Raw genomic sequence first — 121,896 nt, 5'->3', positions numbered from 1 at the left:
TGCTCCATCCGAACACATGCATGTTGGGTTAATTGGCAAGATTATTTTATTATTTGACTTGCACTCATTTCCAGGCAGCAGAAGTCAAATGGGAATGCATTTATTTTATTTATAACATAAATACATTCTGTAATAACTTACTCCAGCTCTTCCTTGAAGTTTAATGATGTTCACACGTTGTGACTTAATAAGAAAATACTTTTTTTTTGTTTAGAGAGGCATTTTATAAACGTTCCTTGAAAATCTGCTTGTTTATTTCGTCTAATTGGTAACTCTGGAATCTACATGTATGAGTAATTAAAAATAATAATATAAAAAAACACAATCTGTGGAAGTGAGCATTGCATGCCTTTAGCGAAAGAATGCTTGCAATCCCTAACCAAACAGTTTGTAAGTAGTTTAGTAGTTTGTAGTCACGTAGTTTGACTTGCTCACTAATTGATGGTTTAAAATTTTACAATAGTCCTTTACTTGTAAAATTACAAATTTATCTCCTTTGTTTTGCTACTTTTCCCCTCAGCCTTTCAAAATACTCAAGTTAAAAAGAACGCAGTTCAAATAATACACAAAATAACCAAAAATGAAAGATGAATCCCAACAGCATCTGGGCTTGACAAAAAGATAATAAGTAAAAGGAGTGACAGAAAAGTGCAAAAGAGGGCGAAAAAAAGGAGGAAAAAAGGCAAATATTAGAGGGATTAATGGAAAAGAACGGGTAGTTGGATAGCTGCAGTGAGGAAAGCAAGATTTGATCATACGTTCAGGGGGTGGGTATTAAAAAAAAAAAAAAAAAAAAATTGCCAATGAAGAATGCACTCAGCTTGGAATTTATTCATAGACGTATTTATAATGCATGCCCACAGAATGAATGACTTCCCTTAGCATGCATGGCAGCTCTGGGCATGTGTGTGCAGCCTATTGTTGTGTGTTGCCAAGCTTGCATCAATTGTGCGGTTGTGCAGTATGTCAGAGAGACAGGAGAATGCTGATTGATGAGAGTGCGATTGTTTTAACGGGCCTCTGGAGTGGATTCACCTTGAGATAGATTCGCTTTCTCACTGTACAGCGCTTCCGTTGCTGTTGGAGGAAATCAGAAGCACGCAGACACATCTAATGTGCCTTTTTTTTTGTGATGTTTGTTTACCTGCGTGTGCGTTTTTAGATGTGCATTTTTTTTTTACGCCATAGAGTTCAAAGATAAAAGCGTTTAAATATGCCAAAAATATAAACATTGACAGAGACTAATAAACCAATAAAAACACGCGCTACTCAAAATGTAACAAGCACAAAATGTGATCTCAGGAGCCTGGTGTCCTCGGATACATCAGCTGCTCTTCAGGCTCCGTTAGAAATCAATGCCACTTCACTGGGATGCTGTTGATATCGATAAAAACATGTTGCTCTTCTAAGACAATTTAATCCCACCTTTAAGAGGGCAGTGCTGCAGAGATAGCAGAGAATTGTTTCTGGTTCACCCACCTCGCTTTAAACAAGACAGGACTTGCTAGATCTCCCTCTCTACGAGGATCAATGGAGCAGCTAATTGTCTGACTGTTAATGCACCATTAAACTCTATTAGAAATACACATAAAATAACCCTTTTTCAATTAAAGTCCACTTATGTGTGGTTCACTGACATTTATGGAGTCTCTTTTCATTTGGTCGACTACATTCTAACATTTCACATGATTTCTTTTAATCATTTCGGTGTGTGTTTTATGAAAGAGCATGTAGTGACTGTAAATTAAAAGGGAAAACAGGAATGCAGAAGTGATGGCTCTGAACAGCATAAAAATCGAGCCATCTCTGAAGGATTCATGTCTGCATGTGATAATACATTCAGCCTCTAGGGGTCCCTGTAGCAAATCAGAGCGGCTCCTTCGTCCTGCTTGGCGTCTCTCTCTGTCTGCTCTTCGCGCGCTCGTTGACTCTCTTAAACACCACATGAGGAAGTTGCTTCGTTCTGTAAGTTTTCTTTGGATTACAACGCGTTATCAAAATTAAAACCTTAAAGTGCTAAGTCGGAATGCTACACTGAATATGCTGACTGCATGCTTGGCGAAATGAGGGAGTTTCAGCTGAATGTCACAGCGTTAAAATCGCAACCGTGTGGGATGCGGTGAAAATGAATCAGTCCCTGCTTCGGACACTTTGCAAGTTCTTAGTGGAAATATTGCGTAATGTTTGACTTCATTTGAGCTTCATAGTTTACATGAAAGCTGGTAATGTAACATGAGTGGTGTTATCGGTTCAGTTACACATTTATTCAAAACAGGACTTTTAAAATCTATGCATCTATCCTTATTTTTGTGAAGGTGGCAGCATCATGTGTGGATGTTTTGCTGCAAGAGGAAAGAAAAATAGTAGCCTATCATGAGGAAAAACGTAGAAATATTAAAGCAACATCTCAAGACATCAATCAGGAAGTTTGAAGTTTGGTATAAATTGGATAACCTGACTTCCTACGTTTGTTAGAAAGTGGATTAAAGACAAAAATTAGTTGGCAGTGCTAAAAAGGTGTGTGTGAGAGGAAGGAGCTCTACAAAATTGTCTCAGTACCTGTTTTGTCAGTATTGGCCAAAACACCTTCAAACTATTATGAGACGCTTGTGGAAAGGTACCAGAAACTTATATAAATTCTAGAGTTGAAAACAAAGCTACCAAATATAAAGAATAAATAGATAGATTTTATTACAGACCCAAAGTCCAAATTACAATAGAATATGTGAACCTCTGAATTTAAAGAAAGTAATAAGGAAAATAACATGTGAGGATAATTTGATTATAGTAACAGATCTAAAGCACAAAAGTTTAGTCTGGTTCTACTTTGTGGACTCTGTGGCTTTTAAGCCTCTATAGAAAAGCTTTTTAACTCTGTGCTATTGTTTTCTGTTTCTTTATGGACCATTTATTGTGTCTGAAATGATGATGAAGAATGCCTAAAATACATTCGATTTAGACATATGACATTTTCAGCTAACTGAAGACACTTTGTATTGATTTGTTGTAATTGTGAGACCAACAACTATTAGTTGCTTAGAGGTTATGCTAGTTGCTCATTTACTTTGGTATCAGCTTCAACACCAGTTCTGACCCCTTGTTAAAGTGTCACTTATGTATGCTCTGCTTGTTCAGCATTTCCATGTAAAGATATACGTACATAGTTATGTTTGCATGGTTTTTGAATGTTACTTCTTGTCTGATAAAAGAAATGAAGGAACAATAAAATACAATCATTTAATCAAAATCTATTTTACTAAATATATATATATATTTTAAATTCCCTGATTGTTACTTATTTTCTCTGAATTATTGAAATCATCAATGGTCTTATGGAAATTTCAGTAAAAAGCAGCTGGTGGGAATTATCCTACAGTCATTTTTTGGAAGTTTCAAGCTGTCACTTTCAATAGTTTTCATTTCTTTGCAAAAATCTGCCTAAGAGTGTGCATGTGGAATTGACATTAAAAGTAAATTTATTTTGTATGACCACAGAGTACAAAAGAAGACTGGATTTTTCCTGGGCTGCTTTTCAGATAAAGTTACTGTCAAATAAAGACAGCCAGCGCCAAAAGATCTTAAAAAACAAGCCTGGATGCCACATATCTCACGATTGTAGCAACTGCAATTATTTGATGATTGCATGATTGAACCTTCTGACAATTTATTGTTAGGTTTCATATTTAAATTTCTTCAAGCTGCATGGTAGAAATCTTTTCAAGTACTCTCTATGACGCTTTAAAATTTCCATCACCAGGCTTTTCTCTAATATTAACTTTGAATATGTTAGAGCAGTGAAATTACAGTCTTGAGACCTTGGAAAAAGCTTTTTTTTTTAAAGCTTTAGTTACATTTGACTATGAGCTTAAAATTGCACAAACAATGAATAATACACAGAAGGCATTTAATTTGTTTTTACTTTTGTCTGTCTGATTAACTTAATTACTCACAAATATGCATTCTTTAGACAAAGATATAATTCTGATAGTAAAAAACAAATGTAAAATAATATTTGCAGCCATTCTACCTAGAAATGCAGATACAGTGTTGTTCCTTTTTTATTCTGGGAATAGATCCCCATCAGGAATGCAATGTTTAAATTGGGAATAGAGAAAGTTTCTTTGATTAATTTGAAACCAGAACTTGAGAAGTCCTGTCTGCCCTCCTCTCCTGTAGTTTGACCTCGCCTTTTGACCAGTCAGATCATGGATGAAGAGTGGACACCTTTGGACTGTCTACTGCCGTCAGGTAAAGTAACAGATTGTTAAACATAAACCTGTGTCTGTAAAAAAGTGCTATAGACACTAAACGAGGTAGAAAAGTGCAGTCAAGCTTCAAGCCTGACATATAGCAAATAACTTGGTATGTCCAATAACCCGTTCTTGTTTTTAAGATACTAAATAGCACAATTATACTCGTGTAAACTGGAGATTGTTTATTATTATTTATATTTTAAAATGTTCTTCTTCTTTGGATATAGTTATCATCCACATTAGCCAAGTGGATTATGGAGTCCCATGAGAGCCCATCACTTTCAGTTAAGAAATTGTACTCCATTCAGAGACATTAAAAAGACGGCAGAGTAGAAGTTAATACATGTCTGCTGTTTATTTTTTTTTATCAGTCATGAAAGTTCCTTTATTTAGTATTATGGAAGTGTTTAGTGCCCGGATATTGTCCTATCTTAAATGGTCATTTGGCAAGAGATGTACACCCTGGACAAGTTGCCTTGTCCGTCACAGGGCAAGGCAGACACACAGGACAAACAACCATGCAGACAGATGTACTCAGACCTCAGGTCAATTAACTGGTTTGTCCTCAGTCATGCCTGCTTTCTTTGCTGTATTTTGAAAGGAAATTGTAAACTAATTCTCTCACTTTCTGAGGAAGCTAGTTTTGCTGCAGTGCTAAAGCTAGTTTGTAAATGTAATTTTAGTTGGTTTCTCAAAACAGCTACACTACCATTTCTTTTTTTTTTTTTTTTTTTTTTTTGCTATCGTCACCACTTGGAATACAATTATGTTTGATATATTTCACGTAAAGTTAATTTAGATTTGTTTCTTTGCCCATCTGTCATCATAGGCAGTTCTTATTTTCCATATTAGTGAGAGTGGATATTTTTCTTTTCGATTTAAATACTGAAAAATGTAGTTAGTGAAAGCAACATTACTTTATACATCCTCTTCTTGGTGAATGCTAAAGAAAGTGGTGGTGTGATATTTTTTTTGAAGCAGTTAAAGATAACTTGTAAATTAGACCACAACCTGATATCTAGATAGCAGGAGACATTGTCAGCATTTTATCCTTTAGGCAGGCATTAGAATTTGGTATTCCATCACACTGCATCTAAATACTAAGAAAACCTTAAAACGTGGCACTTTTTACAGACAGTTAAGTTTTAAAACCAGACCATAAACTGCCTTTGGACACTTTATTGTTTCTGCAAATGGAAACGGAGTGAGCTAGCCATAAAAATGAGAAACACAGTTGTGAGGCTAAAAACTCAGACCTTTGGTTCAAAATACCCAGTAAACCATTGATCTTGCTTTGTCGTACATTTTGTTTTGTAATGTGTGATAATCTGTAATAAACTCAGAAGATATCTGATCTATACAGGCATGGACACGTAACATCTAGTACAGTGTTCAGTCGTGTCTGCTTCAAGAAATTTTTCACGAAACCCACAAGAATAATGAGTCTTGTAGATCTTTCGGGTGGGTTTCTCTAAATTGGACTGGTTTCAAGACCCTCACATACAGATTTACAGAGATTTATGGATTTGATTGGATTACATTTTTGGGATTGCTATTGCTGGGTCTGCTGTTTCCAAAACTAAGGTGACTTTTTTTTCTTTTGAAGAATGTGTTAAAAGTGTTTCAACTCTAATAATTTTTGAAATAATTTGTTATGAAACTTTAGTTGTTTCTGAGCAGTTTATGTATCTTATTGAAATAAAAAAAAACAAAAAAACAACAGCTTCTGTAGAAAGGTGTCTCATGGGAGGAGTAGTTGATGCGCAAAAGTCTTGGGGACAACATGTCAAGGCAGCATCTACATAATAGGCAGACAAGGTTTCCCTGCAATATGTTGGATTGTAAAAAAGGAAACCAGTGTTGTTCACCTCTGGCTTCTGTGTGTGGGCTGATTTGTCTGCATTTGATCAAATGGATGCTTCACAACGCAGTCCTGCTTGTCTTCCTCTTTCTGTTTTGAACAGTCAGGGAATTGCATTCTGGAAACAAATCACTTGCCCTTTGATGGCACCTCTGTGTATATGTACTGGCTGCGTCTTTTTTTTTTTTATGTACTCGCTCTGAAGACACGGCTTGATTCTTAAAATTTTGCCAAAAAGTAATAAGCAGGCTTGCTCTTGAATTAATTCCCTGATGTCATTTGACATAACTTTGCTCACACAACACCGGAATTTTAATCTGACATTTGACTCACAAAAGGAGCCATTTGTAAATTCAAATTGTTTTTATTGTTGACTTTATTCAGACACTTTGTCTGTTTACACTCTGGCATTTCTTACTGCGTAAAGACCACCCACAACATGCGGCTGTCTCCAAATGCGGCACGTGCCTTAGATTTTGAACTTAATTTAAAAACTGACCTTATCTTTTTTGGAGAAATAAATTCTCCTGCTGTTCTCTACACCTGAGAGGAAAGCTGGGTACAGCTGCCTTTAGCCACTGCTGCTAGTACAAGGAGTTTGTGAGCTCCCAGGTGGTGTGTCTGCGTGTCTCGCTGTGTGTTTCTGAGTGGAGAGAGAGAGAGAGCGAGTGTAGAGGAATCGAGCCTGATGTAAGCCTAAGGACAGGCTTTACCCAGACCAGTAAAGGTCAAGGAGATTGTACAACAATTTTGGCCTGCAGAGCTGACAGAAAGGCACATGTAGTTTTATGACATGTCTTGTAGTACAGCTGGTTACATTTCTTGAGTCTGTCATTCATTTGATGCATTTTATTAAGAGCGTGTTTTTACAATTAAGACGACAGAAGTTCCTGCTTCCCAAGATTATCTATGCACTGTAATATATTTAGTAATAAAGAAGGTTACTGGGTTTTTCTTTTTTAATAAAAAGGAGGAAAAAAGCGCTTTCCCCTCCTTGTCCCAATTTAATTATGTTGTGAGGGTTTCACCCAAGCTACGAATATTGTTCTTCCAGAGGAAAAAGATAAAAATAGAGATCTTAGGATTGAAAGCCACATGCTGTATCCTCGGCACACTCAGCTCCGTCTGAGCCCGTCTGATCCCTTTTTTGGTTTCATTGGTATACAGCAGTCGCAAATGTTCAAAAGAACACAACAATTGTACACTTTATGTTGATCAGAGGCGTTTCATACATCTGAATACTTGGAAAGGACACCTTTTCAATATATACAATGGTCTCGTCTGTTCTGTTGCATTTCCTGAGGCTACAGTTCTGTGCAATGTGGTTATGAGCTTTTAGTTCTCAGAGGTTTCTGAAGGTCTTTGGCATTTTTATTTTATTTTTTTATGTTCTGCTTTTTACTTATTTTCACTCCATCTGGCATACCGAGCCACTTTCTCAGATGTTAGGTCACTTAAAGCAGACCAGTGAGTCCTTTGTTACTGCCAGCCTGTCTCTAAGACATCTGACTTGCTCTGCTGTCCTTTCATCTGCAATAAAACACCGCAAGCAAAGAGGTTGACAAGCTGGGAAAGTATTTTGTTTTACTATTAGTGATTACCAAAGAGCTGACAGCCAGTAATTTGATGTCTTCATGTAAAAGAAACATATACACTCGACATGCATACAATGTCTGAAAGTAATACTTTTATGGTATGGGAGGGAAAACTACACCATTTTCCACAAATAGTTCTTTTGAAAGTGGCCTGTTCGTTCCAAAATATTATTTTGTGCCTGCAAATAGGCATATGTCTACATGTTTTAGGCCTATTTAGGCTTTTATGTCTAAATTTGCTTGTGATAGTCCACTTAGACTCATTTTTAAACTTGTTTTTTGGCAACAGTATGTTCCAGCCATTTCATGAGCTTGTAATGCTGATTCCCTTTACATTCAGTATGAAAGAGACACATCTACTTCTCTGCTTTTTAATAATTTCTTATAGAATTCAACTTAAATCCTGCCAAATGAAGCTCAGATAAAGCAAAGCTCTTACTTTTCGGTATTTTCCAAATTCCTACTTTGCCCTGTTGTACAGTATTGCTTTTTAACTGCACCCAAGTCTTGTGTTTGATTGCTAATGAAAGACAAAAATATGTAATGATATAATCAAGTTTGTTGAAATAAAGAAAATGGAAGAATAAGACTGGGAGTGTCCTGGAATGCAGCATATTCTACTCCTTGAACAATTAATAATGTGTTGCTGTATTTTTTAACCAAGACAGAATTAGAGTTTTTAATAAATATAGGAGTTTCAAATTTATATGATAAATTTGGACTTAAAGTGTAAACAGCTTTGCCTTGGGGATGTGCAATCTACTGGGATAAGCCTGATGACTGACTGTTCATTTCCCCTTCAGCTATTTGCAAGTTCCCATTTTACAAATCACTTTTGTGACAAACAAATGCTTCTCAGAGGCAATATTTATGCCTAAAACGTTTTGGTTTATACAGTAAAAGACAAACTTGCTTGTTCTTTGGTTGATCAACTTGAAAAACAAACAAGTTAGTTCAGTGAGCAAAGTCTGGGATGATGCTTTGTTATGCTGTTTAATGCTGTCTGTTACATTTGTAACCATAGTATGGATACATAACTTCAAATTACATGTAAAAAACCTAGAAGTTGCTGCTTTGCAATCAACTTTACAGTGTTTGACAGAACAGAATAAACCCATTGACTTCCATCAAAACACCCTTTTGGTCTTGTTCTAATGGAAACTTGAGTGAATGAATGATTTTCAGTTATTTTGTCCAAAGCTGGTGACTGAATAGAGTCGTCCTTGCAACAAATATGCTATTTTGGGTCCTGTCTATGCTATTTTGCTATGGTATATGAACTTGAATAAAGTCAAGGTGTCAAAGTGCAGGTTTGCTTTCTACTTCAGAATTAATCCTTCAGTGCTTACAGCTCATAGTCGCCGTTTTAGTCCCTGCATAGTCCCTGCAGCAGTTGATTGGTATTCATTCTGCAAATATGACCAAGCCTGTATCATCATTGGCAAGAATAGTACAGTGGTTCTACAAAAGTTTCAAATTTTTGATAGAGTGTGCTTCAGACTGTGAGTCATTCTAAAGTTTTAAAATAATTGTTTTCAAGCTGTCAGTCTGAGATAAACTGCTCTTGTGTCATTTGCTTATTTTCTTGGTTTTCAGCGTACCAAATGCCTCTCAATAACTGTTTTGTTCCTCCAGCCTGATTTCACTGCCTTGGTAATTTATCTTGCTGTTTATTTTGAGTTCTCAGCAAACAAATGTCACTTGACTTGGTAATTACTAAAGAACCTGCTTAACTGGTGAAGATAAAATAACCAACTCTTTTGTATAAAATTGCTTTTCTGTCACCTTTATTAGAAAAAAAGTATTGTTAGGTATTTAGGGACACTATTTCTTAATCTTTTATTGTGGACAGAGTGCACTTACTCTGAAATTACTCAGTAGTGCTAGCAGTTTCTTGCATTTATAAAATATGTCCACGATTAGTCAACTGTAAAATTTATCTTGTGGAATTCATCTGAAAAAGAAAAAAGCAAATCTGTTTTGGGGGTAAAATGTAAACAGTGACGAGGTGTACTGACCTGGTGGCATAAATGTGCACAGCCTTTAACCAACCATTGGCATTCTTTACAAAAATCTAAAGTCTGCAGAGAGGCTACACAGAGGTTTAGTGTGATATTGTATTTTAGAAAGATACACAATGTTAGTGTTATTTAGATACTATGGAACAATGAAAGCAGTCGTAAATAATTTTAGAAAACATGGGGAAATAATGACAATATAAGAACTGGTCGTTATTGGAAAGACAAGTTAGCAAATGGCCAGGGAGGCTCCCAGGAGGCTGACAGCAATATTGAAGCAGTTGCAGGATTTTTGTTTTGTTACTTTTTAGTGGCCTTTATTGAACAGGTAATGGACAGGAAGGAAGAAGATAGAAGACATGCAGCAAATGGCCCGAGACAGAGAATGAAACCCAGGGCGCATTTAGGACTGCGGGCCCTTCAAATGGTGCGCTCGCTCTACCAACTGAGCCATTAAACCCCTCGGAGTTGCAGGATTTTTTTTTAACAGGGACTGTTTGTATGTGGCAACCATCTCTGTAATTTTATCTATGTCTATATAGTTTTTATTTGCCAAATAAAACCTGAAGGCCCATCTAAAATCTCCATAAGCCGTGTAAGAAATCATCGTCCGACAAAAGTTGAAATTTGTTTCACAATTCCAAAAATATATGTTTTGCACAGAAACAATATTGCACATCGCTATGCACAGAACAAAACATGATATTTTTAGCATCAGGCACTACGGAGGTGATCAGCTGAAGAGGGCCGTGGACAACAGATGTCCTCAAGTGTGCAAATGCTTCAAAGTTTGGATGTAGCCTCCCAATAGAGTCACACCAAAGATTGTAAGCTGTAGTTAAATCAGTAGCTGTTACAATTCAATGTGATTAAAGTCATTAACCTTGTGAAACAGTTTTGAAACATAATTTTGGTATTGTTAGGCTCCACAGGGTTATCATCCAACTGTTACTTTCGAATGGTGCAACAACTTCAGTGCTTCAAATGAAACGATGGCTCCCTAATCATGCTGTGTGACCGTTGCTTTTGCACATTGCACAATAAAGGAAGAGTGCTGCTCAGAAAAAAAAATGTCTTGGAATTAATTAGTTTCTCACTTCCTCTGTTCCATCTGGTTCTCTATGCACAGCCTTCTTTTTATGGTGCAGTGTTATCAGGTAATGAGTTTTTTTTCCGTCTTTCTTTTTGGAATGGGGAAAAAAATTAAAGTGCAATGTGAGACGAGTGTCAACTTGAGTGTGAATTAAGCATATGTTATATACTTGACATTTTTCCTCGTGTGTAATTTGTGCCAAACAGAATCATTCCTGATTTCCTTTTTTGCATTCAGCTTGCAAATTAGGCACACAAATGAGTATTGATGTTGCAAAAAAATGCATCCATTTCTGTAAAGAAAATATTAGCAGCTCTTGGACCGTCTTGTGAATGATGTGTTTACTTGAACTTGTTGGTTTTGAGGAATTTCTCACAAGGGTAAGTCTGAGAGGATCTCAAAGACTGAAAAATATTTATCCAAGCATGTATAAATAAGTTACCTTTAGCACTCACACATTAGTTGTGTTTGCTATTAAAGATTAAATAGGTTTTCAGTTCCCTGCACTATTAAAATATTTTTTCACCACTTCCACCATGCTATGAAATGCATTTCCCCCCCATTAGATCAGTTTGGAAGGAATTTCTAAGGCTTCCAAGGTTTTCCCTCTTTCAGGAAGTACACGCAACTCTCAGAAGGAAATATAAAAGCACCTCTTGGATGTCTATATTTTAAAATCCCAGTGTGCACATCTACCTGTAAAAAGCACTGCTAGAGGTTGTGTGAAGAAAGGAACTGTTGAGTTATGAGTCATTTTGTTTTTGCATGCTGGCATTCGTTATTCAGTTTCTTAGGTCTAAAACTGTTCTTAAGAGTGTGAAAAACCACACGCGCAGCTTTTTGTTTCCAGTCTGGCATAATCTAGTCTAAATTATTTTTAGCTTTACAGTACTACATTGTCACATGACATTTTAGGTGTTGTTGTTTTTGTTTTACAATAGACAAAGCCCAGCAGATAAAGGAATAGAAGAGTAAACATCCAACTTGCCTGTGTTTGTTGGAGATAGTTTGGTAAAAGGAAAACAAAATTCAGGACACATGCCAGCTTTTTTCATAGCTTTCAGGCTGATGAGTAATATGTTTACTGGTTCTGTGTTGGATTTGCTTTTCTTGACATTCTATATGAGGGACTTTATATTCATGAAAAGATGATGATCATTTCACTATCGTTTTAGCAGCTCTTTAAATCTACAAGTTGTTTTGGTAAACTTGACACTTACACTGCAGCTGGCTGTGAATCAGATGCTGAAGCAGCGGGTGACTCTTGTAATAAAAAAAACATCTGAAAGGTCAAACATTGTTTATGTCTAACATTATTGCTATGCACATGGAGTTTCTCATCATGCATTTCTACCTCAGACATTTATTTTTCTGCTCAGCAGCATGGCTAATGGGAGATGCACACTATGATGATGGTCTGTTCATCCACCCTCTTTGTCATAGTCTGGAGAAAACCACAATGAGCTTCATCCCAATTTAGAAGTTATTCTTTAAAAACTCAATCTCAACTCAAGTTTTCAAGTTCTCAAACAAAATTTAACTAGCTTGCGATGGAAATAATTTTATTTGACTTATTAAATTTTGTCAATGGACCATAGTTACTGTCATTTCTTCAGTATGTACAGTATAAAAATGTTTTCTGAGATGCATCAATATCTGAGATGAAATGTTTTCATCTCGGATGTTGTTGCATGGTAACATTTGAAGTGTTGACATTTTTCGTATCATTAGTTAGTTTTCTGCTGTGCTCTGCATGAGAATAATTGGCTAGAACTAATGTGAAGATGTGAAGATTTTTAATAAACCGTAAATAAAATCATTAGTCAGCATAACTGTAACAGAAGTGGTTCACAAAATCCAAGGTTTGGCGCAGTTTGTTTGTATTAGGTCACAGTTTTTCTGTTTGATTCTCATTTTTGTACTCTTTTGTCACAAATTGATAATCCAACATTAATGGTTTTAAATTGTGACTTGTTCTGTGAGGCATGTTATGTGGTCATGCAAATGCTGAAAAAAACGAGTGATTTTCCATTAGGGATGTAATTGGGGAAGATTGAGGACAAAGCTAGATAAGATTTTGAGTATTAATTGGGCAAATCTTTTTTATTTCAAAATTATTTTCTTTTATTTCATAAATAAGGGTGGAAGCACTTCACATTAACTTGTTACCCAGAACACAAAAGTCATATATTGGATGTATTTGGTGTTTTCGGCAGTTTTCTGCATGTCTCTCTCTACATTCGGTTCAAGATGTAATGTGTTGATATAGAAGAAGAAATATTAATACTTTTGACTTGAATAGTCATAAATGAAGCATCAGCCATAACTATAGATCAGCTGAAAAATAACTTTAAAACATCCGAATCAAGATCATCCCAACACTGAATCATTTCTCTTGTCAAAAACCAGAAAACAAACCATGTAACTTAAATTTTTAATGCTCATTAAAGTAAAACAACAAACAAACAAAAATAGCCCAACCTTCAATGCTACTCAGTCGTTGTTAAACTGCTACTGGCAAACGCAGCTGTTAACTAGCAGCTCAGAAACATTTGGTAAATTGCACAACTTTCACTGAGACCTGTCGAATTAATCAAATTTACCCACATCCTGACGTGTGATAATGGCGGTGGCAATTTCCGCTCTTGATCGCATTGCTTCAGTTTTAACTTTCTGAATCAAACAGCTTCAGCTCTGCTTGGAGAAAAGGTTGTCATCCCATGTATTGTTCCATCCCTAAAGTATAAAACGGACTATTATTTAATCTTAATCACAAATGGCAATTCCTTGAGTAGATGCTTTCTTATTTGTTGAATTTCTGTGTGCATGTGTGTGTGCGGCTTTGTTTTCTGAGTTATTTATGCCGTTTGGCACTTTTAGAAGAATCTCAAGGTGACATTTCTTTGAAGACATAGTCTTAAAGGCCACACATTTCCTCCTGTGGGCGCTAGTGTATGTATGGGAGGCGAATGCTTATGTGACAAAGGGTTATCTGAAAAGTCACGGTTGGTTGAGTTTGTCTTTTGTTCTCTGTACACTGGGAGCCAATTAGGACACAAGATTGACAAATGTGCTCCTCCTTCTTATCCTTCTTACCTATCCCTCCCTGTGTCCTCCTTTCTCTTCCTTTACCTGTTTATTCTACTTTTCATTCTCTTTCTTTTACCATTCCTGTGAGGTGTTGACTTTTGTATTTAAAGTGACCTTCCAGTGATGTAAACTTTATAAGAATATTAAACTCACCTTTGCAACAATGTCAAAACGGGATGTATTTTCAACTATTCTCTGTGAGGATTAGATAAATTCTTTACATTTGAATGTACGAAACCAAAAAGAGAGTTTCATTGTTTTCTTGAATCATTTTTCTTTTAGAATTTTATAAAATCTGAAATATATCTGATATGTGTCTTCTCTTTCTTTGCTATTTTTGTCAAGCTTCGGCACCATTGGCATGAAAAGTTTCTTTGCAAACATTCTAGCATCATTGTACACTAATGAGTGTTGACTTTGCATAAAGTTCAGATAAGAATTTCACACACTTTCATCACTGGCATGTGTGTTAGTTCTGGAAGAAATGTGGAAAGCCTGTTTATTTTATTCATTGGATTGGATGATTGAAGAATTGAGGCACGTAGGCAATTAAAACTTTGCTTCATTTACAAACAGGAGGCTCAGTAATGCATGGAAAAATCATACAGAGTCAAAAGAGCATGGCACTTCCTCATTTTGTTGGTCACCAGAATGGTCACCCACTGCTGTGGGATGCCATACCCAAACAGAGTTCATTGCTAGTCAGTCATCATTGTCCTAATCACTACATGGATGTGGCTAATGCTTTAAACAAACTTTAAAGAGCACTGGTGCCTTTTTACAAATTTGTGTTACCACCATTTTGTTCATTTGGCTTTGTTCTAGATAGTTCCTGGGCTGTTCATTAACAACACACCCAATGTTAGCAGTTTGGGTCACATGGTTGAAACTTATACGCTGCTCAGTGTCCAATAACACATTGGACTTGGACATTGGACACTTTACCAGTGTTCCAAACACAATGGAACACTGGTAAAGATGTGTTTGCATAGTTGTATTCAAAATGTGAAATCTTCTGTCCCGTAAAAATGTCAAAGTTATATATTCCAAACCTTGGTAAGAGGATAGCCTGACTGCATATTGAAAGCCTCATTTTAGCAAGACTTTCTTGCCAAACTTCTGATCAGACCTGTAGATCCAATTTTGAGGAAGTAACATGTGGCCTGTATTTGAATGTGGCATTTGCCATTGGTTTTGAAGTTGACTTTAAAAATGAATAAGAAATCACTCTTAAGTGCAGACAAGTGGAGAAGATAACTGAATAAGGAATGAAAAGTTTAAAGGCAAGGTGAAAAAGGTTATGCTTTGATATATGGTCCATTAAGGCTTTTCCATGCAGCTCTTCCTTTACTTTGTCAATAAATGCAGACTTTTTGCCCCTCCTGCAGATAGGTTACAATTCTAAAGTACTAGTCAGGGGATCTGCATTAGCAGTAGAGCAGAGGGGAAGCTAAAAGCAGATTGATGAGGGCTTGAGGGAATAAATAAATTCCTGCGCTTTGAGACGGAGACTTTGACAAAGAAACAAGGTGGAACACTGATAAGAGAGAGAAAGATGCAGATGACAAGTCCTGTTTTACAATTTTCAAAGTGCTTTTTCTGGTCACGTAGCCACAGCTGGTGCATGACCAAGGTCAGGGTATTCAGATGAGACTGGATTAAATGTGTTCAAGCAGATGTGCACACAGATTCGCCTTCGTTTTTGACAAATGATAAGGACTTTGGTGTTAATTGCAACCGTGGTCAAGGAGAATGAAAGTACTGTAGTTACTACAAGTTATTGCTTAAACTGGATACTCAATGGGCAATTTAGGTTAACTTTGGATAACCTAAATTAGATCTAATTGAAAACATTTTGAACTCTGCTGAAAATAAAGCTGACTTTGAGATGTTTCTTGTAGATTTATTTTTTTTATTTCATTATCTTCTAAAAGTTGATTTGTACCTCGTTATGCAATGTCTATTTCTGGTTCCCTTGTCTGCTCAAATAATTTCCAGTTAGCATTCAAAACTTATCTTAAAACTAAAAATAAGGATATAACAATGTTTTTTTGTTCCATTCTCTTCAATGAGCTCCCATCTCATAAGTGTACCTCTGATTATTTTCCCTGTTTTTCTACCTCAGGCAAACAGAGGATTTGTCTGATCATTCTGAACCAGCCCATTGATAAGGAGCACCTACACACCCTCTGGGGTAAAGGTATGTAGCTCAAACGTCACAAACACAGATCGGACAAGACTTTTTTTCACAAATTTGTATTAGTTAGATCGGTTTGAAGAGACAATGTATTCCTTAAAATTTTTTGTGAAACTACGCTTTCTCTCTCTCCCTCTCTCACCTATAGTGAAAGTGCTTTGTATCGACTTTCAGACTGCCGGCGCTGTGGATTTTAAAAGTTGCACAGCGGAAGAACAAAGTTGACTTTAGGTTAAGCTGAAGACAGATTTGCTCGTTATCCTTAGCTGCTTTAAAATCCATAATTTTTTAAACACCTGTTGGACAAGCTGAGTGTAAAACCGCAGACATGTGATGTGTCTAACTGCTCCATCTCAATGCGGCCCAATCACAACCATATGGTGCTAGTTATATCTGCAAATTGCTAAGAAAATGCCTCAGATGAATGGTAATTATACGGAATTTAACGACTGAGCTGATTGAGGATGCAGCGTGCTACAGAACTGTTAGCCAGATTACAAACAGTGAAAGGTTAACTTAATGATTCCTTTCCCCTTGTAAATATGTTTGCGTTTAAAAATAAATTAAAAGTAAAAAACAAATTCAATTTGGAAATGTCTTACTTTGACATGTTTGTTGTCTTTCTGAACCTGAGGTTTTCTAAAAAATAAAACAAACAAAAAAAATTTACTCCACACAAATAAATAGCTCAAGATCATATTTGGCTCCAAACTTGAATAAGGAATGCAAGTTATTTTATTGTCTGTTATTACTTCATGACATTTGGTGACTTTTTGTAGAACAGTTGTTATTCAGAGTTGCATTTTTATTTTCCTGGTTTGTTAGAAGATAATAAATGTCTGTTTGACCTTTAAATTTTAGTGATTTCTTCAATAATAGTATATAATCTATGTCTGTCAATAAGTTGTTGATAACTTATTGATATCAGACATAAGTGTGTTATGACTTATGTCATCACACCTGTGATGGTGTAGGATACTTACACCATCACAGGTGTAAGTAACCTACACCTGTGATGTTTGGTCTCTTTGCCATTTTGTACTTTCAAGGTTTTGTTTTGTTAGCTTCTATAATTTTTCTGTCAATTTGTAGCCTCTCCGGGGGAAGTTTTTCCTAAACGCTCTGACAGCCGGTGATCTGAAGTCATTCTCTATAATCCTGTCATTTTCTGCTGTAACAAAAGGAGTTTCTGTCACAGATGATGACATTCATAAGCAGGAGGTTTCTCTTAATTGTTTTGGTTTCACCAGGAGTAATGCTGTACAATATGCTGCCATGTCCAATCTTGCAATAGGAAATGATTGGCAAATAAACTCATAATCAGCATCCTAATGATAAATTACTTTAAGATAGTTTAGTATTTCATAGAGTGAAATGTTTTCTTCCAGGTTAATATAAAGGAGTTATTTTACAGGTATGGGATAGAAGCAAAGGGGACGAAACAGCAATACATGGCTACAAAAATGAGGGAAAAACTATATTTAAGACAGGGGCTTTACAATCACATTAGGCATACTGTAATTGGTGCAGTATGAAGTGACTGAATGGCTTCACTTTTGCAATCACTGAATACTTGTTAAGCCCAAGGGCATTTTGGTGACTCTGCTACAGAACATGCATAAGAACCCTGCTGACATCAAGTTTGCTGGGTGTATTTGAATCTCACTACTTTTTTTTTTGTGGCAACCACATAGTATAATTAGCTTCCACGTGCACTCTGAAACCATTAATTGGGAACAGAGAAGTTATAAGACTTTATAAAAACAATGAATAAGTGTATATTTGTTTTGAGCAAAGGAACATCCAAATCTCCTTGCCTGTATTGTATTAAGGATACAAAATATTAAATGCCATTTTAACCTATGTTCTGCAAATTAATTTTTGTTTTAATCTACTAATTACATCTAAAAATGCACCAAACAGAAAATGTATGCAAATTAAAATGAGACTGACAGTTTTTTAATTTTTTTTTATTCATTGCAAAAGGAGCAATACACAGAGAAGTGACCTGAATCAGGTTATTTGGATGTCAAGGCCATGGAACATCAATTAAGCAATCCATTATAATTTATGAAAATGGAACCAACAAAGATTTATTTGGCAAGGTGTTTCATAAACAAACTTAACTTTGAAGACAAAGTTTGATTAAAGCCAATAGAAACCACTTCTGATTGAATTTTAATGAACATGTCTTTGATATTCTTATCGTCTGAGCGAAAACCTGAGCGGCACCTAAGCCCTCTCCATCTCAGCCGTGCAATGTCACACTTTCTTCGACATTGGCTTGACATGAGACAACCTTTGCAGAACATTTCGTAGCATTCGACAAAGAAAATCACATCATCCTGTTTCATGCTAAATGTTTTCTGCTCTTTGAGATAAAGATTGTTTTGAATTTCTGTAAGTCGGTTAAGGAAGACATTTAACAATTCTTAAATGGGGGAAATCAAACATTCCAGCACAGATCAATCAAGGACTGAAAGAAAACTTTGATAAAAATTAAAAACTATCAAGACAGTAAGTGTCCCCCCACCCCCCAAATATTTAATCTAACTTAACTATTTGGTCTAATTGGGAGGTATGAACCTTCTGATAAATTGTTATAAACCTGCACAATATTCCTCTTAGATCTTTCTTCTAATGGCAATTATGTCAGAGATTGGGAATTCTTCAGTTCTCCTTTTGACTTTATCCTCTTAAAGTGACACATTGTGGTTTTTGAAGTGTCTTAATCATTATTATCCTGCTGTTAAAATTTAATTAACTCTTAAAAGGTTCAACCACAAACCCGAAGCATGATCTACTCAATAGTTTTCATCTTAAAGAAGGTCTGTTTGTTTCTCAGTAATGCTCCTTGTTTTTCAAAGTTTTATTTCACTGTAATACGCCAGAAAAAACAATTGTGCTTACAATTTTTCGTATCCTTCTTTTGATTTGTTGACATTCAGTGTTGAATTTCAAAGTCTACAGTATGTAGGTTATGGCCCAAACAAACTATGTCTGGCTAGATGTAAGAAGTTTTCCAAGAGCCAAAATTCGTCATTATTTTCTTCCTTTGACATTTCACAAGAAAATAATTAATTAATCTTACTGAAATTTTTAAACCAAGCAATAGATGTACTTTGTCAGCATGATATAGCTTGATGCTGTCACAGAGCAGTTTGCCCCCTCCTGGTGTGTTTGACTTTAGAGAGAAAGCTTCACAGACACTTTTGGGGGTTTCTGAAGTCACAAGCAATTCTGTATTCTGGATCTCAAAACATGGAAGGCTTTCTTAATTAAATTTGCTGTAGGCGGCCATGCGCATGGGACTTGTGTAAGAAGTTTTGACGGGTTGATGGCTACGTGTGATGGACAGATCCCAGATCTCTTCATGTTGGATTGTAAACACGCTTGTAGCAAGTATATCTTTCCCTGCTTATGTATTTTTAATGGAGTTTATGTGATAAGCAGATGTCACGCTGCACACGAGCGTGTCTTATGGCGCGTCACTCTCCTGATGGTTGTTCACCTGGAGGCATCATAGCCATCTTGAAATACGCAGTTCTACCACAAATAAACACGGCTGATTCTCAGGTCTTCTGATCTGCGGCCCCTCGGGCCCCGACTCTTTACCTGTGGGAGAGGTGAAGCAGCAGGGAGCACCGGAGTGATACAGGCTGCCAACGATGATCAAAGGGAAACTCAAGAGTGTGATGTTGTTAAGTCGGATCAAGCGGCTTATCTCAATCACGCACCCCCTCTCTCGTCTAGACCATCAGTCATCCACTCATTCACTTGCTCACTAAATCACTCCCCCATTTACCTACTCTAAGAAGCTTCATCGACTCATTGCGCAACACCGCAAACAAGGAGTTCAATAACGCAATCAGCGCTGGTGGTTATTGCAGCGAAGCAAACAAAAATGTGCCTGCGTTGATTACAAGTGCCTCGGTTTATCATTTATTGATACTAATAACCTTGTTGAAGTCTGAGAACGGCACCGCACCTGCAAGCCGTGCCAGTCAGCCGAAGTGATAAGTTGCTGGGAACAAAAAGCAGATGTTCTTCCTGCACAACACGCTTGAAAACATGCCGAACAGCATTAATAAATGTATCGGGAGTTTGAAAAGAAAATCTTTGCAAGGATTGACAGCAAACCGCAGCTAAAGCTCTAATTCCAGCAAGGCTGCCGCAGCAAGAATGAGTTGGTGGAATTGGGTCATCTCGAGTAAGAAGGACCGAAAGAATCCTGCTGGCTTTGCAAAGCAACAGAGTGGAGCTAGAAAGAAAGAAAATGAAATATTTGTGCAGGAGATCAATCAAGTGTGGGGAACAGTGTAGAAATCATGTTGGATCTGGGAGGCAAGGTGACAGACGGAGGGGCAGAGAGGTGAGCCGAAAGATGAAGGGAGGACATCACACATGATGCTAAGGACCGGGATCTTTTTTGTGACTGTTTGCCCTCTCATGCTCTGTGCTTAAGCCCCCACTTGACAGGTTTTAATCTTCCCCCCGAACCTCATCAATACAGGCCTGCTCCACAGTCACCATGTTGTTGTGTACACTTACCTTTTCTGCAACTCAACAGCGGCATAAATGAAAGCACTTAAAGGGCTCAGCGGAGTGTGAGGAAGTGTATTATCTATCATTCAGCTGTGAGTGACAGGAGTAGCTGGTTCTTAAACCTGCTGGGAAGGGATTACAATGGGTAGTTTACTTACAAGGTCATTGCTCTTGACTGGAGCTGCATTTCCAGCACAGCTCCGTATCATTTTGTCGTCAGGAGTTTTATGATTAAAAGAATTATAATTGCAAAGTATTTTTTTTATTGTTGCTAAAGAGTTTTTACCTCCAACTGCCCTTTGATGTCAAACAGGAAGGTGCCAACAGATCTCTAAAACCCTTTATGCTGCAAAGTCGAGCCGCTGAGGAACGTTCTAGCATATAACACTTGTAGATGTCAGTCATGTGGTAGCAGTGCTTAGCTGGGTTGTTTGTGTCAAAAGGAAATCCACATAGACACTCGGATGTAAGGTGGCATTAAAACAAATTTCTCCTACATTTCCCCAACTGTTTTAATCTCCCTTCTAATGGCTATTATCCTCTGTTTTGAATTTCTGTCGTGCATGCTTAATTCAAATGTGTGAAACAGAAATGGAAGAACTATGCCAAAACAACCAACGGGATTTTTATTTTTATTTTTTTCCAGTGAGGGAATGACAGTAATTGCATTTTACCACCTGTGGATGGAGTGCAGATGGAGGGTTGATGTTTCTCCAGTTCAGATTACCCACTTTAGCCGTTTAGTGTAATAAAGACAAACAGGACATTAAGATATCTGGAAAGACAAAAGCTCCCACAAGTCTTGTGGAAAGTTTAAAGGAACATTAAGCAGATGCTTTATGAATATTTGTCTGGCTTAACAGTGTGTTTAGAACAGCTGTGTCAAACTAGAAGACTACTAGTTCTTCCAACAGTTCTTCAACCACACCACACTTCTTTTTCTCATAGTATAACATTACTAAATTGAAAGGTATCTTAAACAGAACATACTGGTGTAAACCTTCCTCCTCCATATGTCCAAACACACTGATTAAACGAATTCCGAATCGAACTTGAGCTGGGAGAAGATTCCCAATACATTTATGTCCTAGTGTAAAAATACCATAAATACTATTGCATCATAGTTATTTAATGATCTAATTGCTTTTATAGAAAAAAAGAGCAATACGTATTTCTACTGCTTGGACAATAACAGAGAATACAGATTATTACAGTCATATTTTGATCTGCATTTATAGACTTATGTAAAGAAATATAGAACATCAGCAAAATGTAGTCATCGCACAGACTATACCATAAATATGCCCTTAATTTTAGGCCAAAAGATTGTTTAAACCCACCAAATGTATTCAAAGACAGAGGTTGAAAACTCAAAAGGATAAAAGACTGCCTTTGCTGCTATAAACTTAAAGTCAGGCTGTCTTTATTGCTCTTTTACAGCCCGAATGAACTGCAGGGAGGTCTTGACATGTCAGGGAAAATATGGTTTATTTTTAACACGTCTCGTATATCTCTGTGCTTCCTCTGATATAATCAATACAGCCCTTACAGATACCACAAATAGTCAACTTTAAGGTTTCTTTCCACAGTAGCAAGAAGGGTTTTGAGTGGACAGTCATTTCTGGATTTTTTCATGAATTTTACGCTGACCACACCCGACTTTTCAAGCCTAACTTTTCAAAAAAAAAAAAAAAAAAGGCACAGTGTTGCCTTTTCCCTCTCCATCGATCTGTAGCTAAACCACAACAACAGAGAAAAGAAGATTCACTTTTATCAAACTAAAATTAAAAGTAGTTTATTAAAAGTGAATATTTTATCAAATTTGCCACAATGTCTGATAAGTAAAGAGTTGCCTTCTTTTTTTGCCCCTTTTCTGTCTCGCATCAGCTCAGAGACTCCAGCAGCATGACACACAGAAAGTTCTCAAACAAAACTCCCTGCAAACCAATTTGTAATGATGAGATTTTTCTGCTAAACCTGCTTTTTGTAATGTGCAGGTTGTAACTCTGATGTCAGATGAAGAAGGAACCTGCGAAAAGCTGCTGGGAAAACTCCTGAATTCAACACTTGTTAGAACATTGAAATTCTCCATTCAAGTTTTTTTTTTTTTTTAGAGCTGTAGAGTTTTGCGAACTGTAATTATTTCTTTAGGGTCAGGGTCTCAGAATATGTTGGGTTTGGATTTTATCTTTAAGCATATACTCATTATATTGCCACAAACATGCTTGTCTTCTAGGACCTTGAACAGTTTTCAAGCTGTTGGATGTTTGTGTGTGTTTGCGTGTCCATGTGCACAAACTTATAAACAACTTACGAGTGATGGCTTTATGTTTTGTCGTCAGGCTTCGAGGAAAAGTTGCCCGTTTTTTTGAGAAGTCATCATTTGAATTCTGTTCAGCCTTTTCTCTCTGTAAGAGATAATGACTTATTTACATACATTCCAATCATTGCTTGACACAAAACGTAGACGCCGAGTCGTGATTGGGAATAACACACTTTTAACAGCTTTTTCCTGTTTGTCACAGTCAGCTTGACTTCTCACTCCTCTACCCATTCCCCACAAGAATGAATAATCCTTCTCCTCACTAAATCTAGTATCCTAAACCAAAAATATATCCTGAATCTATATTGGGAATATTGAGTTATGTAATTTTGGTGTGAAGAGAAACATGAATTTCCTAACATATTTTAAAGAGAAATTATGCCTTCAGTGTGATATCATTTGCGTGGAATGTGTGAAGTTTAGCAGTAACTCTGAGATCTTGTCTGTTTTGAGAGCACTTGCTGCTAATTGAATTACTTATATTTATAATTTATTTAAATTTGGAAACAAAATATGTTCTTCTTGAAGTGTGATTTTTTTCATTCCTGTCGCCAGGAAGCGTCTTCCCCTGTGTTGTTTTGATAATTAAATACACCAGCTTGAGATGACTTAATTAACACCTCAAATTACATCCAGTCAATGTAGGTTTTCTAAAAGTAAAGTTAAAAATAAATAAAAAAAATTATAATCAAACGTATCTGAACATGTATATATGTAGATGGCAGAGTTATATCAGGGCTTTGGGATGGACCCAACTGGCAAAAGTGGAACAAACGTACAAGCGTTGCCCGTCTCTTTGGTGCATTCATGACTTAATTTTGAACAAGGTGCAAGCGGAGAACACCATCTGATTCTTTGAAGTTTCCCCGAGTGTGCGCAACAGCAGCCCCGAACAGAAAGGGGGCCTTAAAAAATAGGCTTTCTACTCAATTTGAGAAGAACAGAAGCCACGAAAGAGCATGCATTTGCAAATAGTTTGCATCTAATTTAGTTAATCATGAATAACATTTCAGAAGTTGAAAATAACTGCCAGCTTGGACTGCTTTTAATCATTTTGCAGCAATTGCACTTTAGCTAATTTAAACCTTATTTGAACCCAATGCATTTACTGAATATAATGGAATTAAGTTTATTTATTCAGCTAAAAAGTCTTCAATGCCGATGTTGGTTTTAAAGGAGTAGCATTTAAATTGCGCATTGTTATGCCATTTGTTTATTAAATTGATTTATTCAAAAGCCACAAGTAGAGTTTGGGAAGAAACCTTTTATAGGAATGAAAAGCAAACAGTCGTGAATTAGGTGCGAGACGAGAATGTCGATTCTAAAGTTCAATACATAAAATACGTCTAAAAATTATTCGTTTTAATTATTGATGACTTTATTCCATGAAAAGCTAATCTCTGTTGCAATACATTCAGTTTAATTCGCTTTATTTATATAGTTCACAACAAATGTCATAACTTCATAAAAAAGTTATTTAAATTTGATCAGACATGCATTCCAATTAATCGTAGTTGTCATTACGTCTAGTTTATTATTCAAAGTTGTACAATGTCTTTCCTTTATGCATCAGAAAACAGAGGAAGGCAAACTTATGTTCACAAAAAACCCTTTGATCCTTAATATCTTATTTTGCTGCATAATACTATTTAGATCCAGTTTACCTGTTAAACATTTGGTCTGATATTTTGATTACGTAATTTATACCAGTTAAGTCGCATTGCAAGCTAAAGTGGCTGTGCAGGTAGCAAACAAACAAAAGAAAATATATAATATTCATAATTATTTCATTTTTAAGGTTGATACAAAGACAGCAGTAAACACTGATGCAGCTCTTTAAATCAAACCTGCAGCGCCTGTATTACTGGGTTTTTTTTGTGTGTTTTTTTCAAAATAGCTGTATCTTTTCATCACTGTCCAATCAATTGTTTATGTGGTTTTGGAAGCTTGTTTTTTTTTTTATTATATAATTTTTAACATTTAATATGCTCAGGAGTCTGACTCAATTTTTTTATGTTATTGTTCTTTTGGAATTTGTCTGAGCATTGCACAGTCTGACCGCAAGATGAACTTTCTTTTTGTGGCAAACGGTCTTCTTTTTTTCCCCCCCTCTTTCAATCTTCCTTGGTGTGGAATTTTGGACTCTATAAAGTGTGGGAAGATCCTTGTGACCCTTCTCATATTAACAGGCAACATAAATTGCTTCTTTAAGATGATCGCTGGTGTTCTCTCTACTGACTCAACGTAAAGCTGAATGTGCTACACCAGAAATCTGTTAGAAGTTGTGTTTCTATTTTCTTCAGATAGGCATGGCAACCCCCAATGGTAATCTGTTAATCGAGTACATTTAAATAACAGCAGCCGGTTAATTTGTTAACATGCAATATCTAGCTGCTGTTTTTGTCATTTTAATTATAGTTCATGCTAATGCAAATATTTAATCACACATTCTTTCTTTTACTCCCTTCAAGCTTTTGTAGTTGTATTCTGTCTGGATATTTAGGGTTGGGATGATGCCAGTATTTTATCTCAAAGTACTTAATGGTGTGTATAAATTAAATTTTCTTCACTTTATGCAACCCTACTCTTTCCTTTTAAATGAGGCTTCTATTGAGGTCCAAAGGTTATTGATCATCAAAGGATGAGGGCTTCGCATGGTTGGGTTTTGGGATGAAGAACTTTGTGTGCTCAGTGTTCTCTCCAAATGCATGCATGGATTTTCTGCAGGTCCTCTGGCATCCTGACACAGTCCAGATCAAACATGTTGATCCGGACTGTGCACTCAGTGCACATTTTAACTACTTGAATCCACATATCTTGAGGGGCACACTCACTCAAAGGCCACCTGAGGTGAAAACCAATTTCAAAGACAAAGAGTACCACTATTAGCTTTGAAGCGACTAACAATGAGAGGCGTTTTGTATTTTAACAATAATTACAATGAGGTTTACAGCAATTTCTCATTGAGTCACACAAGTTGACAGACTGTACTGTTGTTTGTCTTTCTTTTCCCATCAGCTCTCTTGAGGGCATGTGCTGATGGAGGTGCCAATCAACTTTACAACATCACCGCTGGAGATCGTGACAAGTGAGTTAGCCTTAGTTTCGCATTTGAATAAGTTAATTAGTGTTTTGACTCGCATGCCTAACTTGGTGCATAATCGTGCGTTTTGGAAAACTGCCAGGAAGCGGAGAAGCTTTTCTCTCTGCATGTCTGAAAACATGAACAGCGGCAGCTTCCAAACCACATTGTGCATCTAAAACCGGTATCTGGCTGCATGTCTATGATTGTTTAATGGATTTCTGTGCTCCAGGTGAATAAATGTGCCCCGTTTGTACGTGAGTGCAGGGTGTGTTTCTGATGAAGTAGCACAGGTTGGCAATTTGCAGCAGCATTTATTTATTTATTTATTTATTTTTTTTTTACGGCTAATGGAGGGCTGCTGTCAGGACAGAGATGGATCTGGGGATCACTGGGTCCCTGAAGTGTCGAGACTTTCACATTAACACCCAGAGTGTGAGCATGGAGTGTGTGTGCTTTTCATCAGGGTGCGAATGGGATGTTAGATGTGTCTGTGTTTGTCTCTCTGTGTGCATGTCCTTGCAATTCTACAGCTGTAACAACCACTTGAAGCTGTTGACTTTGGAGGTAAGGACATGTTTGCCAAGTGTCATTATTTAGTACAATTATGTCCTTTTTAAAAAAAAAATTTTGCAAACAAATTTATGTAATCATTGAATCTGCAATGGAAATTTAAAGTTCTGAAATGTTCTTGATAAAATATTGTAAAATTTAAATATGTCTAGGCACATACTAAAATAATGATCAACCTTCTAATCATTTTTTATAGTATGTTCACCAATATATATAAGTAGTTAAAATTACAAAAGTATACAAGTTAACCATGTTGTCAGTACTTGTGGATTTTAACAAGAAATGTTGAAGGCTAAAAGTTTAACATGATAAATGGAGAAATATAGTTATTGGAACTTTATTTGAAATCACAATTTTTCTTCAGCAATTCAACACATAAGCAGTGCCATCAGACAATTGCTTTCTAGAATAATTGTGTTCTAACCACGGAAAGTATAATTGCGTATTATAAAACTGAGAAATGGCTTTTTCAGTTGGGGATCAGGGCCAGTTGTTTTGAATGACAATTATATTTGAGCAATTTGTGGTAGAAAATGACTCTTGTTAAGACAATAGCAATGGCTTTATTATTAGTTGGCAGTCAAAGCTCAACCAACATTTTTCAGTCTAAGTCATTTTCACTTTTAGTCTACAACCAGATTTGGGGATTTTGGTTTATGTGAATAACAATTAACATGTTTTTATTTCAAAGTATTTTCATTTTTGATAAACCAATCCCTGTCAAATAGACAATTCCGTCATGATTCAGGATCCTGACAATTAGAATGCAAACCCTTGACATTGTGAATGCCTTCGGCGGAAAAATTTCTGGTGATGGAAAATTTGCCTCTAAATTTGTACAGTTTGAAATAAATTTTCAACTATATTCTTAGACATAAAATCACCAATACATGTAATATTTAGGGTCTTGTATTTAGGGATTGAAGAAAAAAAGCCACGTTTCCTAGAGAAGGTCGGCACTTGCTTGGGGCGAACTTACAACATCCACTCAAAACACTGGAAAAAAGGATTCAGCTGAGATTTGAACCAGAGTTTTTGATGCTGTGAAGCGATAGTGGAAATCACCACAGCGGTGCGCACTTTTTACCTCTCAATCAAGAGGCCCAATTTAAGATCATTAGAGGTGCAATTATGTGAAGTTACTGGTCAGAAATCACTTTGTGCCTTGTGCTAATCTTAAAGAGAGGTCCACTTTAATTACCTGAAGCACCATTGTAATATTTTTCTGGGTATTTTGCTAGGAAATGCTTCTTTTGATGCATAATTTAAGCACGTATATATCTGTATGTACTTTAAGCATGCTAAACAAAAAGGGTCACAGCATTTAGAGAGCATTTAGTTCAACATTTTTACCTTCATCTGAAATATTTGCAGAAATATAGCTGTAGAGCTTTACACATCAATTTTAACTCTCTTTAAGTCCCAACTTTATAAAGAAAAAGTCTGTGTGCTATAAGTTATTTCCATATGAGGAGAAAGTTATTTTTTTTACAACCAAATAACTTAAATTTACTGCATTACATGCTTTCAAAAAAAAGTAAATGATGGAAAGCCTTATGGGGGAAAATAATAATGGCCTTAATTAGTGAAGTGTGGATAAGAGTGCATTTGACCCCATGGTTGCCTGTTTGTGGATATTCAAGTAGGAACAAAAAAAAAAAAAGAGGATAATAAAAATTCTTGCTCAGTTTCCACAGAGCGTTCTGCTGTCACCAGAACAGAGTGGGTGGACGGCATCCCGCTGTTAAAAGAAAGGTGCCACGTAATTTTCTGTCAAAACAACATTAATGGTAGACATTAGGGATGTAGAGTGGAGGGTGTGCTGTAGGCTAAGGCTTTCTGCTTTCACGATGAGTCAAGTGACAATGATTCCACTTCACATTGTGGTGGTGTTAAATAAATATGGCATATTTTTGAACCAGATAAAGACTGCACCCCGCTTATTATTTAAGAAGTCTGGCTCAGTGCATATATATATATATATATATATATGTATAAAGGATAGAACATACTCACACTATGCATTTGAGATTATGGATTAGTGGTTTTCCTGTTGACACTTTTGCCTTCTTCAATCTCGAGTTGTTTTTTTTGTTTCTTTTTTACTTTATTTAGGTGCTGCACAATTTTGTTCTTGAGTATTTACTCAGCCAAGATATTTTTCATTTTTTTCATGTCTACTTAAAGACGTGCTTCTTTTCTAAATAACTTATTTCTTTAAGTTGTGAGTTCCCTCAAAGTGCAATCTTCTCTTTTGAAAAGCAAACTGTGGAAAAATGTTCAGCACTTTAATCTAGTATTGCAAATCTATCTGCCTTTTAAAATGGAAATATAATTGTAACTTTAGTGTAATTGGTATGCGGTGACAGAATTGAAAAAATGTGCATGGCAATCTATGCCATGCACATTTTTTTTTAAAGAAATCTCTTCGATCATTTTTACTTTTTTAGCAAAACGACTGTGTGACAGCAATGCAAAGCTAACTGCATGTACTGAACCTGAGCTAAATTTGCTTTTATTGAAGCTCATAACTTTTTCATTAGAGCTGCATCCTCAAGCCCTCCTGTAAATGTCACCGAGTATTATCCCAGCTTCAAATGAAAATAGTATTTTGCCTAATTTGTGCATTTTATCTAATCTTCTGAGGATATAAGTCAAAAGACGGATGAGCATGGAGGAGATCTTTCCTGAATGTCAGAGGAGGTAATTGTGTGCAGGCAGAGTTTATAGCACTTCCAGCTGTGGGCGTGTGTGTGTGCGCAGTTTGACGGAGTTGCAAACATAAGCGAATATGATTGTGTCAGTATTTGACTAAGCGCGAGTCTGAGAGGAAGAGGCTTTCTGAGCACAGTTGTGTCAGCATATTATTGTGTATGTATCAGGGCTTGGAGCAGATAATGCTGTCACCCTTAGCAAATGAAGTCGTCAAGCCCAAGGCTTCTTATTTCATGAGAGTTAGAGCTGAAGAAAAATCTCAGAATGATTTGCTGTTGGTTTGTCTTTGCACCACATTTGCCATTCATGTGCTGAATGACAAATATACTTTATTTGTTTACCTATTAAGCAGGGACCTCTAAACATTGTGTGGTGCCGACTGAAGTTTGAAAGAACGCTGCTTGCTGGGTTGTAAAAGTGTTGTTTTAGATGGGCAATTATGAATTATGAAGTTGTATTGGAATTATTATACAAGGTCATCTTCCTTCAAGACGGTAACCCTTTGAAATAGGCAAGATCAGGTTTGTATTTGATACACATACTAATGCAATGTAACTTACAAGTTCCAAGAATAACATGTTATTGAACTGCATACATTTACAAAAGGGCTTAGTAAGTACCTTTCTAGAGCGATCATACCCATTAAGCGCCACAGACGTCAATTACAATTACCAACAGAAAGAAAAATCAATCTCTAATTCCACACTCATAGTTAAACTCCCTTGTGCATTGTTCAAACTCGCAACATGTGATCCGTCTGCACAAATTAGATATGGGATTTATGCGGCAAAACGTCTCCCGACTATTGTGAATAACTTAATAAAAATTGTAAGTTTGTCGGCATGTGTTCTGCTCCATAGACGGTGTTGTACAACTGTAGTTAATGCTTGTCACTGATCCATCAACTGGCTGCAGTTTTTCACATTCATCATTGTACGTTCTACCTTATTGGTTCAATTGGTCCCTTAGATGAGGCTTTATCTAAAAGTAAAATTAGTGTGACATTGTGCTTCCTACTGAAAACTGAAGTAACCTACTGTATACACTGTTGTGTCAAACTAGCATTAGTCTCTTGAACTAATCTATATCAATGTAGACGTTTTTGTGTTGTTTAAAGAGGATTGGGTTCCTATTTACAGTGAGTGTTTGTACGTCTTGTGCTATCCTTTCGTTTCATTTCCTGTTAAAATTACTAGTGTACAAAATCTAAAAACACAATTATAACTCTTCTTTTCCAAATTATGACTAATAGATGCACTTAGAGAACATGATATATGAGCTGCAGCTGTAAAGAGGGTAATATGTTGGCTGCGTGTGGTTATTGGATTCCAAAAAGCAAGCAAAACAAAGAGTGATGCCACACCTCCTCTTCTCTATTTGATTACCAAGGCAGTGTTGGAGGGAAAGGCTTATGATGGAGCTGCTGGGGCTAATTACAAAAAATACCCAACGAATTACGAGTTCTGCCAAGTGAATCGTCTCTGCCAAAGTCTAATCTAATAACATACCATGAACACACATGAATGCTAGCATCTATGTGAATGTTGAATTATTTATTCTTGGACTAAAAACAAACATAAGAACAATGAGTCCTGAAGGGGGACACCAGAAAGAGTTCTGTTTGTTTTAGTTTTATGAAGTGGAGTTGTGTGGGGTACTTGAGTGGTCAGTCGCTCAGCAGTTAAAGTAATCCTGGTGTTGAAAATAAGTGAAGAACTCTCCTGAGGGAGGCGAGTTAAAAGCTTCTCAGCACAGGGACAAACGAAAGATCAAAATTTCATGATCCAATTTCTTTCAGTTTCAGATTCTGTATTTGAATCCCAAAATAACAACTGTAAGACCGTGGGATTGAATAATTATCAAAGAAGACACAACATATTTATCGGAAGAGTAGAGAGGAGGATACATAGGGAAGCCCCAAAAAATTATAAATGGACTCGATGATGGAACAGAAAGCACTCTGTCTTTTTACTTGTAAACAATTTACATTATAGTCAAACAAAAACTGAGTCATGTACCTTTAATATCTGCCCAGAAGCTTCAATAAGCATATGAAGCTTATTGGTATAAAGTGAGGTTGCAGCTTTGTTGACCATCGCTATCATGTACAGAGCCAGAACAGGAGAGTTCATCTATATATCAAATAATATATTTGATATATAGATGGTTTTGAGGGATCAGATTCCCAGGTTGATTACCAACTGGGTACAACTCTGTTTGAATCTCTCTGTTCAGCTGATGTTTGAAAAAGGCTTCAATATAAGATACTTTTTTTTCTCACTGGCATGGATTCCTTTCACTCAGAATTGAGTGAAAGGAATTTGGAGGGGTTTTTTTTAAGCCACATGCTGTTCATTAGGAAAACTTCTGCTTCCTACTTCCTCTTTGCTCTCAAAACCTTAAAATCTTACCCTTTCTGTCATTGTGAAGTACATTTCCATCCATTTATAGCATCTCCAACAGACAAGAATAGGGCCATCCCTCTGGAGAAACCGAAAGATAGCTGTTTCCATTCTTCCATTTATGCCTCAACTCTCACTACCTGACTAAGATGTTAGGAACAGGCAGGTGTTTGGAAAAGCAATGTGATATTCTACCATATTAAAAAAAAAAACAAAAAAAAAACGTAAGACTAAAAAATGCTGTGCAGTAGTAGGGAAGGTACATTATCATTTCTAATTTGCCTTCATGCCTGCAATTCACAGCAATTCATCTGAGCCAGAGAGCTAAATTTGTCCAACTGCATTGGTTTAGGATTGTTTTGTGTATGAGCTGTAATTATGGTTTTCAAAGTGCTTCATCTACCACTTCATTGTCTTTTCTCTTGATTGGGGGAAAATGGAGTGATAGGAGAGATGCAATCAGAGGCATATTTTTTCCATTATTGAAAAGGACATCACGAATGAAGTGTTTTTCACATACTTAAAAAAAATGACAGACTATATTTAAATTATGTGGACATACGGTTTGAACCAGAGGTTTGCATATACTTCTCATTGGGATAAATACCTTTAATATTTTGGGCTTTTTTTTTTTTTTGACAGTACATTTGTATTTTGGTGGACTGATTTTACAAAGTACAACTTTATTTATTTAGCAAATACAAAAAGCATGGTGTGCAACTTTGAATTTATTGTGGATTTTCGGTAATCCATGCAGGGTCAAAGACATGTACAGACAAGTTCAAACATCCCCAATAATGTTTGGTTAAAAGTCTCTTCAGTCATATCTTGTTAGGAAACCCTGTTTTTTTTGCAGTTTCACTGATGTTCAGAGATATGAGAAAATTAGTTTTTAGACAAAAAATAGTTCAATCATTTGGAGAGCGTGGAATGAAAAAAAACAAAACCTTTGAAAGATGAAAAAGTTTTGTTTTAGAGAAAATTAGGGGAAAAAGTTAACAAGGAAGACGCAGGGGTAGAAATAGACAAATGCAGACTGATAGACAAATGGACACACACTCGCGTACATACACGGGCAAAGACAGACAAAGGTCACACTGCCATCCCCGCCACCGGCGCTCAGACAAACTGCTAGTAAAATGCTCTATTTCCCATCCAAATTAAACTGTCAGTTAATATTAATGTGAAAGTGAAGACTGTCAGCCAGCGCAAGATGCATACACACAAACACAAACGCAAACAGCTTTTACGCCCAAACACACGGACACAAATGCAGAATTTCGAATCTCGCCTGGTCAATTACTGGCAGCCGAATGTGGCATGCACGCAGGTCACAAAGAGGTCTGTGCGATACGAGTGTGTGTTGCGTTTCGTGTCTTGTGTGCTGGTGCACAGCTTTGATCAAACTCGGCGACACATCTCCTCCCATCAGTCACATGAAGGTTATTTCTGAATGAAGATGCAGTTGTGGCACTCTATTTAATAAAACAAGTCAGAAAAACTGCCTGTGTGCGTATCTACACATTTGCTGCTATTTTGCGCATATTATACAAGTGTGTGGGATCACATTCTCTTTAAACGAGCCTCCGTGAGAGAGAGAGAGAGAGAGAGAGAGAGAGAGAGAGAGAGAGATTTGCAGCTGGAATCATGTGTTGCTTAAATTTTGGTAGAGGTGTATTTTTAAGCATGATTTTTTTTTTTGAGTGGGTTTATTTTGTGCACGTGTGGCAGCTGATTACATGCAATTCTGGTTGTGTTTGTCTCGGCATATCTTGTTGGAGCAAATGGGAATGCAGAATAAGGGAGGTAGAGAATAATCCTCATGTATCTCTTTCTTCAACCGACCGGAACGTAGCTTTTGCGGCTTGCTGCGGAGCACTCACAAACAAACGCACACAAACAGAATACCCAGCCGACCGTAAAATCGTAATGTCAGACCTGTTAATGCCTTGAGATAGCAGCAACTGTAGCCCTGCATGCTCTTACCCCATAACCATAAATGCACACGCAAACATAATGCTCTGTTGTGAGGAGTATCCTACAATTTTGCCTCTTCTTACTAATAGAATAGATTACTTTGGTTTTTCCTTCTTTGGCACTTTAATAACGAGAAATAACTCTTAAAGAGTTACAGGTTGGTTGATTGCTTTCCACATATATGTAAATCATAAAACTATCTGACAATCTTTAGGACAGTTTTTATTTCAGTTAATTGCCGGTCCTAAAAAGCTTTGATATTTATTATCCACTTTAAACATTATTTGCCATTTAATCTCATAAACTGTGGAAACAGATAGTTTTAACGACTATCTTACCCAATTTTATTGTTGGATCTAAAAATATAAATAACTCATCTCTGGCTATGAGTAATTTTACTTTATTTTTAAATAACTTTTAACTTTTTTGTTGTGTTTATCAAACTTTTATTCATTAATTACTTCATACATTGTGACTGGGTTGATTTTCTTGCCCTTTGATTTATTGTTCTGTCCAGTCTCTGAGCTGGACAGAACAAATCCATCTTTACTGAGGAAACAGATTTTATTAGACGTAAATAAAATATGTGAAAGTGTGACTGGTAAGCCTTTAATTGTGGACACATTTCAATAATATGGTTGGAATTTAAATGTATGTGAATGAGAAATTAAATGCCCTGAATTTTTATTTATTTTTTAAAGACCTGTCCAGGGAATTTCTCTTTTTTTCCCATGTTTTGTCAAAACTCATAAGAAGTAACAAACCCAATCATTAGTCCACATATGTAGCTTTGAAAAACATACAGTAAACATTTTGCATTGCTTCCTATCCTTCATTCATTTGCTCACTGAAGTGTTTATAAACTAAAAACTCCAATATCATTTTCAAAAGAATACTTGTATGAATGGGGTAAAAAAAAAGAACTTCTAATAAAAACTCGTTTAACCTTGTTTTCCCCAGGTATGCCACACTATGCTTCTATGTGTGAGAGACAGACCACAATAGACACATGTCTATTTTTTACAGTGTTTGTGACTAATGAGCAAATTTACCCCCAAGCATGTAATTACTCTGCAGTGTTGATCTGTTTGAGTTTTTCAGGCCCTATGTACCTAATTATAGGAGCATAAACATAAACTTTTTTGCTTCTGGATGCTGCCATGTTTGCCTTGGTGTGCTTTTCCATCAATCTTTACATCTGCCGCAAGCCCTGTGAGCTTGACAGGGCCAGGCTCAGCGCCACAGAGAATCACCCTGTCAGTTTCCATGTCTCAGCGTCTTCCCCCGGCGGCGTCACTCTTCTCCCTCGCTGCACAGATCAAAGAACTGACACATGCCCCAATGTTGTCTCTCCCCTTCTCCCTTATATCTCTGACTTGCACTCTTTCTCAATCTTAACCCTCTACCTCTGTCACTCACCATCTCTTTCTGTCCTTACATCCAGCTTTCTTCCTGACTACATCAGTGGGGATTTTGATTCCATTACACCAGAGGTTAAAGCTTTCTATGCAGACAAGGTGAGTGGATCAAAACTTCAACACACAGTTGTACACATAGAAGCAATGAAACTTTAAGCAGTCACACAGCCGGACTGAGGATAAAGAATCCCCTAATATGCCGTCTGTTTCCTTTTAAATATAGTTTCTGAGGTCTGAAAAACATTCACATTACTACTTTTTATTAACTCGAAACACAATGCTGGCCACATATTTTGGCACGCATGGTAAAAATGTACTTTAAAATAAATGTATATTTCACTGCAGTAGCATATTATCATATTGTCTGAAATATTTTGAAAAAAAAAATGGAACTTTTAATTTGAGAACCTATTTTTTTTTAAATAAATGTTCTTAACATTTTACCAACCTTACAATGGTGCCACCAAATTTGTCTTTGTCCATATAAGTTTAAGTAGCTGAATCAAACGTACAGATTCCAACTGAAGATTTGCACAGACAAGTGATTTTACATTTCATTACTGACTCAGCAACCTGTCCTTTTAGCTACTTACACTAATTGTGTTGGGGTGTTATGATTTAGCAAAATGTCTTTCTTGTCCTAAATCGACCAAAACGAGAGAAAGAAATGCTGATATGATGGAGAGAATTTACTATAACCTTCTTCATTTTTAATTTAAGACCACTAACCTATAATTTCATGTGCTCACTTTTTTTGTGAGCTAATGTAAAAGTATTAAATAACTAACATTGTAATAATACAACTATGTCAATGTAGCGGCGTGAATTTGCTGTGTAGATACTTCACTTGGAAGGTCATTTTAATTAGTGTGAAAAGACCTAGAGCAGCCATCTTCATCTTTTGTGGCCAGTTTTTCTTTTCTTTTTTTTTTTTTTAATATGAATTAAACATAACAGGAACAAAAGATTTTCCGAGAGATCCGCTAGTTAGATTCTACATCTTAGTCTTCACTGCCTTCTTTTCCTATACTGTGGAGACAAAAAAGTATCCAAGGTTAAAAAAAGAAAATGCAAATCAATCTTTGAGGTGGTCTTCCCATTGTTTTTAGTCAGTGGAATGTCAAACTGCAGGCTCGATTCAATAAATTATTAATACAGGGGAAATCAGTCAAGCATATACGCTTGCCTCCGAGAAAAAGAAATACAAAGCCTGCGTGGTCTTTGTGCTGTGTCACTCTATGCATTACTGGTGCAGATCTAAAACTTAAATATGCATGCACATTCTCGTTTACACATGCTCACAACCTGCACACACACACACACGCACACACACACACCCAGATGACAGACTTTAGGATTTCTTCAGCTTTGTCACTCTTTTTCCCCTTGTCTGTCTCTATCACTAGTAGTAGACCGTTTTCAGAAATATCACACAGGTTGTGTAAAAAAAAAAAAGAAAAAAAAAGAGCAATGCCTTTTTTTTGAGAGAGAGAACAGACTGTTATGGTAATGCTTTTGAAGCAGAACAATTGAAAAGTTTGAGGCGTTCCTTCAGAGATTTGCCGCAAACGGTGAATAATTCTGCATAAATGGAAAAGAGAGAGAACAGAAAGGCAGCCACCAGGGAGGGGGAGACAATGAGAAAGCAGGGATGGAAAAATGATGGAAGGAGGAGGGGAGTGAAGGTTGGATGGATGTGATCAAACGGAGTGCGGCGAGCAAGTTTTGTGTGAACTCGATGTTGTATGTGTGTGCCAGTGATATGAGGAAGACGGCGCATTTTAGAAGCAAAGTGACTCTGTGGAGAGAAGAAGAGATGGAATGGGGGAAAAAGCCAGAGTATGGTTGTTTACCTAGATGTTGTAGTTTAAGGCCACTGACTGGAACCTCTACATTATTCAACAACACAACCCGCGGGAAGCTAGACAGCACTAAAACACTGATTTATACCTCTCTCCATGTCTGCTTCCCTTTCTGTTTTCTTTCCTTTGTTCTGCTTTTCCTTATCTCTCCCTTGGTTTTCCCTTTACTGTCTGTGTTGTGGTACAAATATCGAATCATGTTTTGTTGCTCTCGTGTGTGTTTTAATTTGTCATTGTGTCCATAGGGGTGTGAGCTCATAGAAACAGCTGACCAAGATCTAACCGACTACACCAAATGTCTTGCAAAAATGCTGGAAGAGATACAGAGACGAAAGCTGCAGGTAAACTACACGCTGCTCAATTTCAGGCATGCTTTTCATCCTGCTCCAGCTTCCAAATGACAACAGCTTTTTTTTTTTTAAAGAAATTTCTCGAATTTGTCTTATTTACACGTTATCTGACTGGATACCTTGATGTGAGGATTCCCATTACTTAGTTCTTGTTATAAAAAAATGTGTATATATATATATATATATATATATATATATATATATATATATATATATATAAAATTCTGGTGCATTCATACTGATCCATTACTTGGTTTTTAACACGGTGGAATGAGGACTTGCAAGCTTCTTTTTCCTGAACAAGCATGCTTTACTTTCATGCTGTACTGTACTGTGACTTGAGCTGGGTGTTTGTGGATCGTCTGATAAACTGTCTGCTGCCTCTAGTCGTAAAGAGAGGCATATTGTTTTCATCAAGCCATAAAATGTTTTCCTTTTCTTTTCTAGAAACAAAAGACACAGTGTGTCCTTTTTGCAATTTGTAAACTGTTCAACACATTTAGTTTTTTTCCCCTCAATGTCACTTCTTCAGATTTTTACAATAGTTGTAGACTGTTTCTGATAATTATGTAGAGAAAACCATTGGCTATTCTGTGGTCCATTTAAAACAGTGAAATAGCCTTTTAGGAAACTACATGTCAGATTCTAACTTTAGGGTTGCAAAATGCTGTAACACAAAACAAAAAGTGGTGGAAGCTACTTGATTTCTTATGTAACCAAGTGTTGTCAGCCAACCAAAAAGCACATTTTAGAATATTAATCCACATCATTAACACATCAGGACAACAACAAAACACTACTGGTTGTCTCACTTTAAAGACGTCTTAAGCATACAGCAAGACATTTACGCACCACATATAAATAAACACATAACTTCTTGTTTTTTATTACCATTATTTTGTGGCACTTTTAGCCACAGCATTAATGATAACAGACTGAAAAGAAATTGGAAGAGAGGAAAGGGGAAAGACACTCAACAACGTTTTTGAGGTTGGGATTTGGACCCGACGAATAGCACTCAGGACAAACAGCCTCTGCACATTCCCACTTGTTTCTCCCATTAATCTTTGAGATCAATTTAGATAAAACTTTCTCTGAGATTTTCTTTTTTTCTTGCTGTCCGCAAATTTAGAGGTTTACATTTCACAAATATTAATATGCCTTTAAACAAACCTGGAAAAAGTAGAAAATAATGTTGTGACTTTGAGAGATTAAACCAAATCCGAGTTCATTAAAGGCATGCCAGTGGATGTATATTTCAACCCACCTAAAGCGCACTGCTTCTTTGAGTCAAATAATGGGAAATTGATCAAGATATCAGAGCGAGAATTACAGACCTCTGTATGCCTGGTTTAACTTTGGATGCAAATTGGTCAAATGTTTTAAGTTGTCACATTCATTTGTTCATGTAATTATAAACACGGACATCATAGGAATGTCTCACCATCATATCATTTGGGAATGTGAAAGGTTTTCTTTCCCTTCCTGATGCAGATAATTGGTGGAAAATATCTGTATCAACCTCTGAGCAAAAGCAAAATATATTGAGAAGATCCTGGTTCAATCAGTGTCTCCACTGAGACAACTTCAGTACAAACATCGTCTTAAAGACCACTCAGGAATACAGAGACAAGAATTTTCCTTTTAGACGCATTTGTTGTAGTCTGTTTAAACCAAAACTGAATTGTCTAGCCTGTTACGATTGTTACTTTTCGAAGGAAAAGGGGGAAAATTGCATGCCTTAGAACCCGATCCCTGCTTAAAATACAAAGATGGCAATCTTATGTTTCGTGGAAGTTTTTTTGCAGTAAGTACTGGACCACTTCCCAAGATACAGTAGATGGGCCTCACAAGGAAATGGTAGTTTATACTCACTTTACCAGAAAAAGCACAAGTTAGGTGTTTGGCAAGACCGACATCAGTCTGATGAGAAACATTGTGGAGTTTCAATCTGAAATAACACCTTTCTCAGACAGCAGTCACGAAGTGCTTCATAGTAAACTTAGTAAAAAAAAAAAAAAAAACGAAATCAGTGAACAATGAAAACACAATGAAGCTGTGGAAGCTCAGGAAGCTGTGAGACTAAAATAGTTTTGTGTTTTCTTTTTTTTTAGTGTGTCTTACGTTGCTTTTTAAAGCAGAGTCCAGCAATCAGAAGTGGTGTGGGAGTTTATTCCACAATCTTGATCCAACAGCTTGAAAAGATCTCTTTCCTTTGTTCCCAAGACAAGTACGTGGAACCATGAGTGGGTTCTGCTCTGCCCGTGCTGCGCTCCCAGTGTCAAAACCAGTATGTTTTAGTTTAGAATAGCATAGTTCTATATACTCTTCTCATATCATTAATTTACGGTTTTAAGACTTATGAAGATTAATTGCAAAAACATAAAATTTTAAGATGTACAGACATTTAATGGTCGGGGAAGTTGACTATTTACCGCAGTTGCTTAACGCCATCGAAAATGTTCCTATGTTACATCGATGTCGTTATTGATCCAATACCACGAATCCTTGGTTAAAACAAGTAGGCTATGCTGTCCTTCTTTCTGTCTGAATGTTTAGTGCCCTGAAGTGAAGCTTTCAGTCCTCTATGTGCTAAAGAAAAGATGTTCAGGGGTCAGTAGCGTCGGACTGTGTTTTACCAATGGCATATTCCTGCTGGGATATGTGGGTGTATGGGTAATAAAAAAACGTGAGTCTTTCGGAAGAAAAAAATACCAAAGCTCACTCAACATTTCCTGTTGGTTTGAGAAATATCATTAAAATAACATTAGGTACACTTACACCTACATATAAAATCCAAAGGGGCTTTTGACTCTTCTAAAATACAATATTTGACATATTCTGGGGGTTTTTCCCCTTAGCAGCCTGATATCAGTAATACTGCTTCAAGCTGCAAGACAGCAGAGCCTCGTGTCCAGCTGGATGCTGCGTATTCACGCAGTGATCAGGCATAAGATGTCTTATGTCTTGTTTTTTTCCCCCACTTTTTTCTCCTCTCTGATTTATTACATATCCTTATTTTTTTCTCCCTTATCACAGTAAGCACCATGTTGAGTGTTACCCCAATCACTGCAGAGTGTCTCAATCACTTCACATTTCTAAGCTAATGAAAGACAAAGGGAAAGACACTTTGATGCATGCCAACATTCACTTCTTATACACACATGTAACCACAATGTGTGCTTTTACATTGTTTCTGCTAGATTTGTCCTTCTCTGGTGTGTGTGTGTTTTTTTTTATTTTTTAGGTGGTATTCTTAGTTTTACCAATATTTAATCAGTTTTTACCCTATTGCTGAGTTTTTTTTTTAGTCTGACTGTTTGCAAAAGATAGGAACTTGACAAAATGCTTCTCTTTTTTTATCATTTGCTGCTGAGAGTTCTTTTTTCGTCAGAAAGATTTTTCCTTCTTACCCTTTATTACTCATACTTGAACTCCGGCTCTCTTTAGTACCCAAAATAGGACTATAACAGCTAAACTTCTCTAAGAATTTAAGAGAATGCATTGTCACATTCCCTTTCTGTTCACCTTTGCGAATTTCAATCCACTTAGCCCTTTTAAGAGAATGAAATATTTCTGTGAAATAATAGGATTTTAAAATCCCCCGGAATCGTGTCAGAGGATTATAGTGGATTTAGGTGCTTTTTTCTTTGGTATGTGTGTACCTTGGCTGCAGGTACTTAAATCCTTAATACCATGCATGTGCTTTGGAAATGGCTGTTTTTTTGTGTCTGTGTTTACAGTGAGGCAGCACCCTGTGTTTTAATTTTCTGCTCTGCTATGATCTGTTCATCATTTTCCAACGATTCTCTCCGTTGATCTCACCGGCCTCTTTCTGCTTGATCCGACTCCTTCAGCCAGGCAAAACGGAGAAAAGCTGATTCTGTACACCCTGCTTGTTGAACTGTTCTTTATTCGCTCATAAATACCATTTCTTGCCCTGGTTTGTGGTTGATTTTAGTGAACAAATACAAAGAAGAAATAAACAAGCACGCTCAGATTTTTAAATGATGCCCATTATAAATGATAAAAGGGCAACATTTATTTTGTGCTTTTCTCTTCACGCAAAGCACCTTACATTAGGGCCACATTTACAACTGGGTACCCAGTACCCAGTTGCACTCACTAACGTGCATCTATTCTGATACGCAGATCAGTGGTTAGTGCCTTGCCCAGGGGCTCATCAACATATGACTGGGAGAAGCTGGATTGGAGCTCACAGCTTTTAGATTGCAAGCCAACCACTCTACTGAGCCAAACACCAGTAAAATGCAAGTAAAGTGAAGATTGAGCTAATTATTTGTTGAAGCTTGAAGGCCAATGCACAATGTCTTTCTCTCTGTCTTTCTTTGTCATCCTGTCTCTATTCATTCTCATGAGAAGCTGTGTTTATAGCTTTCCTCTCGGAGCTGCGTGAATTTTTTTGAGCAACTTTACATCTATTTTAAATAAGGCTAAAATTAAACAGTAAACTCTATTTACTCCTGCTTAACTGGCACTCCCCTAAAGGTTTTGGTGCTTAGGGGTTTGGAAATTGCTGTGAGCTTTGCAGGAGCTAAATTAGGACTGCACAATATTAGGAAATAATGATGATAAAAGTGGTGATAAATTCATCTTTTTCTCACCAATGTCTTTCTCACATGTCATGTTTTTAGCGCAGTAGGCATTTCATCCCAAAGGGTCCTTTGCAGTTTCAATATTGCATGCAGAAATATTGTATTGACAATATACATTCAACTGATTTTGATCCATAGTGACACAATAGCATCACACATTTACTGTAGATTTGTCAGTTTGGTGACCATGGAGGCAATTGGAGTGAACTCCTTTGTATAATCAAGAAACCAGTAGATTTTATTAGTGACTTTGTGATTTTGTTCTGCTGAAAGTGCCCATAATATATGCACACTGGTTGGTTGCTAATGCTCAACGCAAATTTAATTCATTCTAACAGTATCTTGTTTCTTGAAAATTGGTATTTTCCATTAAAAGTAATGGAAATTGAAATTATTTTTTTTCAAACAGTCCCACCAACATTCAGCTCTTAAAATCACCGTCATTTTCTACACAAGAAATGATAAATGAACTCGGCTTTTTTGAGGCAAAAACATCAACTGTGATTCATTCTGCAAAAGACCCAAAGCCAAACACAACAATCACAAATTACAACATTACTGTTAACCCATATATAACTCCCTAGAAGTTCAGGAGTTACTTGTGTCACTATTTCCATACTGGGAATTGAAAAGATGTCAGTTCATAAACACTTGCTTCTCCTTTTAATATGCAAGGTCCCATAGCATTGTAGTTATGAAGCATGAATCAGAATTGTTTGGGTTATGCTGTGCTATGAAGCATTGCTCTTTTTTTCCAAACCTTGCACACATCTTATTAGTGGCACTGGAGAAATTTGGAAAAATAACAAAGAGCACACATGTAGCCTATACTTGTGCAACACAGCCAGGGTTGTATGAGGCACAGAGCAGTTTGCCTTGGTCTCTAGATTACACACAGGCTAATGTGTGTAATTCTCTGGGGAATAGAGAAATATTCCTAATTGGGGAATATTTCCCCAATTAGAAATTTCGAAATAAAGATTCAGATTCATTAGTTTTTAGTTTTTCACAGTACTAAGGGACAAAAAGAGTGAAAGGAAAATATCTCTCACAGCATCACACTATCACCAGTAACTTAAACCTTTAATTTATCACACCGGACACAATTCCCCATGCTGTTATTGTTAAATCATGCTAGTCCTTTCTAACTCTATATTTCCTTGTTTTTCCTGACAGCAGTGGTCTGGTCTTCTGCACCAGTTGCCACTTCTGTCTTGAAGATTTGATGTGTTGTGCCTTCAGTGATGACACTCCACCTACTTTTATTGCAATGAGTGGTTATTAAGGGTCTTATTGTTGTTTTGTCATTTTGAACTAGTATGTCCATTCGTCTTTGAGCTCTGACATTATCAAGGCATTTTCCCACTATACTGCTGTACACTGGATATTTTCTCTGTTTCTCACTGTTGTCTTGAAACCCAAGTGAGATTTGTGAATAAAGATCCCAGTAGATCAGTTGTAGTTGTTTGTTGAAGTCAAACCAGGTCATCTGTCCTCAAACCACCATGGCACGTTCAAATTAACTCGAGTCCTCTTTCCTCCCCATTCATTTTTAACTTCAACAAGCCATATCTAGATTCCTAAATGCACTGCCTTGCAGGTGTTTGGCTGATTCACCATTTCTGTTAAAAAGCAATTGGACAGGTGCGTCTAATGAAAGGAAAGTGGTGGTTTTTCCAGTATGTTCTGTGGCCTTAATCTTACTATTTACTACTACATGTATGATTTGAAGTTTGGGTGCAAAAACATCACATTCCATTAACTTCAGAAAGCAACTTTACACCGTAACCACTTTCTGATCTTACTTTGAGATAATCACACAACCACCAGCTTTGGTTTAGCGATCTTTTTGTCATTTACAGTACACACGTCTATTGGGTGAAATTCTTGGCCAATAGACTTGCTTGGAAACATGCAGCTGCAATTGCAGATGCAGAGGAAAACAAATTCTGCAGCTGCGACCTGTATAAAACAAGTGTTGGTTTTCCCCTACACTCCATAATATCAAGTGGAGCTACTTTATGCAAGCAATTCATTTACTGTCCTCAACATGTTATGTTTTTGCCACATTCAGCTAGTCAGTTTATTGCCAACATTAAGTGGACACTGGAGGGTTACAAAGAGTGCAAAACATGTCCATCACATTCTGAAAATATAACTGGAAAGGTTTCTCTTTTAGTCTACTCGGGTAGCTTGATTGCATTAAGCTAAACAAAAGTTTATAAGACACTTCATGATCGTATGATTCAAAGTTGAAATATTTGGAAATGACGTCTTGTGTACTTGGATACATTTCTGTCCGTGGGTTGATGCAGTTTGCCCTGCGATTTTGTAATCTTTACCAAATCACAGTGACGGGTTTAACGGCAAGATTAGCATTTTTTGAACCTTTCCATCTCTGTCAGTGCGCCTCCCTCACAGAGGGGAGTTTGTTTATCAAGCCTTGTTGTTTACAGCTTAGGCGATGTTTCATCACGCGCGGGTGTCAGCCAGATGTTGAAATAACCTCAATCTCAGCACTCTGTTTTGTTTTAACTCCATCTCCCGAGGGAGGACGTAACTTGTGACACATTTAGTCCAATAATTTATTTCCCCTCAGTTTCATCTAAGCTTTTTTTTTTTTCACTGATGAAACTTGGTGAATAAGGTGAAATTATCAAATTGACAAAGTGAGATTTTGGAGGTCACTCTGCAATAACTTAAAATAGGTTAATGCATTCACACTGAAAGGAGAAGAAGCAGAACATATGTAATTATAACAAATTACTGACATTTTACTGATAGGGGTTGTAGTAAAAAAATATATATATATGTTCCAAGGAAACTGCTAACTTTTTTTAACAAATGTTTTCCCCTGCATATTAAGCAAATTGAACCAAATCAGTCTTTACCTCTTCGTGTCCATAAGCTCATAGCAAATAAGATATCAAAGTTTGTTGCCGGTGATTATAAGCAGTGTTATTTAAAACCACTGACATATTCAATACCAAATTCTCTTTACTGCTGAAATGGATGAGGTCAACATACGAAGATCTGACATGTTTTCCAAACCCTCGAGAAAAATAAAAGGTTGCAGATGTCTAGGAGTTTGGTAAAGGGTATAAAAAGATCAAGCGCAGACAGTCTCCTGGAAAAAGAAGTCTCTGAGAGCCTTTAACTTTCATCACACAGTCTGAAGGTAACGCTTGCAGGTTTTCATGTCAAAGTGCGCGTATCTAAGAGAATGCACAAATCTGTTCCGAATCAGAGACATACCAGTGAGAAGTATTTTCTATTTTGGAGCAAAACTTATGAATAGGTGGAGATGTCACATTTACACAGGGTAAATTTTTGACCATGGAAAATAAAGGTGTTTAATTATAATGGTGAAACTTCTTACTTTAAAGTTAAAGTTGAACTGGACTATACTTGTGCTAATATAAAACAAACAAGCAAAACAAGGGGGGAGGGGGGGCACAGACAATACAGTGAAAGCCAAAAGTACACAATTTAACTGATAATTCAGCTGGTGTTTCCTAATAAAAAAGTTAATTATTTTTTTGTGCCATTGTTTTTATTCACAATTTTCATTTGGTAGTACTTTTACAACAAAGAACCAAGTGCTTTCTTGTTATAAACTGTTGAAAAAGTGGGGTGTATTTTATTTTCCTACCCATGAAGTCGTATATAATTTTGTTTTGCTGCAGGCTAACCAATGCTGCTGAACTTTTAAAAAGGTAATGAAAATGGAAAAGTAAAAAACATCGACGTGTGTGCATGTGTGTGTGCATGCGTGTGCGTGCAGGGGTGTGTGTGTGTGTGTGTGTGTGTGTGTGCGTGCGTGTGTGTGTGTGTGTGTGTGTGTGCGTGTGTGTGGGGGTGTGTGTGATTGACGGAACTTGCTGGTGTGACTGGCAGTCATCAGCCTGTGAAAGCTCTTTTGCCCTCTATACTCTGTTGGGCTTTAGGGCTGTCAGCAGACTGCTTGGGGAGTGTATAGATGGAACTGCTGAGAACAGTAAATAAGGTGGTTAAGCGAACAAGTGGCTCAAAATTTAGATTGATTTAGCTCGATTGATTTGCACCAAATATTTTAATCTCCTAAATTGACTCGGGAAACAAATTTATACGACTGGATGTTTTGACATAATTGTCTATTGTCTGATCAGATTCTGGTTTCTCTGCTCCAGCGAGTAATAATTGGCAGTAGAAAGCCACTTGGATTTAAATATAGTTTATATATATATATATATACATTTTTTTTTAGAAACTAATATACCTTCACGATGCGATATAAAAGCTTTTTTAACAGGTGCAACATGGTGGTAAGGTTTAGCGACAGTAAATTGACTTGAAGCCTCCTGTCGCCAGCTCTTTTACTTTCTAACAAACAGTTACATCATGACAAAAGAAACACTCCCTGTCGTTCGATTCTCTTCACAGGTGGACACCATAGTGACGCTGGGTGGGCTAGCAGGGAGATTTGACCAAACCATGGCATCGGTTGAGACGCTTTTTCATGCTCAGTCCATGACACAGTTGCCTGTTTTGATCATACAGGAAACGAGCTTGGCATACTTACTCAGACCCGTAAGTATTTCTGGCTTATTTCCATTATGTCCTGTTGTTTTGCCAAATAATCCACTGGTCATTCATTCTAATTATCATTTCTTCTAATTGTTTCTCTAGTATAATCTTCAGACCTGGCTTCACATCTATACCAAGCTACTAACAAAAAAAATGATGGTTAGTCTTTGGAGAACTACAGTTTAAAAACTGCAATGATAAAAATGAATCAGTTAATATTAAATTAACATCCCAGTGTTTCACTACAAGGAGTAGAACAGAAAAAGGCAATAAGAAACTACTAATAAACTTAGCAAGTATTTATTCTATATTTTTGCTTAAATTTGTGTTTCAAAATAGGTATATATATATATATATATATATATATATATATATATATATATATATATATATATGACTAAAGTGAACTTTATTACATCTGTACCAATCAATATTTTGTGTTGCTTTAGCAGATAAAATTAATGATTGTTGCTGCCATATTTAAAAGAGAAGAAATTATTTTTAATTTTGTTTTTTTGCTTTATATTTGTATGAAAAAAAGATTCCTAAACCAGCCAACACCTAGTTGCAGCAAAAGTAAAGCAATAAATATATTCTCTGGAAGAAAGTCTTATGTAATGACGGCCTCCAAAGACCTGAACTTTTATCGTGGTGGTGTTATAACTATATGTTCCCTATAAGATGCATATAATTACTGCATACATAAGCAGGCTCAGAATCTATTTTCTTCAAACTAGGCTAACACTGCCCCTTAACAACTTCCAAATCATCCATCTCCCAGGCGCTCTCCCTATTTTCATTTCTCCCTCAAAAAATGTTTCTTTGCTCTGTTTCTACCTTGATTAAAGAGTTGAAAGCTTTGTTGTTTTTTTTTTGTTTTTTTTTTTCGTCAAGTAATCACTTCAAGAACAAAAACACAGATGCACACTCTCACTTTCTCACTCATCTACACACTGCTCTGCTTGTATAATGTCCCAATTTGCTGTTGTGAATGTAAGAGCTGGAGTCTCTCCTGATGCCACTCAAATTGTTCTTTTCTCTTTTTTTTTTTTTTTTTCTGTGCCAGCCACTTTCTCATGCTCCGCTGATGATTGAGTTTACAAGTGGGCTTAACACCTGCCTTTTAGAACATGCATTGAACCCACAGCCACTCAACCTCTCTGCTGAGTTGCTCCTTTCTGAAGTCTTTGGGACAAACAACTAACTGTGATGCCTTCCGACGACAAAAGCAAACCCCGCTCTCCTGCCTTCTCGTCATACTTCTTGTCGTTATTCTAAAGGCGTGTTGTCATTTGCTGCTTCATCCCTCAACACCTCCAATTAATCTTAACTTCAGCGAGGGTAAATTAAGCTCGTTTGTCAGCGCAGCTCCAATTTGCCAGCGCCTCGCATTCCTGTACATGAAGGTGAGCTCAACCTTCGAAAAGCCCACCGCTGTTTGTTCAAGTTACAAATGTATTTGAGGTGTTTACTGTCAGACAATCTCACAAGTCTTATTCCATACAATGAAATGTCCCCAAAATGTGGTTAATTCAAAAATCGAATAGACAATAGCACCATGATCATCTACTGTAGATTAAAACACCACAAAAAAAGAAAAAGGATTTCTCTATAAACGTTAAACCCTCAATAAAAAGGTGAAATCCTTCCCTTAATCCCTCATGTTTTATTCAGTAAATTCTTTATGTTTCATTATTTCTGATTAAATCTCTGAATCTGTGAACCGCAAATAAGCTCAAATTGAATCAAGGTTGCACCTGTTTGTCTTATTTTATTTCCAAATAAGGTTTCTTAATCTAATTATGCCACCAGGAAATATGCAGAAGTCGTGTGTTTTCGATTGCAGTCTCGGAGCACTGCAAAAATTATCATATCTTCTATTAAATTATGGGTAGAGACACTTTCTTTCTGAGACTCTGCAGAACAGGAGGATGTTTTAATCAGTCTCAGTCTCGAGGTAGTGCTAAATTTGCTTAATTCGAGTCTCATAAATAAATAACATAAGGACAGAAGGTGCGCTGAGCTAGGTTTGCTTCTCTCTGGTGATGTGCTGTATTGAGTCTCGGTTAACCGGAGTGATATTTACTCTGAGATGTGAGCCACCCTCCGTAGAGGCTCTGGGGGCCCCCTGCTCTGTGTGTTGTGGGACACAATGTGCAACGATGCATCTGTCCAATTCAGTCCAGCATGCTGGTTCAAGCTTTAAACTACAGCCTTATTTACTCGCTGCTCTTTGAAGGAGTAAGGCTCGTCAGTGAGGCGGCTGATGTAAAAGATGAAATGTGATACTCGAGCAGTGTTAAATCATCCAAGCCTCTCTGCTGGAGTAAACTAAGCAAAGACTTTGCATTTAAATAAAAAGTGTAAATAAATACAGAAGTGATGCCAGGATGACAAGTTCTGCCAATGTGTGTGTGTGTCAGACCGTCTGCACAGAAAGGACATTTTCACAACAGTATTAGTCGCTCTTCCGCCTCGTCGCTCAACGTATGTCTAATGTAATTCATAACTGTCGTGGTAATTAATTTGTCAAATTACAGCTGGTAGTTGCTTGATAAAAGTTATAATTTCTTTGTTCAATTAGAAATTATAACATTGTGGCCTGTGCGACCTTTAATTTAATCCCCATGTGACTTCCATTATACTGGTATTAAACCTGTTGCCCTTGTAGTAACTTCAGTATTTGCTTAGTTACACTGCAGAATTTAGCAATTGAGCTATTCAAAATGGGGTACCTATGAGACATTGTTGTTGTTGTAAAAGTTGTCCATTATATTTCTGCATTCCAGTTAATATGCGTTCCTCATGTTAATGGAGATGCAATGGTACCAGCTTTAAGGTAAGCCTTGCTCTTGAAGAAACGCAGTTGTTTAATTAATAGCCTTTGTATTGATTTAAGGGACCCTTTCAAGGTCTACTGTGGAATGATGATTGCAGATGAGCCTACCAGGGCTAGGTTTAGAGGTAGACTAGGACTCTCGGGACTGTAATGTGAGAAAGAGGAAAAAAGTGCAGCAGAAGCTTTGACTTCAACTGAAAATGAAGAAATTCTTTCAATTTATCCATCGAAGCATATCTCCCTGATCTAAATTGTTTACTTAACTACAAAAAATGCATCAAACATCTATTTCAAGACTGAAAATTAAAGTTGTTTTGCTGAAAAAAAAAATTTTTGGTATTTGACCTGCCAATCAGCGATCAGAGCAAATCAAGAGGAATTTATTTTACCAAAGAAAAAAAACCACCTATATTGAATAGGGTATATGTCTAGTTGGGGGAAATACATTTTTGCCTTTTATACCTGTTCCTCATGCATCCCTTTCTGTCACTATAACACACATAACCTGTGCTTATGCTTCAAAAATAACCACAGGTTTGTTTCTGAACACCAAAAGCTCCAAAGCCTAAATATTTGCCATCATTCCTTCCTGCTGGCTCTGCAGTACCAAGTTGCTAAGCTATGAAAACACTACTTTAAACATACACTTTTAAGTTGGTTACCGCAATGTGTTCCCCCCCGGTTGTGTTCATCTATGGCACTTTTATACTTTTAGATGACTGATGTTGTTATAAGTACTTTGCTTTAAAACGTTGCACCAGAAGCATTCCATACTCAAGAAACGGCAGCTTGCAAAATTATTCATGCCTCTTAAATGGTTTTCTCATTACAACTGTGACATATTGCACTGGAATTCCATGTGATAACCAACACAAGGCAGTGTGGCACTTTTAAACCCAACAAAAATAATACACGGTTTTTAATTTCTGTTCCACAAATACAGCTACGAAAAGTGTGGATTGCAACACGGCCACACAGTAGTAGAAAAGCTTTGGTGTTATTGTTAAATATTGAAACGAGGTTGTTAGTTTTAGTAAATCCCCATTATTCTAACTCCACTCAGACTCAGTTTGACCTTCAGTGCATTCAGTGATGTCATCCAGGTCAACTTTGGGCATCTATTGCAGTAAGGCTCCATCCAGCAGGCTGAATGGCTCTAGCTTGATAAGTTTGAATTCACAACAATGTAGTTATAAGAGTCATGAAGTACTACAGTACAACCAAAACTATTCAAAACTATTATGCTGCACATTAAACATTGCAATAATAATGCATTTATGATATATTCTGCAGCATTAGAATGCATTTGGATTCAATCACATATCAATAGAATCAACTTATGCTATAACTATACCTATATTTACATCTGTAAATCTTCATGTATCAGCTTCCAAACTTGGAATTTTGACTTATTGTAACTTATCTCCATACAATGAATTTCTTCTTGCAACTTTCCCATGAAAACTAGTTTTGTTGAGTGCACTATCATGCTTCGAAGAATGTCTGAAAACCTTTACAAAGCACTTTATAGCCATCCTTATTTGTTTCATTCAGCCGCATAGCTCAAGCATATCAAAAAATGGCAAGTTCGGTAGTTTCATACTTTGTAAATAGGAGAAACTTTGTTTTTGACCTTTCTATATTCTGGCATGTGGCTTTATTCAAGCCATATCCTTCACAGGAACATAAATATCTTGCCCTAGAAGTTGGACACTTACTTCCACCTATAGTATGTGATTATCTTTATTTTGGTCTCCCAATCCTAGTTTCTTGAAGAGGAAAGTGGCATTTAGAAATGTTGCAAATGCTGTTTTTTCTACACAAAACATTTCATGAGCAATATCCCTCAGAAATAGGCCTCCTTTTAATGTTCATACAATCGTACAACACCATATTGACACTGGCAACAATTTCTCAATAGCATCTTTAATGTTTCTTAAAGATGCTATTGAATAAACTGTACTCGTTTACGTACTGTGAAATGTCAGATTAAAGCTGCTCGAAAATGTAGTTAAAGCTATCTATAAGATGATTTGTGGCTCAAAAACTAATTCAACATGTCAAGATCAGTTTAAACTTTGAGAAATAAAACGAGGCACTACAGTTCTGACAAGAGCAATCACTTATTTTAATGAAACCTTGGCGAGTGAGTGTGGAAGCTGAGTCAGGAATAAAGCGGTTCAAGGAGTCCTGCTCCACATTTTCATTGCATTCGTGTACAGTACAGTGCATACCGATTCACATCATTCATGCAATGTTTTTGCAGGGCGACCACAGACTGGGGGTAAACACCAGCCTGGAGGGAGATTGGTGCAGCCTCATTCCTGTAGGTGGACCCTGCCAGACAGTCACCACAGGACTCAAATGGAACCTGGGTGAGTCCCTTCCTGTTTACAAGCTGTTATTACGCTCCTGCTTGCTTTACATCAGCAGCTTCAGTTTACATACAGTAAGCCAGTGTAGCGGCATGGGATAAACTCGAGTGTTTGAAGTTTGCAGCGAAGGAAAATAATCTTTATATCTTCTAGAGGCTTGAAGACTTTAATGCTTGTTTCGCAAAGTAAGTATAAGATCCAGGCTTGATTTTTTTATTTTATTTTTCCTCCCATTAACATTCAATGCATTCCTACAAGTAAAGGAGACGCACTGATTTACAGGTGCTTAATTTGCCTCAGTCAAGTGATTCTGCGGTTTTGAACAAGTTTCATTTGCAAATGACACACAACGCGCCTCAAAGAGCTTTTTGTCTTCTTGACAATTGTGTGAAAATCTACTGGAAGCTCATCTGAGGACCCCTGTGGCTTTACTCCACTCCAACCCACATGGCCAGCTGTGCTCTTAATGAGTTGGCACAGGCTGAACTGCCACCCATTCAAGGGAACCTGGACCTTCTGTCACCAGGGTTGCATAATGTGTCTGCTTCTTGGTGGGTGTCCACTGCTCCCGCCTGTATGTGCACGTGTACATTTTTAGGAGCCTGCACGCTCGAGCGAGCACACGTCTGCTTGTTTGATCATGTCGTTGTACACGTTTGAATATTCATATGTGCTTGCACTTCCCGCCTTGTTTATCGACTCGTTGTTGGTGTGTGTGTGTGTGTTCTTTTTTCTGTTTTTTTTTGTTTTTTGTTGGTTTTTTTGGCTACAATATGTTGTACAGTGCACTTACTTGGCACACCTGTGAGATGGCCTTCTGAATGGTAATGAGAGGGACTTAATACATGAGAGTCTTATGCAGATTAGCCAGTGGTAACAAGATGCATAATTAACCACATGCATATTTAGAAGGCTAGAAGTAATGATTTCCTTCTGGGGTTTGAGGGAAGGACCAGAATATTAAACCAAAATTTAGGACATCATTTTCTCTTCAATTTTGACTTGTGTATGTACAGTAGGCTGATTGCACCACTCTGGGTTGTGAGTTTGTTTTGACAGCAGTATGTTGTTTTTTTTGTTGTTTTTCCCCCTCTGTGCTGCGAATTAAATGCAGCTTCTCAACTTCTCAGCATTTTTGAGTGAACCACACTTGTTTGAAACTTCTCCGTGAAGAAAAACATGTATATATATTACCTGCAGCAGCCTTGCTTGTCGAAAGGAGATGGTTTACTTTATTCAAATTTATTTCTTCATTTAAGGGTAGACTTTATTGAAAGTGAACATAACATTTGACATCAGTTCATATAGATGTGATGACATGTGTTAATTGGCATTTATTCTGCAAGCATTTCACTTCAGTTTATTTCACTGTAGGAAAATGCCCAAGAGAAGTTGGAATAACCTTGGCTTTGGTTAATTCTATCACTTTTTTTCTTCTTCTTGTTTATCTATAATTTACATTTTCTCTGTAATAAAGTAGAACATACAGTACCTATATACATTCAGAGAACTAATAGTTAAGTGTCCTAGAAACTTTTCAAAACCAGTGGCCAGAAACAAGCAGGGTTATTAGGCGGGTGAGTGAGATTTGGGGATTTAGCCCAGTATGATATAAAGGCCACAGAAAGACCACTGCCAGCTGCTCCGGGATGTAGGATAATACAGTTCATATTCTGGAGAATTTTTGCCAGGAGGTCGGAACTGCTGCTGGCTCCACATGTGAATCATACAGCGAAAGTTATGACAGGAGTTATCAGCTGTAGTTCTCTGGGAATTACTCCCCCAAAAAGCAATATTTAAAACATGTGAATATTGCTGAAACCACATTTATGAAGAAAAAAAAACGTAAGGAAATGTGTATGGGAACATAATGGTGGTGAGTAAACCGATTAAAGCTAATTAACTAAGTGGCAATTAGGTAAACCAGTTCTGCTCACGTGGGTTTCTATTAGTGTACTCTGTCAATCAAGTATATTAAAATCCCAACACTCTGTCCACACTTAACTTGCATTTTTTTTATCTTCTGATGTAAATTCAATTACCAAAGGACAGCAGAACCCTAATGAGTTCTCATGCTAAGACAAGTCATTACTTTACCAAATCATATAGTCTTGCACTGTAGCTTTGTGGTAAATTCACTTTTAATTACATATCAGCTTAACACCTGCAGTCCAACCCCTCATTGTTACAGGAATCAGATTGGACATGCATTTTTAGAAAAAACAACCCAAGAGCTCAGCCATCTGAGAAATCGTCTCGGTAAAGGGAAATCACAATTTTATGGCAGTAACCTTACGTATAAACATAGCTTTTTAGGGATAAGCATATAAAGCCATATGCATATGTATATATTTTTCCTATTGACATATTTCAAGATATTAATTCATTTGGTCTCTGACTGTTTGGACAAACTGAAAAAAAAATATTTGCATTTAAAATGATAGACAAGAGCAACATTTCTTAGGTAAAGTGTGTTCATTCTGTATAAAAGAATATCTCTTACCATAAAGTATTTTTGCTTTGGCATACCATCAACACATCCAGTTCATTCACAGTCTAATATCATAGATTGTAATAATGGCTTTTAACAGACATGTTTCGACTGCAGGTACCTATTTCAGCAGCCAGACTAGTTATCAGACTCTCCTCTTCAGCCTCACTCCATTTCCTCAGCATTTACCAAGTAAAAATAGATTATTAGGGCACAAATTTACCTCTGGAAAATGACCCCTTTCATTTACAAACAACTTTGGATTTCATTGCAGTGTCTTTGAATTGATCTAAATTGCAAAGTGTAATTGACAATATTTCAAGGGTTATGTAGGCGTTAGCTAAAAGAAAACAGTTATTTTCACAACCGGAGTTTCTCTCATACAGTGATTTGCGGATCGGGATGTTGGTCAACATCGATGCAGTGGGAGGAAATACAAACTCTGTGTTTTAGGAAATAACTTATGGGTAAAAAATGTCCCTGGTCTGTTAGTCAAATTGTTCCTTAAAGTAGCATGCTCATTATGTTTAACCTGTGTCACAGTTACTTTGCTAAAATAATGAGCATAACTTCGAGTGAATGCAACAATTCATTCTTGAAGCAAAGCTGAGATGATGCACCATAAATGTTTGACAAGCATCAGTCATTTAAAAAACAACAACAAAAAAAAGCAATTTTTTTGCTCTTTGATTTAACAAGCTTATTTTTCACATTTGGTCTTATACACTTAACACTTTTACCATCAATCAGAAAGCATGAACGTCACAAAACATTTAATTGTTTGTAAAAGGAATGACAACACATCAGTGTTTTGCAGATTAATTAGTAGCAATAAATTTAAATTACATTTTTAAGTAGCAAAGTGTTTGGGAAATGCAGGATGTCTTTACTTTAAGAGGATTACGACTTCTAGCTTCCCTGGTTGCTTGATGATTGATGGTTTGATGGATCCATGGATGGATGCTCACTTAAGATATAATCCAAAAAGCACAAACATATAAAATAAGAATTAAAAAAAAAACAAAGAAGTCCGATTAATACTTTTTGAGATTTTTGTTTGTTTGTTCGTTTTACAAAACTACTATTAATCATGTTATTGTTTTGGATTCAACACCAACCTTAAAACAAAAGTTAATGTTTCATAAAATGCCAATTGGAAATTACGTTCTGAACATTTTGGAAGTTAACGAAAGCATGCAGCGAATTAGAATCTGTGTTTAAACCTGTAAGTTTTTGCCTCATTAGTCTCACATGTTTTCTCTGGCATGTTGCTTTGTAATTAGGGAGTCCAGACAAAGAAGGAGCCGTCATTTCTACCATTACAAAGGAAGGATAGGAAGCCTCTGCTCTAGTGGCTCAAGAGAATTGTGTCTAATGATATGTCTGCATTGCGGTAATAATACCAAAGGATTGGTATGTGCTACTGAATAATGATGTGACTGCAGCGTAGTAAAAATAACAATTTTATGATGTAGTAACTTTAGTAATTATTCTTTGGTGTGTATAGTAGTAAAATGCAGCTGGAGAGATGGATGCATCTCAGTTGGCGTGAATCTGGTACATGTTAACAAGGCTATCACTCACATTCTGTTATAATTCACACCCATCTCTCTTTCCACACTTTTGTTTCCTGTTTTTACAGCCGGCTAGTTTACTGTCATCCCCTTCTTTTTTTGCCTCTCTCTCAGACTCCTACCATCTCTCTCCTCTCATTAGGAGGGACTGTGACAGCTGAGAAACTCACCGTTTTGCATGTTACATTAATTTTCCATCATTAATCCTAAATTCCCCCCTCTGGAAACTATCACTAAAAGCAATCACTGTGCGTGCGTGCGTGCGTGCGTGCGTGCGTGCGTGCGTGCGTGCGTGCGTGCGTGCGTGCGTGCGTGCGTGTGAGTGTGTGTGCGTGCTCATCAGATGATATACTGATAGTTTGGTCCATATATTCATAAACAAGCTTTTAATTATACATATATTTGAATTGGGTTGTTGAATTTGTGTGCTAGCTCTGGGTCACGTTTCCAAATGTAATTTCTAGTGAACATTATTTAAATTGTGAAATGCAGACAGGATATGTCTGCAGGATCCCTTGTTCCCATCTTCTCAAGGAAAGTATTTTGAATTGAAAGACAAAACATGTATGTTTTGTCGAAAGATTAACAGTTTAATTCTGATATGCTATTAACCAACAACTCATGATCTTAAAATTTCTATACGTCATGATCGGCCGGACTTTTGTTTTGTAATTTAAGGCGTTAGTTCAGTATTTTCAGTGGATTCGTGTGTATCGACAGTTTCACTTTCAAAGACGTTTTATCTTAACAGCAATGGGCGACGCTGCTCTTTTCTCCCCATGACTTTGCAAACAGCCCAGCCATTTTTTTTTTTTTTTTTTTGTAAACAAGAGAAATGTGGGAGTGTTCCGGAAAAAAGGTAAGGGAGGGGTGTTGTGCTCATGCAGCATCCAAATCTCTTCCCTGCTATCTTTATCGCATAAAAGCCATTATGCTGCCGTGTTTACAGCTGGTCTGTCTTCCACTCAGCAAACTGCATCCAGTTACAAATCACTGTCAAGTATTCCTACTCATGTCATATCTTGAGTTTATTTATTTTTTTACTGTGCCCTAGCTGTTTACTAGTATCAAAATAGTATTTCTAGCCTATAAAACTTTCACAGAAAAATTGTCTATTAGCTGAATGCCATGCATTTTTAATATATTTTTTATTAGTATTCAACGGGCGAGTTTCTACTACATTGAATAAAATGGTTTACATCCAGTGAAGCAGCATGTCATCCTGTTTCCGTCAGTTTGCTCCATCGTGCTCGAAAAATAACCTTGGATGGCAAAAACTTTTTGTTAATTTTAACCTCCGATGTTTAATCTGAGATACCTGAAACTTTAGGTACATCTGTGATGATTTCAATACCTTGTAATGCTTTTTAGCTACAAAGTTCAAGAAAAAAACTCTCTTTCACCATTTACAATGAAAATAATGTCCGACTGAATAACACGTTGCAGAAGACGTCTTTTTTAAAGCTGGAAATAATTTCTTTAAAGGACGTTGGCTCTTTTGCCCACGCCTCTGCTTGGTTTGACAGCAAGGAGTTTAAAGATGTCAAAGTAATGCCTATAGCAACCTACCTTGCTGCTGTAGTTAATTATATAGAAAATAATGTACAAAATTACCAAAAGGCAGAAACTGTTCAGGGCTGCTGCTTATATTTCCGTCTGCGGTGGTGGCGCAGCGGTAAAGCACAACCCATGTATGGAGGCCTTGATCCTTGACGCAGCCATCGCGGGTTCCAGTCCTGAGCCAATGACCTTTGCTGCGTCTCTCTCTCTCTCTGGAAAAAAAGATTATTTCTCTTTGAATTATACTTTGTCCCTCACTAGTAACATTTATTTATATCAACAGCAAATTGGCAGAGAAATGGGTGCACACATAGACGAACTAAAGATAAATGATTATGATCAAGAAATATAATTGCACGACAGAATCATTGTGCACACTTTCATAAAGGATATTATTCGGTTTTCTCAAGCAGGGTAATGAAGCTTCAATAATATACTGTTTTTCCTCAGCTAAATTTTTTCATTCCTTTTTGTTTTGCCCTAATGAAGGAAATTAAAATATAGTCCAAATGTAATTAATCAGTTTTTGTTTTTTTTTACTCTGTCTAAAAACAACCCTGTGCCTTCAGAAAATGTTGCCGCAGTAATGAAAATGGTATCGAGTGTAGAGCATCTTTCACATATCAAGGTTCAGTGTTGTGGTGCAGTGTTGTGGTGCAGTCAGAACAACCTGGGTTTGAGTCCCAGTTTGCGGTGTGTGTAATGTATAGTGCCTGATGAGCTACCACATCTCCTTCAGCAAAAAAAAAACATGCTTGGCCTATTTTCATTGATAGAAATGCAGCATCCACAGTGATCTGAGGTGAACCGGAGAGAAGGATGTGGTGGTAAGCGAGACAAACAGAGAGGTGACAGGCCAGAAGTGGCTGAGTCAGAAGAAATGTTAGGAGATAAAAAAAGGAATTTTGGCAAAGCAGACAGAGCGTGGCGAGGAAAAAAAGGTTGTGACAGGATGACATATGGGTGTTAGAGAATGAGACCTGTCAGGCGTCTCATTCATTTGATGTTCCTGGGTGCTAACACAGCAGGAAATGACAGATTATGGAAACTATTGGGAAGGGTGTTGGAGCTCCAAGCTGGTGCTTGCATGTGTTCACACACTCGCATGCACGCTCGCATGCACGGGCTCATTCAATTTCAGCTGTAATGTAGTCAATTTAAACAAAGGTATTTCATGCTTTTTCTTTTTCTTCAAGTTCTACTTTCCCCGATTCCCTCCATTCAACCTCCGTTCTCTCCGAGGCCTGTTTTCATTGTTCCGAATATTTGATATCAGATTACAGAAGATACCTCAGGCAATGTGTTTTTTGCAGTTGAATGGGTTTGCACAGCTTTGCTCATTTTGTTTCTCCACCCTACTTTGCCACAGCAGATGCTTTTATGTTTGCTAAAAATGAAAAAAAAGAAATCCCCTCTTCTGTCTTCAGTTGACAAACCTTAGATTTACAGATTCTTTAATAGTAGAGAAATGGACATGATCTTAAGTTTGCGCATTCACTCATTGTGACATTAAATCTTTACATTTACACCAAAAAATTGAGTTTTTCGTCTAGCCTTTTGAATTCTATGAAGTCCTCCCTAGTAAAGCTCATCCCAACATGCTCGTACGTTTTAGAGGGGACTATGTTTCTTTCCACAAATCACACAGGAGGAGGTCATATTTGTAGTGATTTAGGTCCTAAACTCCAATCATTTTGGCCAAGCAGGGGCGGGGGTGTTTCAGTGCTTTCCTTTCCCTGCCCTGGTTTCTCTTTGGCAGCAGTTTTCCTGTGGCCTGTGACATCTACCTTGACACACTTCAGGGATTCTGTTTCTGGCTTTGCCCCATCTGCTGTGGTTTGGAGCTCTCTCCAGGCCTTATCTAATTAGGTAAACCTGGAGGTAGGAAAGTAAAGCACTTGCCACTCTTTCACTCTCAAGATTTCTTCATCTCCGTCTTTTTCTAAGTTTCAGTACTTTCCCCTCTTTTTTTTTCCTGTTGCAAATTTAGAGCGAGTCTTTAAATGTCTTTGCTCTTTAGCTTGCAACTGTTGTTTAATCATGTACATTTTTAAGAGGTCTTTTTTTCCTTTTATTAAAATTGTCCTCATTCTAAATGTCAAGCACTGCATCTGTTCCTTCCCTGGACAAAATACAACAGCCATCTGTGAAAGGTGCACACTGGGATTTGTTTTTCTTCTTCTTCTTCTTCTTTTGTATGTTTATGTTTCTGGTTTTGTGTGTTTTTTCTGTTTGTGCATTATTCTGCTCTGAAGATTTACTGTGTTGATTCATAATGAAGATGCCAGACATTAAGTGTGCCAGGACCCTTGATGTTCAAAGAAAAAAAAAAAAAACACACTTCAGGCAAGACTTCAAATGTTTCTTTTGTTGTAAATAGATCTGGGTTTTGCTTGATCGTATATGCACCAGAATTGCTTAGTTCTCATGGGAGGTTAAAAGTGTAAAAAGCGTGAAGCCTTTAAAAGGTGCAGCTTTTCAGGTCTGGTGCACTTATCCACAGAATTCGATCACAGGCCTAATTGTATATGCAAAGGTAAGTGCAGTCCATTACTGCAATAGTCCAGGGAATTACAGGGAAATAGAAATAAATGTATAAGACAAAATTATGGGGGTCGGTTAGTTTTCTAGTAACTGTTATTTTATCACTGACTGACAAAACAAAGTAATGACTCCCAAACATTTTTTTTCATATCTGCAATTGCATTTCTGATGGCATGAAATATTCCTTGCCATTATTACAAAATTGGAATAAAATATAGTTTGAGTCAAGATTGTGAAGTGCAAGGAAACATATCATGTTTTTTTTTTAATCTATTTAAATAATCATTTGATTAGTTTATCTCTTCCAGCTGGAGGAATGTTGTGAAAGGAATACCCACTGCTCTGAGTTTTGCAATATTTTGCTCTTATTTCCTCAAGCTGAAAAATATATTGCATAACCATGACAGACTCAGACCAAAGCCACCTTTTATATCCTTCACTAAGCTTGACCTGGGTTGCCGATACCAGCGACTGCTAGAAATATTTAATCATTCCAGAGCAAAGAAACGCAGACCGAGATCTCGCTGGGCGAGAACTTACTTTTGAAGGCTTCGCCTGCAGAAATGCTTAGCGTTCTATCAATTTATTTGCATTAAGCAGCCCCTAGTCTGGATTTGTTTCTCTGCTGCAGGGCACTGCTTTGTCCTTGCTTTACAGAAGTTTGCAATAAAGGCGTTGTGGCAGTAATTTGAAATGGTGGAATATCATAAATCTCTATAACAATGAAAGGAGAAAAGTTACCCGCTGGAAACCACCAACATGGTTAGATCTCACACAGCTGCTTGCATATTTGTACATAAGCATGCGTACATATTTGAACACATTAGTTGTTTCAGCTGTCTAGAAAATTGTTCCCTCTTTGCGCTGTCTGGTTTGTACGAATACGTTCCTTTAATTGGAAGTGTGTGCTACTTTTCTTTCCTTTCCACTTTTATTCTGCAACCCATAATGCTTTGCATGAATTTTACTTGAGATCTTTAGACCTCCAGGCCTTACACGTAAACAGTCACAGAGCAAATACAGCTTCAAACTTGGTATGATAAATATTTACACTTTAAAGTAGATAGTCTAATCATAGCTTTACTTTAACCTTTCAAATTATTAGCAGGTAGACGTGAAGAAATTGACTCTTATCTGTACTGGCACATGTAGCATTCTGATTATTTATACTGCCAGGGAAAGCATATGATTTCATTTCACATCATCCTGCCATTTTCTGGGCTTTTAAAGCACAATCAAATTTGTTGGGTATTTAACTATTTTCAATTGGCAATTTTCTCCAGGAGACAGAGTGCGCATTCAGGGATGGAAAAATAAGGAGGTCATGCACATGATAAATTACCAATTACAAAAGAACGCAACTACATTACTCTTAATTTCTTAGACAGTCATACCTTATATTACCTCATCAGCTCTCAAAACGTCATCCTTCTTTTCTACTGGAGAGTCACAGCCAAGCCATGATGTGGTGGGAAAAGATGCAAAAGGATGTTTTTAATGGCTTGTGCTAACCTAAAATGTTGTTGGTAGGAAAGAAGGGAAATTGCATTTTTACCATCTCCCTGTTTCACAGCACTTTGTAAAATCAGTAAAAAAAAAAATCAGGCCTTAGAGGCTGAAATAAAGAATCCCCTTTCGTTTTACAAGGCAAAATGCTACAACTTCACATTACACTTTTACAGTGCCTATAAAAACTATTCACCCTCTAGGATGTTTTACCCTTTTGATTGGTTTTACAAATCAATCATAATCAGTAAAATTTGAGTTTTGACAAGAAAAAATGAAGTACTTTAATATCAAAGTGAAAACTCATTTCTACAAAATGATAATTCTTGAAAAAAAATGTCTAACATAAAATAACTGTATAAATATTCAAAAATGCTGCTCTTGATTTATTTCTAAAAGCAACAAAAGTGTAAAAATATCCAAGGGGTAAGAAGTTTTTATAGACATTGAATTCGTAAACCCAAATTTTTGTCAATTCAAAGCTTTCTGGGGCATAGTAAATTAATGATATTGAATATATGTATAGACATACTGAATACATTGGAACATAGTAAACTAATGCTATTGAACATATCTATACTGAAATGTGGCTTTATTAATAAAAACCGTGGCTTTCTTGGCCTCTGCTTTCTTAGAATAGTTCAGCCTACCTCAATTAAAAACGTGAAAGCTACTTGGAGACTTAAATCTTTTCTTGATGCTCATTAAATTAATTAAAGCTGTATGCATCCATTTATAAAAGCACTTAAGCCAAACAGACCCATCTACTTCGAAGAACGTGGAAATGGCTCGTACATTAAATCAGCTGGCTTTTGTATTTGCTAATGTCTTCGGCGGAGCTATTTTCAGTGTGTTTAATGGCATGTGCATGAAGTAAAAGTTCATCTTAAAGTTGTGGCCATCAGGCAGTCAGTAAAACTTTGTTCATTTGTAACTACTGGAATGTCTTATTTATAACTAAAACACATCAAATCACTTGTATTAAATTCACGTTACATTTCAAGGAAACATTGAAATGTGTTTTTGGAAATGTGGGAGGAAACCAGCCAGAAAAAAAAAAAAAATCTCCAGAAAGAATTATTCCCTTCTTATTAAATGGCATTTAAAAAAATAGACCGTATTTTTTTTATCCTTTTTTTTTTTTTTAAATCCATATCTTTCTCTCCGTAAGTAGATAATTAGGCCTGAGACCTGCGCTCAAGAAAAGCAAGTGTGCGTATATTATGGGTCAGCTCAAAAGCTTTCTGAGAACTAAACCAGTGGAGTAAGATCACTTGAAATACTTTCATGTATTCCCAAGATTCTAAATAAACGGTTGTTCATTGCAACAGCTTCAGGGTCGCGAACAGTGCGTGTTCTGAGGGTACCGGGAATAAAATGAGAGGAGTAAACACTTTATATTAGAGCAGTCTTGATCTCTGTCTTGATGAAGGCCTTCTGCCTAATCCTGGTTAGAGTAAAAGGCTTGCATCTGTGTATTCAGATGTGTGCAAAAAGTCACTGAAATTGTATGCTTAACACTCCTGCATCCTTCTCTTATATCTCCTTAAGTTTAACATAAGGGTCGAGGGCTTTTGACCTTGGATCCTCTTAATGAGCATTTTGGAGGACTTTTAAATCAAGCGGTAAACTTCATTTCAGCAAGCTAAAAGCAAAGCCCTCATAGGAATGATTATGGTTACAAAGGTCATCGAGACGATGAGCTTTCATCTGTGATTGACTTAATATTATCCTTTGCTATGTGTGTGTGTGTGTGTGTTGCTTTAGTGTGGAAAGCCTCTTTAGTTATTCCATGTGACTCAGCCCTCTCCATCTGACAGCTTAATATTGAAAAAGCATTCATCCTGCAGCAACACAACCTGGGTTTGGCATTTGTGTATAATTTTTTTGTGTGTGTTTTAAACCTGCTTCGTCATGAGGTTTTTGGCTTAGTGGGGATCTCAATAAACAACAAATTTGAATAGCTGTCATGCAAAAACTCTCTTTTCTTGGCTGGGTGTGAATATAATTCTTATTTCTCTTAAGTTTGGTTTCCGTGGCCATGCATGTGTGTGCGCGTGCACATTTCATTTTACTCCTGTGTGTGTTTCCTTGCACGTCAGCCCCTTTTTTTTTTTTGTAACACTATGCTGATAGATTACCCGTCTGTGTACTCGCTCATATGAATTGGACATGCACACAATAACTGTCAGGAGACTGATGAGAGAACGTCTGAGGAGGCTCAGGTTTCCATACAATATGATATGCAGATAAAATGGTGGAGCTCCTCCTCACTGGTTGCTTAAAACTACTGTACCAGAATGCTCAGAAATGCCAGACCTTGTCTGTAGATCAGTTTTATAATTAGTTAGTCCTGAGACTTAAAATTCAAAAGAATCCCGAATTTGGTTCGGAATATCACTGCGTGCTAACATTTCTCAAATTCGTCAGTGATTTTAATTGTGAGTCAGTCTAATTAGCAACTTTGTTAGAACTCAGGAGTCAACAAATTAGTCGGTGAGTGCCGTGGTGATACGTGATTATCGTGCTGGCGCATGATTTGTATTACAGTCTGACAGACTTATTGCCTAGGATTTGACAAATTGTTTAAACATCATAGAATTCCTTGATGATTTTTGTAAATGAAAAGATCGAGAGCTGTGGATGTTGAACCTAAATGCTGAATCCGAAATACACGTCGACAGAGGCGCTATGATCAAAGGAACCGGGCATTTCCTGAAACACTCCCAAGTTCAAATGCCGGAGACGCAGAAAATGCACAGATGCAACATGGGCAGGTGCCAAGTCTGATCAAAAATTAACACGTGTACACCCAGATGGATTTCTACTGCAAATTTGATCAGAGAGCCAAAGTCGTGGATAAATTTAAATTAAAAGTAAACTTTGGGCAAGAAACGAAAGCTTGGCCTTGCTGTTAACGAGAACGTGGTGTTTATGAAACGTAAGCCTTCAAAAAAAAAAAGAAAAACACACCCTGGAATGCAAATGAGACAGGGTGTTAATAAGGATTTTATTACATATTCCGTATTTTTAGTTGCTGTCTGAACAGCGGGACTCGCCGGGCGCAAACATATGCATTGCTTTGACAATTTAGACATGCAGAATCAGTTATAGCCTCATTAGACTAATTAATACTCTCTGGGAAAGATGAGGTTACATTTGTGATAACAAGATTTGCTAACATTTTCTCCACTTCATGCACTTCTTTGTCTGCAACTGAATCTGACTTTTATAATAGAGCCTCCTCCCCCCTCTGGCATGTTGACTTTAGGAGGAGAGAAAATGTGGGAAACACGAAGAACAAATATTGACAATAAGCTCCTGGGAGTTTAGTTGAATGGGTGCTTAAGGAGTTTTCTTATGTTTGCAAACTCCCCATAAATATGCAGTGCTTTCATTGGAAAATCAAACCCAGGGTATTTGTACGTGAAATTTCTGGTTGATGAACATTTTGACGTGATTTCAGAAGCATCGGGGGTAGAATATGAGGTCGGATTTGCCTTTAGCCATGTAGATTAGGCCCGAAGCGTTATCTGCAACGTGATGCATCAGTATTCAGGAAGCTTCCTAAATACTGTAAAATACTGTTTTCAAAAGAGGGCAAAGCAGTGTACTTTATCTCGCACTTGAACAGATATGTCTGACAAAGTTGGTTCAGTCGGTGAGGTCTAACCCAGTGTCCCTGCCAGAGGCAGACATCTCCACTGAAGCATCTCTCCTTTTCCTTCTGTTGCTCTGGATGCAAACATGCTCTTTGACCTTCTTCTTTTCTTTTCATCTCTCTTCCCCTCTCACCCTTGTTTTTCTGCTTGTACTCTCGCCTCGCGTTTTTGTGTCTTTCTTCCAGGGATTCAGTCACAAGGTGTTTATCTATTCTTCTTTATCTTTCGGTGTTACATTTTTTTTCCTACCCCGCACTTTTTTTTTTTTTTTTGCACTTTCACTTCTGCACCTTCCCGCATAATCTCGCCTCATCTCACTGCCCTTGTACTCCCTTCATTCCACCTCTTCTGCTCTGTCTTTTCTATCATTTCCTCTCTTTTCTCCTTCGCTCTCACTCACCAAGGTCCTAGAGGAGGGAGTAGAGTTGGGGGGGGGAGCGTATATATTCTGTAGCAGCAGAGTGCGGCAACAGGAGGGAAAACTGCTGTTTTATGGTTTTATTTATGGATCCGTAGATTTCTGACACTGTGCACATCACACACTAGGGTAGAGGGGGAAAATGAAGAGCACCCCAATGTGAACTGCCACTAGCACCCCCAGCGGAGCGTCAGACTTACGAGGAAGCAGACAAATCCACGCAAACACACACACCTAGTGCAGAGACTCTGGACCAAATGTATAGCTACAACAAACTACGTAGACGCACGCAATCATCGACATACACGAGATGAAATTGCATATCATCTTAATTAATGCAAGCAACCTTTTTGGCAAAAAAAAAAAAAGCACAGATAATGAATTATCCCTCACAATCAACATTTACTATTAAAATATAGATTACTTACTCTGATGTCTGTTTGGAAGCTTGTCTCCCACATGATTGTCACCGCAGTGCCAGCAGAGATGAGTTTTCTTATCTAAAGGTCGACTTAAGCCAGAACAAGGTTTGTCACCTCACCCTTTTAAAACCCGCCGGCATTTAATGGAAGCAGCTATCATCGCACAGCAGATGGTGCTAACACTGCGAGTGCTCATCACGGCCCGCCAATAAATGGCCTTAAATGTAAGGAGAATGTCAGGTGGATAAAGTAAATGAGAAACCACAGGCTGATATATTGAGATATACAGCTCTGTATTTCTTGAATAAAACACAACTGAATGTTTCTTTTTTTTTGTTTTCATATTAAAAATCATTTTTGATTTATATTTCTATTGGTATGTAAACATAATTAAAGCAACAAATACTTATGATTCATAGGTTTTCTGTTTTTGTGGAGGGCCGGCACTGATTATTCCTGCCTCACGCAAAGTAGCTAAATAAATCTAGAAGGGATTTCTTCACCCTTAGGCTTGCTTTATGATCAAATACAATCACGTGTACTCTCCATTTTAGTAATTCAAATAGCTCATTACTGAATACACATGTTTTATTGAAAACCATTTTCCCTTTCCCATTATGCAGCATAACTGTTGACGGCGCTGCGTTCTGAATAACAGCGGGATCTTCTACCTGACGGAATGAGTTTTGTCTCCATGACAAGTCATATTAAAAAGGGACATGTTCAGGTATAATGGGAATGTAAATGATTTGTTTCACTTTGTGATCAGCTGTTTTTGTTAAAAGGTGTTTTCATTCCTTTTAGATTTGCTTCCCATATTACTAGGTCATCCAGAAGCACATTGATATCCGTCAAAAATGAAATGATTTACATTTGCAAGCTGGCCTATTGTAAGACCTACGCAGCAGAAGAAAAGCATTCCAAAAATATGTATTTGTCATACGTTTCATTTGTCCTTTCTCAAATTTGTTTTCCGAATTTAATGCTATTATTTAATGCTAAGTAATGGAAGCAGAATACAGACTGTGGCTTGTTAAAGACAGAGAGACGAAGCTAAATAAAATGCACTGAGCTGGAATAGAAAAAACAGGAAGAGTACATGAAACAAAGTTAATGGCAGCAAAAGCTCTACTGATGACTCCATCTGGAAGAAAGACACGGCTAAACAGAGAGACACTACTTATTAATGCCTCCCTTATATTTCCACCCAGGAAAAAGACAAAAGGTAAACACAGAGACACTGAAACAGAAGTACTTTTGTCTGAAATAAAAACAAAAAGAGGACAGTTGGTTGTTGGGAGAAATGACTGTCCAAAATAGAGACACTGCTAAACAAAGAAGAACTGACCCAGGCATGTTTCTATAGGGAACCACAAAAAAGTTGGTAGAAATGGTTAGTGGTAGCAATGACTCCTTCTAAAAGACAAATTCTGCTAAACAAATGAGAAACATAAGATATAGCCTACTCAGCCTGGCCGGGTATTTACAGAAAAAAGAAAAAAAGACAATATATGGTTTGAGCAGCAATAATTGCAAAAAGTGTTTAAATTGAAAATACATGCAGAGGAAAGGAAAACACTCAAGGTCCTTTAGTAGCCCAATCCCAGAGAAGAATAGCTACAGAAATAGCTCCAGGGAAATCTAAGCTACTCTTAACTCTAAAACTTTCCATAAATGCAAGTTTGAAATTCTGTCCTACATACAGTCCAGTTCAGATCTCTTCAATCATCTTGTTTCTCAGCACTTAAAATGCTTTTCTGATCTTATGTTGCAAACCCACAAGCAGCTCAGAGGTTCACGGGGGAAAATATTGTGTGTACCTCCTCTTTATTTATTCCTTGCACACAAACTGCAAATCTAAAAAAAAATTTAAAAAACTCGTTTGCTTAAAAATGTTACCAATTTACCTGATTTCATCATGGTCACGTCTTATAAATCCTCTCATTTAGAGCACTGGAATTAGTTGGCACAAAACTTTATTTTGTGCTTTCCTTCAGCATACATTCCTCCATAACAAAATTTTAGCAGATCTTTGATAGTTTTGAATCACTACTTTGCAGCCTAAACTCATTGTAAAAAAATAAAAATAAAAATTCCAACTGTGCATCATGGAAAGTGAAATAAAAAATTTGAAAAGTGCTTAGATTGCTACTTTCTTTTTATATATATATATATATACTAGCATATATAGTGGCTTTGAAAAGTCCCATTTACCTCAACAGTTGCACTGCACTGTTTGAGCATTTCAAAATCTTTTTGCCACCTTTAGCGGATCCTCCAAAAGCCTCTTTACACAACACCATTAGGATTCAAAAATAGACCAGCAGCATTCCTCTCTATCTTTCAGAAAAGGCCAGAAGCACCCATAATGCCCCGCCACCCCCTCTCCCCCCGTACCTGTCCACCACAGCGTGAGTGTCTGCATGTCTGCAGAGTCTCTCCTTAGCCACCCTCTCTCCTGGGTAATTTGTTGTGTAAATACGGCCCCACTTACAGCTGACGGGCCCTCTCGGCTGTGGCGCTGGAAATGCAATTACAGGCAGCAAACATCTCCATTGTTATCACTAGGGGGTGCGACGCTCATCATGGTCCCCTCTGCGCGGACTGGGGAGGGGGAGCAGATATTGATTGCTATCAGCTTTAAGGAGGTGATTGCTAATGAAGCTATTTGAAAGCCTTTAGTGATCTGTAAAGTTAGCACGCACACCTTTGTGCGTGTGTTTGGGTGTACGTGTGTGTGTGTGTGTGTGTGGAGGTTTGTTAATGGAAGTGCTCACAAACAACAGCTGTGTTTGTACAAATCACATTTGCCATCCTGTTATGACTGCCTCCCATGCATTCCCTATTGTTGTGCTCTGGTGCCCCTGGTGGGAGTTTTGATAATTACGTGTCCCATTACTACCCATGTGAAACTGATGTGTGGACGCCTGTCTTGGCAGTAATCTGAACACATTGTCCTGTGGTTTTCCAGACTTAAGGTAGATGTATAATTACACACACCCTTTCCGTCTATATTTCATAATATTTAAGGCTTTAGTCCAGCCGTGAGACAAAGAAATGAGAAGAACGTTCCACATTTGGCTGAAAAATAAATTTAGCACTCAGCACGACAGTATTCATGAAAGGAGGTCGGGAGGTGTTATTTTTCTCATTTGGATGAGAATCGAAGCTCTTGTTTGTTACGCCTACCCACTCCGGAACTTTTGACCCGTCTGAAGAGAGCCACAAACAAGCTCACTCACACATAACTCTCCACTCCTCCAACTCTTTGACAACCTCATGCTGGTAAAAATACAGTGGAAATCCATTATCCTGCCAAGAAAGATGTTCAAGCACAGCCTGATGTAATTCTCCTACACCCATGGCAAAGTGATCGTGCCTTTGTGCTCACTCAGTTATTAAGTAACCTAACTTCACAAAAGACTTATTATCCTGCTCATTCTGAGTCAAGCTGCTCTAATACCTTGCTTGTTTGGGAGTCTTTGAAGCGGGATGGGATTTTTCTTTGTCCCCGTTTGATGTGCGTGCAGCCGCCTGTGGACAAATGATTTGCTTCATTCCTTTCTGCCTTTGTTCCTCTACATTTAGTTTTACCTTTATGTGATATTGTTTCAGCAACAGCTTCTGCATATTTATAAGACGGATGTTTTCTTCCACGATGTTTGAAATTCTGTCTACGGCAGTGTTTCTCAACCTTTTTTGGGCCAGCGCCCTTTATTCAGGTCCCTCACTGCCCCCCACCAAAGAATTTGCAGGCTACTTTGCACTGACCCTTATTTTATCATTAATATTACTATCACTATTGTAGATGTTTTTATTTTTATGCTTGTTTCTGTATTTATCATCAAAAATAATTTCCCAGAGAACAAACAAGTCATGGGAATAGAAATTATTTTCACAGGTGTCTACGAAAAATGCAATGAACATTCAAGTTAAAATTGGTAGGCCTATCAGCAGCCAATCAGAGTGGAAAAAAATATTCTAATTTTATGCCATTTTCTAGTTGTTAAATGTTGCACAAAATGACCAGATAAAATATGTACAGCAATGCCAGTTTAAACTTTGAACTATTTGCAAAACGACTGAGCTCTGCAACATTAACACATGGATAGAACTGTAACTACATTAATCATAGCTCTTCTTCTCTTCAGTGTTTGTCAGTTTCTGATGGTGCAGCTCTGTGCTGCCTTCAGGAGAATGGGACATCAGAGTATCATCGATAAAACTTCACCCTCATGGCATTTATTGTGCAAACCAGAGCTTTCAGTGGAAAAACAAAAGTTCCAGGTCCTTTTAATGCCATACAAATATGAGACAGAAACATGGATTATATCTTTATATAGACCTGTCTATTGATTTATAGATTAATAGTTTTACTGGACAGAAATTACAAAGAACAAATCTGGTTCTTAATCAAATCCTAATGAGTCAAATTGAAAGTGTCATAGAGTCATCAGTCTCATGACATTAACAATGACATGAAAAATAATATCGAAGAAATAAATATATCAAATCTAATTAAAAACATAAATAAGTGATGTTATGTACCATTATGGTCTGTAAGATATATTTATTCTCAGTACTAGATGTGGTCTCAACAAACCCATGGCACTTTAACAATATTATTTTACCTTTTATGTGGAAATAGTGTCTGTTTATTCTTGCCATACGGTCCTCTGTTATTTATGTATTTTTTTGTGATACAATGCTATGTAGTTGTACTGCAGGGAGTCATTTAACACTGGGGAAAAGAAGGAGCAGGACTGTTCAAACAATAATTGCTTCATGAGGAGCTCCAGGAAATCTTTACCATAAGGATTTTACTGATCCAATATTTACCTTCATCTCATTATGCTTTATGTGAAATAATGACCAGGGCTTCCTTTTATTCAACCTGTTGACTTTGAATCTTTTAATATCCTTAAATTGAACACATATTCCTGTATATAAATTGGATCTATTTTTCTCTGGTAAAGTGCCTTGAGACAATATTCGTTGTGAATCTGTACTATATAGAAAAACTGAACCTAATTTAATTGAACTGCATTCGTACACTCAAAATAAATTTATATATATATATCACTTACGCACCAATTGAATATTGAACATGTGAGGAAATCAACTTTTACAGTTCAAACAATGTGATATAGACATTCTAGTCAGTTCGTCTTTTAAAGATGAAGAGAACGACTTGCAAAAATGGACTTTTATTATATACAGTGCATATAGGAAATGGCAGTGCATAGTGACGTAAAAACATTTGAACAAGAAAATTTATTCCAGAACCTTTTTTGCCCATAAACAAATCAACATTTTTGAAACAGATAAGATAGAAAGTATTCACAGCTTCACTTTTTTCACACAGATCTGTGACAGAGTACAGATTGGTATTTTGGTACCCCTCGTCAAGACAACGTTTTCAGCATAGCTTTGCTTCTTCCACACTTAAGGTGAGCTTTGCGTAGGGGAAGCGATAATTGACAAGTTGCATCCTGACTTTCGATGGACCCTTTTTGTTCCTGCTGTGGCTTGTGGTAATCTGTCCACTAATCATTCAACACAGTTTGACACCGAACAGCCAATGCAGATGATCCGATCAATATAAGACACAAATTAAATTGGAGATTATATGTATTTATACAGTGTGTGCATGATCGGCTCCTTAAATAAAAACCACAAAGGCTTCGGTGTTGTCATGCAACACTTTTAAAGATGTTTGCAGAATTGCCGAACTGTGCAGTCATTCATTGATTTGATATTTAACTTGCTACCGATGCTAAAGACATTGTGACAGATAGAGGTGCAGGAATAGCAGAGAAGCGCGCTGTAAATGTTCTTGGTGAGTTTGCCCTTTTCATATTAGACACGACTCAGCGGCTCCATTCTCAGGGAGCTTGTCAACGCTGCTTGTTCGGAGCTAATGCTGCATAAATAAACGTAACTGGTAATTGAAAAACGGTGATGGTCGATTTCATTTTTTATTTGTATTTTTTTAATCATTCCTGCCTGTTGAAGCACAGTGATGCATTTGTTCCTTACGAGACCGATTATTATTTTCTGACTGAATTCAACAAAGCTGTCCTGATTTGGTGAGATTATAGATTATTTCCTTTCTGTGACTTGGTTGTTTGCGTATATGGAAAGGTTATTCCGAAGTTCAGGTCAATTCAATGTTAATTAAATTGACCAATACACAACAGATATCGTAAGGCACTGTACAAAAATTTAAAATGTCCAAACTATGCAAATATCATCCATTTAATCCTGTCGTATAAATAGATACAATATTCATTTTATGCTTTCCTACTATATCCAGCTCAGCTATTGATTTAACAAAAGTCAACATTCAGTTTATTATTTATTGGTAAACTTTAAAGAAACCTAACCAATTGTGTCACTAACTTTCCTGTACTTCCTCTTAAACGAGCATCTAGCAATAACTGACAGTGGAGAGGAGAACGTATGCTAAACAGGAAAAACCATTAGGCTACTTACAGAAGAAGTAGTTACTAATTTTTGGAGGATTGCATTTTTTTTTCTCAATGGATTTCATTTATGAAAAATTCTATGAAGTCATCACAGCTGAGAGCTAAAGGTCTGGCTTTTGTACTACTAGGACTATTCTTGTTCTCCTCCATTAATGATAAGAAATACAGTGCTCTAATTTGGCCAGTTGTTTTCATAAAGCAGACTATTTTTCCAGCTTTAGTACGGCTCAATTACTTGTGTAGGGCACCATTTGCTCTCCAATTTCTTAGAGGCGAGTTAAAAAAGAAAAAGTTATGGCCTTATAATTACTTGCTGGTTGAGTGTATGTGGGTTTAAAATGCTAAAACTACTGCACGTTTTTATGAGCAGGTAAAGAAAGAAGGTAGTCTACACAGTGTGAAAAAATGTGGAATTTTGTTTTTAGTGAATTCCAAGTCTGGATACATATGGAAAAACACATCTTCTTCCAGACTTATTTTCCTGTGCTGTAATGAGAAACCTCCATTCTCCTTTCCTTCTGTGTTTCTCGTTGTTACTTCCTTTTAATCGCCCCTCCTCATTCTTTCATCCCTTTATCCTTCCACATGCTCTTCTCTCATCTTGTGTCTTAACTTTCTTGTCTGAGCATCTTAACTACTTTCCTCCACTGTCCTTCATTCTTTCTGTAATTTCTCTCTTGTGTTTGACATACCTTCCTTCTCCTAATTTCCTTCCTTGGAGTTCATCTTTCTTTTTTCATCGTCATTCCCTCATTTCCTTCCTTGTGCCCTTTCTTTCCTTTCCCTGCCTTTACTCGTTTCTACCCGTTTTTATTTGTTCTTCCTGCCCTTTCTTCCTTCTGGCATTAATGTCTAAAGTTCTTGCGTTCTTCCTTGGGTTGCCCCTTTCTTTTTCCTTGTGCACTTATATCCTCTTTTGTTTTCTTCCTGTTTTTTTTATTCTGCTCACAGTAGAAATACTTGCTGAAAATCAGTGATCAACTTTAATATTATATAGTTAAGAACAAAGCTAAATGACAACACACTCAAGAAAGTTAAACTGGCAAGAGTCCAGAAGTTTTGCATGGAAAATCTATAGGAACCCAGAAAAATGTGATTGTTTTATTCCATACACTAATTTAACAGAAGAACGTATTAAGTTTTAAACATGGTCACTAATTTTCTAAATTCAATACTAAATCCCAATAATCTAGTATAATGAAAAAAATAAACCATTAGCAATTGTAAATTCATTTCAGCTGGCAGATTATTCCCTTACAATTATTTCTATAAACTTTGGCCACTAGAGGTCAGCAATGACCATTTATTTTCCTGTTGAGCTGGCATAGGCCGGTGTCCTTTCACTACTCACAGGGGTATATTAAGCTTTAAAAAAATGATATTTTGCTAAAACTAACAATTGTGTGTTTAGTTTGATGGTGCTGGAAGTGACAATAAATCCAACTACATTTTGTTTTAATTGTTGAAGCTTATGGCATAAAAAACCATGTCCAATTTGACAAGAAAAAAAATATATTGACAAGCTGAAAATGTATCTCAAATACCAAGAAGTCAGAATCATTTGCATTGAACTGGACTTTTAAAGCCATTACAGTAAATCCTATGATTTGTTTGCATGCAGGACGTGTAACAAAACGTCCAGATTAGTTCCCCACTATTGTGGTCAACTTTGTTTTATTGAAGACTTCACTAAATAGAAAGTGAAAGTGTTTGCATTCGAATTTTACAGATTAGGCTTTGCAGTTTTTTGACATTTTGTTCAGGAACAAACTTTCCCAGCTGCGTCGACCAGAGCTGTAACTCTGCTGCATCATGAATGGCAAAAGCCTCTATGCTTTGTCACGACAATCTGACACTGAACATGTTTCCTCTGAACACAGCTTGGTTGGCGTCTTTCAGTAGGTAACTTTTTATGTCATGTCTGTCTAGATAACCAGGTTCTGAAGTTCGGGACGCTTGTGAGCACCTCCAACACCTATGAACCCACAGCACCAGGGAGCCCCAGGAAGCCTGTGACTGTGACCACAGACCAGCCTCTGCTGTGGAGCATGGGCATCCACATTCATGAGAAATAACAAGCCGTTCGGTCAGAAGTAACTTCCTTTGGTTTTGTTTTTAAAACAAGGTAGAACAAAAGCCAGACTCAGTATTTGGATCAAAAACCACTACAGTGGAGTGGATTTAGTCACACTTTGAAAGATCAGAAATGATTTCAAGCCATTTGATTATTTTGACTGTAGATCATGTCCATAAGATCACATTGAACTGTATCCCACACCATGTGCCTTCAACTTTTTTTTTTTTTCACCCAAGAAATGTGAAGTGTCTTATGTCATGTTTTGGACTTGGGCTTGTCATAACTGTATTATTGCACTCAATTCCAAAATTAAAAACCATTTTCACAACAAAGTGACAAATTTCCCAATTTATTAAAAAGTAATCAGCATGTGTGTTTAATTGTTTTATTTACACAACAAAATATAAATGTTGAGCACAGAATGTAAAAATGTCCATTCAGTTCGCCATCACAACAAATAACGCTTTGCACCGAGGTCTGTCCAGAGATTTGGCTTCATCAAGATTTAACCACCGCTAGAAGAAAAACAAAAGGAAGTGTTAGCATTAATCAAAACTTAAAAGTCAAACTCATTTCTTTATGCAGCCCTATTTTACAGGATAGAAAAAGTTTTGCAAAAGAAAATCTGTGGGGGGTTTTTGTAAGTATAATTGTGAAATCAAGAAAACCGGTAAGGAGTTAAAGAATAAATGTTGCGTCATAACTACATTTATGAAGTGCATATGTCATAAAATAGTAGTTTTCCTATATTTCAAGACTGAAGATTAAGGTGATGCTTATGTTTTACTGATTTCTAGGGATTTATAGCAAGAATTAAGACATGCAAATACAATTTTACTTGCAAAACAAAATATGTTTTAACATTTGCAGTCACCTTGTAACCCACATTTTATTTTAAGCAAATATAACAGTATTGCCAATGTTTGGTCTTGGAAGCAGGCGTGCTGCATGTTTTTAAAAACCATAGAGAATTAATCTAACGTGGAAATATTGAGCATTTTATTAAAGTAATTGGGCACAAAAATATACAACTGCGGTTTGTGATTAAGGTTTAATTCATAAGGTTTGCTTGCATGTATTTTTTTTTTTACATAAAAAAAATAATAAAACTTCCACTGAATTACATGAAATAAAACTGAAACCTGCCCAACATGTTGATATGCCAATAGGCATCATTATATTTTTTGCTTAAACAACATATTTGCAATCTTTCATAATTTTAATCACCCAAACATTAATCATCATGTCTGTTTGACTTATTTCACATCACAAAACACAATGAAATAAGTGCAACTCTCCATCATATTTAGTAGCATTTAACATGTTTTGTTTTTTTACTTACACAATAATGTTGTTGATGGGGATATGGATGAGCTTGACAAAGAAGCCAATGAAGCCCATAATGGCAAATCCAATTGCTGTGGCCATGGCAATCTTCTGAAATTCTTAAGAACAAAAACCAATATTATAAAACAAATAAAAGCGAAACATAAGGTGAAATCGAACTTGCTTTTGAAGCCGGTGTAAGTTAACGACACAGCTCAGGCTTTATTAAAACCAAAAAGAATAGGGGAGGGGGAAAAAAAAAAATACCTTTTCGGTCTGGTTTTGTGCACCTCTTCACAAGCCTTATGGAGTCCTTGACGAACTGCCGACTGGGCTCAACGAACTGCATCACCTGATCCATGGTTGTGCTGCAAAGAGAAATCACAGACCATCATTGTAGCTTACATTTTCTTTAGCGCTGACGTTGACTTCATCGTTTCAGCTTTTAATCACCTCATAAATGTATTCATTTACTTCTATTGCAGCAAACACGAACGTTATGACAACTTTATACAAAACATGTGGTACCTTAACATTAAAAACGTGATACAAAGGCGTTTAACAAATCTATTACTAATACCGTACATTAGAGCAGGAGAAGCTAACCACGACGAAGCATTGTTTAAAGTTAAACATATTACACCCAACCGCCTCAAACCATTTCGTCCATTATGATTTTAATCAATAAAATACAATAAGATTGATAAAATAGCAGTTATTTTACCTGTTTCCGTCTTGTTTTGTCTCAGAACACAGTAGTTGTGGCCACGTAGCTTCGACACAGCTAGAAGAAAAGACTAAGCTGACGTAGACTTAAACAGCGCATGCGTGTGACGTCATTCTTCCTTTTCAGTTTGTACACGTTTCCATCTACATCTCCGCCTGCAGGCTGGGAGGTTCTCTACACCATTACGTGGTAGTAACGATGGTTATTGTATCATTTTTGATAGGAGGAATTAAGCTGTAGAAGCATTTTTAGGCTTGGAATCGCATCCTTGTGATGACACAAGTGCTTTATGTTAAATTCTGTCCTATTTTAAGTTTCGATTCACAGTGCAATTCTAGTTATAGGTATATTTTTTATCCTGTATAAACAAATAAATTACAGTTTCTTTTTAATCTTAATGTGTCTCTGCACGAAGCACACGTAAAAAACAGAGTGACATAACTGATAATGAATTTGCACTATATACTGTAAAACAGCTAAATATGTAATATGCTACTCAATAAAACGTGATTATTTTTATTATAATCACTGAAAGAGTGTTAACACCTTTTTACATATTCATCTATTTGTTGCACCTATACCAACCAATATTATTCATCTATTTTCCCAGTTTAGATTTATGATTGAACAAAGAAATAACCTATGTCCTCTCTCTAGGGTTTTACAACGTTGTGTTCTTCTTTTGGTTTTGTTTCTGTAAATTCCTTGTCTAAGATGTAATTTGCATTTTGTTTTCTGTTCCAACAGTCAAACATCCTCTTTTATTCATCCTTACTTCAGTTTTTAAAACCAGTCAGACCACTGAGATCTCTTCTGACCTTGTGTGTTGAATAAACATTGAAAATTAATTTCATATTCTTTGTACCTACCTGAAATATTTTTTGAAACACCTTTACTATCAATAAAGTCTAACATTTCATTAAGGTCAGCAGAGGGCGTCCTAATGACCGAGTTGCAGATTTAGACTTGTGCAGGCTTTTGCAAACTGCAAGGCAATTACATATTTTCCTTCAGTTTCTTTTTGAAAAAAAAAAAAAGTAGAACAATTTTGTTTGTCTGGTGGTCAGACAAAAAATTCAACTGCAAATACATTTTGTTTGGTTTTTTTTTTTTTTTTTTTGCACAATCTTGTGCTTCAGTCTTAAATGAGATTAGTCTTTAACTACTCTTATAACCACTGAAAAAGCTACAAACAAGTGGCTGAAAATGCAGGAAAAAAATCTGTGAGGCCACATTCTAAGACTGTTGCATTACCACAGTCAAACAACACATCTCTTAAAATATTTGTCTAATACCTTCTTAAAAATCAGTATTTGTTTTGTATTTTCTCCTGCTTTGTTAGCCCCGCCTATATTATTAGCACTCTTGCAGAGTGGTTATGTGTTCAGTACTCTTACTACCTCTCATTACTCATGCAACATTCTTTCTAATATTTACGCCCTCATGTGATTTAGATTAAGATTAGAGATTTCTTGTTCTGGTATGTTCACTTTAGTCGTTCTCTGGTTTCATAAAGCCAACATGAGTCAGCAGCATGATTACAACGTTACCTTTATAAATGTTGCGCTAAAATAAAAAACAATGAATCATGAAGTCATAAATTGTGCCATCTGTTTTGGATGATGAGGCTAACTTCAAAGAGCAAGAGCCTCTGATCTACAATTGTGTTCAATTCATTCATGTGGAGCAGCAAGCTTAAGAAAAAAAATTTAAAATCTGTACTTAAATTTCTGACAAACGAGCACAACTATACAAAATGTTGGTCAAAAAACATTTTACAAGATGCCATCATGTTTTAGAGCATGTCTCACATTACTGTCAAATTTCAGCAAGCTGACACTTTATAAGCTTATTCTTTTGCAACCCATTATCACAGTCATGGATTTCGCTGATGTTACGTTGCCTTCTTTTGAGAGAAAAAATAAAAATACTGCAGAATGTCTGAATAAACCAGATGCAACGTACAGTTCGATATAAAACTGTTTACATGGATTGGAATTTTACTGATCAATAGATGTACAAAGAGCTTTACAAAGGGAACAAAGATTCTAACAAAAGAAGATTTTCAACACATTCTACCTTCAGGGGAATCTGTCTTCACTGACTCTTTAAAAAAAAATTAAAATTAGACTATTTGTGTAAGTATCTATTGAAGTAATACCATCGGCAACATCTTTAAGTAACAGTTCACGGAATCTTCTTTGAAAACAACTAACATGTAAATGATGCAAATAATAAAAATGCTGAGTAAATAGACTTATAAAAGCATTTTTGAGTCTCTTTGTTGCAATATAGCTAAGCAAATGCTACATTCCATCTTAGTAATAAAAAAATGTAAACAGCAATAACATGTAATTGCTGCTCAGATCTGATTCAACTAAATTAAAGCATAACATACTGGCTGACTGATTCTCATGACAAAGCACCGTTTTAGTACAAGATACACAACAAATAAATACTTAGAACTTCTATGTATCTGGAATGCTTTAAAAGGTTTTACATCGGAAATAATTCAGTAAATGCTGATTAAATTCGACATGTGATTTCTTTCCGTTGATGGAAAATGAAAGAAAAACTTGGAGAAGCCCTCGTTGCTTCACACTCAACCTCACTCAGAACGGCCAAAATTCTCAAACGAGTCGTAGGTTCATAAAAGTGCATAACAGTGCTTTCGACATGTGATATGTATGACACGTAGTTAATCCGCAGCTCTTCACTGCCAGGTGATGCCAAGCATGTTGCAGCTCACCTCCCACAGCCTCTGGGCCAAGTCATCATTAGCAGCAGTCCTTGAGCAGCGTGCAGGCGCACAGTCACTGAACACAAAACAGTTGACAGAAACTGGTCATTAGATCCTGCCCGGCTCTTTTGTGCCATTGTTAAAAGTTGTACATTTGTAAAGTTTTGCTGAGCAAATGTGCAGTTATTTTTTTAAATTTATTTTTGATTAACAGTTACTGAGTTTGTTGGCAAAAGCTACCTGAAATAGTTTCCACTCTGGCTCTCCAGGCCTTGTTCCACAGCACAAAAGATGGTGGTCTGTGCTCCCTCCACTGTTGTCTTGGTAAAAATCCGGAAGATCTTCACTGCCACTTGTATGCACTGGTGCTGGTGTCGCCACAGGTCAGACTGGACCACTCCAGGGTGCAGAGAAAAGACACTTACACCAGTTCCTGCAGCATGAACAAAGGAGAACTATTTTATGGAAATTTTGTTTTTAACAAATTATTGTGCACAATTGTGAAATAGAAAAAAAAGGGTAGATAGTTATTATAATGTTTAAAATAAAAAAAAATTAAAAGTGTGTTTTGTACATTTAAACTGACACTCTGGATTATGCTTCTTTACTTAATTGGATGGAGAGCCTCTGTGAAAATCCATAATTCATAAAATTTGGGTTCCAATGAAACCTGCAGGGCTGCACAGTGGCGCAGTTGGTACAGCTGTTGCCTTGCAGCAAGAAGGTTCTGGGTTTGATTCCCGACCCCGAGTGTGTGTGTGCATGGTTGTGTGTCCTGTGTGTCTCTGTGTTGCCCTGCGACAGACTGGCGACCTGTCCAGGGTGTACCCCTCCTCTCGCCCGGCACGCTAGCTGGAGATAGGCACTGGCAACCCTCCCGACCCCACTGAGGGACAAGGGTGTAGGAAAATGGATGGATGGATGAGACCTGCAGAGGACGCCCACCTATTTGCACTTCAGTATTCGCAGATTCAACTAGTCGCAGATTTTTCTGTGAAACCCAACTCAGAATTATTCCTGGAAAATTAACATTTTCCATAGAGTATGTTTAAAATATATATATGCGCAATGCTACCTAACACGCTATTGGCTGGTGTTTGAAAAGGCAGCCAATCCAGGACCACCATTCATATTTCTTGGCTCTGATTGGCTATGTGTGGACTATTATAACAGACACTTGTATGCGGTTCTAGAGCGTTCTCAAGTATTTGCAAATGTTAGCCGTTTGAGCTTCTGTGGTCCGTACTTCAGAAACTCACAATATGCCAGAAATATGTTAATTTCCTGTCAAATACCAGGATGTGTACATCCCTTACAACAACACAGCATCTGTTTTGGTGTTGAAGGAATGTCTTATGTTAATGTTTGTTTATTGATGGTTTGGAAGTTCATTCTCACCTTGTAGCTGTTTGGCAAGAGAGCGTGCAAACAGGACGTTAGCCAGTTTGCTTTGTCCGTAAGCTTTCATAGCATCATAACTCGTTTCACTGTTGATGTCATCAAGTCGAAGGCCAGTCCAAGTGTGGGCCACCGACGCCACAACGACAATGCGGGCCGGAGCTGAACATTTGATGAGGTCAAGCAGCAGGTAGGTTAAGAGGACATGACCTTAAGGAAAGTCAGAATACATAAATCATTAAAATAGTTTGTGGCTCTGCAGCTGAATAGCTTTAACTGCTGTGAGGTATCTTGGCATGTTCATTCGGTGAGATATCCAAACCACAAAGATCCAAGAATGCATGGCAGTAAGTGCAATTGCTGCAAGTGTTTCTGCTCCATAGACTTTGAAACCAGTCTGTAATATTCACTGGGAATGCGATCAGATTATGTCTTTACAGTTCTTAATTTCTTGTTTTATTCCTCACATAAACGCTGCCATTATTTGGAAGGTGTTGCTCATGCTCAAGTACAGAATCTTTTCTTAAAGCTCGTGTAGGCTTGTGTCTCGTTGCGTGCGACTTGGTGTCCATATGTGTGTGGGCAAACGTGTCTGAGCACAGGCTGCTCGCACTGACAGTTTGTGACAAAAATAATGCACAAAAAAATAAACATCATCTGGGAGTAAGAGACGGTCCAATACACAGTGACAGCTTGAAAAGAAAAGAAAAAAAAAAAAAACCTGCTCCAGAATCTTCTCGGGCTGATGTGTTTGTCAGTTGTGTTGCCATTAAGACTGAAACCCGCCTCTCACTTTCCAGCCTTGCCGTCTATTTAAACTAACCTCTCCGAAATGCAGAAATGAATAAACTCCCATCAGTCAAGCTATTTTATAGATGCCTTAAAACTGCAACATTCAGGAAATATACGTATATAAGAGAAATCACTGCAATGCAACTTACCCAAATGATTAACTCCAAACTGCATTTCAAAGCCATCCACAGTCTTGGAGTAAGGGCACATCATGATGCCTGCATTGTTTATCAAGATATTCACTTGCTTCTCTTCTGGAAAGCATCGACAATATTTATGTTAGTGCAGTAGAAACCAGATTTTCTTTTTATTACAGTGTATAAAAATAAACAATATGTCCAAAAAGTAGGTGGGTTTTGTGGCCCACAGAGTATCGTCTTTTTTTTTTGTTTGTTTGTTTTTGTGGTGTGGTATGTTCATGTCATACAGTCTTACCAGATGCAAAAAGAAGAAATGCATGCAAACGTTTAATTTGACTTAACTAAAGCTAAAATCTCTGTGTCATTCACCCCCCCAAAAAAGATAAAAATATTACAAAAGTAATTGTGGTGTTGCTATGTAGGTGCATAGACATCTACTTAAAAAGTAAAATAAATATGAATGTTAGAAGCGTAGCAATGAAAAGTAATCCTGCATTTTTAAAGGAAACATATATTGAAGATAAAGTAAGACCGATAAAAAGCAACCCTAGATGTATACCACAACCATTAGTGGCTGAAGAAGATCATTCATCCCTACACAGCCACAAATTCAACCAACAGTAATAACCTCAACCATCACTCTACTGCCAAATATTTTCTTTCAAGCTACTAAAACCTGTTTGGTAAGAGAATCTATTCACGGCTCACTTTGGTCGTACGTTTAACACCACCTTCCTACCTCTGTTAATAATTTGAGCAAAAGCCCTGATGGACTTTGTGTCGGACAGATCCAGCTTCCTGATGATGATGTTCTCATTGCCCGTGTCCTCCAAGATGTCGCTCCGCGCCTCCTCGGCCCTCTCCACGTCTCTGCACGCCATGATGATGCGGGCGCCTGAAAAAAAAACCAAGACGATGGAGACGCGTAGGCGTGTTCTCCCAGTCACACGCCTACACTTCATCACAGTCGTTCAGCTCCGGCACACTTGGAGCAGTGGTTTAGAACCGAGAACACGCCTGTGAGTGTTCACCTCCCTCCGACTGATGCCTAGCTTTATATTCTCGTGTCGTGACCTGGCCAAAGCTTTTAATCTTTGAAACACGTCTTGTAACAAATAAACAGCCACATTGTAGTCCTAAAACACATGAGTAGAAGCGTTAAGAGGAGGCACCTCGGGGGACAAATTCAACACAAACAAGTCTGCGAGTTCAAACGAGCATCTCTTTTACTCAATTAGAGGCAAAGAAAGCCACCAACATCAAATAGGTAATGAAGTCCCTAAAAATCTTTGTGCACCTTTGATCATTCTCTAATGATTTCCAAGCCCTCTTTCAGCAGCTCATTTAGCCAACTGTTCCGCGGCATCGCTTTGCTTCCGAGGCAAATTATGAGGCATTCTCCTTAATGAGCTCAGGAAGGGGTTTCGAGGACAACATGCTCAATTCTTTCTCTCACCCACACAAAAATTGGGATGCATGACCATTAAAACTAATATATATATATATATATATATATATATATATATATATATATATATATATATATATATATATATACGAAGGCAAGAACCCCACACTGTACCACAGATATCCTGACAATGGAAAAAAAAAAAAAAACTGGAAAAACTACAGCACACATTTCAGATAGCTGCTCCACACTGCAATTAAGGAAGTGGTGAGCCATTAATCAGCTGGAATGTAGCGTCTGTGTCTCATTATTGTGTCTTTGTTTGTGTTCAGCTGCTCCCAAGTGGGAACTCTCAATTCCTCTCCCATTTTGGAAGTAGAGACTGAGTCTCTTTAAATGCAATAAGCCATTATCAGGTGTGTTATCAGTATCAATCACTGTAAATTCAAATCCATTGTTAAGCAGTCCCAGGTCTTGTTAGGGGAAAAAACAAAACAACAACAGAATGTAGACTTTGACATGATGAAATTACCAAAAGCATCCAGGATAGAAAAAAAAAAAAACCTTGTGATTTGTTCAGATTTCCCTTGGTACCTTAGGATGCAGCTGCTCCTAGGTATAGCTGGCTGTTATGAATCTGTGCAAACCTAATCATGCCATCCTGTCATTACTTAATCCAATTTACTGATAAATGAAGCCATCTTCTGACAGTAAATTCTCCTAATGCAAGAAGGAATAGAGGAGGTCATTATTCTGTCGTCTCCCTTTTGACACTGTTGTTTTCTCCCAAAGTGCTCTACATTCATTTGATTTTTCAACACCAAAGACAATGTTTTGTTTTGTTTTTTTTCTCTCTACCTCCCCTCCCCCGTCGATGGCATGTAATAAAAAAGGAAAATGATTCCCACTTGCCCTTTCATTTACAGAATGAAGTGGTGCACTCTCAAAAGCATGGTGGTAATTTTCAAAAAGCAGCAGGGGCATACCTCATGCTGCGCCTTTGGCGAACAAACAGATTTAATCATCTATGCAGAACCAGTTTTTACATTACACTGGGTCAGCATGTGTGCGTGTGTGTGCATGGCTGCACCCTCCAAACTCTCTCTTTTGTCGCCTGTCTGGCTCAGGAGGGTAACAGACCCTCACAATGCTCCCTCTGTCTCTCTGATGCCTCATCCGTCTTGCATCACTGCCATCTGTCTTTTAAAATGATTGCTTACATGTCCAGGAAGGTAGCAGCTTTATTTCAGCATAACTTATTAAGCCTGTAAGTTATGCTGAGTTTATAAAAACCCTGCGAGACAGCTTAACACTTCCACTATAATGTATACCAAGACACAGATTAAGTGTGATCAGGGGCGGATCTAGAAAAATACCTATGGGGTGGCAAGAGGGCAAGGATTTTATATATATATATATATATATATATATATATATATATATATATATATATATATATATATATATATAAAACGTAGAAAACGACCGAGCTAAGATTCTGTGGGACTTCCAGATCCAGACAGACAGGATGGTAATAGCGAACCAACCGGACATTGTGGTGGTGGATAAAGAACAGAGGAAAGCCGTTGTGGTGGATGTAGCAATACCAAGTGATTACAACATCAGGAAAAAGGAGCACGAGAAACTGGAGAAGTACCAGGGCCTCAGGGAGGAACTGGAAAAGACCTGGAAGGTGAAGACCACAGTGGTGCCTGTGGTCATCGGGGCCCTCGGGGCAGACAGTCACCCCCAAACTGGAGCAGTGGCTAAAACAGATCCCAGGAACAACATCAGACATCTCAGTCCAGAAATGTGCAGTTCTAGGCACATGCAAGATACTGCGCAGAACCCTCAAGCTCCCAGGCCTCTGGTAGAGGACCCGAGCTCAGAGGATGTAAGAAACCACTCGCGGAGGGTGAGAAGGGAATTTTTATATATATGCACACACACAAAACATCTCATTCTCACATTTAGCTTGCTCAGACCTAACATTGGACTTAATTTACTTAATTCACTTGTTGCAAAATATTGTTTTAACTCTCATTGTTTCAAAATGAGCTTCATGCAGCACTGAGGATTGAATATAATTTCTTGATGTAAAATAGTTAATTATTTTTACGTCTTTCATACTGCTGCTAATTGATATGTATTACTGGATTGGACAGCGCCTATTAGTGGCTATGTGATGCATTGTGTCCAGAAAACCATTCTATTCCAATGCAGGACGAGCAGAAATCTGTCACGAAAATATTAATAGTGCCATCATTTATTATCAGATAGGCTATATCTATTAAATACGATTTAAAATATAGCTGAGAAAACTGATGTTTGATACATAAATTCTCCGCGATACAAATCTATAAACAGTTTGTTTTCTTTTAATTATGTCAAAATGCAAGAAAGGGCAAATTTCTCTTATATTGGTCAATCGTTTTATTTATGTTGCAGGAGCCGGAGTTTGGTGACTGTTATAAATATCGCCACGTTTTGTCAACAGAGGAAGGGATTAGTTCAGTTTTTGTCGCTTGTTTAACTTTTAGGAATTGCAGCGGCTGCAGTGCGCCACAATAAAGGTGCAATAAAGCTGACGTGAAGAACAAAACTAGACAAAACCACGTCTATTCTGCTTTTTCTCGCTCCGTGTGTCGGCATTACCGTACCCGCGGACCCGTTGCCATGGCAACCGATAGAGAACGCCCCAACGAGCAGATGAAGCAGAGATTACGTCCAAGCCTATGAGGGGGAATCAATTCCAAACAACTAACATTTCCCCCACAAAAAAGTACGCAAAAGCACCAAAATAGAACATCCAGTCTTACATTATGTTGTCAGGCTTGGTGTCTATATTGTCATTATTAATACATTTTCGCCTGAACACAGCGGCGGTTGATTAGCGCTGCTCTGCTGATGACTTGGTGTGCGGGTTGTCCTATTTTAGTGCTAACGGAACTGAGCAGCACGTGTTGTTATCAAAAGTCAATAGTGGGCCAGCAACAGTTAAGCTAACATAACTGACTCACTGCTCACTTTTTCCAATATTTTCTTTAAATTAAAACTTTTTCCTCACCTGTTAAATGTGAAACCCTGTCATAGGGTTGAATTGACCGCTAAACATTTCGTCCATTTTTCAGATTCTTTGCGTGATTGTGGTATTTTCCTGACCACCGATATTCCTGACTCAATGGACAGCAATGGCGCACGCGTGGTGCACGACAAGTCACGTAAAGCCCAGTCCAGTAACACATATCCATCCATATGTATCAATGCTGCTGCCTCGGGTTCAGTTCCTCTCGCATTTTCCTCTACTTAGCAGTAGGTGTCAGGTTGCATGTTGCATTCAAGGTTCTCGGAAAAAAGAGATCCATGCGCTTAATGTCCGATTTGCCATAACTCTTTATTGAGTTCAGTCGCCCCTGTTGCTGGGGTGGCAACAGGGGTGGCAAGGCTCTCAGCTGGGGTGGCACCTGTCACCCCATGCAACCCCTGTAGATCCGCCCCTGATGTGATTAACGTTTCAGATTAGCTTCCATCACCAAGCAGTGAAAGGGCTTAAATCCCTGAAGCATAGTGGAATGTTCCAGGAAAGTCACAGTGTAAAAGTTAGAAACAATGAAAGAGAGAGGCATAGAAACTAAATTGACTGGATTGTACCTCTTCTTGCCAGATCCCTGGCTGTTTCTTTGCCGATACCGGTGTTGGCTCCGGTGATGATCACTGTTTTCCCATCCAACCTCTCCTCAGAGGTCCAGCGGTTACAGCATGCACTCCTGGGTTAAAGTAAATTTGCAATGACAGAATATTGCATTTAGCTCCTTATCACAAACTCGTGTCTAGTTGGATTTGCAAGCAAATAAATTAAAGACAATTGAAAAAAAAAAAGAAGAAAGAAATCACAGCAATTTTCATTATATTGAAGCCTAGTTTTTAAGTAAAGGCTGGAATCTATTATTTACCTAGACATACCATTAAATACAATGAACTAATTTTGATCCTTGGCCCAAATAGTCTAATAACAATAATAAGACCATGTCTGGTAGGAGTTTAATCTTCACTAACGTTCGTTTTTTTAATTTTTTTTTTTGTTCTCTCTTCCATTTCAAGTTAGTGCAGTCATTAGATCCAGCCTCTTAACCATTTTCCTTCAAAGATTTTTTTTTTCTCCTACCTGCAGTTCATTATTCCTCCAGAGTAATAGATTTCCACTTTAAGATCGGTGGGCGACTTCAGTGACAACCAAACAGATGTCCCTTCCAGTCTCCACCACACGGTGCTGCACTGGCTCCCAGGTTGTCATCTCCACACAGCCTGCTGCGCGCATTTCGCATCTCCCGGCTGGGCCAATCAGAAGCCAGCTGGCGCATGATTGATTAACAAGATAGAGCCTGAGAACAGGCGGCTTTCCTGTTGGCTCCTGCCTGCTTGCCTGCCTCCCGTTATGGACTGAGGATCACGGCAAACCTCATGCGTCTGGCTTTCACTTTACACAAATTGGCCACAATTCAAGCGCTTCACCGTGTAACGTGTTGGGAAAATGTGAGAATGTGATCATACGAGGTTTGAACGAATAAATCGTCTACTTCAGTCGATTTAGAGTCATGTCTGAAGTACTGTCTGCACAGCGTTGGGGCATAGCCCCCCCCACACACACACACACACGCACACACAAATTATTTTCTTTTGCGCAACATTATAAAAGCAAGAAGCTTCTCATGTCACAGGAGCCCAAAATTAAACGAAGAAAAAAAAAACAATGGAGGGTTTTAAGGAAGAAAGATACAAAAATTAAGTTGCCAAAAATCAAAGAGAACAACTAAAGCTGACAATAGATTTGATTGACACTATCCCTTGAATCTTTAGGATTGATTCAGCAAAAATTAAAACTTTAAAAATTAAACTGTTAATCGGATGTTTTACACAAAATAACTACTGATTACTCTTGTGTTATAGCACTGATATAAAACTGACACTTTTTTTAGCTTTATTTCAATAGTGTTATTCATTCATTAAAAACATACCTGGAGTGTTGCTTTAATTTTTTGTTGTTGTTGCAATTAGCAAACACTGAGTGGCACTGCATGTTTGCTGATCTCATCATGGTTACTTCTCAGTCCAACCCTCCTAAGAACACATTTTCAATATGTTGTATATATATATATAATTGTTGTTATCACGTGCTTAAAGCAGATTCTCAGAAAGATCAGGAGCTTCTTAAAGAGACAGAGGCCCAATTGCAAGCGGTCACATTACAAAGTCCAATTTCTTTTAAGTCACATTTGATATACTGCGTTGTTAAAACAACTGGAGGTAACAAACTTAACTTTGCTATAAAATGGTGCTATGAGCTTTGAAAATACAACTGCCCCTTTAAATGAAAACAACTTGTATTGGTGATTCAGACATAGAATACAGTTTATGTTAGCAAATACATCATAACATTAAATACATCAAAATAATGCTAGCTAGCAATGAAAGTAGCAAAAGATGGCAATTAAGAAAAAAAACACAAGCGCACATGTATGGTAGCTTTTATTTTACCCGTCTTCTGGCCATTACAACCTTCACTAAGCTGTCATCTCATCTGATCGTGTATCTTTTATAAGTGCTGTGATTTAAAGACTCAAACTTAAACAGTGATTTTGTTGTAGGCCAAGTTGTCTTACAACATCTCAGGGACATGGATCATGTTCAATGGACTTTAAAATGTTGTTCACAAGATGAAAAGGGTATTTCTGAAGTGTATGTTAATGTTGCTTCACAGTGCAGTCAGATTTGTTTATCTCCAGCGGATGCCCAGAAGGTGGCAGCTCACGGCCCACAGCTTCAGAGCTGTGCCATCATCTTCACCTGCCCTGCAGCTGTCTGCTCTGGCACAGTTCCTGGAAAAAGAGGAAGATTGAGGTAAAGGTTTTTTAAAAGGTGAATTATTAACTTTGGTGGCTAAAGTGTTTTGTTGTTGTTCTTGTTTTTCTTTGTATGTTTTTTTCTTTTTACTTGGTTTTTTATAAGTGTTTGTGGTTTTATCCACTTCATCTCACACAATCCTGTTTTACCATGAAAAATACAAAAAATGGCTTCCTCAGTTTGATTGTACTATATGAAACTCATCATTATTTAATTTCTCTCACTGACTTGTAGAATCCACCGGTGAGCAGCTCATTCTCTGGAGTAACGATGCAGTAGATAGAGGTGGACGCTCCCTCTGCTGGGGTTTGGATCAAGAAACTGAAGGTCTTAGCTATGTCCACAAGAGGGCGCCTGATGTTCCTTGTAATTTCGGTGTTTACTATGCCAGGGTCCACAGAGAAAGCCATCACACCAAGAGCTAGAGAAGGGGAAAAGGGAGAATTAGATTTTTCCACCCTTCATCGCAGTTTGAAATGTGTTGGTGTTCTTTATGTGGCTTATATTATTTAAAGGGGCAGTATTATGTAAAAACATCTTTTTGAGTTAGGGTGTTATCATGTTATAATGTTGTTCCCTCATAAAAAAACATACCTGACTTGTTGCCTTGATTCTGTCATGCAGGTTTGAAAAGACCTTTAATCTCCCGTGGCAACCATTCAACTGCAAAACGCTTGGGGGATGACTAAGGATGACGCTCCTACTAGCAGCTGAAGTTTGCAAGCCTCTGAGCTTCTACCTCACAGAGCTCCTCTCCCCTGCAATTCCCCCTCTCAGCTCCTTCAGAATAGCCAACAGTAATGTCAGAAAGAGCAGGAGCTTCTTAAAGAGACAGAGGTTTAATTTCAAGGCACTAAATTATGTAGTCAAATTTCTTTTAAGTCATATTTGATATACATGGAATTTTCAGATCAACTGATGTTAACATAGTTACTTGATTATGTTAGAAAATGGCACTACGTGCCCAGAAAATACACAGTGCTGCCCCTTTAAACAACAAAGCAAAATTTGCTACAAAATGGCTAATGCTTTTACTTTATATGTTTGGAAACATTGAGATAAGTAGGTGTGACTTGTGGAAAATGTTATTTTTTTCACTAAAAACGCTTCAGCTTGCTCATTTCCTTGCTTAGAGCAGTTGTGGCTGAGGCATGAGATTCTCACACCGGCAGCCAATGCAGATGTGGACCTTTTATTTTTCCGTGCACAAGGAGGAACACTCATATAGTCAAAGACAGGCATTCAGTCTTAAGTTCTCTGCCTGACACACGCAGACAGAAAAAAACACCAACACACCCTACCCTCAGTCCTTTTGGCAAGCTCCCTGGTAAACAGCACATTAGCTAGCTTGCTCTGAGCATAGGCCCTGACGGGATGGTAATCTTTATCCCCATTCAGATCATCAAACTGGATCTTGCCCATGGCGTGAACTGTGGACGACACGTTGATGACCCGGGACGGGGCAGAGTGCTTTAGCAGGTCCAGCAGCAGGAAAGTCAGGAAGAAATGACCTGAGAACGAAGAAACCGAGCGATCTGTTACAGAACTGAGAGAGAGAGAGAAAAAGAACTGGTTCATTCATTTCTTAAAAGAGAGATAAAAGTATCTCAGACTTTCTAACACCTTTATCCCTTACCTAAGTGATTGACTCCAAACTGCATCTCATACCCATCCATCGTCCTTGCATAAGGACAGATAGCAACACCTGCATTGTTGACAAGGTAGTCCAGGGTCTTCTCAGCTGAAAAACAGAATAATGTCGTATCCCTTTGATTTTTGAAAACGTTTCTTACTTTTGTCCTGTATGCATTGTGTCCGTGTTTCACCCACTGTTGTAGATATTCTCGGCAAACAGGCATATGGACTTGGTGTCAGCCAGGTCTAGCTGCCTGACAGCCACTTTAGCTCCGTTCACTTCCCTCATGATGTCAGATGCCGCCTGCTCTCCTTTCGCTGTGTCTCGGCACGCCAAAATCACTCTAGCACCTACAAAGACAGATTAATTCCTCTGAACAGTGATGGGTTTTTGCCTGTACATGCAGGTGTGAATTTGAGCAATGTCGTGGTTTTGTTTTTGGATGTCATAAGATTGAATTATATATACTGTATTTTCCGCACTATAAGGCGCACCTAAAAACCTTCAATTTCCTCAAAAGCCGACAGTGCACCTTATAGTCCGGTGTGCCTTCTATATGGATCAATATTGAGCCACAACAGGTCTAGCAACTACGGTCATAGACATAATATAAGAGTAGACCCCGCATTGGCTGCTCCGGCGCAGCAAATACGGCGGCCATCTTGGGGCGGTATAGCCTCCTACTTTACTCAGTCAAAACAGCAGAAGATGCCTCAGCACTGAGGGATATTGTTGTTCTGATCGATGGACTATTGATGTGAGGGCTCCACAGACAACATTTCACAATTAAGATGGACATATTATTGTGTATATATTGTGATTAGAATATTACTTTACTGTATTTATGTCCACCGGCGAGATACCAGCTAATATTAGCAGTTCTTGGTGTAATACGGGTTCAGCCCCGCTATGAAGGATAACTGAGATTCCGTAAATCTAAAAAAAGTAATTATTCTCTAACATTGACTTCGATTATCTGACACAAGAGCCTATATTAGAAATGAAACAATATAACAATATATTATAAAACTTATATTATGTGTTATAAGATACACAGGTGGTAAATATATATGTAATTCTTTCACTAGTAAGATACATCCCAAATCTTCCGTTTTTGTTTTGAAAGTTTCCTAAAGACACGATGTGAGGATGAAGAGGGAGATATCTATAAAGAGAGACAGATTCACTGCAGCACGGATGAATCCCACATCGGATTTTGGACTCAATCTCAGCTGCTGAATCTCTCTGAAGCTAGAACTCGTCGACTGGAAAACAAATATATATATATATATATATATATATATATATATATATATATATATATATATATATATATATATATATATATATATATATATATATATATATATATATGGATGTAACCGGTGTTAATTTAACAAATATGAATTATAGCCTGTAATACACTACATTGCCGATAGGTGGCAGTAAATGGTTTCAAGTAGTCTAAAACTACCTTGATATGCTGCAGGATATAGACTAGAATAACCAGAAGAAGAAACGGAAAAAAATGTTTTGTGGTCATTTTATTGACAAAACTCTGTTTTATTTTCAATATTTTTCAATAATTAGTTTCATCGATGGTTGATTTTTGATTCCCGTGTACCCGGACCCGGAAGAACTTTGTTTTTGATATTACATTTATTTGTTTTCTTGATGCGAATCTCCGGTTGTTTTTTTTTGTTGAGAGACATCGCGTGAAGAACGGCGAGCCAGGATCCAAAAGAGCAGATTGACATTGTGACTACTACGACGTCAAAGAAGAACCTTCTTCTGTTCCACTTGATCGGTGGGATTGCACATATTAACACTACCCGGGTAGCTACCACATAACATTCAGATCTGAAAACTGAACTGAACTGAAAACAAATGAAAGGAAAGACTTTTGAACTTGACTGACTTGACTTAGGACGACTATTTGGTTCTGTTTCATTATTGTCAAAATGTGTAATAAATGTGTTTGTTCAACACATTGTTTCCCTTGCTCCTCCTGAGTTGAACCTAATTCTGATGCGCTATCTAATTGTAAAGATTCAAAGTCACTGATTCCCTTGTCACAGGTGACTTAACCAGATAAGTACAAAGTCTTACATATATATATATATCTCATATTGAGTCTCCGTCTCAATATGTGAGACGGAGACTGCAGCAGCAGCCAACACCGTGAGTCAAACAACGACTGAGGCAGCCTACTATATAAAGTACTCTGGGACCATTTCTTTATTATTACACATCCACATTTGTAGAGTATGGAACAAATCACGTCCCGTATTACGGAACAGGCAGAAACCGTAACTGTGGCGTCTATTCTATGTGCCTTATAATGCGGTGCGCCTTATATATGAAAAAATTTTAAAATAGGCCATTCATTGAAGGTGCGCCTTATAATCCGGTGCGCCTTATAGTGCGGAAAATACGGTAGTATTAAATTGGCTTAAAATCCAATTTAAGCCAATTTGATATACTTTTTACAATTTAAACACTTTCCTCACAGGATAATCTGAATAACAGATGAAAGAAAGTAATTTTTTTTTAAATCTGAAAACATCTGACTGTGCCTGCTTGCCTCTAGCAGCTAGGTCTTTAGCTGTTTCTTTGCCTATTCCGGTGTTTGCCCCGGTTACTATGGCCGTCTTCCCCTCAAGACGAACATCTGATGACCACTTGGGATAGAACAAAGACCTGAAGAATAAGAGGTCACATTGAAAAAATCCTTTCAAGTTTATCCTCTGGTTTGTTGAACTTTTCTGCTGATTACATGTTCAAGAGATTTCTTACCTGATAGTTTGCATCTTTTTGTAGGCTTGGGAAGAAAACAGGCAAAATAACTTAAAAATCCGAGTAGGAGTATCATCTACAGGGGTTTGTTTCAGGGCTCAGGTCCAGTGATCTGACAGAAAGAGACACAGAGAGTGGAGAAAAGGGAAATATGTTGCCCTTCACGAGTTTACAGCCTTACTGGGAAGTTACTTTTTCAGTATAAATGTCCTTTTGTTTGGGTTGAGTCAGTGTAACTAATGAAATAAGGCTGAATCTATAATTGGGATTCTGATGAGCAGCCACATGACTAGTGATATTGTACAGTAGTTCAAAGATATAATCTTTAGCTTTTATGCTACACCAAATTAACCAATTATTGAACCAGCTATGAGAGGACATACGTTTGTATGTCATCTGATATCGACAGACAATACAGAGCTATATTATCAATATATCTACATAATAGATACATGATCTATATTTCAGGTATTTTGCAATGTTTGAGAATAACTTTTACAGAGTCAAAACCAGTACAGATAATTTTTTCAAATTCATTTTAAGTTTTTGATGTCTATCACTTTGACCGGTGGAGGCTCTGCATTTAGTAAGGAGGCGAGGCAACACAATGTAGTTGAGGTGGGTTTATTTAGGAGCTCCAGGTCACCATTACACCAACACCCTTCTCAATGGAAGATGGTATGCTCCAGGAGCATTTGTCTCCCTTTCTGCTCCACCTTGCTGAGACACACCCAGAAAGGCAAGTACTCAAACAATTAACTCAAATTGAACCAATCTAAATCAGAAACAAGCTGACATTTTCCCCCACATTCTCTGAACAGGAGAGATGGCCAGTCTCCCCACCCAAAACGAATGTTCACTAAATGTCACAATATAACTGAAATAAAGAACTGATACAAAACACATTTGAACTGTAAATAAATAACATAATATCAATAATCAATATGGGATGGAACCCCTGGTCTCCATTACATTTCCTGCCCCCGTCACCCAGGACAACAGTACTCAGTCCTCAATAGTCAGCCACAAGGTCAGACTTCCCTGACCGATACTGCACTGTAAAATCAAAAGACTGCAATGACAGATACCATCTTGCAATACACATATTACAGTCTTTTATTTGGTGTAACCATTTTAGCGCTCGATGATCTGTCTCCAGGGTAAAATGGCGCCCCCAACAGATAGTACCACATTGATTCCACAGCCCATTCTTTTTCAACCGTGGAATACCTGGTCTCTCTGTCTTGAAGCTTCCTACTAAGAAAAACAACAAGATATCTTTCACCATCAATGTCCTGCAACAACACAGCACCAAGGCCTACTCCACAGGTGTCAGTTTGCAGTATAAATGGGTCATCAAAGTCTGGACTGTAGAGAACAGAGTCACTGGAGATTGCAGACTTCAGGTCCTTGAAAATTTTTCACACTCCTCTGTCCACTTTACTTTATTTGGTGCAGAGACTTTTGTTAAATCTGTAAGAACAGCAGCTCTGTCTGCAAAATGGGGAACTTACTATACCATCCCACTAACCCAACAAAGGTACGGACCTTCCTTTTTGTTGTAGGATCTGGGTATGCATGAATCGCTTCTACTTTTCCCACTTGAGGTCTTACTTGGCCATGTCCCACCATATAGCCCAGGTACTCTACCTGCCTCTGAGCCAACTTACATTTATTAGGGTTAATCGTGAGGCCAGCAGATCTAATTAGCTGTAAAACATGCTGCAGATTATGAACATGCTCCTCCCACGTCTGGCTGAAAATCACCACCTCATCCAGGTACGCTGCAGCAAAATCAGATGCCTCCCTCAGCAGCTGGTCCATGAGGCGCTGAAACGTTGCTGGTGCCCCCTGCAGGCCAAAGGGCATAACCCTGAACCCAAAAACCCCAAATGGCGTTATAAAAGCAGTCAATTCTTTCGCTTTGCCAGGGCCAGCTGCCAGTAACCCTTGCTGAGGTCAAGCGTGGTGATAAAATTGCATCTCCCAACTCTCTCCAACAGTTCATCAATGCGAGGCATTGGATAAGGGTTGAATTTAGAAACACTATTGAGATATCTAAAATCAATACAAAATCTTAAAGTGCCATCCTTTTTTTGGTACTAGCACTACTGGACTGCACCATTCACTCACAGAGGGCTCAATGATCCCCAGCTCCAACATGAACTGTATCTTGTTCTTGAGTTGTGGGACAAGACGTTCTGGAACCCTGTAGAACTTCCTGTGGGGTGCAGCATCTTCTCTGAGGTGAACTCTGTGTTTTATCAGGCTTGTGAACCCAGGTTTTTCCTGAAACTGCTGTGGATCCAAGAGGGGTTTTATGTCCTGCTACTGGGATGGCTGAAGATGAGAGAGAGAGAAATTGAAACAGATACGGAGCTACAAGCTGGAAAAAACAGCTCATTTATCTTCCTCATCGTCCACCACACGCACAAAGAGTTACAGCAAAACAGTTTCTGCATGCTTTTTTGCGGTGAACAAAGGTCATACGTATCCAGTTTGGTGCCAATCGGAAGACGCGTGTGTTATTTAGAGACAATCGTGTGCATAGGGCGAGGGACAGCAATTTGGCCATGCCCCCACAGGTCAGCCAGCATTTACAGAGTTCATCATCAAGTCATTTCATGTCAGGTGGCAGAGGATTAATTCCATATGAATAACAGTAAAAGTAAGACATACAGAAGAAAAAACAGGTGATTTTCTGTCGGAAGTGGGAGGGGCTAAGGTGATGTCATCATCTCACCATGACAATGTGATGAGCGTTGGTCAGTAGTGAGATATAGAAAGTCTGATGCAGCTGTGACCTTCTATGTGGAAGTTATGTCAGTTTGATGTTTTATGGCGAATAGTCAAAGTTTGGCACTTAGCCACGCCCACATGCTTTGATTTACAAAAATTCCTGTGATAACTTTTTTACCTTTCATGTCTCAACTGTCTGCTGATTGAGTTTGAAGTCTGTATCTAAAAAACTGTAGGAGGAGTTCGATCAGATTCGACGTCTCTGAATAAAAGGAAATGGCGGCCTTGATCCAAAATGGCCGACTTCCTGTTGGGTTTTGACCATGGCTCCAAGAGACTTTTTAGTAGGTCCTGAAAAGATATACATGTGTACCAAGTTTAATATTTCTAGGTTAAAGCATGTTTTGGGGCCCACTCAACATATACAAAAACTCACCATTTTGATAACTTTTATTGCCCCACCCCTTATCTACATCCTCACCAAGAATGACGCCAATAGGTCAAAATCCCTAGGAGGAGTTTGTTAAAGTTCGACGTCAGTGCAATTGAAAAATCACCAACATTTGACCTTTGACCCAAAATGGCCGCCTTCCTGTACATTTTAGGGGGTACCTCCAAGAGACTTTTTTTCTTGATATGGGGGGATCTACCTACATACCGAGTTTCAGATCTCTACGACCTACGGTTTCCCCCAACTCACGTTAGGGGGCGCTATAGAGCAGTTTGGCCATGCCCACTTCGGATTCCACCAGAATCCAAAAATTTTACTTAGGGGACATTTTTCTGTGAAGTTTGGTGAGTTTTTGAATATGATAAAGCCCCCAAAAAGCCAATTCATTTTACAGAAGCATGAGAATGAGAAACACTACAATTACAATAGGCCTTCGCAGCGCTTAGCTGCTTGGGCCTAATAAAGGGCAAGGTTTCATCTTTCCTTCCACCTCCATTCTGGCTGAACCTAAAAACTTCTCCTTTCTTCTTTGAGCTCTGGATTTGGATGGGTTTACACTGCTCACCTCCAGTTCTACATCATAGAATGGTAATTCCTTAAGTGAGTTCTGTACTGCCTGGGCTCTAGTAGTGACCAAGCTACAGATTGGAGCAGAAAGTTCTGTTCCTGTCACTATGGGGACATTTTTCTGTAAGAGTGTAGTGTTCTGGGTTTTGAACTGTGTTCCCTCATGGCTATCAGTTTGAGTCAAATGTCCAGCTTCTGTGTTTGACACTAAATCAGTCAAAGTGGGGACATCCAAGCCCAAAATGACAGCATAAGGAAGCCTCAAAGCTAATGCTACCGGTAATAGAAATGTCTGACCTCCTATAGTTAAATAAATCTCAGCTACAGGATACTCCATTTCATCACTGTGAATGCAACTTATTTTTGTCTTAGCATCACTCCATAGCTCTCTTGGCACTAAGCTAGACAGAACCACAGACTTGAAACTTCCTGTGTCTAACAAAGCTGTTTCACGTTGATCATTAACTAACACAGGGACTGTGTGAGCAGTTTCAGAGGCAGGGAATGGAGAGGGTGGTCTGGGGACCGAACAGAGAAGGGAGGGCTTACTTTGTGTAGTGGCAGGACATGTGTACTGTGTATGACCCATTCTGTTACACTGAAAACACCTGACATCTGGTCTTGAGGAAGAGTAGTTCTTAGCAGGGTTGGGTTTAGCCACAGAAAATGACTTGGTAGCTGAATAACTCCTAGTCTGACCTATAGCACCACCTCTTTCACCCCCATCAGACTTACTTCTTCCCGTAGGGAAGTTTTCACAGCCAAAGTGGGCTCTTCTGGTCCCCGCCCTTGCTGACAAGAAGACTTCTGCCAAACTTGCGGCCTCCTCTGCAGACTTTGGGGCTCGTTCCCGGATCCACACCTCCAATTCCGGATTCACCATCCTCAGGAACTGCTCCATGATCATCAGTTCTGAAATGTCCTTCACTGTAGAAGTCTCTGGTTTGACACACTTCTAGAAAATGTCTTTGAGTCGAACATAAAGTTCTTTTGGTGTCTCACCTTGATGAATATCCAGGGATCTAAACCTCCTTTTATAGGTGTAGGCAATTATCTAATATTTGGTCAGAATGGCATCTTTCACCTTGTCATACATGTGAGAATCTGCAATGTCCATCAGCACATAAGCACTACGTGCTTTCCCAGCAGTGGCGCAAAAAGTGGGTATGCAGCGTATGCAACGCATAGGGGCGCAGCACCAGAGGGGGCGCCAAAAGCTCCGTCTGGAGGGGGCGACGCGCCGATGATGTTTTCCCAAACACTTCAGGGCGACTCACGCTCCTTCCCCTCGCGCACATAACGAGGTAAATATAGCGAGTTTTACCCTTCACGTATCGTCGTCGGGTGGGGGTCGGGCGCCGATTTATGTTTTCGCATCCACCTGAATGATGTGTAGTTGCGCCACTGTTTCCCAGTAAGTAGTGGAACCAGTCGGACCGCACACTCTTCTTTAGGCCAATGACAGACCTTAGCTATCCTTTCAAAAGTTGTTAAGAAATGCTCCACATCTCATCAAAAGCCAATGGAAGCAGCTTTGGCTCCCTTTGTGTGGCCGGTAGCTGATAGGACATCTGACTTTGTCCATCATCATGGCCGTCTCCGTCATCATCATAAGTGTGAGAATCCTCCTCCAAATAGCCACCCTCATGTTGTCGTTTCTTCTTCAATTCCTCCACATGAGTCTGGAGCTGTCGAAACTGTTATTGTAAATTCTTCCATCTTACTTCTTGGCGTGCTGATTCATTCTCAATCTGCTGGTCTCGGGCCGTTTGAGACTGCATATGAGGTTTGAATGAATAAATCGTGTAATTCAGTCGATTTAGAGTCACGTCTGAAGTACTGTCTGCACAGCGTTGGGGCATAGCCTCCCCAAAATTATCTTCTTTTGCGCAACATTATAAAAACAAGAAGCTCATCATGTCACAGGAGCCCAAAATTAAATGAAGAAAAAAACAAAACAATGGAGGGTTTTAAGGAAGAAAGATACAAAAATTAAGTTGCCAAAAATCAAAGAGAACGACTAAAGCTGACAATAGATTTGATTGACACTATCCCTTGAATCTTTAGGATTGATTCAGCAAAAATTAAAACTTTAAAAATTTAACTGTTAATCGGATGTTTTACACAAAATAACTATTGATTACTCTTGTGTTATAGCACTGATATAAAACTTACTTTTTTTTTTAGCTTTATTTCAACAGTGTTATTCATTCATTAAAAACATACCTGGAGTGTTGCTTTAATTTTTTGTTACAATTAGCAAACACTGAGTGGCACTGCAAGTTTGCTGATCTCATCATGGTTACTTCTCAGTCCAAACCTCCTAAGAACACATTTTCAATATGTTGTAAATGTATATATATATAAAAATAATTGTTGTTATCACGTGCTTAAAGCAGATTCCCAGAAAGATCAGGAGCTTCTTAAAGAGACAGAGGCCCAATTGCAAGTGGTCACATTACAAAGTCCAATTTCTTTTTAAGTCACATTTGATATACAGCGTTGTTAAAACAACTGGAGGTAACAAACTTAACTTTGCTATAAAATGGTGCTATGAGCTTTGAAAATACAACTGCCCCTCTAAATGAAAACAACTTGTATTGGTGATTCAGACATAAAATGCAGTTTATGTTAGCAAATACATCATAACATTAAATACATCAAAATAATGCTAGCTAGCAATGAAAGTAGCAAAAGATGGCAATTAAGAAAAAAAACACAAGCGCACATGTATGGTAGCTTTTATTTTACCCGTTTTCTGGCCATTACAACCTTCACTAAGCTGTCATCTCATCTGATCGTGTATCTTTTATAAGTGATGTGATTTAAAGACTCAAACTTAAACAGTGATTTCGTTGTAGGCCAAGTTGTCTTACAACATCTCAGGGACATGGATCATGTTCAATGGACTTTAAAATGTTGTTCACAAGATGAAAAGGGTATTTCTGAAGTGTATGTTAATGTTGCTTCACAGTGCAGTCAGATTTGTTTATCTCCAGCGGATGCCCAGAAGGTGGCAGCTCACGACCCACAGCTTCAGAGCTGTGCCATCATCTTCACCTGCCCTGCAGCTGTCTGCTCTGGCACAGTTCCTGGAAAAAGAGGAAGATTGAGGTAAAGGGTTTTTAAAAGGTGAATTATTAACTTTGGTGGCTAAAGTGTTTTTTTTTTTTTGTTTTTGTTGTTGTTTTTCTTTGTATGTTTGTCTTTTTACTTGGTCTTTTATAAAAGTGTTTGGGGTTTTATCCACTTCATCTCACACAATCCTGTTTTACCATGAAAAATACAAAAAATGGCTTCCTCAGTTTGATTGTACTATATGAAACTCATCATTATTTAATTTCTCTCACTGACTTGTAGAATCCACCGGTGAGCAGCTCATTCTCTGGAGTAACGATGCAGTAGATAGAGGTGGACGCTCCCTCTGCTGGGGTTCGTTTCAAGAAACTGAAGATCTTAGCTATGTCCACAAGAGGGCGCCTGATGTGCCTTATAAGTTCGGTGTTTACTATGCCAGGGTCCACAGAGAAAGCCATCACACCAAGAGCTAGAGAAGGGGAAAAGGGAGAAATAGATTTTTCCACCCTTCATCGTAGTTTGAAATGTGTTGGTGTTCTTTATGTGGCTTATATTATTTAAAGGGGCAGTATTATGTAAAATCATCTTTTTTGAGTTTTATATCATGTTATAATGTTGTTCCCTCATAAACAAAACATACCTGTTGCCTTAATTCTGTCATGCAGGTTTGAAAAGACCTTTAATCTCCCGTGGCAACCATTCAACTACAAAACGCTTGGGGGATGACTAAGGATGACGCTCCTACTAGGAGCTGAAGTTTGCAAGCCTCTGAGCTTCTACCTCACAGAGCTCCTCTCCCCTGCAATTCCCCCTCTCAGCTCCTTCAGAATAGCCAACAGTAATTAGCAAACACCTGCTGGATCTGTGTGCATCTGCAGAGCTCATTATACAAGCTACTTCTCTGTGCAGCGCTGCTAAAAACATTGGTAAAGAGTTAATGGAGGAGCGATGTTCCTGACGGACGTGATGGACGGTGGAGTGTCAGAAAGAGCAGGAGCTTCTTAAAGAGACAGAGGTTTAATTTCAAGGTATTAAATTATGTAGTCAAATTTCTTTTAAGTCATATTTGATATACATGGAATTTTCAGATCAACTGATGTTAACATAGTTACTTGATTATGTTAGAAAATGGCACTACGTGCCCGGAAAATACACAGTGCTGCCCCTTTAAACAACAAAGCAAAATTTGCTACAAAATGGCTAATGCTTTTACTTTATATGTTTGGAAACATTGAGATAAGTAGGTGTGACTTGTGGAAAATGTTATTTTTTTCACTAAAAATGCTTCCGCTTGCTCATTTCCTTGCTTAGAGCAGTTGTGGCTGAGGCATGAGATTCTCATGCCGGCAGCAGATGTGGACCTTTTATTTTTCCGTACACAAGGAGGAACACTCATATAGTCAAAGACAGGCAGTCAGTCTTAAGTTCTCTGCCTGACACACGCAGACAGAAAAAAACACCAACACACCCTACCCTCAGTCCTTTTGGCAAGCTCCCTGGTAAACAGCACATTAGCTAGCTTGCTCTGAGCATAGGCCCTGACGGGATGGTAATCTTTATCCCCATTCAGATCATCAAACTGGATCTTGCCCATGGCGTGAACTGTGGAAGTCACGTTGATGACCCGGGACGGGGCAGAGTGCTTTAGCAGGTCCAGCAGCAGGAAAGTCAGGAAGAAATGACCTGAGAACGAAGAAACCGAGCGCCCTGTTACAGAACTGAGGGAGAGAGAGAAAAAGAACTGGTTCATTCATTTCTTAAAAGAGAGATAAAAGCATCTCAGACTTTCTAACACCTTTATCCCTTACCTAAGTGATTAACTCCAAACTGCATCTCATACCCATCCATCGTCCTTGCATAAGGACAGATAGCAACACCTGCATTGTTGACAAGGTAGTCCAGGGTCTTCTCAGCTGAAAAACAGAATAGTGTCGTATCCCTTTGATTTTTGAAAACGTTTCTGACTTTGTCCTGTATGCATTGTGTCCGTGTTTCACCCACTGTTGTAGATATTCTCGGCAAACAGGCATATGGACTTGGTGTCAGCCAGGTCTAGCTGCCTGACAGCCACTTTAGCTCCGTTCACTTCCCTCATGATGTCAGATGCCGCCTGCTCTCCTTTCGCTGTGTCTCGGCACGCCAAAATCACTCTAGCACCTACAAAGACAGATTAACTCCTCTGAACGGTGATGGGTTTTTGCCTGTACATGCAGGTGTGAATTTGAGCAATGTCGTGGTTTTGTTTTTGGATGTCATAAGAATGAATAATTATAAATAATTTGTAGTCAATGTTCCTAGTATTAAATTGGCTTAAAATCCAATTTAAGCCAATTTGATATACTTTTTACAATTTAAACATTTTCCTCACAGGATAATCTGAATGACAGATGAACGAAAGTAATTTTTTTGAAAATCTGAAAACATCTGACTGTGCCTGCTTGCCTCTAGCAGCTAGGTCTTTAGCTGTTTCTTTGCCTATTCCGGTGTTTGCCCCGGTTACTATGGCCGTCTTCCCCTCAAGACGAACATCTGACGACAACTTGGGATAGAACAAAGACCTGAGGAATAAGAAGTCACACTGAAAAAATCCTTTCAAGTTTATCCTCTGGTATGTTGAACTTTTCTGCTGATTACGTGCTCAAGAGATTTCTTACCTGATAGTTTGCATCTTTTTGTAGGCTTGGGAAGAAAACAGGCAAAATAACTTTTAAAAATCCGTGTGGGAGTATCATCTACAGGGGTTTGTTTCAGGGCTCAGGTCCAGTGATATGACAGAAAGAGACACAGAGAGTGGAGAAAAGGGAAATATGTTGCCCTTCACGGGTTTACAGCCTTACTGGGAAGTTACTTTTTCAGTATAAATGTCCTTCTGTTTGGGTTGAGTCAGTGTAACTAATGAAATAAGGCTGAATCTATAATTGGGATTCTGATGAGCAGCCACATGACTAGTGATATTGTACAGTAGTTCAAAGATATAATCTTTAGCTTTTATGCTACACCAAATTAACCAATTATTGAACCAGCTATGAGAGGACATCTGATATCATCTGATATCGACAGACAATACAGAGCTATATTATCAATATATCAACATAATAGATACATTATCTTATCAGGTATTTTGCAATGTTTGAGAATAACTTTTACAGAGTCAAAACCAGTACAGATAATGTTTTCAAATTCATTATAAGTTTGTGATGTCCATCAAAAACGTATATGACTTGAAACTTGACAAAAATGTAAGTAGCAACCAGAGACTACAAAAGCCTTTGCTATCAAGGACTTCTGCAAGGGAGCAAGTGAAATTCAAAACTTGTTTTCACAGGTGAGACCACTGAAATTTTAGTCTTTTATTAGAGTGGACTTTCTGGTGCTTTCCACAGCTCTGAATCTATCACCTGTATTGAGTATGGTAGGGAGGCTCTGATCCCACCTGCCGATTAGGCCGACACCGACGTCTCATTCAGTCCTGAGACGTGTAACATTACGTTCCAAATGCAGAACATTAGCTAAACGAGGGAGTCTCCCACTTAGGTGTACTCCTCAATGTCTTTAAAATATGAGAAGGAAGTGCTTAGTGAAAGTCCAAAGTGGTGCTTCAAGTGTATCACTTGACGATTTTCGCATTTTGTCACAATCCTCAATTAATTTTATTGGTATTATATAAACAAATAATTGCACACTTTTATGAGTTGTAAGAAAAATGAAGCAATTTTACCAATAAAAAACTAAAAAATGTGGTGTGTATTTTTTCAGCTTTATTCTGATTCCTCCAATGCTCATTGTCTTCAAAAGTAGCCTAACTGTAAATTATAAGAATATAGAGTCCAGTTTAATCTCTGTGTGAAATAAGGTTGTTTTAATTCAATAATCTCTTAACATGGATGAAAAGTAATTGTTCCATTGGTAGACTATTTCACTTATTACATTACTCATTACAATGTCTTGTTATAAATGAAAACATCTGCCAATGGAACTAGCACTTTTTTACCAGTATTAAGGAATTCTTGACTTAAAAAAAGCTTCTATTACGTGACCATCATGAAAACCAAGGAACACACCAGAGATAAAGTTGTGGAGCTTGCAGGCTGGAAAATTGTGCGCTCCACAAATTCTGCATTCATGTATATTGGCAGGAAGGTTTTGGCTTATATTTGTATACATGGATATGAGTACTGATGTGCTTTACTCAACAGTTTAGGAGGATATCTTTTTTTTTTGTTTTGTTTTGTTTTTCTAAATCTGCTTCTGAAATAAATTACAAACACGTGTTTGTGTCCTACAACTGTTTACCTCTTGAAACTTCTCCATCCTTACATAAAACCACCACCAGGGGGGTACACTTGAGCAACTTGCTACATTTAACACATACACATATAAATGCAGTCAATTTTTCTCACTCATTTAAAGCTGAAAAAAAAAAAAGAAACAACCTCCTTTTAACTGTAAAGACGAGCTCTGTGCCGCCTGGCCAACCATGTCTCATGTAAACTATGTGAAAGCTAGTCATAACTTCCTGTTTTCTCCAGCAACCATATAAATAAGCAGGGATCCGCACTCACTCGCACACAAACACACACGCATATATAAACATACCCCTGCTGACCCAAACCAGGCCTAACTGAGCTCTGCCAGCTCCTCTCATGTGGTCTCCCTTTGACGCTAGCTGGTCTGACTGCTCGAGCAGTTTCTCCTCACAGCTGCTCGCCATCCCCTGGCTTGATGAAAGGCTGTCTGTCTGTCAGCGCTGGGACAAACACAAAGGGACCTTGCCACATATATAATTAGCCTTGCTTCATAGCGATTATAGATCATCGGGAGGAGGACTCTTTCATTGTAATTTGTCCATCCCAAAATAGGAAAGTTGACAGAGAGCGACCACAGAATGCCGGATGGCTGCCATCCATGAAAAAAAAAAAGAAAAAGGAAAAAAAAAAAAAAAATACTCAGACTTTAATTTTGAAACATATTTAATTTTAATCAAAATAGTCTTTCATTTATCCATTGCATCAGAGTTGATTGATATGTACATGATTTGTTAAAAGCTGCGTACACATGGAGAGGTTGTGATTGATCAGTGCAGTGAACCCAGCAAGACAACAGCAAAGCTTAGTTTTGTTTTCTTCAGAGGTTTTCCTTCAGTCCTTCCCAGAAGACACAGGCTCTTTCAGGGCCAAATGTCGACACGCTTTGCACATCCCACTCGGTTGTTTAAGAGTGCACGGGAAAAATAGTAGCTGGCGTTTCTGTTGGCAGGTGACAAGATCCCAGTTTAGATGCAATTTGTTTTGACAGTTTTGAAAGTGAAGCAGTCTTCAAGGTCACTGTTTTATCTGGACTTTTTTTTTTTTTTACGCAAAAAAGTGAAAATGTGAGTACATTTTCTCAATTTCACCTTTTGTATGAATGTTATGTGATAGTATATGACATGGCGAAACAATCAGAAGCTGCATTCACAGCTGAATTAAGGGCTTAATTTCCACTGAAAGCTGTAAGCACAAATGTTTTCATACTCTAACAGATTTAGATTTTTTATTATTTCCATTCAACCAAGAACTTTGTTTCTGATTGAAAATTAAACAGGCATCATTCAGAAGTTTAGGGGGGGGGAGATCTATCAGCATATATTTACATTTTATTTTTGCAGGTGAAAAATTATTTCTCTCCTTGTTTAACAATTAATATTACAGAAGTGTAATCCATTTTGTACGTTTCTACTGAGATTTTGTTGAATTTCCACCAATTATGAGCTCAAGTCTTTGAGAAAGGCCTCGTTTCAATCATTCTAATTTTCAACTCCATCCACAGATTTTGTATCAGATTGAAGTTAACTCTGGCTGGGAAACCCAAAATGTAAAAATAACCTCATGTCAGAAGAAACATGGAGGTAAAATTAAAACATTACTTTAAGGATTAGTCTGCCAGGAGTATAAATAATGCTGGGCTTAACTAAATGAAAAAAAGGGAAAAAAAAGAAAGGAAAAAACAGAAACGACTGTGGCAATAAAATAAAAATATTTCAGCACTGACTTTGCCACATTTGGTCCTGAAGGGGCCTGAAACAGTTACGGACCCAGGTAAATAATACAAAAGAGCTTTTGTAAACACAAACATTATGATTACCATATTAATTAAGCACCCATATGGCACACAAAAATGAAAAATAAAAAATAAAAAGAAAGTAAAAATAACTGAAATATTATAATTCCCAAGTGTTAAATGATGAAAGCGTAAGGCTTAACAGTGAAGCGCCATATTAAATATTGACAAATTTCATAGATTTCTTCACATATTCTTTAAGTTAAAAAAAAAACATGTTTGACGAGAACTGCATTATAATAAGAGCCAAAATGATAATTAGAAAGTAAAAGCATCAAGAATAAACTTTTTTCAGGGCGTCACTAAACTTTAAGTTTATGATGGTTTGCATTTTGCCTCAGTTGCTCTCAGTTGCACCACATGATCAAACACATCCTCCTCACTGAAAATCAAACAAAATCAAATCACTTCTTTCACAAATAGATAACGCTTCTTTAGAATATATACAATCATCTATCACTTCTGAAATTTCGGACAAAGAGCATTAAGAATTTACCTTTAGAAGAACATTCTTGAAACATTTTGATTTTCTTCATTAAAATTTGCAAAATAAAACAATCCAGCAATAAAATAGCTTATCAAATGCATAGCATTTTTTTTGTAGACACGAATTGCACGTCGGGTGCAATAAGAAGACAACAAACAAAGTCTCTGTACAGATTAAACATTTGTCATATCAGAACTTGATGCGCTTTCATAATGCAAAAAATAGGCTTCTGCGAGCTTCACTCAGTGAAATGCTTAAAATTCATCATCACCATCATCATCATCATCATCATCATCATCATCATCATCATCATCATCTTTGTACAGACTCTGTGTTCTGCCAGGTCCGAGTGTGGCTAACAGAGTACAGTTTCAATCATAAAAAAAACAAAAAACATTGAAAATAATTTCCACATGGTGGATGTTTTGTTACATGAGGAAGCTCTTAAATCATCCAGATGTCAAACTTAGAAGAGTTTGGAGACATAAATGGGGAGGATGAAAAGTGAGAAATTAGATATGTATTAACTATTAGTGTTGAGATAAAGCTGAAATTTCCATGTAACAAAAAAAAAAAAAACTTTTTTTTTTCTTTTTTGTTTCTTTTTTTTTCCCCAGTATGAACTCAGTTCCCTAGAAAATTACACATCACTGTCTGGAAAGAAAATAGTTTCCAACTATGAATGTCTGGAAACAATATGAGAGATGAAATGCATGTAAAACTTAAGAAAACCAAACTTTGTATTTCTTTGGTGTTATTTTAACAATAAACCCTTTACATAATTGCGATAGACTTGAAGCTTGTAGAGATGATCGCCCTTCGAACCCGCTTCACTTTCCCAGTATCATCTCTTGCACTGGCAGAGTCTGTTCTCGCAAGGTGCTATGGGAAATGGAGTCCCCCGGGGACCTAAGGCAGCTCTGGAAAAACGGGGCCGTCTCGTTGGCTTCTTCCTGTACGGGGCTCCCGAAGGCGCCGTCCGGCCCGCCCTCGTCGCTGCTCTGAGACGTCTGGCTGACGTAGACGACGATGACGTCACCGGTGACGTTCATCACCTGACCGCTGGAGATGAAGGTGGTGTTGTGGCTGCCAGAAACAAGACCTGAACAGTGAGGAGCAGAGGAAATGGTTGGGTTTACGACAAATTGGAAAACAAATTTCATGTCAAGCGCTGGAAGAGGAGAAAAGAAAAAGAAACAAAAAAAAAAACAGACATATTGTGGTGTTATGTAAGATTTTGAACTTCCTCCATGACACAAAGCAACAGATTTTGAAGCAAAGTGAAGAAATGAACCATGTGTTGGCTAATCCTATGTGACTAAGACCCTTAGCCCAGTGGCAGAGTGGGTTCAATGACAATGCAAGATGGCCACAAAGAGGCCATTGGCTGCTGTGTCATTTCCTTCCAGCCAACTTACAGTCTACAGAACGTTTAAGACTTTAAGAAAATCCAGACATGAACATCAGGAATGTCAGAGAAGTTTAGGGATTTAGTAAGAAGGCAAAACGTTGTTGCCATTTAGGCCAGTTTATGTTTAATTCAATGACAGAAGTTCTGCTCTGAGTGTAACAATCAATTGTTCAACCTGGTGCGTTTTTTTCCATAAGCCTATTATATAAATTAGCAGGTAATTGGGCATTTTTGTTGCTTAAGTCACATTTCACCGCATTGATCCCCTGCTTCCCATTTTATCCCGCCTCCTGTCTGACTTTCCAGCCGACCCACCGTGACTCACAAGTCACGGCTCATCTGTTCCGATCTAGACACACACACGCGCGCACACACACAGAATCACAGGAAATATAAGGAAAATCACTGTTTATAGCCTTATAGGGCAAACTTAACAGAACACCTAGATATGTAAAAGTTTAGAAGACAAACACCGTCAGTCCATCATTTAGAGAGAGTGCCTCTGTGTTCCCTGCCTCAGAGTCCTTTCCCAGAATGCCAGTCTGAGAAAAATGTGTCATTCAACCACAGCTTTCAAAACACAGCTCAGTGGAATCTCACAGGCTTCTTGTGATTTATGTGATTTATACTTTCCTGAATCTGCTTGTTTTATTATTATTATTATTATTATTATTATTATTATTATTATTATTATTATTATTATTATTATTATTATTATTATTATTATTATCGTTATTATTTTATATTATAGATCGTGAACAAGTGCAGCAGCTATATTTTACCTCAAGAGTAACTTTAAGCTGTAGAAAAATAGAGAGGAAACTCTGGACAACATCTTTCTGTTTATTGTTTGGTTAAAAGATATTTCAAGTGCCCAGGTAAAACCGCGGCCTTCTCCTTAACCTTTAAATAGCACGCACGGGAAGTGGTATCCAATCAGCTGTCATTACAGCATGATGGGAACTCATGTTGGTCAGTGGGCATGTAATTAAAACACCGAGTCACCAGTGAGAGTCGAAAAAAAAAAAGGGATGGTGTTTGTGTGTTGGGAGGGTAAGGTTATAAACGTATTACTCAAGCTGTGCACATCTTGCTTCAATTAAAGCTGTGGTCACTTTGCGCAACCCTATGGAACTCTGGGTAAACAGGAGCTTTTGTGCTGTAGATGCACACAGAAACACACACATAGACAGACCGAGCGGTGTTTGCTCCAGTGTGGTTCTGGTGGTTCTCAAACGCATCAAACACACACACACACACACATATCTTTTTCCTGCTCCCTGTGTGGTCCGTCCTCCTCCTTCCCCACAAATCAGAGCCCAAATATCAGAACCGGCTTTAATAAAACATGCTTCTTGGAAACAGTCAGAGCTCTGATTGCTGTTCCGACACCAAACCGCTTCACTGTAAAAGGCTCAACTAACAACGCGCCAGTCTGACCTGAACAGTGTACTTATCAGACAGTTACTGATTTACTATCTGGATATTAATGTTTCCCTCTGTACTAGCAGCACATACCTCTAATGAGAGTGAAAGTTTTAGAAAGTTACATTAAAGACTTTTGAGCAACTGTTTCCAAGATTATCTTGATTTAAATTCAGGAACTTCATCCTCTTCATGTTTTTTTTCTTTCTTTTTTTAAATGTTTTTACTGTATTGCAGTAAGAGTTATCTGAAGGTTGCTTCAAGCTAGCTGGTGAAATGCTCTGTTGTCATGCCAAAAAATAAATAAATAAAAAAGTTTTTAAAAGACATTGACATAAAAAGCAACTTATAAGCAAGATTTGTTTTATTTCCATCCCCCCAAGAAACTCCAATCAGCAACTTTCTGGTGTGTTGTTTATTTTTTCTACCAGTTCCAGTGTTAAATGTTTGCTAGAATTTAAAGTTTATTGATCTGTGAAAACGTGCTCTTGCATTGTTATGTCATCGGCAAAAAAATGGTCTACAAACACCAATATTATCATTTACCACAATAACTGCTGGGACAATTTATCGCCCAGCAAAATGTGTTATCGTTTAAGAGGTTTAAGAGTTTTTGAGACCCAACAGAAACTATAAAGAGATTTCTTTTCTGACAAAATATATAGTTTTGTCCACATTACAAAGAGGACTGCATTAAAAAAAAACAAAAGAAAAACCATTAGGCATTCTTATGCTGCATGTGAACAGTATATTTTGCCAATTGAAGATGTTTTAAATTTAAATGAGCACACCTGTGGTATATACTCAACGGCTGCAAATTTCAATATTAAAGTTTTCACAGACCAGGTGAGGGCAGTGGAGAATGGTAAAGAAAAAAGTGTCAGAAAAAAAAGTGAGCTAATCAAGATCAATATCATAACAGCTATTTTCAGCAAAAATATCACAATCAAATATTGTCCTCACATTGTACAGGTGCAATTAAATGCATCACACAATGACATGTTTCATAATCATTCTTAACTTACACCCTGGCCCATGTATTTCGTACCTGAGGTAGGAGTTGGTTCAGCCAGCTCACTGTGGAGACTCTCAGGCGAACACTCCAGTTCCGACTCCTCCAAAGAGGCCTTGTTCTCTCTGCTGGGCCCGCAGGAGCCTCCCTGCCCCGGCTCCGGTCTGGGGGCCTCTTGGGGCTTGTCCAGGTACAGTTCTCCAGCAGATGTGGACATCATCACTGCGCTGACCAGGGTCATGGCGGAGGCTGCATTGTTTCTAGTTGACTCAGATTCTGTGCTTGCCAGTCTATATAATTCGTCCTGTTTTATCAGGGACTTGTCAGACAGGGTGGACCCGAGCTGCGGCGTCGCCAGAGCCTGGGACAACGGCAGGCAGAGTTCAGGAAGGGGACTGGATGGAGGAGCCGGAGAGGAGGAGGAGTGGATGACGGGAGGACAAACTGAGACAAGTGATCTAACACACATCTCACTCATGGACGAGCCCGTCTTTTCCTGATCGACCTTTTCCTCTGGTATTCGATTGTCCCTTTTATCCTCTTTTCTGTTTTCCTCTCCATCCCTTTTACCTTCGAGGCCCCCGCACGAGCACGTTCCCAATGTCCCCGGAATAACCGCCTGGCTACAGTCTTCGTTCTCTCCCACTTCGAGTGGCTCGCGAACAAGACTGACGCACACGCAGGAACCTGCCAAAAGCGGAGATGCATTAACAACCTCCTCCTCTGACAGTTCCTCTGGTTCTCCGGATCCTTGGCTCTCGGTCTCGGTCACCATCTTATCCCTGGCCCCTTCCTTTTCGGCCATTCCCTCTGTGAAGGGCAGAGCAATCCTGACGCAGGGAACAGACGCCGGGAAGGTGGACGGGGGGTAAAACTCAGGACTGTGAGAAGCTTGGCAGATGAGTTTGGTCATCTCACACGGCGTACATTTGGAGCCAGCGACTTCTGGTATTCCTCCTCCTTCAGCTCCACTGCGGTAAAGAGGGGCCAAAGTCTCCTAGAATAAAACAAACAGTGAAAGATGAAACTGAAATCAAGTTTATTTCTTCAGAAAAAGTGGTGCATGTCAAAACTTTGTATGTTTCTTTTTCATGCTCGAAGTATTTTCAATGTATTTCATTGAGGTTTTAAGTAAGCAAACAATGTGAAGTAGCCCTGAATTGCAGTTTGGTGGGGAAATCCTGCATGAGCGTTTCAAGCATTTGTATTCAGCACGTGTGGTGGAAAATCTATGAGTGTGTTAAAATGGCCTAGTCAAAGCATAGGCAGGAATTCTATTGAGAATCTGAAGAGCGCGTATCATTTCCTTTCACTTTAGAATTATGTCCAGCACATAAACATCCAGAAGTGTGTGAGAAAAATGTAAAAATTAATTAATTAATTAAATACTAGTTACCTGTTGTATCCTGCTCCTCTTCAGATTCTGGACACAAGATCGGAGATTAACTAAAAATATATAACACAACATACAGTGTTACATATTGAACTGCTGAGCAGAAGCGTGCCTTTGTTTTTGTCACGTGTAAACTCTTGAGTGAACATGGTCAACACCGAGAAACTTATTTTAAGCACAAGTCAAGAAGTAACGGTCAAGGAATTCACAAAGGAATTTTAACTTACCAGAAAGTAACTTGAGTTTGTCCTTGTAGCAGAAAAGCAGCAGTATGAGGAGACACAGAACAGTAATCACTGACAGCAATGAAACTATAAACCAGGAAGGTGCTGGACCTGTAACAACAGATAGATGAGTTTGCTTTGGTGGTCTGCGTCTTGTTACTTAGCACACATAAAATGCCCAAAACATTTTGTCTTCAAAATCCTTTGCGGATCGAAACTTTAAAAGTGACAGAAATATTCATTGGCGGCTGTCTTACCAAAGACAAGTGGTCCGCACTCTGCATCGGCCTGAGCGCTGCCTGGTTGCTCCTCAGTCTTGCCCTCAGCCTTACAGCTGGGAAAAGAAGACATAAATAAATAAATAAATAAATAAATAAATAAATAAATAAATAAATAAATAAATAAAATAAAAATTTTGCTAAATGCACTGTAAACACACTTGCCAAACTTTAGAATATTAGGTTAAAATATGCAGAATATGTTTGTAAAATACTCGTAGAAATACACGTAAAAGTCACCTTGAGCACATTTTTACATAGATATAAATCTAAAGGAATACTATAGGATGTTTTTACCATTAGATATGCAACAAGATGTGACTGTCATCGAGTGAAAAAAACAAAAAAGTTTTCAAGGTTTGATCTGGGACAATTGGGTACATAGAGAAGGTGAAATTACAAGAAGGAACTCAGATCTGGACAGAAGTTGATGATTCTAATAGCTAATGGAACAGAGAGCTGCTCCAGTGCATTTATTGTCCACAGAATGTCACGGTATTCCAGGGAATTCCTTACTTGGTCCACTCTTTGCATTGTTCCTGATCCTCCTTGGCAGAGTAGAAGCCATTCTTACACGCAAAGCAGGTTTTCCTTCCATTTTTTGACCCTGATGAAGAGAAAAAAGAAAAAAAAAACTTACACACACATTCATTATCGCAATATATCAGTGATGTACAGCCATCCGTTAATAGCTCGACATGCATGGATGTGTTTCCTGTTAAACTGTCTCACCAGCTTCTTCCTCCAGTCCGGAACCAGGCCCACAGGTGGGTATCTTCTCACAGTATTCGCAGTTGATAGGCGAACACTGGAGACCAGACTTGCATTGACACTGTTCTTCTCTCTTCAAGTCTTCACTGTGAGCATTTCTTTTCATAAATCCCTTACCTGCAGGCCAAAAGAAGTGAGCAGGTTAGTAAAGACACAGGCACTTTCTTCAGGATCTTGTCTTATTCTATTTATTTATTTATTTTTTGTTAAAAGCCGCAGACGCTGACCCTCATCACAGAACTTCTTTTTGATACAGTTGGTGTCTCCCGTCCAGCCAGGCTGATAGGTATCTCGATTGCAGTCTACGCATACGGTGTCTTGGGATTCATTGCAGTGAGAAAACACACGCTGACCTAGAGAAAAGGCAGCCAGAGGGACACAGACAAGATGAAAACTACACACACATGATTACAGTAGGCGCCTGAAAGCTGCAAGAGGAAAATAACTTGGGCATGTATGAAATTTAGAACCTCTTTCCTCTTTTTCTTTTTTGTAGTTGCTTCTTTTAGCATTAAAATCCAACTATAAACTGTGTGTGACAAATGTTGTGAGAACATTTGTCGAAGCTATTTTCAGCCAAATGTTGCGCTTTTAAACATCCTTCCTCTTTTGAAGTGACTTTGCAAATGAAAAAAAAAAAAACAGAACTTTGCTTCCCGCTGATTCCATTGAGAAAACCTCTGTCGCCACCTCCCACTTTTAGGTGTCTTATCACCATGTGTGCATAGACGAACTTCTTGTTACCTGGCGGACACTTTTTGCAACACGTGGAGCCGTTCAAGTAGTGATTTTCTTTGCACTGGGCCGATTTGGAGATTGCATCCTGAAAGAAAAATGATATTATTTTTACTGCATTTGTACAGGGCGGTTGAGGCTTATAAATCCATATGACTGGTTTATAATTTTTTTAGATCTTTTTCCAAAATCCCAACCACCTCTTCAATGTCAAAAAAAAAGAAGAAGAAAAAATAAATCTATGAGGATTGCTGAGCTATTTCCAAGACATGCTCAGGAATTTTTACACCCTCTCAGAAAACCTTACCAGAGCTGCATTTAACCTTTAAACCAGCAAATGAAGCTCTAATTAGACGGTGCTCAAACTCTTGCAAAATGCCTGCAAAAGTACGCCGCTTAGGCTAACACACATGCTGCACACACCCTCGCATCTCTCCAAACCTGCGGCTTGTGAACTCCTCGCCGCACTGCTGAATTAGAGAATCTGGCTGTTATGACAGAGGTGATGCCAAAGCCACAAACTCTATATATAAAGGTAGAAAAATATAAGCTAGGGGACTGACTGCACTTTGAACCAGCCGTCTTCAGGTTCTCGTTATGCCGTTTTCAGTTTAAGTTTCCCATGAAAATATGCAGTTGTTTATGCTGTGGTTTGCACTGTAAATAAAGGCTGCGGCTGTACAGAGCTTCAGTTCACCACTCAGGTAACATTAAGGAAATTAAGAATTACATATTATCCATTGAAGCCGTTACATTTTGATGAATAGTAGTGGTTTTTACAACATCATTAACTAATTTACGTATAAAAATATGGTAGTAACGTAACTGAATTTTTGTTTTTTTTTTACTATTATTTATATTGATTATGCTTGGTACAGTTCACATGTTTGATGCTATTTTTTCCTTATTTGATCTTTTTAAGGTCACGGCATCTCTATCAAATGTGTGTCCAGACTTTGACTAGGACACTTTAACACACTTTTTTTTATAGTTTTCTTTTGAATTTTTGTTATTCCCTTAATTAAGGAATAATTTCATACCGTTCCAGACCATCACACCAAAACCACCATGTTTGACTGGTGAAATTATTATTTTTGATCTAAAATACTGCGTTTAAGCCAGATTTGACTTTTTTTCTTTTTTTTTTTTTTTACATAAAGACAACATTTAGGTGTGAGAAGAAAGAAAAAAAAGAGAAGAAATCTGTGTGAGGAAAATACTAAACATTTCCGTTGCACATAGGCTGCATTACAAATGAATACATTAACTCAGCGAAAGTTTAAAAATGCCTTAAAACCTGTTTAAGTTCCCCTGCATCAGAGCACATTCAATCATCAGACACTTTCATCAAGTAAAAGACGTAAGAGCAGTGTGACATTTTGTTTTACTAAAACTTTTTACATCTTCCATCAGTTTTTCTCACCACACCTCTATGTTAAACAGTGTTTAGTCTCCACGTCTGTCTGCGCAGCCTCGGGCGACGGCGGCTCAACAAGAACACTGGCTCACATTTAACGACCTCCTCTCAGACGCACACAGCGGCCAACCTTTGTTTTATATTCTAACCAAAGGGATAATGATGCACAGCACTCATAGCTCGCACCACAGAGCTAATAAAGACCATGTGCTGCAGTAAACTGAATTGTTATTTCCATCCATCCATCCATCCATCCATCCATCCATCCATCCATCCATCCATCCATCCATCCATCCATCCATCCATCCATCCATCCATCCATCCATCCATCCATCCATCCATCCATCCATCCATCCAGTTTTGGTCTCTACATCTCGTTCAGGATCCACAGGAAGTGTGATGTCCAGAACTGTGTTTTCGTTAGTCCGATATGTAAATAGAGGATCTTGGCTATATGTGGCAATGTGTTTTGACTAACTAAATATAAATGTAAAAGAAAAACAGCTGACCCACCCTATAAGATTATGGGTTGACATAATGGTGAAAATGGAATCTCTGACCACAAACCTAACTTTATTTGCCTTATGTCCTCAAATCTATCATTACAAATGCATGTTTTTTGTTTTTTGTTGTAGAAACAAAATATGGGAAGAGCGGAAAGGGGGAAACAGTCAAATGAGAAGGATTAAAATTAGACACTCCTAAATGAAGCGGTGGGGGGGGGGGGGGGGGTGTTGGGTGGAGGACAAAGAGACATTCAGAGTTCCCTCTCCACCGTCACGTTCAGTAAAACCCCCATTTCCATCAACTTTTTCCTAACTAGTTTGCTTATCGTTCAAAACATCTTTTACTGCTCGTGTAATCCCGTCAAACACAGTTACGAGTCGGGCTGCGATCCATTTGCCTCCAGAGGACGAGAGAATTTGCATAACGGTCACAGCAGCTACTAGGCACAGAGCCAAGAGATGCATGGTGTGCCTTTTAGGGCTCTGGGGGGGTTTACTGATAATGTGCCGTAAAAGCAATATTGCGCAACAACTGAATCTGTTGGTAGTGATTCCATCTGGGATTAAGCTGCATTTAAAGTAAGCAAAAAGTAGATGATACATGAAAATCAAAACTTTCTACAGACGTTAATAAACAGGAGCTGGAGGAGATTTTCTGAAAAAACAACCCTTGATCAGGTGAGGAAAAATAGCAAAGTTAAAATAAATAACCTGTGAGTGGTACAAGTCATACAATTCATGTGAGCTCAAGCAAAAGACCACAAAACTGACAAGTTTCTAAGACTCTAGTCTTTCCAAATGCCTTTCTGCTGAAACTGACAAGATTTTATTACAGTCTTGTCAAAAGCATCTAAAATTTCCTCTCTTTTTTTTCTTCTTTTTTTTTTTTTTTAACAAAAGCTTCTTTTGTCAATGCATGCATTGCTTCATGTTGTGCAGCTGAATGCAAGAAAACAACGTGCAAACCCCTACGCATTAGTTCCTTCCCATCAAATCAAGTTAGGATGTGTAGGTCTGATGCAACTCACTGATTGCTTAAGATGGGGGCTCAGGTGTGACACGAGTGGGTGAAGGAACAGATGGGACTGTCTGGAGATTTCATAGTAGCTAAAAACTGGTGGGGGAAAAATGTTTAGAGGGACAACTGTAAAATGAAATGGAATCAGTCAGCAGGACAGGACAGGAGTGACACTTTGCTGCTGTTTGACTGAAGGAGAAACTCGGAACATTATCGCCTGCACCAATGGAGGGTTTTCGATAAAAACAGAGAATTTTTGTGGGCAAGCAACTAAACAATTCCGCCAATGTGCAGAATTTCCATGATTTACTGTTTTTTGTATCCTGAAGCTCGGGAACATCTTGAAGTCATTGCCCGTTGCCCAATATCTTACAGACGGTTTGAGACGAATTTGGAATGAACTGGGCAGAAGTGGTTGAAAACCTTCGACGACGTGGAGGGGAATTCTAGGGGGATGTTGTGAGCCAGTAATGGCAAGACCGCTGTGAGAACAAAAATAAGAGCCAAAAGGTTCGCCGTGTCATTTTTAAACCGTTGCCGGAAAATATTTTTTACCCTTCCCCGTTCTGACTCCTTTTCCAGGCATCCAATTTGATGTTTGGTGATGTCACAGCTTGTGAAAACCTTGTGTTTTTTTTTTTTTCTCCTCCTGTGCCATTGGCGTTATGAATCTCTCTGCTTGGGAAAGATGCTGGTGCCAGCTCAGACTTGTTCACTTTCAACACATTTTAGGAGCAGAAGTATATGAAAAAGAAGAAGAAAAAAAAAAACAAAACGGAAAAGCATCTGTTCCAGTCAAGGCATTTCCGAGCTCCTTTACGGTAACAGGCAGGGATAGAGCCCAGCAGTCCCACCACCACAACCACATCTTACAAACCTCTGCACCTGGACGCTGTTAGCTGCTTGGACTGCACAAAGTGGACAACATGTTTACTCCTCTCTTTAAGCATTGAAATTATTTTGTCATTTTTTTTTTTTTTTTGTGAAAGGAAACTAAATTTACAACGTTTAAGTGCTGAAAAAATGAATTAATCAGCATCGATATTACTTTGGCTGACAGAAACCCCAGAAAAGAACCCCAACCTATCATCTTAAGTTATAAAGGCAGATCAAAATTATTTATACATTTCCCTGGAGTGCATTCTGTGCCTGATCATTTATCTGGTGATCATGCAACATGTTGCCAGAACCATTTTTTGTCGTCAGAATAGGACTCGATCCAAGTACAAAAGTTTACAATAAGTGTTTGTGCGCAAAAACCAACTTCAATATTTCTCCACCAGAATCCGAGCTGGGGTTACGTTCAAGTGAATAATGTGATGCGATCAAGTTTCTAGAACACAACAAAACCATAATGAATCACATAATGTTTGGGAAGTTTTAGTGCTGGAATAAAACGTGTTAAACCCCAAATCCATGGTGCGCTAAAAACCGTGGCTATTTGGACAATTACGCACGCATACCAATCAAATCAACTTCAAAACTCAGAGCAAAACAAACGTGTTTTACCTGTGCGGAAAAGGTGACGAGCACACACGTTATCCACCCTCGGAAGATCCACCTCATTTTTCAGAGTTATGGATGCTTCTGCGTCTTAACGCCAAGTCCAGAAATCAGATCCCTTTCCCCCCACCCCCCAAAGTATCCTCACTGCAAATCACTTCTTCTTGCTGTGCGTAGCCAAAGAGTGGAAGGATTTCCGCCGCAAACTGTCAGGGCATTCCTGCTTCTTCATTCCCCGTTAAGCAGCGGCAGCTCCCACAGGCCTTCTCATCTTCCCCCGGTGCTTCCATTCACAATGTGTGTGAGAGTTTGCATGCGGGAACTTGTAAAAGCTTTGTGAGCCGAGGGACGGAGAGAAGAAAGAAACTCCTCCTACCTTGTGGATGCATGTAAATTGCAGAAAAGACATCCCTCCCACCTTGTCACTGTATTTCTTTTTGATGCTGTTCCTTGTATTTATTAGTTTATAACAAGGTATATTAAATTTTATTTTTTTTAAAAGCCAGAGGCGAAGCAAGAAAATGCAGACACGGGTGGCCATGTTGAGACTTTCATTGAGATTTCAGATTCTAATTAGGGTTTTATTTTCTTCTTCTTCTAATTATTATTATTATTATTATTAAGAGTTCAACGAATTCTTTTGACTGGTGAATGATCACCCTTTCCAAGCATTCAATAGAGCACAAAGCCAAATTGTGATTGCTCCGCTTTTTGTACATTGTTATTACCCGCCACCCCGTATAACTAGTACTGCAGATTAAACCGGAGAAAAACTGAAGACTTCCCTTCCAAGTTCGCCATCTTCCACCAATCAGTGGCACGAACTTCGGCACATTTTGTTGCAGTTTAGGGCTTGTTTGCATAGACGTGCTAAATTAGAAGTCAGGTCAGCAAAAACTTTACATGGTTAGAATCCTTGGTCTGATAAGTTATTGCTCATACCACACAGAAAAGGCTTTCGTTTATTCACACACAAAAAAACCCAACAAAAAACGTAAAGCCTTTTCAGTGTAATTTCAGCACATGTATGCAGGGCTGTGTGGTTTAAAAATGCGCACAATTAATTTACAGACTATATTTAAATCAGGAGAGACAGCTTGTGTGAAATTAGTAATTAGGGGAAATGAATTGGACATATCTCATCATTTAAGAGTGGGTCAAATTTGTCCCCATTTAGCAACATAATCTTGAGATTTCAAACCATATTTAGTAAAGATGTAGCATAAGTTAGTGTGTAGTATTTTTTGGCAGATAAACGATTACTAATCTTTAAGAGGGCCGGAATGGCCATTCCAAATTTAAGCCGATACACTTTTTTGCCCGAAATATTCTTGCTATATTGGGACTTTCTTGGTAACCCCACTGTTACCAACTGATGAGTTGGTAACAGTGGGGTGACTATTGATAACCACAAATGTTCAGACATAACCTGTTGTGTGACTCAGTCAAACCTCCCATGGCAGAGCGAAAGAAGACAGTGGTTGATGTTTAGACCTTTGCGGAGGTAGATATGATAGATCGATAATGTCGACTGTAGACATTTATCGATCAGAAATCTCTTAAAATTAAGGAAATCTGGGCCGATTTATTGATGCGACCCCTAATGAAAATCCTTTTTTTTTGTTGTTGTTGGTTTTTTTAATCAGTTAAGATTTTTGGGGGCAATATTATTTGAATAAGCCCAGATATTTGACAAACTGCACAACCGTAAGTCCATCATTATTCGTTAGTTTTCAATTGAAGCTTACACTTATCTCAGAATCTGTTTAGACGCCCAACAGAATCGTGTGCACATTTTTTTAGCACAAGTTTTCTATGAAAACTGTAGAGAATCATTTCACTCTTCCCTTCCTCTCCCATAAGACACCCAATAAACATGTCGACGCCAAGTGGTAATGATATTTTCTTCTTTCTTAACACATTTTAAAACTTTTTCTGTTAATTTCATTATTTTAGGAAACTGTCATTGTTGACTCCTCAGTAGACAGCTCGACTGACATCGACATAAAACATTATTTTTTTATTGTCTCTTAAATCTATAAATTTCTGTAGTAGCCTGTAAGCATTTTTTCTCCAATTAGTTTCTGAAATTTAAAAAGTTAAGAACTTTATCACTTAACAGTTTTGTAAAGCTTTTACCATCCATGGTTATTCCTGTATTGATCAACTCTAAAACTGATGGTTTTCATCTTATGAATTATTTTAATTCAGGATGAAATAATTTGGGTTTAGAGGAGCTAAGTCCACAAACATATTTATTTACCCACTCCATACTCCCATCAGCCTGAATGTGAAAATACAATCCTGTTTATTGAATTAATAAAACAGAAACCTCAAATGCCAGTTTCAGCTGTACGAGTCTGCGAGTGTGTGAAAAAACCTTTGGGAAATAACTTGACCTTTCGGTTTACACAAGAGGCGCTCACATGCAAAAACTGTGGCATAGACACCGCCACCAACAGGCCTACAGGGGTCATCCCCAGACCCACTCACCGAATGACACACAAAGGTTACTTCGGCAGGTGAAAAATCACGCCACAACACGGACTCGAGGAGCGATGACCTCACAGAAACCAGAGCTGGACCCATCAAGACGCCAAAGGGGGGCAAAACACGAGGGCGGGTTTAACTTTCCTGTTTAGGTTTTCGTCATAGAACCTGTGTGGGTTGGGGCCAACAAATACTTCCTGGAGTGTGGGTCTAGTTAACAGTTTTCATCATCTGCACAGTGAACAAAAGTAAATTTTATGAAGTTCAATGATTGCCTCCAGGAAATCATGCGGCTGTTCCCTATTCCCAGGAAAGAAAAACAACACCGGGTTTGTTTCCTTGTGAATTTGCATGGCTCAGCCCACCTTGGCATGTGAGGGGATGAAAGTTTGGAGAAAGTGGGGAACACGAACTCTTCAAGTTGACAGTTATGCAAATCTGAAATCAAACCGTACATTCTTGGAGGACTTGGCTGAGCTTGCGCAATCGTTTCTTCTCGATTGTACTCCAAAGTCATGAACTGCTGCAGTACCAGTGAGCATTTTTTGGACTGCTGTGTAAATGCAGTTTCGTATCCTTTCGCAGATATTCTCAGGAATGCTTGATTACATCAGAAGCAAAATCTCAAAATCATTATCGTTCAAGCTTTCTAATTCTTTTGGAGCTCAGGGTACAAAAAAAGCAATTCAAAAAAAACAAAAGAAAAAAAAAAACCCCACCAACACAAGGCTGAAATTTTGCCAGTAAAGTTAATGGTCTGTGTCCCAGTAAAAACTTGCTGAAAGGAGCTGTTTTGTGGCGAGTATGCAGTAGCAATTAGGATTTAATTCTTAGCAATCAAAAACCTCAAGTTGAATTTAATTAAACTACAAAAATTTACATGTGATCTCTCTAAGACTTTAAACCTGAAATGCTGCCGCTAAGTGAGCAGTGACT

The 121,896-nt window shown here is 38.0% G+C and overlaps 6 protein-coding genes across 9 annotated transcripts; 1 reads left to right on the top strand and 5 right to left on the bottom strand.

Annotated features, from left to right (window-relative positions):
• Positions 1 to 1,735: 1,735 nt before the first annotated feature.
• On the top strand, positions 1,736 to 74,861 carry tpk1 (thiamin pyrophosphokinase 1). 4 transcript variants are annotated; one of them, XM_081601310.1, is made up of 10 exons: positions 1,736 to 1,965; positions 4,177 to 4,248; positions 16,036 to 16,110; positions 25,994 to 26,063; positions 35,169 to 35,241; positions 37,250 to 37,345; positions 46,393 to 46,539; positions 46,639 to 46,695; positions 51,642 to 51,750; positions 74,345 to 74,861. In XM_081601310.1, the coding sequence occupies exons 2-10, from the start codon at positions 4,206 to 4,208 to the stop codon at positions 74,488 to 74,490; spliced, it is 816 nt and encodes a 271-aa protein (XP_081457436.1). In that variant the 5' UTR covers positions 1,736 to 1,965; positions 4,177 to 4,205; the 3' UTR covers positions 74,491 to 74,861. The 4 variants fall into 4 exon arrangements, with proteins under 4 accessions (XP_081457436.1, XP_081457437.1, XP_008394378.1 ...); XM_008396156.3 differs by lacking the exon at positions 46,639 to 46,695 and having other exon boundaries at positions 1,768 to 1,965; XM_081601311.1 differs by lacking the exons at positions 46,393 to 46,539; positions 46,639 to 46,695 and having other exon boundaries at positions 1,738 to 1,965.
• Positions 74,826 to 76,694, bottom strand: sec61g (SEC61 translocon subunit gamma). The gene is made up of 4 exons (XM_017301958.2): positions 76,543 to 76,694; positions 76,086 to 76,186; positions 75,835 to 75,937; positions 74,826 to 75,007 (listed from the first exon to the last, which is right to left on the bottom strand). Exons 2-4 carry the CDS (start codon positions 76,177 to 76,179, stop codon positions 74,998 to 75,000), a joined length of 207 nt encoding a protein of 68 aa, XP_017157447.1. The 5' UTR covers positions 76,180 to 76,186; positions 76,543 to 76,694; the 3' UTR covers positions 74,826 to 74,997.
• Positions 76,695 to 78,078: 1,384 nt separating this feature from the next.
• On the bottom strand, positions 78,079 to 87,460 carry LOC103456533 (retinol dehydrogenase 12). Its single transcript, XM_008396150.3, is given in 8 exon segments — positions 78,079 to 79,361; positions 79,526 to 79,718; positions 80,684 to 80,893; positions 81,625 to 81,729; positions 82,355 to 82,510; positions 86,675 to 86,790; positions 87,189 to 87,273; positions 87,276 to 87,460. Coding segments are annotated over 8 exon segments (1,077 nt in total). The 5' UTR covers positions 87,385 to 87,460; the 3' UTR covers positions 78,079 to 79,258.
• A 1,072-nt stretch (positions 87,461 to 88,532) lies between these two features.
• LOC145549318 (retinol dehydrogenase 12-like) lies at positions 88,533 to 93,549 on the bottom strand. Its single transcript, XM_081601309.1, has 7 exons — positions 93,357 to 93,549; positions 93,145 to 93,260; positions 90,755 to 90,910; positions 90,561 to 90,665; positions 90,226 to 90,435; positions 89,153 to 89,345; positions 88,533 to 88,899 (listed from the first exon to the last, which is right to left on the bottom strand). The coding sequence occupies exons 1-7, from the start codon at positions 93,368 to 93,370 to the stop codon at positions 88,797 to 88,799; spliced, it is 897 nt and encodes a 298-aa protein (XP_081457435.1). The 5' UTR covers positions 93,371 to 93,549; the 3' UTR covers positions 88,533 to 88,796.
• A 6,289-nt stretch (positions 93,550 to 99,838) lies between these two features.
• On the bottom strand, positions 99,839 to 103,055 carry LOC103456531 (retinol dehydrogenase 12). The gene is made up of 7 exons (XM_008396148.3): positions 102,846 to 103,055; positions 102,634 to 102,749; positions 102,193 to 102,348; positions 102,000 to 102,104; positions 101,665 to 101,874; positions 100,468 to 100,660; positions 99,839 to 100,205 (listed from the first exon to the last, which is right to left on the bottom strand). The coding sequence occupies exons 1-7, from the start codon at positions 102,857 to 102,859 to the stop codon at positions 100,103 to 100,105; spliced, it is 897 nt and encodes a 298-aa protein (XP_008394370.2). The 5' UTR covers positions 102,860 to 103,055; the 3' UTR covers positions 99,839 to 100,102.
• Positions 103,056 to 105,143: 2,088 nt separating this feature from the next.
• Positions 105,144 to 118,937, bottom strand: tnfrsf11a (tumor necrosis factor receptor superfamily, member 11a, NFKB activator). The gene is made up of 10 exons (XM_008396147.3): positions 118,477 to 118,937; positions 114,036 to 114,114; positions 113,519 to 113,644; positions 113,253 to 113,408; positions 113,037 to 113,127; positions 112,500 to 112,576; positions 112,246 to 112,353; positions 112,022 to 112,071; positions 110,662 to 111,622; positions 105,144 to 107,879 (listed from the first exon to the last, which is right to left on the bottom strand). The coding sequence occupies exons 1-10, from the start codon at positions 118,531 to 118,533 to the stop codon at positions 107,608 to 107,610; spliced, it is 1,977 nt and encodes a 658-aa protein (XP_008394369.2). The 5' UTR covers positions 118,534 to 118,937; the 3' UTR covers positions 105,144 to 107,607.
• Positions 118,938 to 121,896: the final 2,959 nt, after the last annotated feature.

This window comes from Poecilia reticulata, chromosome 20 (genome assembly GCF_904066995.2).
Source record: "Poecilia reticulata chromosome 20, P_reticulata-male-v2, whole genome shotgun sequence".
In the NCBI taxonomy this organism is placed as follows: Eukaryota; Metazoa; Chordata; class Actinopteri; order Cyprinodontiformes; family Poeciliidae; genus Poecilia; species Poecilia reticulata.
The sequence above is the reverse complement of the archived record's forward strand: the minus strand, read 5'-3'. Positions and strand labels throughout refer to the sequence as shown.

Bases quoted from the DNA above. Each gene is read 5' to 3' on its own strand.
- LOC145549318 (XM_081601309.1), bottom strand. The intron at 90,666-90,754 runs GTGGGTGAAACA...TCTGTTTTTCAG, and splicing joins TGCCGAGAATATCTACAACA to CTGAGAAGACCCTGGACTAC. The intron at 89,346-90,225 runs GTAGGGTGTGTT...CCCCTTCTCTAG, and splicing joins GCTTGCCAAAAGGACTGAGG to CTCTTGGTGTGATGGCTTTC.
- tnfrsf11a (XM_008396147.3), bottom strand. From the start codon at position 118,533: ATGAGGTGGATCTTCCGAGGGTGGATAACGTGTGTGCTCGTCACCTTT. The intron at 112,354-112,499 runs GTAAGACAGCCG...CTGTTGTTACAG, and splicing joins GTGCGGACCACTTGTCTTTG to GTCCAGCACCTTCCTGGTTT. The intron at 112,072-112,245 runs GTAAGTTAAAAT...ATATATTTTTAG, and splicing joins CAAACTCAAGTTACTTTCTG to TTAATCTCCGATCTTGTGTC.
- tpk1 (XM_008396155.3), top strand. From the start codon at position 34,885: ATGTTTGCCTTGGTGTGCTTTTCCATCAATCTTTACATCTGCCGCAAG. The intron at 35,242-37,249 runs GTGAGTGGATCA...TTGTGTCCATAG, and splicing joins AAGCTTTCTATGCAGACAAG to GGGTGTGAGCTCATAGAAAC. The intron at 46,540-51,641 runs GTAAGTATTTCT...ATGTTTTTGCAG, and splicing joins TGGCATACTTACTCAGACCC to GGCGACCACAGACTGGGGGT.
- sec61g (XM_017301958.2), bottom strand. From the start codon at position 76,179: ATGGATCAGGTGATGCAGTTCGTTGAGCCCAGTCGGCAGTTCGTCAAG. The intron at 75,938-76,085 runs GTATTTTTTTTT...TTTGTTCTTAAG, and splicing joins CACAAAACCAGACCGAAAAG to AATTTCAGAAGATTGCCATG.
- LOC103456531 (XM_008396148.3), bottom strand. The intron at 101,875-101,999 runs GTAAGGGATAAA...CTTCGTTCTCAG, and splicing joins GTTTGGAGTTAATCACTTAG to GTCATTTCTTCCTGACTTTC. The intron at 100,206-100,467 runs GTCAGTGAGAGA...CTCTTTTTCCAG, and splicing joins CTCACCGGTGGATTCTACAA to GAACTGTGCCAGAGCAGACA.